General features: G+C 48.0%; 1 protein-coding gene across 2 annotated transcripts; it reads left to right on the top strand.

Moving 5' to 3' along the window:
- The first annotated feature begins 15101 nt into the window (after window positions 1-15101).
- LOC106596094 (neurocalcin-delta A) lies at window positions 15102-70880 on the top strand. Of its 2 annotated transcripts, XM_082971282.1 has the most exons (5): window positions 15107-15503; window positions 51179-51580; window positions 53908-54013; window positions 58525-58651; window positions 62218-70880. In XM_082971282.1, the coding sequence occupies exons 2-4, from the start codon at window positions 51203-51205 to the stop codon at window positions 58620-58622; spliced, it is 582 nt and encodes a 193-aa protein (XP_082827408.1). In that variant the 5' UTR covers window positions 15107-15503; window positions 51179-51202; the 3' UTR covers window positions 58623-58651; window positions 62218-70880. The 2 variants fall into 2 exon arrangements, with proteins under 2 accessions (XP_082827409.1, XP_082827408.1); XM_082971283.1 differs by lacking the exons at window positions 58525-58651; window positions 62218-70880 and adding an exon at window positions 58383-58465 and having other exon boundaries at window positions 15102-15503.
- The last annotated feature ends 69120 nt before the right edge of the window (window positions 70881-140000 follow it).

Consider the following 140000-nt stretch of genomic DNA (forward strand, 5'->3'; position numbering starts at 1 on the left):
CTGGGGTATACAACACCAACACCACCATATAGCTGTCTGGGGTATACAACACCACCATATAGCTGTCTGGGGTATACAACACCACCACCACCATATAGCTGTCTGGGGTATACAACACCAACATATAGCTGTCTGGGGTATACAACACCAACACCACCATATAGCTGTCTGGGGTATACAACACCAACACCACCATATAGCTGTCTGGGGTATACAACACCACCATATAGCTGTCTGGGTATACAACACCAACACCACCATATAGCTGTCTGGGGTATACAACACCACCATATAGCTGTCTGGGGTATACAACACCAACACCACCATATAGCTGTCTGGGGTATACAACACCAACACCACCATATAGCTGTCTGGGGTATACAACACCACCACCACCATATAGCTGTCTGGGGTATACAACACCACCATATAGCTGTCTGGGGTATACAACACCACCATATAGCTGTCTGGGGTATACAACACCACCATATAGCTGTCTGGGGTATACAACACCAACACCAACATATAGCTGTCTGGGGTATACAACACCAACATATAGCTGTCTGGGGTATACAACACTAACACCACCATATAGCTGTCTGGGGTATACAACAACAACACCAACATATAGCTGTCTGGGGTATACAACACCAACACCACCATATAGCTGTCTGGGGTATACAACACCAACACCACCATATAGCTGTCTGGGGTATACAACACCAACACCACCATATAGCTGTCTGGGGTATACAACACCACCACCAACATATAGCTGTCTGGGGTATACAACACCACCATATAGCTGTCTGGGGTATACAACACCAACACCACCATATAGCTGTCTGGGGTATACAACACCAACACCAACATATAGCTGTCTGGGGTATACAACACCACCATATAGCTGTCTGGGGTATACAACACCAACATATAGCTGTCTGGGGTATACAACACCAACACCACCATATAGCTGTCTGGGGTATACAACACCATCACCACCATATAGCTGTCTGGGGTATACAACACCAACATATAGCTGTCTGGGGTATACAACACCAACACCACCATATAGCTGTCTGGGGTATACAACACCAACACCACCATATAGCTGTCTGGGGTATACAACACCACCATATAGCTGTCTGGGGTATACAACACCACCATATAGCTGTCTGGGGTATACAACACCACCACCACCATATAGCTGTCTGGGGTATACAACACCAACACCACCATATAGCTGTCTGGGGTATACAACACCAACACCAACATATAGCTGTCTGGGGTATACAACACCAACACCACCATATAGCTGTCTGGGGTATACAACACCAACACCACCATATAGCTGTCTGGGGTATACAACACCAACACCAACATATAGCTGTCTGGGGTATACAACACCACCATATAGCTGTCTGGGTATACAACACCACCACCACCATATAGCTGTCTGGGGTATACAACACCAACACCACCATATAGCTGTCTGGGGTATACAACACCAACACCAACATATAGCTGTCTGGGGTATACAACACCAACACCACCATATAGCTGTCTGGGGTATACAACACCACCATATAGCTGTCTGGGGTATACAACACCAACACCACCATATAGCTGTCTGGGGTATACAACACCACCATATAGCTGTCTGGGGTATACAACACCAACACCAACATATAGCTCTCTGGGGTATACAACACCACCACCACCATATAGCTGTCTGGGGTATACAACACCACCATATAGCTGTCTGGGGTATACAACACCACCATATAGCTGTCTGGGGTATACAACACCACCACCACCATATAGCTGTCTGGGGTATACAACACCAACACCACCATATAGCTGTCTGGGGTATACAACACCAACACCACCATATAGCTGTCTGGGGTATACAACACCACCACCACCATATAGCTGTCTGGGGTATACAACACCAACATATAGCTGTCTGGGGTATACAACACCAACATATAGCTGTCTGGGGTATACAACACCATCACCACCATATAGCTGTCTGGGGTATACAACACCAACACCACCATATAGCTGTCTGGGGTATACAACACCAACACCACCATATAGCTGTCTGGGGTATACAACACCAACACCACCATATAGCTGTCTGGGGTATACAACACCACCATATAGCTGTCTGGGGTATACAACACCACCATATAGCTGTCTGGGGTATACAACACCACCACCATATAGCTGTCTGGGGTATACAACACCACCAACATATAGCTGTCTGGGGTATACAACACCAACATATAGCTGTCTGGGGTATACAACACCACCACCAACATATAGCTGTCTGGGGTATACAACACCAACACCACCATATAGCTGTCTGGGGTATACAACACCAACACCACCATATAGCTGTCTGGGGTATACAACACCAACACCACCATATAGCTGTCTGGGGTATACAACACCACCACCACCATATAGCTGTCTGGGGTATACAACACCACCACCACCATATAGCTGTCTGGGGTATACAACACCAACATATAGCTGTCTGGGGTATACAACACCAACACCACCATATAGCTGTCTGGGGTATACAACACCAACACCACCATATAGCTGTCTGGGGTATACAACACCACCATATAGCTGTCTGGGGTATACAACACCACCACCACCATATAGCTGTCTGGGGTATACAACACCAACATATAGCTGTCTGGGGTATACAACACCAACACCACCATATAGCTGTCTGGGGTATACAACACCAACACCACCATATAGCTGTCTGGGGTATACAACACCACCATATAGCTGTCTGGGTATACAACACCAACACCACCATATAGCTGTCTGGGGTATACAACACCACCATATAGCTGTCTGGGGTATACAACACCAACACCACCATATAGCTGTCTGGGGTATACAACACCACCACCACCATATAGCTGTCTGGGGTATACAACACCACCAACATATAGCTGTCTGGGGTATACAACACCAACATATAGCTGTCTGGGGTATACAACACCAACACCACCATATAGCTGTCTGGGGTATACAACACCAACACCACCATATAGCTGTCTGGGGTATACAACACCAACACCACCATATAGCTGTCTGGGGTATACAACACCACCACCACCATATAGCTGTCTGGGGTATACAACACCACCACCACCATATAGCTGTCTGGGGTATACAACACCAACATATAGCTGTCTGGGGTATACAACACCAACACCACCATATAGCTGTCTGGGGTATACAACACCAACACCACCATATAGCTGTCTGGGGTATACAACACCACCATATAGCTGTCTGGGGTATACAACACCACCACCACCATATAGCTGTCTGGGGTATACAACACCAACATATAGCTGTCTGGGTTATACAACACCAACACCACCATATAGCTGTCTGGGGTATACAACACCAACACCACCATATAGCTGTCTGGGGTATACAACACCACCATATAGCTGTCTGGGGTATACAACACCAACACCACCATATAGCTGTCTGGGGTATACAACACCACCATATAGCTGTCTGGGGTATACAACACCAACACCACCATATAGCTGTCTGGGGTATACAACACCACCACCACCATATAGCTGTCTGGGGTATACAACACCACCATATAGCTGTCTGGGGTATACAACACCACCATATAGCTGTCTGGGGTATACAACACCACCATATAGCTGTCTGGGGTATACAACACCAACACCAACATATAGCTGTCTGGGGTATACAACACCAACATATAGCTGTCTGGGGTATACAACACCACCATATAGCTGTCTGGGGTATACAACACTAACACCACCATATAGCTGTCTGGGGTATACAACAACAACACCAACATATAGCTGTCTGGGGTATACAACACCAACACCACCATATAGCTGTCTGGGGTATACAACACCAACACCACCATATAGCTGTCTGGGGTATACAACACCAACACCACCATATAGCTGTCTGGGGTATACAACACCACCACCAACATATAGCTGTCTGGGGTATACAACACCACCATATAGCTGTCTGGGGTATACAACACCAACACCACCATATAGCTGTCTGGGGTATACAACACCAACACCAACATATAGCTGTCTGGGGTATACAACACCACCATATAGCTGTCTGGGGTATACAACACCAACATATAGCTGTCTGGGGTATACAACACCAACACCACCATATAGCTGTCTGGGGTATACAACACCATCACCACCATATAGCTGTCTGGGGTATACAACACCAACATATAGCTGTCTGGGGTATACAACACCAACACCACCATATAGCTGTCTGGGTATACAACACCAACACCACCATATAGCTGTCTGGGGTATACAACACCACCATATAGCTGTCTGGGGTATACAACACCACCATATAGCTGTCTGGGGTATACAACACCACCACCACCATATAGCTGTCTGGGGTATACAACACCAACACCACCATATAGCTGTCTGGGGTATACAACACCAACACCAACATATAGCTGTCTGGGGTATACAACACCAACACCACCATATAGCTGTCTGGGGTATACAACACCAACACCACCATATAGCTGTCTGGGGTATACAACACCAACACCAACATATAGCTGTCTGGGGTATACAACACCACCATATAGCTGTCTGGGGTATACAACACCACCACCACCATATAGCTGTCTGGGGTATACAACACCAACACCACCATATAGCTGTCTGGGGTATACAACACCAACACCAACATATAGCTGTCTGGGGTATACAACACCAACACCACCATATAGCTGTCTGGGGTATACAACACCACCATATAGCTGTCTGGGGTATACAACACCAACACCACCATATAGCTGTCTGGGGTATACAACACCACCATATAGCTGTCTGGGGTATACAACACCAACACCAACATATAGCTGTCTGGGGTATACAACACCAACACCACCATATAGCTGTCTGGGGTATACAACACCACCACCACCATATAGCTGTCTGGGGTATACAACACCACCATATAGCTGTCTGGGGTATACAACACCAACACCACCATATAGCTGTCTGGGGTATACAACACCAACACCAACATATAGCTGTCTGGGGTATACAACACCAACACCACCATATAGCTGTCTGGGGTATACAACACCACCATATAGCTGTCTGGGGTATACAACACCAACACCAACATATAGCTGTCTGGGGTATACAACACCAACACCACCATATAGCTGTCTGGGGTATACAACACCAACACCACCATATAGCTGTCTGGGGTATACAACACCACCATATAGCTGTCTGGGGTATACAACACCACCATATAGCTGTCTGGGGTATACAACACCACCACCACCATATAGCTGTCTGGGGTATACAACACCAACACCACCATATAGCTGTCTGGGGTATACAACACCAACACCAACATATAGCTGTCTGGGGTATACAACACCAACACCACCATATAGCTGTCTGGGGTATACAACACCAACACCACCATATAGCTGTCTGGGGTATACAACACCAACACCAACATATAGCTGTCTGGGGTATACAACACCACCATATAGCTGTCTGGGGTATACAACACCAACACCACCATATAGCTGTCTGGGGTATACAACACCAACACCAACATATAGCTGTCTGGGGTATACAACACCAACACCACCATATAGCTGTCTGGGGTATACAACACCACCATATAGCTGTCTGGGGTATACAACACCAACACCAACATATAGCTGTCTGGGGTATACAACACCAACACCACCATATAGCTGTCTGGGGTATAAAACACCAACACCACCATATAGCTGTCTGGGGTATACAACACCATCACCACCATATAGCTGTCTTGGGTATACAACACCAACACCACCATATAGCTGTCTGGGGTATACAACACCACCATATAGCTGTCTGGGGTATACAACACCACCATATAGCTGTCTGGGGTATACAACACCACCATATAGCTGTCTGGGGTATACAACACCACCACCACCATATAGCTGTCTGGGGTATACAACACCACCATATAGCTGTCTGGGGTATACAACACCAACACCACCATATAGCTGTCTGGGGTATACAACACCAACATATAGCTGTCTGGGGTATACAACACCACCATATAGCTGTCTGGGGTATACAACACCAACACCACCATATAGCTGTCTGGGGTATACAACACCAACACCACCATATAGCTGTCTGGGGTATACAACACCAACACCACCATATAGCTGTCTGGGGTATACAACACCACCATATAGCTGTCTGGGGTATACAACACCAACACCAACATATAGCTGTCTGGGGTATACAACACCACCATATAGCTGTCTGGGGTATACAACACCACCATATAGCTGTCTGGGGTATACAACACCACCATATAGCTGTCTGGGGTATACAACACCACCACCACCATATAGCTGTCTGGGGTATACAACACCAACACCACCATATAGCTGTCTGGGGTATACAACACCAACACCACCATATAGCTGTCTGGGGTATACAACACCACCATATAGCTGTCTGGGGTATACAACACCACCATATAGCTGTCTGGGGTATACAACACCACCATATAGCTGTCTGGGGTATACAACACCACCACCACCATATAGCTGTCTGGGGTATACAACACCACCATATAGCTGTCTGGGGTATACAACACCACCATATAGCTGTCTGGGGTATACAACACCAACACCACCATATAGCTGTCTGGGGTATACAACACCACCACCAACATATAGCTGTCTGGGGTATACAACACCACCATATAGCTGTCTGGGGTATACAACACCACCACCACCATATAGCTGTCTGGGGTATACAACACCAACACCACCATATAGCTGTCTGGGGTATACAACACCACCACCATATAGCTGTCTGGGGTATACAACACCACCACCACCATATAGCTGTCTGGGGTATACAACACCAACACCACCATATAGCTGTCTGGGGTATACAACACCAACACCACCATATAGCTGTCTGGGGTATACAACACCAACACCACCATATAGCTGTCTGGGGTATACAACACCAACACCACCATATAGCTGTCTGGGGTATACAACACCAACACCACCATATAGCTGTCTGGGGTATACAACACCACCACCACCATATAGCTGTCTGGGGTATACAACACCACCACCACCATATAGCTGTCTGGGGTATACAACACCACCACCATATAGCTGTCTGGGGTATACAACACCACCATATAGCTGTCTGGGGTATACAACACCAACACCACCATATAGCTGTCTGGGGTATACAACACCAACACCACCATATAGCTGTCTGGGGTATAACACCAACACCACCATATAGCTGTCTGGGGTATACAACACCAACACCACCATATAGCTGTCTGGGGTATACAACACCAACACCACCATATAGCTGTCTGGGGTATACAACACCACCATATAGCTGTCTGGGGTATACAACACCAACACCACCATATAGCTGTCTGGGGTATACAACACCACCACCACCATATAGCTGTCTGGGGTATACAACACCAACACCACCATATAGCTGTCTGGGGTATACAACACCACCACCACCATATAGCTGTCTGGGGTATACAACACCAACACCACCATATAGCTGTCTGGGGTATACAACACCAACACCACCATATAGCTGTCTGGGGTATACAACACCAACACCACCATATAGCTGTCTGGGGTATACAACACCAACACCACCATATAGCTGTCTGGGGTATACAACACCAACACCACCATATAGCTGTCTGGGGTATACAACACCACACACCATATAGCTGTCTGGGGTATACAACACCAACACCACCATATAGCTGTCTGGGGTATACAACACCACCACCACCATATAGCTGTCTGGGGTATACAACACCACACCACCATATAGCTGTCTGGGGTATACAACACCAACACCACCATATAGCTGTCTGGGGTATACAACACCACCATATAGCTGTCTGGGGTATACAACACCAACACCACCATATAGCTGTCTGGGGTATACACCACCACCATATAGCTGTCTGGGGTATACAACACCACCATATAGCTGTCTGGGGTATACAACACCACCATATAGCTGTCTGGGGTATACAACACCAACACCACCATATAGCTGTCTGGGGTATACAACACCAACACCACCATATAGCTGTCTGGGGTATACAACACCACCATATAGCTGTCTGGGGTATACAACACCAACACCACCATATAGCTGTCTGGGGTATACAACACCAACACCACCATATAGCTGTCTGGGGTATACAACACCAACACCACCATATAGCTGTCTGGGGTATACAACACCACCATATAGCTGTCTGGGGTATACAACACCACCATATAGCTGTCTGGGGTATACAACACCAACACCACCATATAGCTGTCTGGGGTATACAACACCACACCACCATATAGCTGTCTGGGGTATACAACACCAACACCACCATATAGCTGTCTGGGGTATACAACACCAACACCACCATATAGCTGTCTGGGGTATACAACACCAACACCACCATATAGCTGTCTGGGGTATACAACACCACCACCACCATATAGCTGTCTGGGGTATACAACACCAACACCACCATATAGCTGTCTGGGGTATACAACACCACCATATAGCTGTCTGGGGTATACAACACCAACATATAGCTGTCTGGGGTATACAACACCAACACCACCATATAGCTGTCTGGGGTATACAACACCACCACCACCATATAGCTGTCTGGGGTATACACACACCACCATATAGCTGTCTGGGGTATACAACACCAACACCACCATATAGCTGTCTGGGGTATACAACACCAACACCAACATATAGCTGTCTGGGGTATACAACACCACCATATAGCTGTCTGGGGTATACAACACCAACACCACCATATAGCTGTCTGGGGTATACAACACCACCATATAGCTGTCTGGGGTATACAACACCACACCACCATATAGCTGTCTGGGGTATACAACACCACCATATAGCTGTCTGGGGTATACAACACCAACACCACCATATAGCTGTCTGGGGTATACAACACCAACACCACCATATAGCTGTCTGGGGTATACAACACCAACACCACCATATAGCTGTCTGGGGTATACAACACCACCACCACCATATAGCTGTCTGGGGTATACAACACCAACACCACCATATAGCTGTCTGGGGTATACAACACCAACACCACCATATAGCTGTCTGGGGTATACAACACCACCATATAGCTGTCTGGGGTATACAACACCACCACCATATAGCTGTCTGGGGTATACAACACCAACACCACCATATAGTGTTTGTTTTAGGAAGCCAATCGGGGGATGAGATCCCTGTGTTTTTAGAAAGCCAATCAGAGTGTGAGATCCCTGTGTTTTTAGAAAGCCAATCAGAGTGTGAGATCCCTGTGTTTTAGGAAGCCAATCGGGGGATTGAGATCCCTGTGTTTTTAGAAAGCCAATCAGAGTGTGAGATCCCTGTGTTTTAGAAAGCCAATCAGAGTGTGAGATCCCTGTGTTTTAGGAAGCCAATCGGGGGATGGAGATCCCTGTGTTTTTAGAAAGCCAATCAGAGGAGGGAGATCCCTGTGTTTTTAGGAAGCCAATCGGAGGGTGAGATCCCTGTGTTTTAGGAAGCCAATCGGAGGGTGAGATCCCTGTGTTTTAGGAAGCCAATAAGAGGGTGAGATCCCTGTGTTTTAGGAAGCCAATCGGAGGAGGAGATCCCTGTGTTTTAGGAAGCCAATCGGAGTGTGAGATCCCTGTGTTTTAGGAAGCCAATCGGGGGATGAGATCCCTGTGTTTTTAGGAAGCCAATCAGAGTGTGAGATCCCTGTGTTTTAGGAAGCCAATCGGAGGAGGAGATCCCTGTGTTTTTTAGGAAGCCAATCGGAGGAGGAGATCCCTGTGTTTTTAGGAAGCCAATCGGAGGGTGAGATCCCTGTGTTTTAGAAAGCCAATCAGAGTGTGAGATCCCTGTGTTTTTAGGAAGCCAATCGGAGGGTGAGATCCCTATGTTTTAGGAAGCCAATCGGAGGGTGAGATCCCTGTGTTTTGGGAAGCCAATCGGAGGGTGAGATCCCTGTGTTTTAAGGAAGCCAATCGGAGGAGGAGATCCACTGTGTTTTAGGAAGCCAATCGGAGGGTGAGATCCCTGTGTTTTTAGAAAGCCAATCGGAGGAGGAGATCCCTATGTTTTAGAAAGCCAATCAGAGGAGGAGATCCCTGTGTTAGGAAGCCAATCGGAGTGTGCGATCCCTGGATGAAACCTGGCCTGCTACTTCCCCAACTCTTTGTTTTTATCCAAAGCTCTTTATTCCAGTTCAAATAGTGACTTCACTGTCACAACAATGACATTGTATTTTTTATAAAACGCAGGGCCACGTTCCCAACCGATCCAGCCAGAAAACATTTAGTATGTTGAAGACAGCCTGAACTTGGAACAAATCTGTTTCTACTCGATCCCCGACCCGAAGATGGGTTTAGTGATATAATGAGCTTGAGAAGGCACAGCGTATCCTGTCATTCTCCCTACAGCCAATGGGATTGGGTTTTACGTCACCTAACTAAGAGGGAAGCTAAAACCATTAGTGGCGATGTGATCATTGAGGCTCACCGGCTTTTGTAAAGTTGTATAATTCTACTTGGCTTTGAATCTGTTGGCTGAACAAGCTATTATCCAACATAACAGACAGACTGTTGGGCTGTAGTCCCTCACCAGGACCAGGACCAGTGTTGGGCTGTAGTCCCTCACCAGGACCAGGACCAGTGTTGGGCTGTAGTCCCTCACCAGGACCAGGACCAGTGTTGGGCTGTAGTCCCTCACCAGGACCAGGACCAGTGTTGGGCTGTAGTCCCTCACCAGGACCAGTGTTGGGCTGTAGTCCCTCACCAGGACCAGTGTTGGGCTGTAGTCCCTCACCAGGACCAGTGTTGGGCTGTAGTCCCTCACCAGGACCAGTGTTGGGCTGTAGTCCCTCACCAGGACCAGTGTTGGGCTGTAGTCCCCTCACCAGGACCAGTGTTGGGCTGTAGTCCCTCACCAGGACCAGTGTTGGGCTGTAGTCCCTCACCAGGACCAGTGTTGGGCTGTAGTCCCTCACCAGGACCAGTGTTGGGCTGTAGTCCCCTCACCAGGACCAGTGTTGGGCTGTAGTCCCTCACCAGGACCAGTGTTGGGCTGTAGTCCCTCACCAGGACCAGTGTTGGGCTGTAGTCCCTCACCAGGACCAGTGTTGGGCTGTAGTCCCTCACCAGGACCAGTGTTGGGCTGTAGTCCCTCACCAGGACCAGTGTTGGGCTGTAGTCCCTCACCAGGACCAGTGTTGGGCTGTAGTCCCTCACCAGGACCAGGACCAGTGTTGGGCTGTAGTCCCTCACCAGGACCAGGACCAGTGTTGGGCTGTAGTCCCTCACCAGGACCAGTGTTGGGCTGTAGTCCCTCACCAGGACCAGGACCAATCGGAGATCCCTGTGTTTTAGGAAGCCAATCGGAAGCCAATCGGAGGGTGAGATCCCTGTGTTTTAGAAAGCCAATCAGAGTGTGAGATCCCTGTGTTTTAGGAAGCCAATCGGAGTGTGAGATCCCTGTGTTTTACGAAGCCAATCAGAGTGTGCGATCCCTGGATGAAACCTGGCCTGCTACTTCCCCAACTCTTTGTTTTTATCCAAAGCTCTTTATTCCAGTTCAAATAGTGACTTCACTGTCACAACAATGACATTGTATTTTTTATAAAACGCAGGGCCACGTTCCAACCGATCCAGCCAGAAAACATTTAGTATGTTGAAGACAGCCTGAACTTGGAACAAATCTGTTTCTACTCGATCCCCGACCCGAAGATGGGTTTAGTGATATAATGAGCTGAGAAGGCACAGCGTATCCTGTCATTCTCCCTACAGCCAATGGGATTGGGTTTTAGGTCACCTAACTAAGAGGGAAGCTAAAACCATTAGTGGCGATGTGATCATTGAGGCTCACCGGCTTTTGTAAAGTTGTATAATTATACTTGGCTTTGAATCTGTTGGCTGAACAAGCTATTATCCAACATAACAGACAGACTGTTGGGCTGTAGTCCCTCACCAGGACCAGGACCAGTGGTTGGGCTGTAGTCCCTCACCAGGACCAGGACCAGTGTTGGGCTGTAGTCCCTCACCAGGACCAGGACCAGTGTTGGGCTGTAGTCCCTCACCAGGACCACGACCAGTGTTGGGCTGTAGTCCCTCACCAGGACCAGGACCAGTGTTGGGCTGTAGTCCCTCACCAGGACCAGTGTTGGGCTGTAGTCCCTCACCAGGACCAGGACCAGTGTTGGGGCTGTAGTCCAGGCATGTCCCTCACCAGGACTGGACCAGTGTTGGGCTGTAGTTCAGGCATGTCCCTCACCAGGACCAGACCAGTGTCCCTCACCAGGACCAGTGTTGGGCTGTAGTCCCTCACCAGGACCAGGGACCAGTGTCCCTCACCAGGACCAGACCAGTGTCCCTCACCAGGACCAGTGTTGGGCTGTAGTCCCTCACCAGGACCAGGACCAGTGTCCCTCACCAGGACCAGACCAGTGTCCCCTCACCAGGACCAGTGTTGGGCTGTAGTCCCTCACCAGGACCAGTGTCCCTCACCAGGACCAGTGTTGGGCTGTAGTCCCTCACCAGGACCAGGACCAGTGTCCCTCACCAGGACCAGACCAGTGTCCAGCAGCAGGACCAGTGTTGGGCTGTAGTCCCTCACCAGGACCAGGACCAGTGTCCCTCACCAGGACCAGTGTTGGGCTGTAGTCCCTCACCAGGACCAGGACCAGTGTCCCTCACCAGGACCAGTGTTGGGCTGTAGTCCCTCACCAGGACCAGGACCAGTGTTGGGCTGTAGTCCCTCACCAGGACCAGGACCAGTGTCCCTCACCAGGACCAGTGTTGGGCTGTAGTCCCTCACCAGGACCAGGACCAGTGTCCCTCACCCCAGGACCAGTGTTGGGCTGTAGTCCCTCACCAGGACCAGGACCAGTGTCCCTCACCAGGACCAGGACCAGTGTCCCTCACCAGGACCAGTGTTGGGCTGTAGTCCCTCACCAGGACCAGGACCAGTGTCCCTCACCAGGACCAGTGTTGGGCTGTAGTCCCTCACCAGGACCAGGACCAGTGTCCCTCACCAGGACCAGTGTTGGGCTGTAGTCCCTCACCAGGACCAGGACCAGTGTCCCTCACCAGGACCAGACCAGTGTCCCTCACCAGGACCAGTGTTGGGCTGTAGTCCCTCACCAGGACCAGGACCAGTGTTGGGCTGTAGTCCCCTCACCAGGACCAGGACCAGTGTCCCTCACCAGGACCAGTGTTGGGGCTGTAGTCCCTCACCAGGACCAGGACCAGTGTCCCTCACCAGGACCAGTGTTGGGCTGTAGTCCCTCACCAGGACCAGGACCAGTGTCCCTCACCAGGACCAGGACCAGTGTCCCTCACCAGGACCAGTGTTGGGCTGTAGTCCCTCACCAGGACCAGGACCAGTGTCCCTCACCAGGACCAGTGTTGGGCTGTAGTCCCTCACCAGGACCAGGACCAGTGTCCCTCACCAGGACCAGTGTTGGGCTGTAGTCCCTCACCAGGACCAGGACCAGTGTCCCTCACCAGGACCAGGACCAGTGTCCCTCACCAGGACCAGTGTTGGGCTGTAGTCCCTCACCAGGACCAGGACCAGTGTCCCTCACCAGGACCAGACCAGTGTCCCTCACCAGGACCAGTGTTGGGCTGTAGTCCCTCACCAGGACCAGACCAGTGTCCCTCACCAGGACCAGGACCAGTGTCCCTCACCAGGGACCAGGACCAGTGTCCCTCACCAGGACCAGGACCAGTGTCCCTCACCAGGACCAGGACCAGTGTCCAGCAGCAGGACGTCTTACATGAAGGTCGTCTTCAGACCACTTGACTCTAGGTGCTGTAGTTGGATTGGCCTTCTCCTCAGTAATACATGTTTTCTGAACAATCCCAATGTAAATCTGCCAACACCCTGCTCATAACATCATTCAGTCTTCTTCTAAATGTAACTTTTATTTAACTATGCAATTTATTTTTATTTAACTACTGCGTGTGGTTCAGTAGTTTAGCTGAGAAGATCTGAGAAGATCAAGACTGTGTGTGGTTCAGTAGTGAAGCTGAGAAGATCTGAGAAGATCTGAGAAGATCAGACTGTGTGTGGTTCAGTAGTGAAGCTGAGAAGATCTGAGAAGATCTGAGAAGATCAGACCTGCGTGTGGTTCAGTAGTTTAGCTGAGAAGATCAGACCTGCGTGTGGTTCAGTAGTTTAGCTGAGAAGATCAGACCTGCGTGTGGTTCAGTAGTTTAGCTGAGAAGATCAGACCTGCGTGTGGTTCAGTAGTTTAGCTGAGAAGATCAGACCTGCGTATAGTATGGAAACGAAGTGGCCGAAACCCAAACCTCCTTCCCATGTGACTCAGTCGTCCAGTTTTTAAAAAACGAGACCTTTTTTTTAACTCTGCAGGCTTGTTGTTTAATAACATGTGTCTGGTTCTCTCTGTCCTGCTGTGGACTGTATTTCCCAGCCCTGGCTGCTGCTGTTATAGATGACCTATTGAAACGGCTTTCAGCAGTAGCTCCCGCCCCCAGCCCCCCTCCCCCTAGCGGTCTACTGTTACCAGGGCAACGCCTTTCATAGAACCATGTCATGTGACCGCCGGGGGGGGTTTGACGAGAGAGAGAGAGAGAGAGAGAGAGAGAGAGAGAGAGAGAGAGAGAGAGAGAGAGAGAGAGAGAGAGAGAGAGAGAGAGAGAGAGAGAGAGAGAGAGAGAGAGAGAGAGAGAGAGAGAGAGAGAGAGAGAGAGAGAGAGAGAGAGAGAGAGAGAGAGAGAGAGAGAGAGAGAGAGAGAGAGAGAGAGAGAGAGAGAGAGAGAGAGAGAGAGAGAGAGAGAGGAGAGAGAGAGAGAGAGAGAGAGAGAGAGAGAGAGAGAAAGCAGCTGTGGGGGCTTGTGGGACTCCTCCTCCTTCTTGGGTTTTTTTGGGTGTCGCTAGTTGTTGTCACTGCTGCCTGGTCCAGTCGAGCGTCTTTCTCTGTCCCTGTTTACTGCTGTTCTGTTAGCGAGATACTCTGCTGGTTACCGCTGCCTGGTCCAGTCGAGCGTCCTAGTCGAGCCTCTCTCTGTCCCCCCTGCTTCCTGCTGTTCTGTTAGCTGGATACTCTCCTGTCGTCCCCGCTGCCAGGTCCAGTCCAGCCTCCTAGTCGAGCCTCTCTCTCTGTCCCCCTGCTTCCTGCTGTTCTGTTAGCTGGATACTCTCCTGTCGGTCCCCCGCTGCCAGGTCCAGTCCAGCCTCCTAGTCGAGCCTCTCTCTGTCCCCCTGCTTCCTGGCTGTTCTGTAGTTGGCGCTGCTGTCATTATGGACTGTTAGCAGATCTACATTTACTACACACCAAGTGAGGTAAGATCTCTGGTCTTGTCTTTTTTGTGTGAGAAACGTTTTTCATGTTTTGTTAAATGATTTGCTATTTCTTTAATAAGCTCAGCAACGAACACACTTCTCATATGCCTTTTTTTTTTGTTGCAATGTTTTGAGAGCTGCGCGTTTGACCACAAGCAACAGGCATCAGAACCATTTGCATTGTGTTGGTTTGAATAAGGAACTGTGAAGGGCTATGAAATACTACTTTCCCATCAGCCCAGAGACGGAATTAGAATACTTGTTGGATAGAGGGGGTTAGATAGAGGGGGTTAGAATACTGTTGGATAGAGGGGGTTAGATAGAGGGGGTTAGAATACTGTTGGATAGAGGGGGTTAGAATACTGTTGGATAGAGGGGGTTAGAATACTGTTGGATAGAGGGGGGTTAGATAGAGGGGGTTAGAATACTGTTGGATAGAGGGGGTTGAGATAGAGGGGGTTAGAATACTGTTGGATAGAGGGGGTTGGATAGAGGGGGTTAGAATACTGTTGGATAGAGGGGGTTGGATAGAGGGGGTTAGAATACTGTTGGATAGAGGGGGTTGAATAGAGGGGGTTAGGATACTGTTGGGTAGAGAGGGGGGTTAGAATACTGTTGGGTAGGGAGGGGGGTTAGAATACTGTTGGATAGAGAGGGGGTTAGAATACTGTTGGATAGAGAGGGGGTTAGAATACTGTTGAATAGAGAGGGGGTTAGAATACTGTTGGGTAGAGAGGGGGTTAGAATACTGTTGGATAGAGAGGGGGTTAGAATACTGTTGGATAGAGGGGGGGTTAGAATACTGTTGGATAGAGAGGGGGTTGGAATACTGTTGGATAGAGAGGGGGGTTGGAATACTGTTGGATAGAGAGGGGGGTTAGAATACTGTTGGATAGAGAGGGGGGTTAGAATACTGTTGGATAGAGAGGGGGGTTAGAATACTGTTGGGTAGAGAGGGGGGTTAGAATACTGTTGGGTAGAGAGGGGGTTAGAATACTGTTAGGGGTTATTGGAGAGAGGGGGTTAGAATACTGTTGGGTAGAGAGGGGGGTTAGAATACTGTTGGGTAGAGAGGGGGGTTAGAATACTGTTGGATAGAGAGGGGGTTGGAATACTGTTGGATAGAGAGGGGGTTGGAATACTGTTGGATAGAGAGGGGGCTACCAAAGCGTTATAATGTCAGTGGGCTGGAGGTTGGGGCTGGGGTTAGAGGGGGGGAGTTCAGGGGTCAAGCAGCTGCCTCAGAGGAGAGGATGGGGTTAGAGGAGGGGATGGGGTTAGAGGAGGGGAGGGGATGGGGTTTTAAGGGAGGGAGAGGGGGAGATCCAGCAGCCTGTGGGGACCAGAGATAAAGAGAGGGGGGGGTACATATCTCCTCTACAGACACACTGACATGTTCTCTTCTCCCTCGCCTCACTGGCTCATCCCTCGCTTTATCTTTCCCTCTTTCTCTCTCTGCTCTAAACAGCTTAATACAGCAGTGGTAGGAGTCCTCTCTCTCTCTCTCTCTCCTCTCTCTCTCACTCTCACTCTCACTCTCACTCTCACTCTCTCACTCTCACTCTCACTCTCTTACTCTACTCAGCTTAATACAGCAGTGGTAGGAGTCTCTCTCAGCAACAGGTCTTTCTATCTGAGTAAGGTGTAGCAGGTTAAGATGATATTGAGGTAGTTCAGGATGTGGACTGGTGACCCGGGGTCCATTCCTCTGAGATGATATTGAGGTAGTTCAGGATGTGGACTGGTGACCTGGGGTCCGTTCATCTGAGATGATATTGAGGTAGTTCAGGATGTAGACTGGTGACCTGGGGTCCGTTCCTCTGAGATGATATTGAGGTAGTTCAGGATGTAGACTGGTGACCTGGGGTCCATTCCTCTGAGATGATATTGAGGTAGTTCAGGATGTAGACTGGTGACCTGGGGTCCATTCCTCTGAGATGATATTGAGGTAGTTCAGGATGTAGACTGGTGACCTGGGGTCCATTCCTCTATGATATTGAGGTAGTTCAGGATGTAATGACCCGGGGTCCATTCCTCTGAGCTAAAAGCCCTCATCTCACAGTGGAATGTAATTGCTGTTGCTTCTTCATGGGTAATTCACGTCCCGTGATGATGACACGTCACGTTGGTGTTCAGCTGTCTGTGTTGTTGCTGCTGCTGCTGCTGTCTGGACGACACGGGGACGGGTGAGCTCACCTCACGGAAGTGTGTGTTTCCCAGAGGACGTTTTAAAGAGGGTGATTTTAGACGAGAGGACGGACAGCGAAACAACGGTTGACAAACGACGGTAGAAACAAGAGACACTTGTGTCGGTTTCAGCTCTTTTCGTTCCAGTTTTAACCAGCTCCAAACGGGCCAATCGCTGCAGTCTCAACGGAGCCTCTTCCTGTTGTGAAACGGGGGCTGTAGAAATACAGGCTCTCTGTCTCTGCACAGGCAAGGAGGAGGCCCTTTGGAGGGAGAAGAAGAAGGGTTAACTGGGGGATTGATCTCTCTTCTCTATAATTCTCTGTCTCTCTGTATGTATCTCTTTTGCTGTATACATCTCTCTCTCTGTATATCTCTCTCTCTCTCTCTCTCTCTGTATATCTCTCTCTCTCTCTCTCTCTCTGTATATCTCTCTCTGTATCTCTCTCTGTATCTCTCTCTCTCTCTCTCTCTGTATCTCTCTCTCTCTCTCTGTATCGCTCTCTCTCTCTCTGTATCGCTCTCTCTCTCTCTCTGTATCTCTCTCTCTCTCTCTCTGTATCTCTCTCTCTGTATCTCTCTCTGTATCTCTCTCTCTCTCTGTATCTCTCTCTCTCTCTGTATCTCTCTCTCTCTCTGTATCTCTATCTCTCTCTCTGTATCTCTGTCTGTATCTGGGGAGGCAGGTAGTCTAGTGGTTAGAGCGTTGGGCCAGTAACCGGAAGGTTGCAAGATCGAATCCCCCGAGCTGACAAGGTAAAAATCTGTCGTTCTGCTCCCCCTGAACAAGGCAGTTAACCCACTGTTCCCTGGTAGGCTGTCATTATAAATAAGAATTTGTTCTTAACTGACTTGCCTGGTTAAATAAAAGTAAGAAATAAAACAATTGTCTTTCTGTCTCGATTGAATTAAGTTGAATTAAATTTGCTTTATTGGCATGATGTAACAATGTACTGTACCAGTCAAAAGCTTGGACACACCGACTCATTCAAGGGTTTTTCTTTATTTTTACTATTTTCTACATTGTAGAATAATAGTGAAGACATCAAAAATATGAAATAACTCATATGGAATCATGTAGTAACTAAAAAAGGGTTAAACAATTCAAAATATATTTTATTTTCTTCAAAGTAGCCACCCTTTGCCTTGATGACAGCTTTGTACACTCTTGGCATTCTCTCAACCAGCTTCACCTGGAATGCTTTTCCAACAGTCTTGAAGAAGTTCCCACATATGCTGAGCACTTGTTGGCTGCTTTTCCTTCACTCTGCGGTCCAACTCATCTCAAAACCATCTCAATTGGGTTGAGGTTGGGGGATTGTGGAGGCCAGGTGATCTGATGCAGCACTCCATCACTCTCCTTCCTGGTCAAATAGCCCTTACACAGCCTAGAGGTGTGTTGGGTCATTGTCCTGTTGAAAAACAAATGATAGTCCCACTAAGCGCAAACCAGATGGGATGGCGTATCGCTGCAGAATGCTGTGGTAGCCATGCTGGTTAAGTGTGCCTTGAATTCTAAATAAATCAGTGTCACCAACAAAGCACCCCCACACCATCACACCACCTCCTCCTCCATGCTTCACGGTGTGAACCACACATGCAGAGATCATCCGTTCACCTACTCTGAGTCTCACAAAGACACAGCGGTTAGAACCAAAAATCTAAAATTTGGACTCATCAGACCAAAGGACAGATTTCCACCTGTCTAATGTCCATTGCTCGTGTTTCTTGGCCCAAGCAAGTCTCTTCTTCTTATTGGTGTCCTTTAGTAGTGGTTTCTCTGCAGCAATTCAGCCATGAAGGTCTGATTCACACAGTCTCCTCTGAACAGTTGATGTTGAGATGTGTCTGTTACTTGAACTCTGTGCAGCATTTATTTGGGCTGCAATTTCTGAGGCTGGTAACTCTAATGAACTTATCCTCTGCAGCAGAGGTAACTCTGGGTCTTCCTGTCCTGTGGCGGTCCTCATGAGAGCCAGTTTCATCAAATGAAAATCAAATTTTTAACCAAGTACACATGGTTAGCAGATGTTATTGTGAGCGTAGTGAAATGCTTGTGCTTCTAGTTCCGACAGTCTTGGTATGACTGCAGTAGATCAGTAACTAGGATCAGTATGACTGTAGTAGATCAGTAATTAGGATCAGTCTTGGTATGACTGTAGCAGATCAGTAACTAGGATCAGTCTGACTGTAGTAGATCAGTAACTAGGATCAGTCTTGGTATGACTGTAGTAGATCAGTAACTAGGATCAGTATGACTGTAGTAGATCAGTAACTAGGATCAGTCTTGGTATGACTGTAGTAGATCAGTAACTAGGATCAGTATGACTGTAGTAGATCAGTAACTAGGATCAGTCTTGGTATGACTGTAGTAGATCAGTAACTAGGATCAGTCTGACTGTAGTAGATCAGTAACTAGGATCAGTCTTGGTATGACTGTAGTAGATCAGTAACTAGCACTGTTCCCCCGGTAGGCCGTCATTGTAAATAAGAATTAGTTCTTAACTGACTTGCCTAGTTAAATAAAAGGTTAAAATAAAAAATGATCTTAATCCTCTGCAGCAGAGGTAACTCTGGGTCTTCCTTTCCTGTGGCGGTCCTCATGAGAGCCAGTTTCATCATAGCGCTTGATGGTTTTTGCGACTCTACTTAAAGAAACTTTCAAAGTTCTTAATGTTCCGTATTGACTGACCTTCATGTCTTAAAGTGATGATGGACTGTCGTTTCTCTTTGCTTATTTGAGCTGTTCTTGCCATAATATGGACTTTGGTCGTTTACCAAATAGCGCTATCTTCTGTTTAACCACCCCTACCTTGTCACAACACACCTGATTGGCTCAAACGCATTAAGAAGGAAAGAAATTCCACAAATTAACAAGGCACACCTGTGAATTGAAATGCATTCCAGGTGACTACCTCGCGAAGCTGGTTGAGAGAACGCCAAGAGTGTGCAAAGCTGTCGTCAAGGCAAAGGGTGGCTAATTTGAATCTCAAATATAAAATTGGTTACTACAAATCCCATATGTTTTGATGTCGTCACTATTATTCTACAATGTAGAATAATATTAAACAAGTAAGAAAAAAACCTTGAATGAGTCCAAACTGTTGACTGGTACTGTACATAATGCCAAAAGCTTACTCTGGAGATTTACAATATTAACAGAATTAAAATATTAATTAAGACATTCAACGGGACAACAGCAATAATCAAGGGTCAAAATAAACATACTTTGATGAATGACAATAAGCGTAGAGGACATGATTGGGTCTGTCAGACACTGTCCCTCATCTTATGGCAGGAAGCAATGTAGTGCGCTGCCAACCCACAGCTCTCTGCGTCCTCCCCCCAACAGGACGGGTAGCCTGTCCTCATCAGAGAGGTCTTTTGAAACCTTGAATAAGGGTTTCAAATTTGGGGAAATGACACTCTCTCTAATTGTTTTATATTTTTCATATTTTGTCAGGAAATGCAGCTCCGTCTCAGGTTCTGCTGTGGTGCAGTGGTTGCACAGCCTTTCCTCTACAGGGAGCCAGGTTTTCCTGTGTCTACCCTTCTCAATAGCAAGGCTGTGCTCACTGAGCCTGTACTTTTGTCAAGGTTTTTCTAAGGTTTTGATCAGTAACCATGGTGAAATATTTAGCCACGGTGTACTGTCGATTTAGGGCCAGATAGCACTGCATCTTGCTTTGTGCTTGTGTTTCCCAATAAGCAATGTAGTTTTGTTTTGACTGTGTTGTAATTTGGTTTATTCTGATTGATTGGATGTTCTGGTCCTGAGGCTTCAGTGTGTTAGTAGAACAGGTTTGTGAACTCAGCCCCAGGACCAGCTGGATGAGGGTCCTGAGGCTTCAGTGTGTTAGTAGAACAGGTTAGTGAACTCAGCCCCAGGACCAGCTGGATGAGGGTCCTGAGGCTTCAGTGGGTTAGTAGAACAGGTTAGTGAACTCAGCCCCAGGACCAGCTGGATGAGGGTCCTGAGGCTTCAGTGTGTTAGTAGAACAGGTTAGTGAACTCAGCCCCAGGACCAGCTGGATGAGGGTCCTGAGGCTTCAGTGTGTTAGTAGAACAGGTTAGTGAGCTCAGCCCCAGGACCAGCTGGATGAGGGTCCTGAGGCTTCAGTGTGTTAGTAGAACAGGTTTGTGAACTCAGCCCCAGGACCAGCTGGATGAGGGTCCTGAGGCTTCAGTGTGTTAGTAGAACAGGTTAGTGAAAACTCAGCCCCAGGACCAGCTGGATGAGGGTCCTGAGGCTTCAGTGGGTTAGTAGAACAGGTTAGTGAACTCAGCCCCAGGACCAGCTGGATGAGGGTCCTGAGGCTTCAGTGTGTTAGTAGAACAGGTTAGTGAACTCAGGACCAGCTGGATGAGGGGACTCTTTTCTTTGCTCAGCTCTTGGCATTGCAGGGCTTGGTAATGATATGAGAGGGGGGTCACTGTATTTTAGATGTTTCCAGAACTTAATTGCTTTCTCTCTCAGTTCATTCACTTCCTCATTAAGGTGTCCAGTTGAGCTTATTTTAACCTCAGTATTTGTAGTGTGTACAGTACTATATATATTTAAACCTCAGTAATTGTAGTGTGTACAGTACTATATATATTTAAACCTCAGTAATTGTAGTGTGTACAGTACTATATATATTTAAACCTCAGTAATTGTAGTGTGTACAGTACTATATATATTTAAACCTCAGTATTTGTAGTGTGTACAGTACTATATATATTTAATCCTCAGTAATTGTAGTGTGTACAGTACTCTATATATTTAAACCTCAGTAATTGTAGTGTGTACAGTACTATATATATTTAAACCTCAGTATTTGTAGTGTGTACAGTGCTATATATATTTAAACCTCAGTAATTGTAGTGTGTGCAGTACTATATATATTTTGTACCAGTTGAGAACTTTGGTCTAATTCCCTGAGATCTGGATCTTCTCTGGAAAATCATTATTTTAGTATTTTTGGGGTTTACTGCCAGGGCCCAGGTCTGGCAGTACCGCTCTAGCAGGTCCAGGCTCTGCTGTAGGCCAGGTGATGTGGGGGTTTACTGCCAGGGCCCAGGTCTGGCAGTACTGCTCTAGCAGGTCCAGGCTCTGTTGTAGGCCAGGTGATGTGGGGGTTTACTGCCAGGGCCCAGGTCTGGCAGTACTGCTCTAGCAGGTCCAGGCTCTGTTGTAGGCCAGGTGCTGTGGGTGACAGCAGGCACAGGTCATCTGCGAAGAGTAGGCATTTAACCTCTGAATGGAGACTTAACACCAGGGGCTGAGGATTTATCTAGAATAATGTCCAATTCATGATGTAAATATTGAAGAGTGCAGGGCTCAGATTGCAACCCTGGCGAAAGCCCCGCCCCGGGTAAAGAATCATTATTGTTTTGCCAGTTTTGATGCTGAGCGTATTGCCAGTATACATTGATTTAATTATGTCATGTTTTACCCCCTACACCACTTTCAATAACTTTGTAGAACAGTCCTGTATGCCAAATAAAATCAAATGCTTTTTGGAAGTCGATAAAGCGAGCGTATATTTTGGTATTATTTTGGTGGACATGTTTATCTATCAGGGTCTAAATATTATCGGTCCTGCGACATTTTGGTATAAATCCCAATTTGGCTTTTACTCAAGACATTTATAATACTACAGAAAACCTTCCCCAAGTTACTGTTCACACAAATGCCTCTGTAATTGTGTCAAATTTCGTCTCCGTTCTTAAAGGTTGGGGTTATGAGTCCTTGATTCCAGATGTCAGGGAAATAACCTACACTCAGGATCAAATGAAACAGTTTTAATATAACCAGTTGACATTTTGCAGTAGTGAGTTTGAGCATCTCATTTAGGATGCCATCAGGTCTGCATGCTTTTATTTGGTCCTTTATAGCTTTCAACTTCTCATGAATTTGGCGTTCTGCGTTTGCATCAATGTGGACGGTGGTGTAGAGTGGTGTAAATGGGTCATCCATCAACGTGGACGGTGATCTAAATGGGTCGTCCATCAACGTGGACGGTGGTGTAAATGGGTCGTCCATCAACGTGGACGGTGGTGTAAATGGGTCGTCCATTTTGTATCTCTAATTCCTCTAGGTTCCATTTTAGTTGTTTGTGTTTATGATCAGCTGCTTGCTGTTGCTCTGAACGTTTATAGAGTTTTAAAGTCTCTCGGTAATTAAGGTGGAATTCACCATTATTCACCATTATTCAGGTCTCTGTTCTTTTGGTTGGATAGTATTCTAAAGTTTATTCCTTATAATTTTACAATCTGCATAAAACCAGTTTTCTATTTATGTCTGTTTGCTTGAATATATAATAAATGGTTTTGTTCTGATATATTGACGTCTTCTTTACTGGGAGTGAATGTGGTCTCCAGAAAGTTATCTAAGAGTATTTTAATATTTTGACTCCCAAGTTGCTGTCTGGTATTTTTTCAGTGCTGTTTTGGGCCCAATCTGTATGAATTCATGATGTTGTACAGATTACTGGGCTGTGAATGTCTGGGTGTTTCCAGGTCTGTTCTTTAGAGGAACAACGTAATCTGGCTGTGATCAGACGAGAGGTGTTAGTGGGCTTGACGGTGAGAGAGAGAGAGAGAGAGAGAGAGTGAGTGAGAGATGCAGAGAGAGAGAGATACAGAGAGAGAGAGAGAGAGATACAGAGAGAGAGAGAGATACAGAGAGAGAGAGAGAGATACAGAGAGAGAGAGATACAGAGAGAGAGAGAGAGAAGAGATACAGAGAGAGAGAGAGAGATACAGAGAGAGAGAGAGATACAGAGAGAGAGAGAGAGATACAGAGAGAGAGAGAGAGATACAGAGAGAGAGAGAGAGAGAGAGAGAGATACAGAGAGAGAGAGAGAGAGAGATACAGAGAGAGAGAGAGAGATACAGAGAGAGAGATACAGAGAGAGATACAGAGAGAGATACAGAGAGAGAGAGAGAGATACAGAGAGAGAGAGAGAGATACAGAGAGAGAGATACAGAGAGAGAGAGAGATACAGAGAGAGAGAGAGATACAGAGAGAGAGAGAGAGATACAGAGAGAGAGAGAGATACAGAGAGATACAGATACAGAGAGAGAGAGAGATACAGAGAGAGAGAGAGAGATACAGAGAGATACAGAGAGAGATACAGAGAGATACAGAGAGAGAGAGAGATACAGAGAGATACAGAGAGATACAGAGAGAGAGATACAGAGAGAGAGAGAGCGATACAAAGAGAGAGAGAGATACAGAGAGAGAGAGAGATACAGAGAGGGAGATACAGAGAGAGAGAGAGAGAGAGTCCATGTCTGTGATAACAGCACCACTTTACTGTGGCCAAGAGGAGAGCAGTAGGTGAATCTCCCAGAGTCCGTCCCTCCCGGTAACCTCCCGGTAACCTACCATTTGACAGAATACAGACCCAGACTTCTACAGAGCTGCAACAGATCCCTTCTGTTGTTGTTGACGCTGCCGTCACTGTGGTTTCTATGGGGAGATGGAGACAGTTAAACACTATGGCCTGTAATAACGCTGAGGGGGAGATGGAGACAGTTAAACACTATGGCCTGTAATAACGCTGAGGGGGGGGTGGAGACAGTTAAACACTATGGCCTGTAATAACGCTGAGGGGGGGGGGGGGTGGAGACAGTTAAACACTATGGCCTGTAATAACGCTGAGGGGGAGGTGGAGACAGTTAAACACTTTGGCCTGTAATAACGCTGAGGGGGAGATGGAGACAGTTAAACACTATGGCCTGTAATAACGCTGAGGGGGAGGTGGAGGACAGTTAAACACTATGGCCTGTAATAACGCTGAGGGGGAGATGGAGACAGTTAAACACTATGGCCTGTAATAACGCTGAGGGGGAGGTGGAGACAGTTAAACACTATGGCCTGTAATAACGCTGAGGGGGAGATGGAGACAGTTAAACACTATGGCCTGTAATAACGCTGAGGGGGGGGGGGGGGGGTGGAGACAGTTAAACACTATGGCCTGTAATAACGCTGAGGGGGAGGTGGAGACAGTTAAACACTATGGCCTGTAATAACGCTGAGGGGGGGGTGGAGACAGTTAAACACTATGGCCTGTAATAACGCTGAGGGGGAGGTGGAGACAGTTAAACACTATGGCCTGTAATAACGCTGAGGGGGGAGATGGAGACAGTTAAACACTATGGCCTGTAATAACGCTGAGGGGGGGGTGGAGACAGTTAAACACTATGGCCTGTAATAACGCTGAGGGGGGGTGGAGACAGTTAAACACTATGGCCTGTAATAACGCTGAGGGGGAGGTGGAGACAGTTAAACACTATGGCCTGTAATAACGCTGAGGGGGAGGTGGAGACAGTTAAACACTATGGCCTGTAATAACGCTGAGGGGGAGGTGGAGACAGTTAAACACTATGGCCTGTAATAACGCTGAGGGGGGGGGGTGGAGACAGTTAAACACTATGGCCTGTAATAACGCTGAGGGGGGGGGGGGTGGAGACAGTTAAACACTATGGCCTGTAATAACGCTGAGGGGGAGGTGGAGACAGTTAAACACTATGGCCTGTAATAACGCTGAGGGGGAGGTGGAGACAGTTAAACACTATGGCCTGTAATAACGCTGAGGGGGAGGTGGAGACAGTTAAACACTATGGCCTGTAATAACGCTGAGGGGGAGGTGGAGACAGTTAAACACTATGGCCTGTAATAACGCTGAGGGGGGGTGGAGACAGTTAAACACTATGGCCTGTAATAACGCTGAGGGGGGGGGGTGGAGACAGTTAAACACTATGGCCTGTAATAACGCTGAGGGGGGGGGTGGAGACAGTTAAACACTATGGCCTGTAATAACGCTGAGGGGGAGGTGGAGACAGTTAAACACTATGGCCTGTAATAACGCTGAGGGGGAGGTGGAGACAGTTAAACACTATGGCCTGTAATAACGCTGAGGGGGGGGGTGGAGACAGTTAAACACTATGGCCTGTAATAACGCTGAGGGGGAGGTGGAGACAGTTAAACACTATGGCCTGTAATAACGCTGAGGGGGGGGTGGAGACAGTTAAACACTATGGCCTGTAATAACGCTGAGGGGGGGGTGGAGACAGTTAAACACTATGGCCTGTAATAACGCTGAGGGGGAGATGGAGACAGTTAAACACTATGGCCTGTAATAACGCTGAGGGGGAGGTGGAGACAGTTAAACACTATGGCCTGTAATAAAGCTGAGGGGTAGATGGAGACAGTTAAACACTATGGCCTGTAATAACGCTGAGGGGGGGGTGGAGACAGTTAAACACTATGGCCTGTAATAACGCTGAGGGGGAGATGGAGACAGTTAAACACTATGGCCTGTAATAACACTGAGGGGGAGGTGGAAACAGTTAAACACTATGGCCTGTAATAACGCTGAGGGGGGGGGGTGGAGACAGTTAAACACTATGGCCTGTAATAACGCTGAGTGGGAGGTGGAGACAGTTAAACACTATGGCCTGTAATAACGCTGAGGGGGGGGTGGAGACAGTTAAACACTATGGCCTGTAATAACGCTGTGAGGGGGGGTGGAGACAGTTAAACACTATGGCCTGTAATAACGCTGAGGGGGGGTGGAGACAGTTAAACACTATGGCCTGTAATAACGCTGAGGGGGGGGTGGAGACAGTTAAACACTATGGCCTGTAATAACGCTGAGGGGGGGTGGAGACAGTTAAACACTATGGCCTGTAATAACGCTGAGGGGGGGTGGAGACAGTTAAACACTATGGCCTGTAATAACGCTGAGGGGGGGGTGGAGACAGTTAAACACTATGGCCTGTAATAACGCTGAGGGGGGGTGGAGACAGTTAAACACTATGGCCTGTAATAACGCTGAGGGGGGGGGTGTTGGGGGTGTATGTTGCGGGGGGTATATGTTGTGGGTGTATATGGTGCGGGTGTATGTTGGGGGTGTATGTTGAAGGTGTATATTGCGGGTGTATGTATTGCGGGTGTATGTTGTGGGTGTATATTGCGGGTGTATGTATTGCGGGTGTATGTTGGGGGTGTATGTATTGCGGGTGTATGTATTGCGGGTGTATGTATTGCGGGTGTATGTTGCGCAAAGGAACACACATTTTTCTGTCCGTTTTAACCTCATGTGATATTTACCCATTTTGAGGGGATCCGTTAGATTTTGTAGTTGGGATTTGTACCAAATCAATCCTCCAGAGTCTCTGCCTCTATTGACAGAGCTGTGTTTCTGTGACGACACAATGACTCTTTACCCTCCCCACAATGCCTCGCTCTCTTTACCCTCCCCACAATGCCTCGCTCCCTTTACCCTCCCCACAATGCCTCGCTCTCTTTACCCTCCCCACAATGCCTCGCTCTCTTTACCCTCCCCACAATGCCTCGCTCTCTTTACCCTCCCCACAATGCCTCGCTCTCTTTACCCTCCCCACAATGCCTCGCTCTCTTTACCCTCCCCACAATGCCTCGCTCTCTTTACCCTCCCCACAATGCCTCGCTCCCTTTACCCTCCCCACAATGCCTCGCTCTCTTTACCCTCCCCACAATGCCTCTTTACCCTCCCCACAATGCCTCGCTCTCTTTACCCTCCCCACAATGCCTCGCTCTCTTTACCCTCCCCACAATGCCTCGCTCTCTTTACCCTCCCCACAATGCCTCGCTCCCTTTACCCCTCCCCACAATGCCTCGCTCTCTTTACCCTCCCCACAATGCCTCTTTACCCTCCCCACAATGCCTCGCTCTCTTTACCCTCCCCACAATGCCTCGCTCTCTTTACCCTCCCCACAATGCCTCGCTCTCTTTACCCTCCCCACAATGCCTCGCTCCCTTACCCTCCCCACAATGCCTCGCTCTCTTTACCCTCCCCACAATGCCTCTTTACCCTCCCCACAATGCCTCGCTCTCTTTACCCTCCCCACAATGCCTCGCTCTCTTTACCCTCCCCACAATGCCTCGCTCTCTTTACCTTCCCCACAATGCCTCACTCTCTTTACCCTCCCCACAATGCCTCACTCTCTTTACCCTCCCCCACAATGCCTCGCTCTCTTTACCCTCCCCACAATGCCTCGCTCTCTTTACCCTCCCCACAATGCCTCGCTCTCTTTACCCTCCCCACAATGCCTCGCTCTCTTTACCCTCCCCACAATGCCTCGCTCTCTTTACCCTCCCCACAATGCCTCGCTCTCTTTACCCTCCCCACAATGCCTCGCTCTCTTTACCCTCCCCACAATGCCTCGCTCCCTTTACCCTCCCCACAATGCCTCGCTCCCTTTACCCTCCCCACAATGCCTCGCTCCCTTTACCCTCCCCACAATGCCTCGCTCCCTTTACCCTCCCCACAATGCCTCGCTCTCTTTACCCTCCCCACAATGCCTCGCTCTCTTTACCCTCCCCACAATGCCTCGCTCTCTTTACCCTCCCCACAATGCCTCGCTCTCTTTACCCTCCCCACAATGCCTCGCTCTCTTTACCCTCCCCACAATGCCTCGCTCCCTTTACCCTCCCCACAATGCCTCGCTCTCTTTACCCTCCCCACAATGCCTCGCTCTCTTTACCCTCCCCACAATGCCTCGCTCTCTTTACCCTCCCCACAATGCCTCGCTCTCTTTACCCTCCCCACAATGCCTCGCTCTCTTTACCCTCCCCACAATGCCTCGCTCTCTTTACCCTCCCCACAATGCCTCGCTCCCTTTACCCTCCCCACAATGCCTCGCTCCCTTTACCCTCCCCACAATGCCTCGCTCCCTTTACCCTCCCCACAATGCCTCGCTCTCTTTACCCTCCCCACAATGCCTCGCTCCCTTTACCCTCCCCACAATGCCTCGCTCCCTTTACCCTCCCCACAATGCCTCGCTCCCTTTACCCTCCCCACAATGCCTCGCTCCCTTTACCCTCCCCACAATGCCTCGCTCTCTTTACCCTCCCCACAATGCCTCGCTCTCTTTACCTTCCCCCACAATGCCTCGCTCTCTTTACCTTCCCCCACAATGCCTCGCTCTCTTTACCCTCCCCACAATGCCTCTCTCTTTACCCTCCCCACAATGCCTCGCTCTCTTTACCTTCCCCCACAATGCCTCACTCTCTTTACCCTCCCCCCTCTGTGTGTGTGTGTGTGTGTGTGTCCAGCTGGGTTAGTCTAGCATGCGCTGGCCAGCGGGGGAGTTGTCGTCTCAGAGGAAGGATGACACAAGTGTTGTCAGAGGAACAGACTAACAGCAGGGACACAGGGCCAGTCCTGGTCAGAGAGACTAACAGCAGGGACACATGGCCAGTCCTGGTCAGAGAGACTAACAGCAGGGACACAGGGCCAGTCCTGGTCAGAGAGACTAACAGCAGGGACACAGGGCCAGTCCTGGTCAGAGAGACTAACAGCAGGGACACGGGGCCAGTGTTTTATCAGTCGTTACAGCCAGAATACACACATCTCATAGACCAACCTCCGTGTGTGTCGTGCCAGGTGGGTGGTTAATGTGTGGGTGGAAGTAGATAGCTAGTGTCCCTCCGTGTGTGTGTGTCGTGCCAGGTGGGTGGTTATTGTGTGGGTGGAAGTAGATAGCTAGTGTCCCTCCGTGTGTCGTGCCAGGTGGGTGGAAGTAGATAGCTAGTGTCCCTCCGTGTGTGTGTGTCGTGCCAGGTGGGTGGTTATTGTGTGGGTGGAAGTAGATAGCTAGTGTCCCTCCGTGTGTGTGTGTCGTGCCAGGTGGGTGGTTAATGTGTGGGTGGAAGTAGATAGCTAGTGTCTCTCTGTGTGTGTGTGTCGTGCCAGGTGGGTGGTTAATGTGTGGGTGGAAGTAGATAGCTAGTGTCTCTCTGTGTGGGTGGTTAATGTGTGGGTGCTAGTAGATAGCTAGTGTCTCTCTGTGTGGGTGGTTAATGTGTAGGTGGAAGTAGATAGCTAGTGTCTCTCTGTGTGGGTGGTTAATGTGTGGGTGGAAGTAGATAGCTAGTGTCTCTCTGTGTGGGTGGTTAATGTGTGGGTGGAAGTAGATAGCTAGTGTCCCTCCGTGTGTGTCGTGCCAGGTGGGTGGAAGTAGATAGCTAGTGTCCCTCCGTGTGTGTCGTGCCAGGTGGGTGGTTAATGTGTGGGTGGAAGTAGATAGCTAGTGTCCCTCCGTGTGTGTCGTGCCAGGTGGGTGGTTATTGTGTAGGTGGAAGTAGATAGCTAGTGTCTCTCTGTAAATCCAATCTAATATCTCTTTATGTTTTTCCATGCTTTCTTCTTAGGCTAGTTTATTTAACGTGGCAGTCACACAGTCCCCAAATTAGTACTTATCCAGTCTGATAAGCCTCTCTGTGTGTTTGTGTAGAGCGGCTGGATGTAAGACATGGAGTCAGCTTACCGTCCCTCTCCTTACGGTAGCATCCAGCGTTGTAGCGCCACAGGAAGACGCCGACAACACGAACCCCCAAAACCGCTCTCCAGCTCGGCTTGAACTGAAACAAAGCCAGGTTATGGAATGCTGGTTAGGAGTTTGAGGTTACCCAGGGGCATTCTGGGGAAGCAGCCACTCTCTCTGAAACACACACACACACACTCCCCTATGATTGGACCTGAAATAATGGCCCGCTTTTTAGAGGGTGCAGGTTCGGTCCAGAACGCCTCCCTGTCGGGGCCCTGGTCGGTCCAGAACGCCTCCCTGTCGGGGCCCTGGTCGGTCCAGAACGCCTCCCTGTCGGGGCCCTGGTCGGTCCAGAACGCCTCCCTGTCGGGGCCCTGGTCGGTCCAGAACGCCTCCCTGTCGGGGCCCTGGTCGGTCCAGAACGCCTCCCTGTCGGGGCCCTGGTCGGTCCAGAACGCCTCCCTGTCGGGGCCCTGGTCGGTCCAGAACGCCTCCCTGTCGGGGCCCTGGTCGGTCCAGAACGCCTCCCTGTCGGGGCCCTGGTCGGTCCAGAACGCCTCCCTGTCGGGGCCCTGGTCGGTCCAGAACGCCTCCCTGTCGGGGCCCTGGTCAGAATAAATGCAGTAAATGAGCAATAAGGATGCAGTCGCAAGAGTTGAACCTTGTAACACTATCAGTGGAAGCAGCTGTAGTTTTTTGGGGGGGTGATATGGAAGAGGGATTATTTGTCCAGCAGAGAGAACTCTGGCTGTGTTACATGTCTGAATGTCAAGCTGTTATCTGCTCTGCTCTCTGTGTTCTGTAAAGCGGGGCTCTCGCCGTAAAGCGGGGCTCTCGCCGTAAAGCGGGGCTCTCGCCGTAAAGCGGGGCTCTCCTCGCCGTAAAGCGGGGCTCTCCTCGCCGTAAAGCGGGGCTCTCCTCGCCGTAAAGCGGGGCTCTCCTCGCCGTAAAGCGGGGCTCTCCTCGCCGTAAAGCGGGGCTCTCCTCGCCGTAAAGCGGGACTCTCCTCGCCGTAAAGCGGCTCTCCTCGCCGTAAAGCGGCTCTCGCTGTCACGATGACTGGCGGCTTTAGAGGGTTCTTTCTGAACGGAACCACTTCCACTGTTCCCACCAGAATCTTTCTTCTGAACCGGTTCCTTTGAATGTGGAACTTTGAATGTCTTTTTTATCTATCTATCTATCTATCTATCTATCTATCTATCTATCTATCTATCTAACAAGCTTCTGCTTGCAGAGCGGCACCAGAATTTAAAAAAACACCTATTACCTGTTTGTAGTTAATAAATCCAATGTGATATCTAGGCCTATAGTATCCTTAACTAGCACTGAAAAGGGAATCCATTCTTCTCTAGCTAATTTAACACTGTCTCTCCCGATCTTCTGAATAATGCTGGTAACATCCGTACCTGCTCTGCTTCGTAGGGGGAAGGTAGCCTAAACACACGCGCACACACTGGCTAAGACTTTCAGCTGTTCGGCAGACACTGGCTAAGACTTTCAGCTGTTCGGCAGACACTGGCTAAGACTTTCAGCTGTTCGGCAGACACTGGCTAACTTTCAGCTGTTCGGCAGACACTGGCTAAGACTTCCAGCTGTTCGGCAGACACTGGCTAAGACTTTCAGCTGTTCGGCACACACTGGCTAAGACTTCCAGCTGTTCGGCAGACACTGGCTAAGACTTTCAGCTGTTCGGCAGACACTGGCTAAGACTTTCAGCTGTTCGGCAGACACTGGCTAAGACTTTCAGCTGTTCGGCACACACTGGCTAAGACTTTCAGCTGTTCGGCACACACTGGCTAAGACTTCCAGCTGTTCGGCACACACTGGCTAAGACTTTCAGCTGTTCGGCAGACACTGGCTAAGACTTTCAGCTGTTCGGCAGACACTGGCTAAGACTTCCAGCTGTTCGGCAGACACTGGCTAAGACTTTCAGCTGTTCGGCAGACACTGGCTAAGACTTTCAGCTGTTCGGCAGACACTGGCTAAGACTTTCAGCTGTTCGGCAGACACTGGCTAAGACTTTCAGCTGTTCGGCAGACACTGGCTAAGACTTTCAGCTGTTCGGCAGACACTGGCTAAGACTTTCAGCTGTTCGGCAGACACTGGCTAAGACTTTCAGCTGTTCGGCAGACACTGGCTAAGACTTTCAGCTGTTCGGCAGACACTGGCTAAGACTTTCAGCTGTTCGGCAGACACTGGCTAAGACTTTCAGCTGTTCGGCAGACACTGGCTAAGACTTTCAGCTGTTCGGCAGACACTGGCTAAGACTTTCAGCTGTTCGGCAGACACTGGCTAAGACTTTCAGCTGTTCGGCAGACACTGGCTAAGACTTTCAGCAGTTCGGCAGACACTGGCTAAGACTTTCAGCTGTTCGGCAGACACTGGCTAAGACTTTCAGCTGTTCGGCAGACACTGGAATACGTTTTTTATTTTTTATTTCACCTTTATTTAACCAGGTAGGCTAGTTGAGAACAAGTCCTTTATTTAACCAGGTAGGCTAGTTGAGAACAAGTCCTTTATTTAACCAGGTAGGCTAGTTGAGAACCAGTCCTTTATTTAACCAGGTAGGCTAGTTGAGAACAAGTCCTTTATTTAACCAGGTAGGCTAGTTGAGAACAAGTCCTTTATTTAACCAGGTAGGCTAGTTGAGAACAAGTCCTTTATTTAACCAGGTATAGTGTGTACAGCTTCCAATAATATTTCAGTAGTCTCTGTTATCAGCCTAGTCCGTTCAGCTGTGTTGCAGCAGGCAGGATGGTGTGAAGGTCTCTGTTATCAGCCTAGTCCGTTCAGCTGTGTTGTAGCAGGCAGGATGGTGTGAAGGTCTCTGTTATCAGCCTAGTCCGTTCAGCTGTGTTGTAGCAGGCAGGATGGTGTGAAGGTCTCTGTTATCAGCCTAGTCCGTTCAGCTGTGTTGTAGCAGGCAGGATGGTGTGAAGGTCTCTGTTATCAGCCTAGTCCGTTCAGCTGTGTTGTAGCAGGCAGGATGGTGTGAAGGTCTCTGTTATCAGCCTAGTCCGTTCAGCTGTGTTGTAGCAGGCAGGATGGTGTGAAGGTCTCTGTTATCAGCCTAGTCCGTTCAGCTGTGTTGTAGCAGGCAGGATGGTGTGAAGGTCTCTGTTATCAGCCTAGTCCGTTCAGCTGTGTTGCAGCAGGCAGGATGGTGTGAAGGTCTCTTATCAGCCTAGTCCATTAAGCTGTGTTGTAGCAGGCAGGATGGTGTTAAGGTCTCTGTTATCAGCCTAGTCCGTTCAGCTGTGTTGCAGCAGGCAGGATGGTGTTAAGGTCTCTGTTATCAGCCTAGTCCGTTCAGCTGTGTTGCAGCAGGCAGGATGGTGTGAAGGTCTCTTATCAGCCTAGTCCATTCAGCTGTGTTGTAGCAGGCAGGATGGTGTTAAGGTCTCTGTTATCAGCCTAGTCCGTTCAGCTGTGTTGCAGCAGGCAGGATGGTGTGAAGGTCTCTGTTATCAGCCTAGTCCATTCAGCTGTGTTGTAGCAGGCAGGATGGTGTTAAGGTCTCTGTTATCAGCCTAGTCCATTCAGCTGTGTTGCAGCAGGCAGGATGGTGTGAAGGTCTCTGTTATCAGCCTAGTCCGTTCAGCTGTGTTGTAGCAGGCAGGATGGTGTGAAGGTCTCTGTTATTAGCCTAGTCCGTACAGCTGTGTTGTAGCAGGCAGGATGGTGTTAAGGTCTCTGTTATCAGCCTAGTCCGTTCAGCTGTGTTGCAGCAGGCAGGATGGTGTTAAGGTCTCTGTTATCAGCCTAGTCCGTTCAGCTGTGTTGCAGCAGGCAGGATGGTGTGAAGGTCTTCTCTAATATGTGCGATGACACATCAGCTGTCTTTATCCAGCGGTATAAGTAGCCTTAACAACTGGTAGTCATGGCAGCAGCAGCAGCATACTACGTAATTAAGCAGTAACCTGTGAGCAGAATAATACAACAGCCTCTCGGGACAGCAGCCGAGCCGGAATAAAACAGCCTCCCTGGACAGCAGCAGAGCCGGAATAAAACAGCCTCCCTGGACAGCAGCCGAGCCGGAATAAAAGAGCCGGGTCCTTTACGGCCGGGGAGCCGGGTCCTTTACGGCCGGGGAGCCGGGTCCTTTACGGCCGGGGAGCCGGGTCCTTTACGGCCGGGGAGCCGGGTCCTTTACGGCCGGGGAGCCGGGTCCTTTACGGCCGGGGAGCCGGGTCCTTTACGGCCGGGGAGCCGGGTCCTTTACGGCCGGGGAGCATGCCGGTTCAGGTGTGAGAAAGCAGGAAGCTCCATCACTGGTTTGTTTAACATCACTTACCTTTTTTGAAGAGTATTTCCTAAAAGGAATAAAAAACAGTGAGTGTCTGAGTGGTGCTATTTGAATTGGTTTCCTAGTCAAAATAAATGAAAGGTCTTTTGTGAAAACTAAGGAGCACGTTGTTCTCCTTCCAGGAATGTAAAGCATGTCCTCTGGTCGTCCGTGTGGTGCAGAGACTGTCCCATACATGGAACATGTGGTGATTTCCATTAGCACTCTGCTACTAGATACTGTATGACAGTACTGAGTCCTCACACCCACACAAGTAGTCCACAGGCTTCACACATTATCACCGCTTTCCTGTGTGTGTGTGTGTGTGTGCACGTTCTTTGTGCAGCTGCTGACCTTTTCTGTGTGATGGATGTTGGACGTGTCTCAGCCTTGTCTTACTGACAGCCAGGTTCCTCTCTCCTTCCCTAGCGGCCCTCAGCCTTGTCCTACTGACAGCCAGGTTCCTCTCTCCTTCCCTAGCGGCCCTCAGCCTTGTCCTGCTGACAGCCAGGTTCCTCTCTCCTTCCCTAGCGGCCCTCAGCCTTGTCCTACTGACAGCCAGGTTCCTCTCTCCTTCCCTAGCAGCCCTCAGCCTTGTCCTACTGACAGCCAGGTTCCTCTCTCCTTCCCTAGCAGCCCTCAGCCTTGTCCTACTGACAGCCAGGTTCCTCTCTCCTTCCCTAGCAGCCCTCAGCCTTGTCCTACTGACAGCCAGGTTCCTCTCTCCTTCCCTAGCAGCCCCCAGCCTTGTCCTGCTGACAGCCAGGTTCCTCTCTCCTTCCCTAGCAGCCCTCAGCCTTGTTCTACTGACAGCCAGGTTCCTCTCTCCTTCCCTAGCAGCCCTCAGCCTTGTTCTACTGACAGCCAGGTTCCTCACTCCTTCCCTAGCAGCCCTCAGCCTTGTCCTGCTGACAGCCAGGTTCCTCTCTCCTTCCCTAGCAGCCCTCAGCCTTGTCCTACTGACAGCCAGGTTCCTCTCTCCTTCCCTAGCAGCCCTCAGCCTTGTCCTACTGACAGCCAGGTTCCTCTCTCCTTCCCTAGCAGCCCTCAGCCTTGTCCTACTGACAGCCAGGTTCCTCTCTCCTTCCCTAGCAGCCCTCAGCCTTGTCCTGCTGACAGCCAGGTTCCTCTCTCCTTCCCTAGCAGCCCTCAGCCTTGTTCTACTGACAGCCAGGTTCCTCACTCCTTCCCTAGCAGCCCTCAGCCTTGTCCTGCTGACAGCCAGGTTCCTCTCTCCTTCCCTAGCGGCCCTCAGCCTTGTCCTGCTGACAGCCAGGTTCCTCTCTCCTTCCCTAGCAGCCCTCAGCCTTGTTCTACTGACAGCCAGGTTCCTCTCTCCTTCCCTAGCAGCCCTCAGCCTTGTTCTACTGACAGCCAGGTTCCTCTCTCCTTCCCTAGCAGCCCTCAGCCTTGTCCTGCTGACAGCCAGGTTCCTCTCTCCTTCCCTAGCAGCCCTCAGCCTTGTCCTACTGACAGCCAGGTTCCTCTCTCCTTCCCTAGCAGCCCTCAGCCTTGTCCTGCTGACAGCCAGGTTCCTCTCTCCTTCCATAGCAGCCCTCAGCCCAGGTCCTAACACTGCTTATCAAACACACGGTGTTACCCAGGTCCTAACGCTGCTTATCGCGGTGTTACCCAGGTCCTAACACTGCTTCTGACAGGATTGACATTCATTACTAAACATTCTCATTCGGTCTTATCGTTGGAAACAAACAGCGAGACAGGAAGTGAGCTCCCCTGAGGGAATTATCAGGCGTTCTGATTGGATCCCAGTCAGCTCCCCTGAGGGAATTATCAGGCGTTCTGATTGGATCCCAGTCAGCTCCCCTGAGGGAATTATCAGGCGTTCTGATTGGATCCCAGTCAGCTCCCCTGAGGGAATTATCAGGCGTTCTGATTGGATCCCAGTCAGCTCCCCTGAGGGAATTATCAGGCGTTCTGAATGGATCCCAGTCAGCTCCCCTGAGGGAATTATCAGGCGTTCTGATTGGATCCCAGTCAGCTCCCCTGAGGGAATTATCAGGCATTTGATTGGATCCCAGTCAGCTCCCCCAGAGGGAATTATCAGGCGTTCTGATTGGATCTCAGCGTTGATGATTATCACCACTCAGAGTGGGTCGTCGGTTCTGTCTTTAACCTGCTGGGTGGGAAGCCCTGAGAGAGTGGTGTGAATACTTTATCATGGTGCCACCCTGGTCAGAGTTAAACGTCTTGTCTTTAACCACGAGGCATTGTCTTGAGAGAGAGAGAGAGAGAACCAGTTCCTGTCTGTGTCTACAGCTGATTGTCCACATTAGACCTGTCCTGCACCTCCTCCAGAGTTACTGTATCAGGAAGTCAGAGGAGGACGAAGACCTGGTGAAGACATCTGACCGCTGCTCTGTTTCAGAGGAGGACGAAGACCTGATGAAGACATCTGACCGCTGCTCTGTTTCAGAGGAGGAGGACGATGACCTGGTGAAGACATCTGACCTTGTTTCAGAGGAGGAGGACGAAGACCTGGTGAAGACATCTGACCGCTGCTCTGTTTCAGAGGAGGAGGATGAAGACCTGGTGAAGACATCTGACCGCTGCTCTGTTTCAGAGGAGGACGATGACCTGGTGAAGACATCTGACCTTGTTTCAGAGGAGGACGATGACCTGGTGAAGACATCTGACCGCTGCTGCTGTCATGGAAACATTTCATCAGCCATCTTTTACTGTTTCCCGCCGCTTCAGGAAGGAGTTTTCTGTGACTGTATTCAGACGGTAACGGCAGTTGACGAGTCAGCTCAACCCCCTTGAGCTCTGACTTCCTGTACCTTGTCCTGATGCTACTTTCTCTTTGTTTGTTATTTTCCATTATGTCATATCCTGTTGCTATATTTCCGTCTGACCACAGGAAGTGGGGCTGGGTTAGTTTGGACCCCAGGGCTGCAGGGCATGTCCCTGGAGACCCTCATTATACCAGCATGGGTATGCTGCTGCAGTACAACTCGACTGATGAGTTGGAGAGGGCCGTCTGTCTGTCTGTCTGTCTGTCTGTCCTGATGAGGTGGAGGGGGCTGTCTGTCTGTCCTGATGAGGTTTAGAGGGCTGTCTGTCTGTCTGTCTGTCCTGATGAGGTGGAGGGGGCTGTCTGTCTGTCTGTCTGTCTGTCTGTCCTGATGAGTTGGAGAGTGCTGTCTGTCTGTCTGTCTGTCCTGATGAGGTGGAGGGGGCTGTCTGTCTGTCCTGATGAGGTCTAGAGGGCTGTCTGTCTGTCTGTCTGTGCTACAGCTCTCAGACGTGTTGTTCTGTATTGTCTTTAAGAGTTGAACACACCAGATAACATTCGTCTTGGCTGAACGGCCGTTCCGTAGTGATTGGTTCACAGCCACCCTGCTGGAAGACTTGGTTTTACCAGACCTGGTTTGTCCTCAGGCTCAGCGGACATGGCTTGTTATCATGTTGCTGATGCCACAGTGAGCAGACTGAACCAGGTAATACCAGGTAATAGCAGGTAATACCAGGTAATACCAGGTAATACCAGGTAATAGCAGGTAAACCAGGTAATACCAGACAGACGTGCTCTCCTCTCTGCTGAGCCCTGGAGGAGGTTAGATGGTCCTCCTTCCTGACAGTTACCTTCTGATGGATTTAAGGATGAGGAAACATCACAAGGAAATGAACACATTGGTCACCCCCCCCCCCCCAGCCCCCTCCCCCAGCCCCCTCCCCCCAGCCCTCCCCCCAGCCCTCTCTCCCTCCCCCCAGCCCCCTCCCCCCAGCCCTCCCCCAGTCCTCTCTCCCCTCCAGCCCTCCCCCCAGCCCCCTCCCCCCAGCCCTCTCCCCCCAGCCCTCTCCCCCCAGCCCTCTCCCCCCAGCCCTCTCCCCTCCAGCCCTCCCCAGCCCTCCCCCAGCCCTCTCTCCCTCCCCCAGCCCCCTCCCCAGCCCCCCCAGCCCTCTCCCCTCCAGCCCTCCCCCAGCCCTCCCCCAGCCCTCTCCCCCCAGCCCTCTCCCCCCAGCCCTCCCCCAGCCCTCTCCCCCCAGCCCTCCCCCAGCCCAATAACAGCGTTGTGCGTTTAGTTGGATGATTCGTTGAGGGGAAAACAAAATGTCTTCTTGATTTTTCTTCTCATTTTGATTTATTGTTGTTGTTCTTCTTCTGTATCAATGACTCGGCGCGCCGAGTCTGTTGCCGTGGCAACGTAATGAAGGAGCGGGCCGTTTTTTAAAGACAGAACGTAAAAGCCATTAAAAAACAGCCCTGTAGCTGGATAATGGAGCAGAGCTCTCACCAGGAGAGGCATCAAACCGTACGTGTTGTTGGACAATAGGCTGAAGACATGTTGGAGTGACGGGTACGATTCCTTTCAAACACTGATTCAGATCCTCTAGTTGATTCCTTTCAAACACTGATTCAGATCCTCGAGTTGATTCCTTTCAAACACTGATTCAGATCCTCTAGTTGTTGACTCCTTTTAAACACTGATTCAGATCCTCTAGTTGTTGACTCCTTTTAAACACTGATTCAGATCCTCTAGTTGTTGACTCCTTTTAAACACTGATTCAGATCCTCTAGTTGTTGACTCCTTTTAAACACTGATTCAGATCCTCGAGTTGTTGATTCCTTTTAAAAACTGATTCAGATCCTCTAGTTGTTGACTCCTTTTAAAAACTGATTCAGATCCTCGAGTTGTTGATTCCTTTTAAACACTGATTCAGATCCTCTAGTTGTTGACTCCTTTTAAAAACTGATTCAGATCCTCGAGTTGTTGACTCCTTTTAAACACTGATTCAGATCCTCGAGTTGTTGACTCCTTTCTCCTTTTAAACACTGATTCAGATCCTGTAGTTGATTCCTTTTAAACACTGATTCAGATCCTGTAGTTGACTCCTTTTAAACACTGATTCAGATCCTGTAGTTGACTCCTTTTAAACACTGATTCAGATCCTGTAGTTGACTCCTTTTAAACACTGATTCAGATCCTCTAGTTGTTGACTCCTTTTAAACACTGATTCAGATCCTCGAGTTGTTGATTCCTTTTAAACACTGATTCAGATCCTGTAGTTGACTCCTTTTAAACACTGATTCAGATCCTGTAGTTGACTCCTTTTAAACACTGATTCAGATCCTTTAGTTGACTCCTTTTAAACACTGATTCAGATCCTCTAGTTGTTGACTCCTTTTAAACACTGATTCAGATCCTCTAGTTGTTGACTCCTTTTAAACACTGATTCAGATCCTCCCTCCACTCAGCTTGGGTGCCAGTGGATGGTTTAGGCAGGGTTGGGGTACATTAGAGTGGACCTGGGGAGTGTCTCGCTCCTCCTCCCTCTCCTCCTCTTCCTCCTCCCTCTCCTGCTCCTCCTCTTCCTCCTCCTCCCTCTCCTCTTCCTCCTTTTCTTCCCTCTCCTCCTCTTCCTCCTCTTCCTCCTCCCTCTCCTGCTCCTCCTCTTTCTCCTCCCTCTCCTGCTCCTCCTCTTTCTCCTCCCTCTCCTCCTCTTCGTCCTCCTCTTCCTCCTCCCTCTCCTGCTTCTCCTCCTCTTCCTCCTCCTCCTCTTCCTCCCTCTCCTCCTCTTCCTCCTCCTCCTCTTCCTCCCTCTCCTCCTCTTCCTCCCTCTCCTCTTCCTCCCTCTCCTCCTCTTCCTCCTCCCTCTCCTGCTCCTCCTCTTCCTCCTCCTCCCTCTCCTCTTCCTCCTTTTCTTCCCTCTCCTCCTCTTCCTCCTCTTCCTCCTCCCTCTCCTGCTCCTCCTCTTTCTCCTCCCTCTCCTGCTCCTCCTCTTTCCCCTCCCTCTCCTCCTCTTCGTCCTCCTCTTCCTCCTCCCTCTCCTGCTTCTCCTCCTCTTCCTCCTCCTCCTCTTCCTCCCTCTCCTCCTCTTCCTCCTCCTCCTCTTCCTCCCTCTCCTCCTCTTCCTCCCTCTCCTCTTCCTCCCTCTCCTCCTCTTCCTTCCTCTCCTCCCTCTCCACCTCTTCTTCCTCCTCCTCCTCTTCCTCCCTCTCCTCCTCTTCCTCCTCCTCCCCTTCGTCCTCCTCCTCCTCATCTTCTATGTGAGTGTTTGCAGCTTATCGTAGAGTATCAGAGGTTAATGAAGTGCCTGAGCGGAGTCCCCACATCCGGTTTTCAGGGGAAAGGGAAGCCAGGCTGAAGATACCGTCCCTGAAAACCGGATGCATCCTGTTTGTTTCTGAGTCTTAAGGGCGGCTGCAGCTGGACATTCCCCCACAGAGCAGCTGCCGCAGCAGGGGAGGTGTGTGTGTGTGTGTGTGTGTGTGTGTGTGTGGGTGCTTTGTTGTCTCAATTGCTTTCACTCCTCTAAGCTGGAAATATGAAGTGTCTTACCGTCCAGAAAGTCTATTATTGTCCTGGTTAACGTGTTGTAGTCGTCCGTCCGACCAGCGAGGATATCATGTTACCAGAAGGTTTCCGCTACTCCAGAAATCCCACTCCACCCAAGTGCAGCTTGTAGTAACCTTAACACACCCCACTCCCCCCCCACTAACCACCAGGCCCCACTCTCCCCCCCCACTAACCACCAGGCCCCACTCTCCCCCCCCCCACTAACCACCAGGCCCCACTCTCCCCCCCACTAACCACCAGGCCCCACTCTCCCCCCCACTAACCACCAGGCCCCACTCTCCCCCCCCCCACTAACCACCAGGCCCCACTCTCCCCCCCCCACTAACCACCAGGCCCCACTCCTCCCCCCCACTAACCACCAGCCCCCACTCTCCCCCCCACTAACCACCAGGCCCCACTCTCCCCCCCCCCACTAACCACCAGGCCCCACTCTCCCCCCCCCCACTAACCACCAGGCCCCACTCTCCCCCCCACTAACCACCAGGCCCCACTCTCCCCCCCCCACTAACCACCAGGCCCCACTCTCCCCCCCCCCCACTAACCACCAGGCCCCACTCTCCCCCCCACTAACCACCAGGCCCCACTCTCCCCCCCACTAACCACCAGGCCCCACTCTCCCCCCCCCACTAGCCACCAGGCCCCACTCTCCCCCCCACTAACCACCAGGCCCCACTCTCCCCCCCACTAACCACCAGGCCCCACTCTCCCCCCCCACTAACCACCAGGCCCCACTCTCCCCCCCCACTAACCACCAGGCCCCACTCTCCCCCCCCACTAACCACCAGGCCCCACTCTCCCCCCCCACTAACCACCAGGCCCCACTCTCCCCCCCCACTAACCACCAGGCCCCACTCTCCCCCCCACTAACCACCAGGCCCCACTCTCCCCCCCACTAACCACCAGGCCCCACTCCCCCCCCCACTAACCACCAGGCCCCACTCTCCCCCCCACTAACCACCAGCCCCCACTCTCCCCCCCACTAACCACCAGGCCCCACTCTCCCCCCCACTAACCACCAGCCCCCACTCTCCCCCCCACTAACCACCAGGCCCCACTCTCCCCCCCACTAACCTCCAGGCCCCACTCTCCCCCCTCACTAACCACCAGCCCCCACTCTCCCCCCCACTAACCACCAGGCCCCACTCTCCCCCCCACTAACCACCAGGCCCCACTCTCCCCCCCACTAACCACCAGGCCCCACTCTCCCCCCCCACTAACCACCAGGCCCCACTCCCCCCCCCACTAACCACCAGCCCCCACTCTCCCCCCTCACTAACCACCACTCTTCTCCCCCCCCCCCACTCTCTCAGTGCATCAGTGAGTCACTACAAGGGAGAGTTGAGAAAGTACTACTCCTCCCTCTCTCCCTACCTCCTCTCTCCCTCCATACCTCCTCTCTCCCTCCATACCTCCTCTCTCCCTCCATACCTCCTCTCTCCCTCCAGATCCTCTCTCCCTCCGTATCTCCTCTCTCCCTCCAGATCCTCTCTCTCCATACCTCCTCTCTCCCTCCAGATCCTCTCTCCCTCCATACCTCCTCTCTCTCCCTCCATACCTCCCTCTCTCCATACCTCCTCTCTCTCTCCATACCTCCTCTCTCTCTCTCCCTCCAGATCCTCTCTCTCTCTCCCTCCAGATCCTCTCTCTCTCTCCCTCCAGGGCCTCTCTCTCTCTCCCTCCAGATCCTCTCTCTCCCTCCAGGGCCTCTCTCTCCCTCCAGGGCCTCTCTCTCTCTCCCTCCAGGGCCTCTCTCTCTCTCCCTCCAAATCCCCTCTCTCTCTCCCTCCAGATCCTCCCTCTCTCTCCCTCCAGATCCTCTCTCTCTCTCCCTCCAGATCCTCTCTCTCTCTCCCTCCAGATCCTCTCTCTCTCTCCCTCCAGATCCTCTCTCTCTCTCCCTCCAGATCCTCTCTCTCTCTCCCTCCAGATCCTCTCTCTCTCCCTCCAGATCCTCTCTCTCTCTCCCTCCAGATCCTCTCTCTCTCTCCCTCCAGATCCTCTCTCTCTCCCTCCAGATCCTCTCTCTCTCTCCCTCCAGATCCTCTCTCTCTCTCCCTCCAGATCCTCTCTCTCTCTCCATACCTCCTCTCTCTCTCTCCATACCGCCTCTCTCTTCCTCCATACCTCCTCTCTCTCTCCCTCCAGATTCTCTCTCCCTTCATATCTCCTTCCTCTCTCTTTCCTCTCTCCCTCCATATCTCCTCCCTTCCTCTCTCCCTCCATATCTCCTTCCTCCCTCTCTCCCTCCATATCTCCTTCCTCTCTCTTTCCTCCCTCTCTCCCTCCATAACTCCTCCCTTCCTCTCTCTTTCCTCTCTCCCTCCATATCTCCCCCCTTCCTCTCTCCCTCCATAACTCCTCCATATCTCCTTCCTCTCTCTTTCCTCCCTCTCTCCCTCCATAACTCCTCCCTTCCTCTCTCCCTCCATAACTCCTCCATATCTCCTTCCTCTCTCTTTCCTCTCTCCCTCCATATCTCCCCCCTTCCTCTCTCCCTCCATAACTCCTCCATATCTCCTTCCTCTCTCTTTCCTCTCTCCCTCCATATCTCCTCCCTTCCTCTCTCCCTCCATAACTCCTCCATATCTCCTTCCTCTCTCTTTCCTCTCTCCCTCCATATCTCCCCCCTTCCTCTCTCCCTCCATAACTCCTCCATATCTCCTTCCTCTCTCTTTCCTCTCTCCCTCCATATCTCCCCCCTTCCTCTCTCCCTCCATATTTCCTCCCTCCAGATCCTCTCTCTCTCTCAGGGTGTTTCTACGGCTTATCAATGGTCTCTAGTCTGTGCTGGAGGTTTCCATGGCAACTACTGAGAGAATCAGACAGCAGCTTAAAGGTCTCCAGAAGATGTGTATCTCTCTAGAGGAGGAGGAGAGGTCCTAACAGGTGTACTGTGGGATGGACAGTGTATCTCTCTAGAGGAGAGGTCCTAACAGGTGTACTGTGGGATGGACAGTGTATCTCTCTAGGGGAGAGGTCCTAACAGGTGTACTGTGGGATGGACAGTGTATCTCTCTAGGGGAGAGGTCCTAACAGGTGTACTGTGGGATGGACAGTGTATCTCTCTAGGGGAGAGGTCCTAACAGGTGTACTGTGGGATGGACAGTGTATCTCTCTAGGGGAGAGGTCCTAACAGGTGTACTGTGGGATGGACAGTGTATCTCTCTAGGGGAGGAGGAGAGGTCCTAACAGGTGTACTGTGGGATGGACAGTGTATCTCTCTAGAGGAGAGGTCCTAACAGGTGTACTGTGGGATGGACAGTGTATCTCTCTAGAGGAGAGGTCCTAACAGGTGTACTGTGGGATGGACAGTGTATCTCTCTAGGGGAGGAGGAGAGGTCCTAACAGGTGTACTGTGGGATGGACAGTGTATCTCTCTAGGGGAGGGGAGAGGTCCTAACAGGTGTACTGTGGGATGGACAGTGTATCTCTCTAGGGGAGGAGGAGAGGTCCTAACAGGTGTACTGTGGGATGGACAGTGTATCTCTCTAGGGGAGAGGTCCTAACAGGTGTACTGTGGGATGGACAGTGTATCTCTCTAGGGGAGAGGTCCTAACAGGTGTACTGTGGGATGGACAGTGTATCTCTCTAGGGGAGAGGTCCTAACAGGTGTACTGTGGGATGGACAGTGTATCTCTCTAGGGGAGAGGTCCTAACAGGTGTACTGTGGGATGGACAGTGTATCTCTCTAGGGGAGAGGTCCTAACAGGTGTACTGTGGGATGGACAGTGTATCTCTCTAGGGGAGAGGTCCTAACAGGTGTACTGTGGGATGGACAGTGTATCTCTCTAGGGGAGAGGTCCTAACAGGTGTACTGTGGGATGGACAGTGTATCTCTCTAGGGGAGAGGTCCTAACAGGTGTACTGTGGGATGGACAGTGTATCTCTCTAGGGGAGAGGTCCTAACAGGTGTACTGTGGGATGGACAGTGTATCTCTCTAGGGGAGAGGTCCTAACAGGTGTACTGTGGGATGGACAGTGTATCTCTCTAGGGGAGAGGTCCTAACAGGTGTACTGTGGGATGGACAGTGTATCTCTCTAGGGGAGAGGTCCTAACAGGTGTACTGTGGGATGGACAGTGTATCTCTCTAGGGGAGAGGTCCTAACAGGTGTACTGTGGGATGGACAGTGTATCTCTCTAGGGGAGAGGTCCTAACAGGTGTACTGTGGGATGGACAGTGTATCTCTCTAGGGGAGAGGTCCTAACAGGTGTACTGTGGGATGGACAGTGTATCTCTCTAGGGGAGAGGTCCTAACAGGTGTACTGTGGGATGGACAGTGTATCTCTCTAGGGGAGAGGTCCTAACAGGTGTACTGTGGGATGGACAGTGTATCTCTCTAGGGGAGAGGTCCTAACAGGTGTACTGTGGGATGGACAGTGTATCTCTCTAGAGGAGAGGTCCTAACAGGTGTACTGTGGGATGGACAGTGTATCTCTCTAGGGGAGGTGGAGAGGTCCTAACAGGTGTACTGTGGGATGGACAGTGTATCTCTCTAGGGGAGAGGTCCTAACAGGTGTACTGTGGGATGGACAGTGTATCTCTCTAGAGGAGGAGGAGAGGTCCTAACAGGTGTACTGTGGGATGGACAGTGTATCTCTCTAGAGGAGGAGGAGAGGTCCTAACAGGTGTACTGTGGGATGGACAGTGTATCTCTCTAGGGGAGAGGTCCTAACAGGTGTACTGTGGGATGGACAGTGTATCTCTCTAGAGGAGGAGGAGAGGTCCTAACAGGTGTACTGTGGGATGGACAGTGTATCTCTCTAGGGGAGAGGTCCTAACAGGTGTACTGTGGGATGGACAGTGTATCTCTCTAGGGGAGAGGTCCTAACAGGTGTACTGTGGGATGGACAGTGTATCTCTCTAGAGGAGAGGTCCTAACAGGTGTACTGTGGGATGGACAGTGTATCTCTCTAGACGAGGAGGAGAGGTCCTAACAGGTGTACTGTGGGATGGACAGTGTATCTCTCTAGGGGAGGGGAGAGGTCCTAACAGGTGTACTGTGGGATGGACAGTGTATCTCTCTAGAGGAGGAGGAGAGGTCCTAACAGGTGTACTGTGGGATGGACAGTGTATCTCTCTAGGGGAGAGGTCCTAACAGGTGTACTGTGGGATGGACAGTGTATCTCCTCTCCAGTCTCTGTCCATGTCTCCTCTCCAGTCTCATTACTGATGAGAGACATGACCTCTGGCAGAGAGAGAGAGACATGACCTTGTGTGCGGCTGCTCGGCCATGGAAACCCATTTCATGAAGCTCCCGACCAACAGTTGTTGTGCTGACGTTGCTTCCAGAGGCAGTTTGGAACTCGGTAGTGGAGTGTTGCAACCGAGGACAGAGGATTTTTACGCGATTCGGCGCTCGGCGGTCCCGTTCTGTGAGATTGTGTTGCCTACCACTTCACGTCTGAGCCGTTGTTGCTCCTAGAGGTTTCCACTTCACAATAACAGCACTTACAGTTGACCAGGACAGAAATTTGCCCGAACTGACTTGTTGGAAAGGTGGCATCCTGTGACGGTGCCACGTTGAAAGTCACTGAGCTCTTCAGTCAGGGCCATTCTACTGCCAATGTTTGTCTATGGAGATTGCATGGATGTGTGCTCGATTTTTATACACCTGTCAGCAACGGGTGTGGCTGAAATAGCCGAATCCACTAATTTGAAGGGGTGTCCACATACTTTTGTGTATATATAGTTTGTTTCCCATGCCAATAAAGCACTTTGAATGGAACTGAATTGAGAGATGACCTCTGAATCTCGCAGAGAGAGAGACCTCTGAATCTCGCAGAGAGAGAGACCTCTGAATCTCGCAGAGAGAGAGACCTCTGAATCTCGCAGAGAGAGAGACCTCTGAATCTCGCAGAGAGAGAGACCTCTGAATCTCGCAGAGAGAGAGACCTCTGAATCTCGCAGAGAGAGAGACCTCTGAATCTCGCAGAGAGAGAGACCTCTGAATCTCGCAGAGAGAGAGACCTCTGAATCTCGCAGAGAGAGAGACCTCTGAATCTCGCAGAGAGAGAGACCTCTGAATCTCGCAGAGAGAGAGACCTCTGAATCTCGCAGAGAGAGAGAGACCTCTGAATCTCGCAGAGAGAGAGAGACCTCTGAATCTCGCAGAGAGAGACCTCTGAATCTCGCAGAGAGAGACCTCTGAATCTCGCAGAGAGAGAGAGACCTCTGAATCTCGCAGAGAGAGAGAGACCTCTGAATCTCGCAGAGAGAGAGAGACCTCTGAATCTCGCAGAGAGAGAGAGACCTCTGAATCTCGCAGAGAGAGAGACCTCTGAATCTCGCAGAGAGAGAGACCTCTGAATCTCGCAGAGAGAGAGACCTCTGAATCTCGCAGAGAGAGAGAGAGATGACCTAGCAGAAAGAGAGAGATGACCTAGCAGAAAGAGAGATAGAGATGACCTAGCAGAGAGAGAGAGAAAGAGAGAGAAAGATGACCTAGCAGAGAGAGAGAGAGAGATGACCTAGCAGAAAGAGAGAGAGAGATGACCTAGCAGAAAGAGAGAGAGAGATGACCTAGCAGAAAGAGAGAGAGAGATGACCTAGCAGAAAGAGAGAGAGGGGAAACTCACTTCCTGTTGCAGTAAATGTCAGAGAGTGCCTCCCGAGTGGCTCAGTGATCTAAGACATCGCAGTGCTGTGCCACTAGAGATTCTGGGTTTGAGTCCAGCCGGCCGCGACCGGGAGACCCATGGGGCGGCGCACAATTCGCCTCTCCCGAGTCCGTACTGGAGTTACAGCGATATGAGACAAGACAGTTAACTACCCAATTGGATACCAGGAAATTGGGGAGAAAAAAGGGGCTATTTTTTTAAAGTTTTTTTTTAAAGGAAATGTCAGAGACGTTGTGATATGAGACAGACTTTCCGGCCGCTGAGAGGACGATGAACACATTCTCCTGACGACGTACTCCCCTACTCTGCAGCTGTCTGGTACAAACAGTTGAAGTCGGAAGTTTACATACACCTTAGCCAGTTATTCACAATTCCTGACATTTAATCCTAGTAAAAAAATCCCTGTCTTCGGTCAGTTAGGCTCCCCACTTTATTTTAAGAACGTGGAATGTGGTCCCATGGTGTTTATACTTGCGTACTATTGTTTGTACAGATGAACGTGGTACCTTCAGGCGTTTGGAAATTGCTTCCAAGGATGAACCAGACTTGTGGAAGTCTATAATTTTTTTTGTCTGAGGTCTTGGCTGATTTCTTTTGATTTTCCCAGGATGTCAAGCAAAGAGGCACTGAGTTTGAAGGTAGGCCTTGAAATACATCCACAGGTACACCTCCAATTGACTCAAATTATGTCAATTAGCCTATCAGAAGCTTCTAAAGCCATGACATCATTTTCTGGAATTTTCCAAGCTGTTTAAAGGCAACTTAGTGTATGTAAACTTCTGACCCACTGGAATTGTGATACAGTGAATTTTATAAGTGAAATAATCTGTCTGTAAACAATTGTTGGAAAAATTACTTGTCATGCACAAAGTAGATGTCCTAAGCGATTTGCCAAAACTATAGTTTGTTAACAAGAAATTTGTGGAGTGGTTGAAAAACGAGTTTTTAATGACTTCAACCTAAGTGTATGTAAACTACCGACTTCAACTGTAGTAGACCTTCTTCAAGCCCTTTCTCTAGAGCTGCACTGTGTCAGGTCTCAGCTCTGTCTGGTACATAGTAGACATTCTTCAAGCCCTTTCTCCAGAGCTGCACTGTGTCAGGTCTCAGCTCTGTCTGGTACATAGTAGACCTTCTTCAAGCCCTTTCTCTAGAGCTGCACTGTGTCAGGTCTCAGCTCTGTCTGGTACATAGTAGAGACCTTCTTCAAGCCCTTTCTCTAGAGCTGCACTGTGTCTGGTCTCAGCTCTGTCTGGGACATAGTAGAGACCTTCTTCAAGCCCTTTCTCTAGAGCTGCACGGTGTCTGGTCTCAGCTCTGTCTGGTACATAGTAGACCTTCTTCAAGCCCTTTCTCTAGAGCTGCACTGTGTCAGGTCTCAGCTCTGTCTGGTACATAGTAGACCTTCTTCAAGCCCTTTCTCTAGAGCTGCACTGTGTCAGGTCTCAGCTCTGTCTGGTACATAGTAGAGACCTTCTTCGAGCCCTTTCTCTAGAGCTGCACTGTGTCTGGTCTCAGCTCTGTCTGGGACATAGTAGAGACCTTCTTCAAGCCCTTTCTCTAGAGCTGCACGGTGTCTGGTCTCAGCTCTGTCTGGTACATAGTAGACCTTCTTCAAGCCCTTTCTCTAGAGCTGCACCGTCTCAATCACTTAGGAAGTTGATGAAGTTGGGTTTGGAGCTGAACTTAGCTAGTGTGTCGTGTTTCTCTCGAGCGGTAAATCACTTATGAGCTTTGTTAAGTTGAGTTTGTTTATGAAGTGTGTCTTGAAGTGCTGAAGTGGTGGATTATGGGGATTAACGTCTCTGGTCTCATGGCGAGGAGGGAGCCAGGTAGCTTTTAGCGGTGGCTTATGACTCATCGCTCTGTTATAGTTCTGTAGTACGATGGCAGCACCTTTCTCAGTCCACTCAGCGTGTTCTCAAGGCAAGCTAGGCGTTCAGTAGTGTCTGTCTCCCCAAGGCAAGCTAGGCGTTCAGTAGTGTCTGTCTCCCCAAGGCAAGCTAGCGTTCAGTAGTGTCTGTCTCCCCAAGGCAAGCTAGCGTTCAGTAGTGTCTGTCTCCCCAAGGCAAGCTAGCGTTCAGTAGTGTCCATCTCCCCAAGGCTAGCTAGCGTTCAGTAGTGTCTGTCTCTCCAAGTGTTCTCAAGACAAGCTAGCGTTCAGTAGTGTCTGTCTCCCCAAGGCTAGCTAGCGTTCAGTAGTGTCTGTCTCCCCAAGGCAAGCTAGCGTTCAGTAGTGTCTGTCTCTCCAAGTGTTCTCAAGGCTAGCTAGCGTTCAGTAGTGTCTGTCTTCCCAAGGCTAGCTAGCGTTCAGTAGTGTCTGTCTCCCCAAGTGTTCTCAAGGCTAGCTAGCGTTCAGTAGTGTCTGTCTCCCCAAGGCAAGCTAGCGTTCAGTAGTGTCCGTCTCCCCAAGGCAAGCTAGCGTTCAGTAGTGTCCGTCTCCCCAAGGCAAGCTAGCGTTCAGTAGTGTCTGTCTCTCCAAGTGTTCTCAAGGCTAGCTAGCGTTCAGTAGTGTCCGTCTCCCCAAGGCAAGCTAGCGTTCAGTAGTGTCCGTCTCCCCAAGGCAAGCTAGCGTTCAGTAGTGTCTGTCTGCTGCATGGAATATTCCATCACTTCAGACATAATATGTTTGGTTACATTGAGCATGTGAACATTCCTGGGCACAGTGAAGTACACTTCTCCCTCGTTCCACCATGAGGGATCCTCAGAAGTATACAGGCACAGCGGTGGAGAGATACTGTTCTGATAACTAACTAGTCTTTTAATGAAGCTTTCTGTGATATGCAAACAACCAAACATACGTTTTTGGGTCCTTTTTTTCTTCTCCTGTGTCATGTAGGATGGTGCATCTCTAATTTCTCTGTATAGCTGTTATCATCTTCGTCTTCAGTACTAGTGGACATCTTTCCTCTCCCCTTTCTCAGTTCCTCTCTCTCTCTCTCTCTCTCTCTCTTTCTTCCAGCTGTTACTATAGTAACCACCAGCCATGGGGAAGCAGAACAGCAAACTCCGCCCGGAGGTGATGCAGGATCTGCTGGAGAGCACGGACTTCACAGAGCACGAGATCCAGGAGTGGTATAAGGGCTTCCTGAGAGACTGCCCCAGCGGGAACCTCTCCATGGAAGAGTTTAAGAAGATCTACGGTAACTTCTTCCCTTACGGAGACGCCTCCAAGTTCGCGGAGCACGTCTTCCGCACCTTCGACGCCAACGGGGACGGGACGATAGACTTCCGGGAGTTCATCATCGCTCTGAGCGTCACGTCGCGGGGCAAACTGGAGCAGAAATTAAAGTGGGCCTTCAGCATGTACGACCTGGACGGGAATGGATATATCAGCAAGTCTGAGATGCTGGAGATCGTACAGGTGAGGCAGGAACAGAGAGGTGGGATTTGTAGTTCTGGTGTGAGTTATTTTGTAGGCACATTATGGACGGGAACAGACACATGAGGATGTCTGAGATGCTGGAGATGGTACAGGTTGAGGCAGGAAGAGATACATGGGCATGTCAGAGATGGTACAGGTGAGGCAGGAAGAGATACATCAGCATGTCAGAGATGGTACAGGTGAGGCAGGAAGAGATACATCAGCATGTCAGAGATGGTACAGGTGGGGATTGACCTTCAGTAGTGTTGACCAACTGGTTGTCCTCTGTAGCATGGTTCATGTTGACTGATTTATTTGTTGATCAGCAACATGATCTTACTGTTGGATTTCACTCCTGTACAAACTACATCTAAAATGCTCAGGCTACCTACACGTACCGATGTCTACTGGTCCCAGACCAGTCCTAGCTCCCAGACCAGTCCTAGCTCCCAGTCCCAGACTAGTCCTAGCTCCCAGTCCCAGACCAGTCCTAGCTCCCAGTCCCAGACCAGTCCTAGCTCCCAGTCCCAGACCAGTCCTAGCTCCCAGTCCCAGACCAGTCCTAGCTCCCAGTCCCAGACCAGTCCTAGCTCCCAGTCCCAGACCAGTCCTAGCTCCCAGTCCCAGACCAGTCCTAGCTCCCAGTCCCAGACCAGTCCTAGCTCCCAGTCCCAGACCAGTCCTAGCTCCCAGTCCCAGACCAGTCCTAGCTCCCAGATCAGTCCTAGCTCCCAGTCCCAGACTAGTCCTAGCTCCCAGTCCCAGACCAGTCCTAGCTCCCAGACCCAGACCAGTCCTAGCTCCCAGTCCCAGACCAGTCCTAGCTCCCAGTCCCAGACCAGTCCTAGCTCCCAGTCCCAGACCAGTCCTAGCTCCCAGTCCCAGACCAGTCCTAGCTCCCAGTCCCAGACCAGTCCTAGCTCCCAGTCCCAGACCAGTCCTAGCTCCCAGACCAGTCCTAGCTCCCAGTCCCAGACCAGTCCTAGCTCCCAGACCAGTCCTAGCTCCCAGACCAGTCCTAGCTCCCAGACCAGTCCTAGCTCCCAGTCCCAGACCAGTCCTAGCTCCCAGTCCCAGACCAGTCCTAGCTCCCAGTCCCAGACCAGTCCTAGCTCCCAGTCCCAGACCAGTCCTAGCTCCCAGTCCCAGACCAGTCCTAGCTCCCAGTCCCAGCTCCCAGTCCCAGACCTGTCCTAGCTCCCAGTCCCAGACCAGTCCTAGCTCCCAGTCCCAGACCAGTCCTAGCTCCCAGTCCCAGACCAGTCCTAGCTCCCAGTCCCAGACCAGTCCTAGCTCCCAGTCCCAGACCAGTCCTAGCTCCCAGTCCCAGACCAGTCCTAGCTCCCAGTCCCAGACCAGTCCAAGCTCCCAGTCCCAGACCAGTCCAAGCTCCCAGTCCCAGACCAGTCCTAGCTCCCAGTCCTAGCTCCCAGTCCCAGACCAGTCCTAGCTCCCAGTCCCAGACCAGTCCTAGCTCCCAGTCCCAGACCAGTCCTAGCTCCCAGTCCCAGACCAGTCCTAGCTCCCAGTCCCAGACCAGTCCTAGCTCCCAGACCAGTCCTAGCTCCCAGTCCCAGACTAGTCCTAGCTCCCAGTCCCAGACCAGTCCTAGCTCCCAGACCCAGACCAGTCCTAGCTCCCAGTCCCAGACCAGTCCTAGCTCCCAGTCCCAGACCAGTCCTAGCTCCCAGACCAGTCCTAGCTCCCAGTCCCAGACCAGTCCTAGCTCCCAGTCCAAGCTCCCAGTCCCAGACCAGTCCTAGCTCCCAGTCCCAGACCAGTCCTAGCTCCCAGTCCCAGACCAGTCCTAGCTCCCAGTCCCAGACCAGTCCCAGCTCCCAGTCCCAGACCAGTCCCAGCTCCCAGCTCCCAGTCCCAGACCAGTCCTAGCTCCCAGTCCCAGACCAGTCCTAGCTCCCAGTCCCAGACCAGTCCAAGCTCCCAGTCCCAGACCAGTCCAAGCTCCCAGTCCCAGACCAGTCCAAGCTCCCAGTCCCAGACCAGTCCAAGCTCCCAGTCCCAGACCAGTCCAAGCTCCCAGTCCCAGACCAGTCCAAGCTCCCAGTCCCAGACCAGTCCAAGCTCCCAGTCCCAGACCAGTCCAAGCTCCCAGTCCCAGACCAGTCCTAGCTCCCAGTCCCAGACCAGTCCTAGCTCCCAGTCCCAGACCAGTCCTAGCTCCCAGTCCCAGACCAGTCCTAGCTATTATTCTCCAGGATATCTGTGTGTTTATTCTCCAGGATATCTGTGTTTTATTCTCCAGGATATCTGTGTGTTTATTCTCCAGGATATCTATAACATGGCATCTGTGTGTTTTTATTCTCCAGGCGATCTATAAGATGGTGTCGTCTGTGATGAAGATGCCAGAAGATGAGTCTACTCCAGAGAAGAGAACAGAGAAGATCTTCAAACAGATGGACACCAACAGAGACGGTAGGTCTCATCTCATCCACCTCCAACACATTACAGCCTACAGTGGCAGCCGATAGTGGGAGTGGGAGTGTACTGGTATAGGGTATACCGCCCCAGCTATTGAGAAGCCGATAGAGGGAGTGTACTAGTATAGGGTATACCGCCCCAGCTATTGAGAAGCCGATAGAGGGAGTGTACTGGTATACCGCCCCAGCTATTGAGAAGCCGATAGAGGGAGTGTTAGTGTACTGGTATAGGGTATACCGCCCCAGCTATTGAGAAGCCGATAGTGGGAGTGTATTGGTATAGGGTATACCGCCCCAGCTATTGAGAAGTCGATAGAGGGAGTGTACTGGTATAGGGTATACCGCCCCAGCTATTGAGAAGCCGATAGAGGGAGTGTACTGGTATACCGCCCCAGCTATTGAGAAGCCGATAGAGGGAGTGTTAGTGTACTGGTATAGGGTATACCGCCCCAGCTATTGAGAAGCCGATAGTGGGAGTGTATTGGTATAGGGTATACCGCCCCAGCTATTGAGAAGTCGATAGAGGGAGTGTACTGGTATAGGGTATACCGCCCCAGCTATTGAGAAGCCGATAGAGGGAGTGTACTGGTATAGGGTATACCGCCCCAGCTATTGAGAAGCCGATAGAGGGAGTGTACTGGTATACCGCCCCAGCTATTGAGAAGCCGATAGAGGGAGTGTTAGTGTACTGGTATAGGGTATACCGCCCCAGCTATTGAGAAGCCGATAGAGGGAGTGTATTGGTATAGGGTATACCGCCCCAGCTATTGAGAAGCCGATAGAGGGAGTGTACTGGTATACCGCCCCAGCTATTGAGAAGCCGATAGAGGGAGTGTTAGTGTACTGGTATAGGGTATACCGCCCCAGCTATTGAGAAGCCGATAGAGGGAGTGTATTGGTATAGGGTATACCGCCCCAGCTATTGAGAAGCCGATAGAGAGAGTGTACTGGTATAGGGTATACCGCCCCAGCTATTGAGAAGCCGATAGAGGGAGTGTATTGGTATAGGGTATACCGCCCCAGCTATTGAGAAGCCGATAGAGAGAGTGTACTGGTATAGGGTATACCGCCCCAGCTATTGAGAAGCCGATAGAGGGAGTGTACTGGTATAGGGTATACCGCCCCAGCTATTGAGAAGCCGATAGAGGGAGTGTACTGGTATACCGCCCCAGCTATTGAGAAGCCGATAGAGGGAGTGTTAGTGTACTGGTATAGGGTATACCGCCCCAGCTATTGAGAAGCCGATAGAGGGAGTGTACTGGTATAGGGTATTCCGCCCCAGCTATTGAGAAAATGCCACACGCTGGTCTTTCAATACTGTCAAAACTATTTATTTGAAGATTTTTTTATACAAATGTGAATGTTTGTAGCTTCTTTTTAAGTTAATACCTGCAGTCCAGTACGTTAGGAGATAAATCAGATTGCATTCTTCATTTGACCTGGTACATTATTTTCTGTTATGAAGCTTAACGTAGTTCCCCAGTCCAGGCGTTTGTTTGTAAATGGCACAATGGGAGACTCTTCAGTCCACAGCGTTCTATATCTACCGTCAAGTCTCTGTTGTACGGCGCACCTGAGGTGATGAACTTACAGCTAAATGTTTACCATCTGGTGTCTTACAACGGCTTTCTGACATAACTCATCCAGAGCTCTTTGACTTATCTGTACAGCTGCCATTTTGTCCCTTGTGCTTCCTACTGGTGTTTATTTCCTCCTCCGTTCTTCTCCCCTCTGCTCCGTGTGGACATGCTGCTGTTCCTCCTCCGTTCTTCTCCCCTCTGCTCCATGTAGACATGCTGCTGTTCTTCTCCCCTCTGCTCCATGTAGACATGCTGCTGTTCTTCTCCGTTCTTCTCCCCTCTGCTCCGTTTACACATGCTGCTGTTCCTCCTCCGTTCTTCTCCCCTCTGCTCCATGTAGACATACTGCTGTTCCCCCTCCGTTCTTCTCCCCTCTGCTCCGTGTGGACATGCTGCTGTTCCTCCTCCGTTCTTCTCCCCTCTGCTCCGTGTAGACATGCTGCTGTTCCCCCTCCGTTCTTCTCCCCTCTGCTCCATGTAGACATGCTGTTCTTCTCCCCTCTGCTCCATGTAGACATGCTGCTGTTCTTCCTTCAGAAAAGCATCACAACTTTGTTCATTTGCACAATTTCTCTTTCACTTGTAAATGTCCACCTTCACCATAAATTACATCTGGTAGATACTAGCTATGCTGGTATAACTTTACATCTGGTAGATACCAGCTATGCTGGTATAACTTTACATCTGGTAGATACCAGCTATGCTGGTATAACTTTACATCTGGTAGATACCAGCTATGCTTGTATAACTTTACATACTCTAGATACTAGCTATGTTTGTATAACTTTACACCTGGTAGATACTAGCTATGCTTGTATAACTTTACATACTCTAGATACTAGCTATGCTTGTAAAACTTTACATCTGGTAGATGCTAGCTATGCTTGTAAAACTTTACATCTGGTAGATGCTAGCTATGCTGGTATAACTTTACATATGGTAGATACCAGCTATGCTGGTATAACTTTACATATGGTAGATACTAGCTATGCTTGTATAACTTTACATACGGTAGATACTAGCTATGCTTGTATAACTTTACACCTGGTAGATACTAGCTATGCTTGTATAACTTTACATACTCTAGATACTAGCTATGCTTGTAAAACTTTACATCTGGTAGATGCTAGCTATGCTTGTAAAACTTTACATCTGGTAGATGCTAGCTATGCTGGTATAACTTTACATCTGGTAGATACCAGCTATGCTGGTATAACTTTACACCTGGTAGATACTAGCTATGCTGGTATAACTTTACACCTGGTAGATGCTAGCTATGCTGGTATAACTTTACACCTGGTAGATACCAGCTATGCTGGTATAACTTTACATCTGGTAGATGCCAGCTATGCTGGTATAACTTTACATCTGGTAGATGCCAGCTATGCTGGTATAACTTTACATCTGGTAGATACCAGCTATGCTGGTATAACTTTACATCTGGTAGATACTAGCTATGCTGGTATAACTTTACATCTGGTAGATACCAGCTATGCTGGTATAACTTTACATCTGGTAGATGCCAGCTATGCTGGTAAAACTTTACATCTGGTAGATACCAGCTATGCTGGTATAACTTTACATCTGGTAGATACCAGCTATGCTGGTATAACTTTACATCTGGTAGATACCAGCTATGCTGGTATAACTTTACATCTGGTAGATGCCAGCTATGCTGGTAAAACTTTACATCTGGTAGATACCAGCTATGCTGGTATAACTTTACATCTGGTAGATACCAGCTATGCTGGTATAACTTTATGAGATGGATTTGTTTGTCTTTGCAATTTAGTTTATGTACGTTTTCGCTTGTTAGCATTTAGCTAACAGCGTCCATGTGATTTTGCTATTGGTTTGTGGTAATTTGGTTAGCGTTCTGGTAATAGAGGCCCAATGGGCTTTTCTTGCTTTTTTAGCGCCCCCTTCTGTGCTAAACCGGTAATAACCCAAATCCCGGGATGAGAGAAGGATGGTAATGACGATATGAAAACGTGGATACTGCGTTACCGCCTGTTAATAATCCCACATCTGACTGCTAGCGTTACCGCCTGTTAATAATCCCACATCTGACTACTAGCATTACCGCCTGTTAATAATCCCACATCTGACTACTAGCGTTACCGCCTGTTAATAATCCCGCATCTGACTGCTAGCGTTACCGCCTGTTAATAATCCCGCATCTGACTACTAGCGATACCGCCTGTTAATAATCCCTCATCTGACTACTAGCGTTACCGCCTGTTAATAATCCCTCATCTGACTACTAGCGTTACCGCCTGTTAATAATCCCTCATCTGACTACTAGCGTTACCGCCTGTTAATAATCCCGCATCTGACTATTAGCGTTACCGCCTGTTAATAATCCCGCATCTGACTACTAGCGTTACCGCCTGTTAATAATCCCTCATCTGACTACTAGCGTTACCGCCTGTTAATAATCCCACATCTGACTACTAGCGTTACCGCCTGTTAATAATCCCACATCTGACTACTGGCGTTACCGCCTGTTAATAATCCCTCATCTGACTACTAGCGTTACCGCCTGTTAATAATCCCACATCTGACTGCTAGCGTTACCGCCTGTTAATAATCCCGCATCTGACTACTAGCGATACCGCCTGTTAATAATCCCTCATCTGACTACTAGCGTTACCGCCTGTTGGGGACCTACTTACTCAGTGGTTTTCAGCTCGTTGTCCAAACTTCAAACTCTCTATTTGATCATTATTATACACTCATATAGCTAGTGTTTACCTGACTGTTTCCTGTTTCCTGTTTGTCCAGGTAAACTGTCTCTGGAAGAGTTCATTAAAGGTTAATCTAACATGACTGTTTCCTGTTTCCTGTTTGTCCAGGTAAACTGTCTCTGGAAGAGTTCATTAAAGGTTAATCTAACATGACTGTTTCCTGTTTCCTGTTTGTCCAGGTAAACTGTCTCTGGAAGAGTTCATTAAAGGAGCTAAAAGTGACCCCTCCATCGTACGTCTGTTACAGTGTGATCCCAGCAGCGCTGGACAGTTCTAAACCGATCCTACCTTGGGGGTCAAGACAATGTAAGGCTGCTACTCTATTCCTTTCTCTGTCTCTGTCTCACCCCTAGTGTGATTCCCGTCTCTGTCTCACCCCTAGTGTGAGATCGAACACGGTTGCTCTGTAGTACCTGATTAATAGAGAGAGGACTGAATATCTGAACCAGGACTAGAGTGGATCGCTAACTGGTCTGTTAGGTCCACCAACCTCCACTAACCAGTCTGTTAAGGCCACCAACCTCCACTAACCGGTCTGTTAGGTCCACTAACCAGTCTGTTAGGTCCACCAACCTCCACTAACCAGTCTGTTAGGGCCACCAACCTCCACTAACCAGTCTGTAAGGTCCACTAACCTCCACTAACCAGTCTGTTAGGTCCACCAACCTCCACTAACCGGTCTGTTAGGGCCACTAACCTCCACTAACCGGTCTGTTACCTCCACTAACCAGTCTGTTACGTCCACTAACTAGTCTGTTAGGGCCACCAACCTCCGCTAACCAGTCTGTTACCTCCACTAACCTCCACTAACCAGTCTGTTACCTCCACCAACCTCCACTAACTAGTCTGTTAGGTCCACCAACCTCCACTAACCAGTCTGTTACCTCCACTAACCTCCACTAACCAGTCTGTTAGGTCCACCAACCTCACTAACCAGTCTGTTAGGTCCACCAACCTCCACTAACCAGTCTGTTAGGTCCACCAACCTCCACTAACCAGTCTGTTAGGTCCACCAACCTCCACTAACCAGTCTGTTAGGTCCACCAACCTCCACTAACCAGTCTGTTAGGTCCACCAACCTCCACTAACCAGTCTGTTAGGTCCACCAACCTCCACTAACCAGTCTGTTAGGTCCACCAACCTCCACTAACCAGTCTGTTAGGTCCACCAACCTCCACTAACCAGTCTGTTAGGTCCACTAACCTCCACTAACCAGTCTGTTAGGTCCACCAACCTCCACTAACCAGTCTGTTAGGTCCACCAACCTCCACTAACCAGTCTGTTACCTCCACCAACCTCCACTAACCAGTCTGTTACGTCCACTAACCTCCACTAACCAGTCTTTTACCTCCACCAACCTCCACTAACCAGTCTGTTAGGTCCACCAACCTCCACTAACCAGTCTGTAACCTCCACTAACCAGTCTGTTACCTCCACCAACCTCCACTAACCAGTCTGTAACCTCCACTAACCAGTCTGTTACCTCCACCAACCTCCACTAACCAGTCTGTTACCTCCACCAACCTCCACTAACCAGTCTGTTACGTCAACCAACCTCCACTAACCAGTCTGTTACCTCCACTAACCTCCACTAACCAGTCTGTTACCTCCACTAACCTCCACTAACCAGTCTGTTACCTCCACTAACCTCCACTAACCAGTCTGTTACATCCACCAACCTCCACTAACCAGTCTGTTAGGTCCACCAACCTCCACTAACCAGTCTGTTAATTCCACTAACCAGTCTGTTTTGTCCACTAACCTCCACTAACCAGTCTGTTACCTCCACTAACCAGTCTGTTACCTCCACCAACCTCCACTAACCAGTCTGTTACCTCCACTAACCAGTCTGTTACCTCCACCAACCTCCACTAACCAGTCTGTTAGGTCCACCAACCTCCACTAACCAGTCTGTTAGGTCCACCAACCTCCACTAACCAGTCTGTTACCTCCACCAACCTCCACTAACCAGTCTGTTACGTCCACTAACCTCCACTAACCAGTCTGTTACCTCCACCAACCTCCACTAACCAGTCTGTTAGGTCCACCAACCTCCACTAACCAGTCTGTAACCTCCACTAACCAGTCTGTTACCTCCACCAACCTCCACTAACCAGTCTGTAACCTCCACTAACCAGTCTGTTACCTCCACCAACCTCCACTAACCAGTCTGTTACCTCCACCAACCTCCACTAACCAGTCTGTTACGTCAACCAACCTCCACTAACCAGTCTGTTACCTCCACTAACCTCCACTAACCAGTCTGTTATCTCCACTAACCTCCACTAACCAGTCTGTTACCTCCACTAACCTCCACTAACCAGTCTGTTACCTCCACCAACCTCCACTAACCAGTCTGTTAGGTCCACCAACCTCCACTAACCAGTCTGTTACCTCCACTAACCAGTCTGTTACCTCCACCAACCTCCACTAACCAGTCTGTTACCTCCACTAACCAGTCTGTTACCTCCACCAACCTCCACTAACCAGTCTGTTAGGTCCACCAACCTCCACTAACCAGTCTGTTACCTCCACTAACCAGTATGTTACCTCCACTAACCTCCACTAACCAGTCTGTTACCTCCACTAACCAGTCTGTTACCTCCACTAACCAGTCTGTTTTGTCCACCAACCTCCACTAACCAGTCTGTAACCTCCACTAACCAGTCTGTTACCTCCACTAACCAGTCTGTTACCTCCACTAACCTCCACTAACCAGTCTGTTACCTCCACTAACCAGTCTGTTACCTCCACTAACCAGTCTGTTACCTCCACTAACCTCCACTAACCAGTCTGTTACCTCCACTAACCAGTCTGTTACCTCCACTAACCAGTCTGTTACCTCCACTAACCAGTCTGTTACCTCCACCAACCTCCACTAACCAGTCTGTTAGGTCCACCAACCTCCACTAACCAGTCTGTTACCTCCACTAACCAGTCTGTTACCTCCACTAACCAGTCTGTTACCTCCACTAACCAGTCTGTTACCTCCACTAACCAGTCTGTTACCTCCACTAACCAGTCTGTTACCTCCACTAACCAGTCTGTTACCTCCACTAACCAGTCTGTTACCTCCACTAACCAGTCTGTTACCTCCACTAACCTCCACTAACCAGTCTGTTACCTCCACTAACCAGTCTGTTACCTCCACTAACCAGTCTGTTACCTCCACTAACCAGTCTGTTACCTCCACTAACCAGTCTGTTACCTCCACTAACCAGTCTGTTACCTCCACTAACCAGTCTGTTACCTCCACTAACCAGTCTGTTACCTCCACTAACCAGTCTGTTACCTCCACTAACCAGTCTGTTACCTCCACTAACCAGTCTGTTACCTCCACTAACCAGTCTGTTACCTCCACTAACCAGTCTGTTACCTCCACTAACCAGTCTGTTACCTCCACTAACCAGTCTGTTACCTCCACTAACCAGTCTGTTACCTCCACTAACCAGTCTGTTACCTCCACTAACCAGTCTGTTACCTCCACTAACCAGTCTGTTACCTCCACTAACCAGTCTGTTACCTCCACTAACCAGTCTGTTACCTCCACTAACCAGTCTGTTACCTCCACTAACCAGTCTGTTACCTCCACTAACCAGTCTGTTACCTCCACTAACCAGTCTGTTACCTCCACTAACCAGTCTGTTACCTCCACTAACCAGTCTGTTACCTCCACTAACCAGTCTGTTACCTCCACTAACCAGTCTGTTACCTCCACTAACCAGTCTGTTACCTCCACTAACCAGTCTGTTACCTCCACTAACCAGTCTGTTACCTCCACTAACCAGTCTGTTACCTCCACTAACCAGTCTGTTACCTCCACTAACCAGTCTGTTACCTCCACTAACCAGTCTGTGTCATTCCATTTCCAGTTTGGGTGAATCCAAATAGCCCCTCCCCCCCCCTCCACCTTTGGAGCAAACTGATGAAGAAGACAAGCCACGCCTTCAAATGATGACACTGAAGACAACGGGCCAATGAGAGCCAGCCATGTTCTCCTGACTCCTCCTCTGACCACTCCCAGCAGCAACGTGACATCATCCCCAGGCTCTCATGATGTCATCCAGTCCACTCGCCATGTATTTGATAAGTCCTAGGGGCCCGCGTCCCAAATCACACCCCTATTCTCTGTATTAAGCAGTACTTTTAAGCCCTGTAGGCCCTGGTCTGCAGTAGTGCACTACATAGGGAATAGGATGCTGTTTTAAAACTGTAAACTGGGCTCTCTGTTTGGTTGGTTGTCGGTGTTCTCAACGCTCCGTACTGGACACACCCACTGCCCTCAACTAGGTCCTCCTAGTTCTGGTGTCTATCGTAAACAGTTTGAGAGAGAGGGAATGAGAGAGAGAGAGAGGGAATGAGAGAGAGAGAGAGAGAGAGGGGGAATGAGAGGGGGAATGAGAGAGAGAGAGAGGGGGAATGAGAGAGAGAGAGGGAATGAGAGAGAGAGAGAGAGGGAATGAGAGAGAGGGAATGAGAGAGAGGGAATGAGAGAGAGGGAATGAGAGAGAGGGAATGAGAGAGAGAGAGAGGGAATGAGAGAGAGAGAGAGAGAGAGAGAGGGGGAATGAGAGAGAGAGTGAGAGAGAGGGGGAATGAGAGAGAGAGAGCTAGAGAGGGGGAATGAGAGAGAGGGGGAATGAGAGAGAGAGAGAGGGGGAATGAGAGAGAGAGGGGGAATGAGAGAGAGGGAGAGAATGAAAGACATGGAGAGAGAATTGTTTTGAGTTATTTTACTGTTAGAATGTGGATGTTTGTGTTGATGTGTTTTTCAAGCTTGATACACTTGTGTTTAAGTTGTAATATTTTGAATTGAATATTTGTGCTGGTATTTTTCAGACTCAAGTTAAAGATGGGCGTCTCCATGTAGTACTATGCAGATACTGTTAAAGGCCTTTAGTAATGGTTTGAAATACAGGAAGAGGACGTGTCCCCAGGGACGTGTCCCAAAGGGCACCCTATCCCCTATTATAGTGCACTACTTTAGACCAGGACCCCATAGGGAAACCCATAAGGGCTCTGGTCCCTGTGGTCTGCAGTAGTGCACTATTATAGGGAATAGACTTCCCTTTTGGGACACTTCCTGTCACAGATAATGTGGTTATTAATATTAACTACCTGTTTGTTTTTTTTTGACATGTTTCTCTTAAATACATTTGTTTTTATAAAAAAAAACATTTTACAAAAAGACTTTTTAAAATGGTAAATTGCATTTCAAATTTTAAAATGTTAGAAATGATCCTTAAGCAGAGCCTTCAAGACATTTGTTCACAGCCTTGTGGGCTGTTAATAAGTTAAACGAGATTTCCCCCCCTCCAGAATGTAGTCATGGTTACAGAACAGACGTTATGGGATGTGTTTCCATTAGAAGTTGTTTAAAGGATATCAAGCATGCAATTCTGTTGTATTTCTCATCTACTGTTGTGAAGAGAAACAACGTCAACATTTTATATTTTTTTAGATGTTTTAACTGGCGCATGTTAAACACGTTTCAATCAGGGAGGGGGGGTTTTGTTTTGGAACAGGTTCCTGTACGTACGGTGCATGTCTGTGTTCATGTGCTGATGGTTTTCAGTGGTGATTTGACTAGCTTGTGGGCCTCCCCCCCCCCCCCTTTGTCCAGTGATGTTGTGAAAGTCACTGTGTTATTATGAATAACCAACATTTTTCTCTGGTTTGTCGACAGCAGCAAAGCTTTGTAGAGAGAGCAGCTCCTATGACCAGCTCAAACCCTGCCGCTGGCCATAGACCACCACACACCGAGATGTGCCCTGTTGAATGGGGTACAGCACTGTACCTTACTAGATGTGTTGTGCTGTCTTAGTTATATTCAACCACAACACAACCCCCTAGCCACCCCCTAGCAACCCCCTAGCCACCCCCTAGCCACAACACAACCCCCTAGCAACCCCCTAGCGACAACACAACCCCCTAGCAACACCCTAGCAACAGCACAACCCCCTAGCAACCCCCTAGCCACCTCCTAGCCACAACACAACCCCCTAGCAACCTCCTAGCCACCCCCTAGCCACAACACAACGCCCTAGCAACCCCCTAGCGACAACACAACCCCCTAGCAACCCCCTAGCAACAGCACAACCCCCTAGCAACCCCCTAGCCACCTCCTAGCCACAACACAACCCCCTAGCAACCCCCTAGCGACAACACAACCCCCTAGCAACCCCCTAGCGACAGCACAACCCCATAGCAACCCCCTAGCGTCAGCACAACCCCATAGCAACCCCCTAGCGTCAACACAACCCCCTAGCAACCCCCTAGCGACAGCACAACCCCATAGCAACCCCCTAGCGACAGCACAACCCCATAGCAACCCCCTAGCGACAGCACAACCCCATAGCAACCCCCTAGCGACAGCACAACCCCATAGCAACCCCCTAGCGACAGCACAACCCCATAACATCTGGCCCTGAGTCATATGTGTATATACACACGTACAATACCCTCTAGCGACAGCACAACCCCCTAGCGACAGCACAACCCCATAGCAACTCCCTAGCGACAGCGCAACTCCCTAGCGACAGCCCCATAGCAAGTCCCTAGCGACAGCGCAACCCCGTAGCAACCCCCTAGCGACAGCGCAACCCCCTAGCGACAGCGCAACCCCATAGCAACCCCCTAGCGACAGCGCAACCCCCTAGCGACAGCCCCATAGCAACTCCCTAGCGACAGCCCCATAGCAACTCCCTAGCGACAGCGCAACCCCGTAGCAACCCCCTAGCGACAGCGCAACCCCCTAGCGACAGCGCAACCCCATAGCAACCCCCTAGCGACAGCGCAACCCCCTAGCGACAGCGCAACCCCATAGCGACAGCGCAACCCCGTAGCAACCCCCTAGCGATAGCGCAACCCCATAGTGGCAAAGCAAAAACAGGTTTTTAGACATTTTTAAAACTGTATTCAGATTGGAAATATCACATTTCCATAAGTATTCAGACCCTTTACTCAGTACTTTGTTGAAGCACCTTTGGCAGCGATTACAGCCCTGAGTCTTCTTGGGTACGACGCTACAAACTTGGCACACCTGTATTTGGGGAGTTTCTCCCATTCTTCTCTGCTGATCCTCTCAAGCTCTGTCAGGTTGGATGGGGAGCGTCGCTGCACAGCTATTTTCAGGTCTCTCCAGAGATGTTCGATCAGGTTCAAGTCCGGGCTCTGGCTGGGCTACTCAAGGACATTCAGAGACTTGTCCCGAGGCCACTCCTGCGTTGTCTTGGCTGGGTGCTTAGGGTCGTTGTCTTGTTGGAAGGTGAACCTTCACCCCAGTCTGAGGTCCTGAGTTCTCTGGAGCAGGTTTTCATCAAGGATCTCTCTGTACTTTACTCCGTTCATCTTTGCCTCGATCCTGACTAGTCTCCCAGTCCCTGCTGCTGAAAAACATCCCCACAGCATGATGCTGCCACCACCATGCTTCACCGTAGGGATGGTGCCTTGTTTCCTCCAGACGTGACGCTTGGCTTTCAGGCCAAAGAGTTCAATCTTGGTTTCATCAGACCAGAGAATCTCGTTTCTCATGGTCAGAGTCCTTTAGGTGCCTTTTGGCAAACTCCAGGTGGGCTGTCATGTGCCTTTTACTGAAGAATGGCTTCCGTCTGGCCACTCTACCATAAAGGCCTGATTGGTGGAGTGCTGCAGAGATGGTTGTCCTTCTGGAAGGTTCTCCCATGTCCATAGAGGAACTCTTCTCCCTCGATTGCTCAGTTTGGCCGGGCGGCCAGCTCTAGGAAGAGTCTTGGTGGTTCCAAACTTCTTCCATTTAAGAATGATGGAGGCCACTGTGTTCTTGGGGAGCTTCAATGATGCAGACATTTTTTGGTACCCTTCCTCAGATCTGTGCTTCAACACAATCCTGTCTCTGAGATCTACGGACAATTCCTTCAACCTCATGGCTTGGTTTTTACTCCGACATGCTCTGTCAACTGTGGGACCTTATATAGACAGGTGTGTGCCTTTCCAAATCATGTCCAATCAATTGAATTTACCACAGGTGGACTCCCATCAAGTTGTAGAAACATTTCAAGGATGATCAATGGAAACAGGATGCACCTGAGCTCAGTTTCGAGTCTCATAGCAAAAGGTCTGAATACTTATGTAAATAAGGTATCTGTTTTTGTTGTAAATAAATGTGCAAAAATTCTGAAAAACCTGTTTTCGCTTTGTCATTATGGAGTATTGTGTCCATTTTAGAATAAGGCTGTAATGTAGAAAAAGTGAAGGGGTCTGAATACTTTCAGAATGCACTGTGTGTGATATAGATAGATATATACAGTATAGATCTATCTCTATGTATATATATCTATACACGCAGTTGAAGTCGGAAGTTTACATGCACCATAGCCAAATACATTTAAAACTCAGTTTTTACACAATTCCTGACATTTAATCCTAGTAAACATTTCCATGTTTTAGGTCAGTTAGGATCACCACTTTATTTTCAGAATGTGAAATGTCAGAATAATAGTAGAGAGATTTGATTTATTTCAGCTTTTATTTCTTTCATCACATTCCCAGCGGGTCAGAAGTTTACATACACTCTATTAGTATTTGGTAGCATTGCCTTTAAATTGTTTAACTTGGGTCAAACGTTTCGGGTAGCCTTCCACAAGCTTCCCACAATAAGTTGGGTGAATTTTGGCCCATTCCTCCTGACAGAGCTGGTGTAACTGAGTCAGGTTTGTAGGCCTCCTTGCTCGCACACGCTTTTTCAGTTCTGCCCACAAATTTTCTATTGGATTGAGGTCAGGGCTTTGTGATGACCACTCCAGTACCTTCAGGCGTTTGGAAATTGCTCCCAAGGATGAACCAGACTTGTGGAGGTCTACAATTTTTTTTCTGAGGTCTTGGCTGATTTCTTTTGATTTTCCCGTGATGTCAAGCAAAGAGGCACTGAGTTTGAAGGTAGGCCTTGAAATACATCCACAGGTACACCTCCAATTGACTCAAATGATGTCAATTAGCCTATCAGAAGCTTCTAAAGCAATGACATCATTTTCTGGAATTTTCCAAGCTGTTTAAAGGCACCAGTCAACTTAGTGTAGGTAAACTTCTGACCCACTGGAATTGTGATACAGTGAATTATAAGTGAAATAATCTGTCTGTAAACAATTGTTGGAAAGAATGACTTGTGTCCTGCACAAAGTAGATGTCCTAACCGACTTGCCAAAACTATAGTTTGTTAACAAGAAATTTGTGGAGAGGTTGAAAAATGAGTTTTAATGACTCCAACCTAAATGTATGTAAACTTCAGACTTCAACTGTGTGCATATGTATATATTACAAAAGTATGTGGACACCCCTTCAAATTAGTGGATTTGTCTATTTCAGCAACACTGTTGCTGACAGGTGTATAAAATCGAGCACACAGCCATGCAATCTCCATAGACAAACATTGGCAGTAGAATGGCCTGACTTAAGAGCTCAGTGACTTTCAACGTGGCACAGTCATAGGATGCCACCTTTCCAACAAGTCAGTTCGTCAAATTTCTGCCCTGCTAGAGCTGCCCCCGGGTCAACTGTAAGTGCTGTTATTGTGAAGTGGAAACGTCTAGGAGCAACAACGGCTCAGCCGTGAAGTGGTAGGCCACACAAACTCACAGAACGGGACCGCCGAGCGCCGAATCGCGTAAAAATCATCTGTCCTCGGTTGCAAAACTCCACTACCGAGTTCCAAACTGCCTCTGGAAGCAACGTCAGCACAACAACTGTTGATCTGGAGCTTCATGAAATGGGTTTCCGTGGCCGAGCAGCTGCACACAAGCCTAACATCACCATGCGCAATGCCAAGCGTCGGCTGGAGGGGTGTAAAGCTCGCCGCCATTGGACTCTGGAGAAGCGGAAACGCGTTCTCTGGAGTGATGAATCACGCTTCACCATCTGGCAGTCCGACGAACGAATCTGGCTTTGGCGGATGCCAGGAGAACGCTACCTGCCCTAATGCATAGTGCCAACTGTAAAGTTTGGTGGAAGAGGAATAATGGTCTGGGGCTGTTTTTCATGGTTTGGGCCATGACATTCTAGACGATTCTGTTCTTCCAACTTTGTGGCAACAGTTTGAGGAAGGCCCTTTCCTGTTTCATCATGACAATGCCCCCGTGCACAAAGCGAGGTCCATACAGAAATGGTTTATCGAGATCGGTGTGTGAAGAACTTGACTGGCCTGCACGGAGCCCTGACCTCAACCCCATCGAACACCTTTGTGATGAATTGGAACGCCGACTGCGAGCCAGGCCTAATCACCCAACATCACCCAACATCAGTGCCCCGACCTCGCTAATGCTCCTGTGGCTGAATGGAAGCAAGTCCCCCGCAGCAATGTACCAACATCTAGTGGAAAGCCTTCCCAGAAGAGAGGAAGGAGGCTGTTATAGCAGCAATGTTCCAACATCTAGTGGAAAGCCTTCCCAGAAGAGTGGAGGCTGTTATAGCAGCAATGTTCCAACATCTAGTGGAAAGCCTTCCCAGAAGAGAGGAAGGAGGCTGTTATAGCAGCAATGTTCCAACATCTAGTGGAAAGCCTTCCCAGAAGAGAGGAAGGAGGCTGTTATAGCAGCAATGTTCCAACATCTAGTGGAAAGCCTTCCCAGAAGAGTGGAGGCTGTTATAGCGGCAATGTTCCAACATCTAGTGGAAAGCCTTCCCAGAAGAGAGGAGGCTGTTATAGCAGCAATGTTCCAACATCTAGTGGAAAGCCTTCCCAGAAGAGTGGAGGCTGTTATAGCAGCAATGTTCCAACATCTAGTGGAAAGCCTTCCCAGAAGAGTGGAGGCTGTTATAGCAGCAATGATCCAACATCTAGTGGAAAGCCTTCCCAGAAGAGTGGAGGCTGTTATAGCAGCAATGTTCCAACATCTAGTGGAAAGCCTTCCCAGAAGAGTGGAGGCTGTTATAGCAGCAATGTTCCAACATCTAGTGGAAAGCCTTCCCAGAAGAGTGGAGGCTGTTATAGCAGCAATGATCCAACATCTAGTGGAAAGCCTTCCCAGAAGAGTGGAGGCTGTTATAGCAGCAATGTTCCAACATCTAGTGGAAAGCCTTCCCAGAAGAGTGGAGGCTGTTATAGCAGCAATGTTCCAACATCTAGTGGAAAGCCTTCCCAGAAGAGTGGAGGCTGTTATAGCAGCAATGTTCCAACATCTAGTGGAAAGCCTTCCCAGAAGAGTGGAGGCTGTTATAGCAGCAATGTTCCAACATCTAGTGGAAAGCCTTCCCAGAAGAGTGGAGGCTGTTATAGCAGCAATGTTCCAACATCTAGTGGAAAGCCTTCCCAGAAGAGTGGAGGCTGTTATAGCAGCAATGTTCCAACATCTAGTGGAAAGCCTTCCCAGAAGAGTGGAGGCTGTTATAGCAGCAATGTTCCAACATCTAGTGGAAAGCCTTCCCAGAAGAGTGGAGGCTGTTATAGCAGCAATGTTCCAACATCTAGTGGAAAGCCTTCCCAGAAGAGTGGAGGCTGTTATAGCAGTAAAAGGGGGGGGACCAACTCCATATTAACGGCCATGATTTTGGAATGAGACGTTTGACTAGCAGGTGTCCACATACTTTTGGTCATTTAGTGACCAATGTACACACACACACACACACACACACACACACACACACACACACAGAGAGAGTGTATGTAGCGTACAGTGTATATGTCATGAGTCATCTCCATATACAGTACATACAATATTGGACATCCTCTCAGAGCTCACGGACCGTTCTCCTCCCCCCCTCCCCCCTCCCCCCAGCAGTCAGTCTTGCATCACTTCCTGGATCAGTCAGGAACCCATTGAATTGACCCTTCCGTCTCCTGTTAATTGAATGTAACTGAGGCCCCAGATCAGTGGTTTCAGTTGGCTTAGTGTTCATTGGACAAATCTTTTTTTTTTTAATTTTTTTATTATAATAACTGCTGTTTTTATAAAGAAAAGTACATTTAAAAAAAAAAAATTATAATAACTGAGGGATCACAACTACTGCAATGATTTTCACATCGGAATTGCTTTTATTGTATTTCTAAATTGTTTTTAGCTGTCAGGTGTAACGTGCCAAATAAACACCAACAGTATTGTATACATTTATACGGTAAAATTAACTGTCCAACAAAAATGTTTGTACTCGTTTGGATTTCTGTAGATGTTGTATTTGGTGTCCTGTATTTACTGAGCTTTGTAGTTTCTTTTAACACAGGAATTATTTTTTTTGTTTTTGGTCAACTTTAAAAAAAAAAAAAAATATTAAAAATTAAAATTAAATTTTCAAGTTTTCTGAGTGAATGTTGAAATATCGTGTCTTTTTTTTTTTTTTTTTCTTCCCAAGTCTCATGTTTGTTGTTTCCAATAGGATGCAACTGCTCAGTAATTACAGGCAGGCCAGAGCCAAGTATTTCATTATGATGCATTTACGTGACTCTACAGCATTCTACGGCGGCCATTTTAACTCCCCATTAACGTTACATGGGGGAATATTTAAACGATGATATGTATCTGAATGTCTAGATTTACAACAATATAAAAATAAAAAACACATTATAAAAGTTGGGCCCAACTCTAAATATCTTGTCTCTGAGCTGGGATTTCATACAACGCAGGAATCCCTCTGTATTGAGAGGTCCTGTCTAAATGTGTCTCTGAGCTGGGATTTCATACAGCAGGAATCCCTCTGTATTGAGAGGTCCTGTCTAAATGTGTCTCTGAGCTGGGATTTCATACAGCGCAGGAATCCCTCTGTATTGAGAGGTCCTGTCTAAATGTGACTCTGAGCTGGGATTTCATACAGCAGGAATCCCTCTGTATTGAGAGGTCCTGTCTAAATGTGTCTCTGAGCTGGGATTTCATACAGCACAGGAATCACTCTGTATTGAGAGGTCCTGTCTAAATGTGACTCTGAGCTGGGATTTCATACAGCAGGAATCCCTCTGTATTGAGAGGTCCTGTCTAAATGTGACTCTGAGCTGGGATTTCATACAGCAGGAATCCCTCTGTATTGAGAGGTCCTGTCTAAATGTGACTCTGAGCTGGGATTTCATACAGCGCAGGAATCCCTCTGTATTGAGAGGTCCTGTCTAAATGTGTCTCTGAGCTGGGATTTCATACAGCGCAGGAATCCCTCTGTATTGAGAGGTCCTGTCTAAATGTGTCTCTGAGCTGGGATTTCATACAGCAGGAATCCCTCTGTATTGAGAGGTCCTGTCTAAATGTGTCTCTGAGCTGGGATTTCATACAGCAGGAATCCCTCTGTATTAAGAGGTCCTGTCTAAATGTGTCTCTGAGCTGGGATTTCATACAGCGCAGGAATCCCTCTGTATTGAGAGGTCCTGTCTAAATGTGTCTCTGAGCTGGGATTTCATACAGCAGGAATCCCTCTGTATTGAGAGGTCCTGTCTAAATGTGACTCTGAGCTGGGATTTCATACAGCAGGAATCCCTCTGTATTGAGAGGTCCTGTCTAAATGTGACTCTGAGCTGGGATTTCATACAGCAGGAATCACTCTGTATTGAGAGGTCCTGTCTAAATGTGACTCTGAGCTGGGATTTCATACAGCAGGAATCCCTCTGTATTGAGAGGTCCTGTCTAAATGTGTCTCTGAGCTTTGGATTTCATACAGCAGGAATCCCTCTGTATTGAGAGGTCCTGTCTAAATGTGACTCTGAGCTGGGATTTCATACAGCGCAGGAATCCCTCTGTATTGAGAGGTCCTGTCTAAATGTGTCTCTGAGCTGGGATTTCATACAGCGCAGGAATCCCTCTGTATTGAGAGGTCCTGTCTAAATGTGTCTCTGAGCTGGGATTTCATACAGCAGAAATCCCTCTGTATTGAGAGGTCCTGTCTAAATGTGTCTCTGAGCTGGGATTTCATACAGCGCAGGAATCCCTCTCTATTGAGAGGTCCTGTCTAAATGTGACTCTGAGCTGGGATTTCATACAGCAGGAATCCCTCTGTATTGAGAGGTCCTGTCTAAATGTGTCTCTGAGCTGGGATTTCATACAGCAGGAATCCCTCTGTATTGAGAGGTCCTGTCTAAATGTGTCTCTGAGCTGGGATTTCATACAGCAGGAATCCCTCTGTATTGAGAGGTCCTGTCTAAATGTGACTCTGAGCTGGGATTTCATACAGCAGGAATCCCTCTGTATTGAGAGGTCCTGTCTAAATGTGTCTCTGAGCTGGGATTTCATACAGCGCAGGAATCACTCTGTATTGAGAGGTCCTGTCTAAATGTGACTCTGAGCTGGGATTTCATACAGCGCAGGAATCCCTCTGTATTGAGAGGTCCTGTCTAAATGTGACTCTGAGCTGGGATTTCATACAGCGCAGGAATCCCTCTGTATTGAGAGGTCCTGTCTAAATGTGACTCTGAGCTGGGATTTCATACAGCAGGAATCCCTCTGTATTGAGAGGTCCTGTCTAAATGTGTCTCTGAGCTGGGATTTCATACAGCAGGAATCCCTCTGTATTGAGAGGTCCTGTCTAAATGTGTCTCTGAGCTGGGATTTCATACAGCGCAGGAATCCCTCTGTATTGAGAGGTCCTGTCTAAATGTGACTCTGAGCTGGGATTTCATACAGCAGGAATCCCTCTGTATTGAGAGGTCCTGTCTAAATGTGACTCTGAGCTGGGATTTCATACAGCAGGAATCCCTCTGTATTGAGAGGTCCTGTCTAAATGTGACTCTGAGCTGGGATTTCATACAGCGCAGGAATCCCTCTGTATTGAGAGGTCCTGTCTAAATGTGTCTCTGAGCTGGGATTTCATACAGCAGGAATCTCTCTGTATTGAGAGGTCCTGTCTAAATGTGTCTCTGAGCTGGGATTTCATACAGCAGGAATCCCTCTGTATTGAGAGGTCCTGTCTAAATGTGACTCTGAGCTGGGATTTCATACAGCAGGAATCCCTCTGTATTGAGAGGTCCTGTCTAAATGTGTCTCTGAGCTGGGATTTCATACAGCAGGAATCCCTCTGTATTGAGAGGTCCTGTCTAAATGTGACTCTGAGCTGGGATTTCATACAGCAGGAATCCCTCTGTATTGAGAGGTCCTGTCTAAATGTGACTCTGAGCTGGGATTTCATACAGCGCAGGAATCCCTCTGTATTGAGAGGTCCTGTCTAAATGTGTCTCTGAGCTGGGATTTCATACAGCAGGAATCCCTCTGTATTGAGAGGTCCTGTCTAAATGTGTCTCTGAGCTGGGATTTCATACAGCGCAGGAATCCCTCTGTATTGAGAGGTCCTGTCTAAATGTGTCTCTGAGCTGGGATTTCATACAGCAGGAATCCCTCTGTATTGAGAGGTCCTGTCTAAATGTGTCTCTGAGCTGGGATTTCATACAGCAGGAATCTCTCTGTATTGAGAGGTCCTGTCTAAATGTGTCTCTGAGCTGGGATTTCATACAGCAGGAATCCCTCTGTATTGAGAGGTCCTGTCTAAATGTGACTCTGAGCTGGGATTTCATACAGCAGGAATCCCTCTGTATTGAGAGGTCCTGTCTAAATGTGTCTCTGAGCTGGGATTTCATACAGCAGGAATCCCTCTGTATTGAGAGGTCCTGTCTAAATGTGACTCTGAGCTGGGATTTCATACAGCAGGAATCCCTCTGTATTGAGAGGTCCTGTCTAAATGTGACTCTGAGCTGGGATTTCATACAGCGCAGGAATCCCTCTGTATTGAGAGGTCCTGTCTAAATGTGTCTCTGAGCTGGGATTTCATACAGCAGGAATCCCTCTGTATTGAGAGGTCCTGTCTAAATGTGTCTCTGAGCTGGGATTTCATACAGCGCAGGAATCCCTCTGTATTGAGAGGTCCTGTCTAAATGTGTCTCTGAGCTGGGATTTCATACAGCAGGAATCCCTCTGTATTGAGAGGTCCTGTCTAAATGTGTCTCTGAGCTGGGATTTCATACAGCAGGAATCCCTCTGTATTGAGAGGTCCTGTCTAAATGTGACTCTGAGCTGGGATTTCATACAGCGCAGGAATCCCTCTGTATTGAGAGGTCCTGTCTAAATGTGTCTCTGAGCTGGGATTTCATACAGCGCAGGAATCCCTCTGTATTGAGAGGTCCTGTCTAAATGTGTCTCTGAGCTGGGATTTCATACAGCAGGAATCCCTCTGTATTGAGAGGTCCTGTCTAAATGTGTCTCTGAGCTGGGATTTCATACAGCAGGAATCCCTCTGTATTGAGAGGTCCTGTCTAAATGTGTCTCTGAGCTGGGATTTCATACAGCGCAGGAATCCCTCTGTATTGAGAGGTCCTGTCTAAATGTGTCTCTGAGCTGGGATTTCATACAGCAGGAATCCCTCTGTATTGAGAGGTCCTGTCTAAATGTGTCTCTGAGCTGGGATTTCATACAGCGCAGGAATCCCTCTGTATTGAGAGGTCCTGTCTAAATGTGACTCTGAGCTGGGATTTCATACAGCGCAGGAATCCCTCTGTATTGAGAGGTCCTGTCTAAATGTGACTCTGAGCTGGGATTTCATACAGCGCAGGAATCCCTCTGTATTGAGAGGTCCTGTCTAAATGTGTCTCTGAGCTGGGATTTCATACAGCAGGAATCCCTCTGTATTGAGAGGTCCTGTCTAAATGTGTCTCTGAGCTGGGATTTCATACAGCAGGAATCCCTCTGTATTGAGAGGTCCTGTCTAAATGTGTCTCTGAGCTGGGATTTCATACAGCAGGAATCCCTCTGTATTGAGAGGTCCTGTCTAAATGTGTCTCTGAGCTGGGATTTCATACAGCAGGAATCCCTCTGTATTGAGAGGTCCTGTCTAAATGTGTCTCTGAGCTGGGATTTCATACAGCGCAGGAATCCCTCTGTATTGAGAGGTCCTGTCTAAATGTGTCTCTGAGCTGGGATTTCATACAGCAGGAATCCCTCTGTATTGAGAGGTCCTGTCTAAATGTGACTCTGAGCTGGGATTTCATACAGCAGGAATCACTCTGTATTGAGAGGTCCTGTCTAAATGTGACTCTGAGCTGGGATTTCATACAGCGCAGGAATCACTCTGTATTGAGAGGTCCTGTCTAAATGTGTCTCTGAGCTGGGATTTCATACAGCAGGAATCCCTCTGTATTGAGAGGTCCTGTCTAAATGTGACTCTGAGCTGGGATTTCATACAGCAGGAATCCCTCTGTATTGAGAGGTCCTGTCTAAATGTGTCTCTGAGCTGGGATTTCATACAGCAGGAATCCCTCTGTATTGAGAGGTCCTGTCTAAATGTGTCTCTGAGCTGGGATTTCATACAGCAGGAATCACTCTGTATTGAGAGGTCCTGTCTAAATGTGTCTCTGAGCTGGGATTTCATACAGCAGGAATCCCTCTGTATTGAGAGGTCCTGTCTAAATGTGTCTCTGAGCTGGGATTTCATACAGCAGGAATCCCTCTGTATTGAGAGGTCCTGTCTAAATGTGACTCTGAGCTGGGATTTCATACAGCAGGAATCCCTCTGTATTGAGAGGTCCTGTCTAAATGTGACTCTGAGCTGGGATTTCATACAGCGCAGGAATCCCTCTGTATTGAGAGGTCCTGTCTAAATGTGTCTCTGAGCTGGGATTTCATACAGCAGGAATCCCTCTGTATTGAGAGGTCCTGTCTAAATGTGTCTCTGAGCTGGGATTTCATACAGCAGGAATCCCTCTGTATTGAGAGGTCCTGTCTAAATGTGTCTCTGAGCTGGGATTTCATACAGCGCAGGAATCCCTCTGTATTGAGAGGTCCTGTCTAAATGTGTCTCTGAGCTGGGATTTCATACAGCGCAGGAATCCCTCTGTATTGAGAGGTCCTGTCTAAATGTGTCTCTGAGCTGGGATTTCATACAGCAGGAATCCCTCTGTATTGAGAGGTCCTGTCTAAATGTGTCTCTGAGCTGGGATTTCATACAGCAGGAATCCCTCTGTATTGAGAGGTCCTGTCTAAATGTGTCTCTGAGCTGGGATTTCATACAGCAGGAATCCCTCTGTATTGAGAGGTCCTGTCTAAATGTGTCTCTGAGCTGGGATTTCATACAGCAGGAATCCCTCTGTATTGAGAGGTCCTGTCTAAATGTGTCTCTGAGCTGGGATTTCATACAGCGCAGGAATCCCTCTGTATTGAGAGGTCCTGTCTAAATGTGACTCTGAGCTGGGATTTCATACAGCAGGAATCCCTCTGTATTGAGAGGTCCTGTCTAAATGTGACTCTGAGCTGGGATTTCATACAGCAGGAATCCCTCTGTATTGAGAGGTCCTGTCTAAATGTGACTCTGAGCTGGGATTTCATACAGCAGGAATCACTCTGTATTGAGAGGTCCTGTCTAAATGTGACTCTGAGCTGGGATTTCATACAGCAGGAATCCCTCTGTATTGAGAGGTCCTGTCTAAATGTGTCTCTGAGCTGGGATTTCATACAGCAGGAATCCCTCTGTATTGAGAGGTCCTGTCTAAATGTGACTCTGAGCTGGGATTTCATACAGCGCAGGAATCCCTCTGTATTGAGAGGTCCTGTCTAAATGTGTCTCTGAGCTGGGATTTCATACAGCAGGAATCCCTCTGTATTGAGAGGTCCTGTCTAAATGTGACTCTGAGCTGGGATTTCATACAGCAGGAATCCCTCTGTATTGAGAGGTCCTGTCTAAATGTGTCTCTGAGCTGGGATTTCATACAGCAGGAATCCCTCTGTATTGAGAGGTCCTGTCTAAATGTGACTCTGAGCTGGGATTTCATACAGCAGGAATCCCTCTGTATTGAGAGGTCCTGTCTAAATGTGACTCTGAGCTGGGATTTCATACAGCAGGAATCCCTCTGTATTGAGAGGTCCTGTCTAAATGTGACTCTGAGCTGGGATTTCATACAGCAGGAATCCCTCTGTATTGAGAGGTCCTGTCTAAATGTGTCTCTGAGCTGGGATTTCATACAGCGCAGGAATCCCTCTGTATTGAGAGGTCCTGTCTAAATGTGTCTCTGAGCTGGGATTTCATACAGCAGGAATCCCTCTGTATTGAGAGGTCCTGTCTAAATGTGTCTCTGAGCTGGGATTTCATACAGCAGGAATCCCTCTGTATTGAGAGGTCCTGTCTAAATGTGACTCTGAGCTGGGATTTCATACAGCGCAGGAATCCCTCTGTATTGAGAGGTCCTGTCTAAATGTGACTCTGAGCTGGGATTTCATACAGCAGGAATCCCTCTGTATTGAGAGGTCCTGTCTAAATGTGTCTCTGAGCTGGGATTTCATACAGCAGGAATCCCTCTGTATTGAGAGGTCCTGTCTAAATGTGTCTCTGAGCTGGGATTTCATACAGCAGGAATCCCTCTGTATTGAGAGGTCCTGTCTAAATGTGACTCTGAGCTGGGATTTCATACAGCAGGAATCACTCTGTATTGAGAGGTCCTGTCTAAATGTGTCTCTGAGCTGGGATTTCATACAGCAGGAATCCCTCTGTATTGAGAGGTCCTGTCTAAATGTGACTCTGAGCTGGGATTTCATACAGCAGGAATCCCTCTGTATTGAGAGGTCCTGTCTAAATGTGTCTCTGAGCTGGGATTTCATACAGCAGGAATCCCTCTGTATTGAGAGGTCCTGTCTAAATGTGTCTCTGAGCTGGGATTTCATACAGCAGGAATCCCTCTGTATTGAGAGGTCCTGTCTAAATGTGACTCTGAGCTGGGATTTCATACAGCGCAGGAATCCCTCTGTATTGAGAGGTCCTGTCTAAATGTGTCTCTGAGCTGGGATTTCATACAGCAGGAATCCCTCTGTATTGAGAGGTCCTGTCTAAATGTGTCTCTGAGCTGGGATTTCATACAGCAGGAATCCCTCTGTATTGAGAGGTCCTGTCTAAATGTGTCTCTGAGCTGGGATTTCATACAGCAGGAATCCCTCTGTATTGAGAGGTCCTGTCTAAATGTGTCTCTGAGCTGGGATTTCATACAGCAGGAATCACTCTGTATTGAGAGGTCCTGTCTAAATGTGACTCTGAGCTGGGATTTCATACAGCAGGAATCCCTCTGTATTGAGAGGTCCTGTCTAAATGTGACTCTGAGCTGGGATTTCATACAGCGCAGGAATCCCTCTGTATTGAGAGGTCCTGTCTAAATGTGACTCTGAGCTGGGATTTCATACAGCAGGAATCCCTCTGTATTGAGAGGTCCTGTCTAAATGTGTCTCTGAGCTGGGATTTCATACAGCAGGAATCCCTCTGTATTGAGAGGTCCTGTCTAAATGTGTCTCTGAGCTGGGATTTCATACAGCAGGAATCCCTCTGTATTGAGAGGTCCTGTCTAAATGTGACTCTGAGCTGGGATTTCATACAGCAGGAATCCCTCTGTATTGAGAGGTCCTGTCTAAATGTGACTCTGAGCTGGGATTTCATACAGCAGGAATCCCTCTGTATTGAGAGGTCCTGTCTAAATGTGACTCTGAGCTGGGATTTCATACAGCGCAGGAATCCCTCTGTATTGAGAGGTCCTGTCTAAATGTGACTCTGAGCTGGGATTTCATACAGCAGGAATCCCTCTGTATTGAGAGGTCCTGTCTAAATGTGACTCTGAGCTGGGATTTCATACAGCAGGAATCCCTCTGTATTGAGAGGTCCTGTCTAAATGTGACTCTGAGCTGGGATTTCATACAGCGCAGGAATCCCTCTGTATTGAGAGGTCCTGTCTAAATGTGACTCTGAGCTGGGATTTCATACAGCAGGAATCCCTCTGTATTGAGAGGTCCTGTCTAAATGTGTCTCTGAGCTGGGATTTCATACAGCAGGAATCCCTCTGTATTGAGAGGTCCTGTCTAAATGTGTCTCTGAGCTGGGATTTCATACAGCGCAGGAATCCCTCTGTATTGAGAGGTCCTGTCTAAATGTGACTCTGAGCTGGGATTTCATACAGCGCAGGAATCCCTCTGTATTGAGAGGTCCTGTCTAAATGTGACTCTGAGCTGGGATTTCATACAGCGCAGGAATCCCTCTGTATTGAGAGGTCCTGTCTAAATGTGTCTCTGAGCTGGGATTTCATACAGCAGGAATCCCTCTGTATTGAGAGGTCCTGTCTAAATGTGACTCTGAGCTGGGATTTCATACAGCAGGAATCCCTCTGTATTGAGAGGTCCTGTCTAAATGTGTCTCTGAGCTGGGATTTCATACAGCGCAGGAATCCCTCTGTATTGAGAGGTCCTGTCTAAATGTGACTCTGAGCTGGGATTTCATACAGCAGGAATCCCTCTGTATTGAGAGGTCCTGTCTAAATGTGTCTCTGAGCTGGGATTTCATACAGCGCAGGAATCCCTCTGTATTGAGAGGTCCTGTCTAAATGTGTCTCTGAGCTGGGATTTCATACAGCAGAAATCCCTCTGTATTGAGAGGTCCTGTCTAAATGTGTCTCTGAGCTGGGATTTCATACAGCGCAGGAATCCCTCTCTATTGAGAGGTCCTGTCTAAATGTGACTCTGAGCTGGGATTTCATACAGCAGGAATCCCTCTGTATTGAGAGGTCCTGTCTAAATGTGTCTCTGAGCTGGGATTTCATACAGCAGAAATCCCTCTGTATTGAGAGGTCCTGTCTAAATGTGTCTCTGAGCTGGGATTTCATACAGCGCAGGAATCCCTCTCTATTGAGAGGTCCTGTCTAAATGTGACTCTGAGCTGGGATTTCATACAGCAGGAATCCCTCTGTATTGAGAGGTCCTGTCTAAATGTGTCTCTGAGCTGGGATTTCATACAGCAGGAATCCCTCTGTATTGAGAGGTCCTGTCTAAATGTGTCTCTGAGCTGGGATTTCATACAGCAGGAATCCCTCTGTATTGAGAGGTCCTGTCTAAATGTGTCTCTGAGCTGGGATTTCATACAGCGCAGGAATCACTCTGTATTGAGAGGTCCTGTCTAAATGTGACTCTGAGCTGGGATTTCATACAGCGCAGGAATCCCTCTGTATTGAGAGGTCCTGTCTAAATGTGACTCTGAGCTGGGATTTCATACAGCGCAGGAATCCCTCTGTATTGAGAGGTCCTGTCTAAATGTGACTCTGAGCTGGGATTTCATACAGCAGGAATCCCTCTGTATTGAGAGGTCCTGTCTAAATGTGTCTCTGAGCTGGGATTTCATACAGCAGGAATCCCTCTGTATTGAGAGGTCCTGTCTAAATGTGTCTCTGAGCTGGGATTTCATACAGCGCAGGAATCCCTCTGTATTGAGAGGTCCTGTCTAAATGTGACTCTGAGCTGGGATTTCATACAGCAGGAATCCCTCTGTATTGAGAGGTCCTGTCTAAATGTGACTCTGAGCTGGGATTTCATACAGCAGGAATCCCTCTGTATTGAGAGGTCCTGTCTAAATGTGACTCTGAGCTGGGATTTCATACAGCGCAGGAATCCCTCTGTATTGAGAGGTCCTGTCTAAATGTGTCTCTGAGCTGGGATTTCATACAGCAGGAATCTCTCTGTATTGAGAGGTCCTGTCTAAATGTGTCTCTGAGCTGGGATTTCATACAGCAGGAATCCCTCTGTATTGAGAGGTCCTGTCTAAATGTGACTCTGAGCTGGGATTTCATACAGCAGGAATCCCTCTGTATTGAGAGGTCCTGTCTAAATGTGTCTCTGAGCTGGGATTTCATACAGCAGGAATCCCTCTGTATTGAGAGGTCCTGTCTAAATGTGACTCTGAGCTGGGATTTCATACAGCAGGAATCCCTCTGTATTGAGAGGTCCTGTCTAAATGTGACTCTGAGCTGGGATTTCATACAGCGCAGGAATCCCTCTGTATTGAGAGGTCCTGTCTAAATGTGTCTCTGAGCTGGGATTTCATACAGCAGGAATCCCTCTGTATTGAGAGGTCCTGTCTAAATGTGTCTCTGAGCTGGGATTTCATACAGCGCAGGAATCCCTCTGTATTGAGAGGTCCTGTCTAAATGTGTCTCTGAGCTGGGATTTCATACAGCAGGAATCCCTCTGTATTGAGAGGTCCTGTCTAAATGTGTCTCTGAGCTGGGATTTCATACAGCAGGAATCCCTCTGTATTGAGAGGTCCTGTCTAAATGTGACTCTGAGCTGGGATTTCATACAGCGCAGGAATCCCTCTGTATTGAGAGGTCCTGTCTAAATGTGTCTCTGAGCTGGGATTTCATACAGCGCAGGAATCCCTCTGTATTGAGAGGTCCTGTCTAAATGTGTCTCTGAGCTGGGATTTCATACAGCAGGAATCCCTCTGTATTGAGAGGTCCTGTCTAAATGTGTCTCTGAGCTGGGATTTCATACAGCAGGAATCCCTCTGTATTGAGAGGTCCTGTCTAAATGTGTCTCTGAGCTGGGATTTCATACAGCAGGAATCCCTCTGTATTGAGAGGTCCTGTCTAAATGTGTCTCTGAGCTGGGATTTCATACAGCAGGAATCCCTCTGTATTGAGAGGTCCTGTCTAAATGTGTCTCTGAGCTGGGATTTCATACAGCGCAGGAATCCCTCTGTATTGAGAGGTCCTGTCTAAATGTGTCTCTGAGCTGGGATTTCATACAGCAGGAATCCCTCTGTATTGAGAGGTCCTGTCTAAATGTGACTCTGAGCTGGGATTTCATACAGCAGGAATCCCTCTGTATTGAGAGGTCCTGTCTAAATGTGACTCTGAGCTGGGATTTCATACAGCAGGAATCCCTCTGTATTGAGAGGTCCTGTCTAAATGTGTCTCTGAGCTGGGATTTCATACAGCAGGAATCCCTCTGTATTGAGAGGTCCTGTCTAAATGTGTCTCTGAGCTGGGATTTCATACAGCAGGAATCCCTCTGTATTGAGAGGTCCTGTCTAAATGTGTCTCTGAGCTGGGATTTCATACAGCAGGAATCCCTCTGTATTGAGAGGTCCTGTCTAAATGTGACTCTGAGCTGGGATTTCATACAGCAGGAATCCCTCTGTATTGAGAGGTCCTGTCTAAATGTGACTCTGAGCTGGGATTTCATACAGCGCAGGAATCCCTCTGTATTGAGAGGTCCTGTCTAAATGTGACTCTGAGCTGGGATTTCATACAGCAGGAATCACTCTGTATTGAGAGGTCCTAGGAGCTGTTGAGGAGGAAAACATTATGGATCTATACTCTACTTCTACTCTTCATTGAATAAATATTTGTTTCTTTCCTGGAAACTGAACATAGCCTCTGTAGAGAACAGTCAGTCAGGGACAGAGTAAACAGTCAGTCAGTCAGGGACAGAGTAAACAGCCAGCCAAGTCAGTCAGTCAGGGACAGAATAAACAGTCAGTCAGGGACAGAGTAAACAGCCAGCCAAGTCAGTCAGGGACAGAGTAAACAGTCAGTCAGGAAGAAGTAAACAGCCAGCCCAGTCAGTCAGTCAGGGACAGAGTAAACAGCCAGCCAAGTCAGTCAGCCAGTCAGTCAGGGACAGAGTAAACAGTCAGTCAGCCAGTCAGTCAGGGACAGAGTAAACAGCCAGCCAAGTCAGTCAGTCAGGGACAGAATAAACAGTCAGTCAGGGACAGAGTAAACAGCCAGTCAGTCAGGGACAGAGTAAACAGCCAGCCAAGTCAGCCAGTCAGGGACAGAGTAAACAGCCAGTCAGGGACAGAGTAAACAGCCAGCCAAGTCAGTCAGTCAGGGACAGAGTAAACAGCCAGCCAGGGACAGAGTAAACAGCCAGCCAAGTCAGTCAGCCAGTCAGGGACAAAGTAAACAGCCAGCCAGGGACAGAGTAAACAGCCAGCCAGGGCAGAGTAAACAGCCAGCCAAGTCAGTCAGTCAGGGACAGAATAAACAGCCAGTCAGGGACAGAGTAAATAGCCAGTCAGTCAGGGACAGAGTAAACAGCCAGCCAGGGACAGAGTAAACAGCCAGCCCAGTCAGTCAGTCAGGGACAGAGTAAACAGCCAGCCAAGTCAGTCAGCCAGTCAGTCAGGGACAGAGTAAACAGTCAGCCAGTCAGTCAGGGACAGAGTAAACAGCCAGCCAAGTCAGTCAGTCAGGGACAGAATAAACAGTCAGTCAGGGACAGAGTAAACAGCCAGCCAAGTCAGTCAGTCAGGGACAGAATAAACAGTCAGTCAGGGACAGAGTAAACAGCCAGCCAAGTCAGTCAGGGACAGAGTAAACAGTCAGTCAGGAAGAAGTAAACAGCCAGCCCAGTCAGTCAGTCAGGGACAGAGTAAACAGCCAGCCAAGTCAGTCAGCCAGTCAGTCAGGGACAGAGTAAACAGTCAGTCAGTCAGTCAGCCAGTCAGTCAGGGACAGAGTAAACAGCCAAGTCAGTCAGTCAGGGAAAGAATAAACAGTCAGTCAGGGACAGAGTAAACAGCCAGCCAAGTCAGTCAGTCAGGGACAGAATAAACAGTCAGTCAGGGACAGAGTAAACAGTCAGCCAGTCAGTCAGGGACAGAGTAAACAGCCAGCCAAGTCAGTCAGTCAGGGACAGAATAAACAGTCAGTCAGGGACAGAGTAAACAGACAGTCAGTCAGGGACAGAGTAAACAGCCAGCCAAGTCAGTCAGTCAGGGACAGAGTAAACAGCCAGCCAAGTCAGTCAGTCAGGGACAGAGTAAACAGCCAGCCAGGGACAGAGTAAACAGCCAGCCAAGTCAGTCAGCCAGTCAGGGACAAAGTAAACAGCCAGCCAGGGACAGAGTAAACAGCCAGCCAGGGACAGAGTAAACAGCCAGCCAGGGCAGAGTAAACAGCCAGCCAGGGCAGAGTAAACAGCCAGCCAAGTCAGTCAGTCAGGGACAGAATAAACAGCCAGTCAGGGACAGAGTAAATAGCCAGTCAGTCAGGGACAGAGTAAACAGCCAGCCAGGGACAGAGTAAACAGCCAGCCAGGGACAGAGTAAACAGCCAGTCAGTCAGGGACAGAGTAAACAGCCAGCCAAGTCAGTCAGTCAGGGACAGAGTAAACAGCCAGCCAAGTCAGTCAGTCAGGGACAGAGTAAACAGCCAGCCAGGGACAGAGTAAACAGCCAGTCAGGGACAGAGTAAACAGCCAGTCAAGTCAGTCAGTCAGGGACAGAGTAAACAGCCAGCCAGGGACAGAGTAAACAGCCAGCCAAGTCAGTCAGTCAGGGACAGAGTAAACAGCCAGCCAGGGACAGAGTAAACAGCCAGCCAGTCAGGGACAGAGTAAACAGCCAGTCAGGGACAGAGTAAACAGCCAGCCAGTCAGGGACAGAGTAAACAGCCAGTCAGGGACAGAGTAAACAGCCAGTCAGGGACAGAGTAAACAGCCAGCCAGTCAGGGACAGAGTAAACAGCCAGTCAGGGACGGAGTAAACAGCCAGTCAGGGACAGAGTAAACAGCCAGTCAGGGACAGAGTAAACAGCCAGTCAGGGACAGAGTAAACAGCCAGTCAGGGACAGAGTAAACAGCCAGCCAGGGACAGAGTAAACAGCCAGCCAGGGACAGAGTAAACAGCCAGCCAGGGACAGAGTAAACAGCCAGCCAGGGACAGAGTAAACAGTCAGTCAGCCAGTCAGGGACAGAGTAAACAGTCAGTCAGCCAGTCAGGGACAGAGTAAACAGCCAGTCAGGGACAGAGTAAACAGCCAGTCAGGGACAGAGTAAACAGCCAGTCAGGGACAGAGTAAACAGCCAGTCAGGGACAGAGTAAACAGCCAGTCAGGGACAGAGTAAACAGCCAGTCAGGGACAGAGTAAACAGCCAGCCAAGTCAGTCAGTCAGGGACAGAGTAAACAGCCAGTCAGGGACAGAGTAAACAGCCAGTCAGGGACAGAGTAAACAGCCAGCCAGGGACAGAGTAAACAGCCAGCCAGGGACAGAGTAAACAGCCAGCCAGGGACAGAGTAAACAGCCAGTCAGTCAGGGACAGAGTAAACAGCCAGTCAGGGACAGAGTAAACAGCCAGTCAGGGACAGAGTAAACAGCCAGCCAGTCAGGGACAGAGTAAACAGCCAGCCAGGGACAGAGTAAACAGCCAGCCAGTCAGGGACAGAGTAAACAGCCAGCCAAGTCAGTCAGTCAGGGACAGAGTAAACAGCCAGTCAGGGACAGAGTAAACAGCCAGTCAGGGACAGAGTAAACAGCCAGCCAAGTCAGTCAGTCCTAACTGCAACCTCTGAAAGACCAGACAGGGTCTACGTCCCAAATGGAATCCCTATATAGTGCACTACTTTCGACCAGAGACCTATGGGCCCCTGTCAAATGTAGGGCACTAAAATAGGGTGCCATTTGGGACGCAAGCGCCTCCTGCTGGTCATTACAACACACGGGAAGCATGTTGTTCAGAGCCCCTGAGTTCTCCTGGACCGGGCAACCTCGTTTCAAGGTGTTATTTATTAGTTCCAATCGTAGCAAAAATGTTTTGCAACAAAAACATGTTTCTATTGGACTAATTCAGGAAGGCCCCTCCTCCCCATTTGCTTCCGTCTGCTTTGTAGGGAATGTTCCCCCTAACCTGAACTGGAGAAGACTAGTCCACATCAGATAATATCATATCTAACTACTGAACTGGAGAAGACTAGTCCACATCAGATATCATATCTAACTACTGAACTGGAGAAGACTAGTCCACATCAGATAATATCATATCTAACTACTGAACTGGAGAAGACTAGTCCACATCAGATAATATCATATCTAACTACTGAACTGGAGAAGACTAGTCCACATCAGATAATATCATATCTAACTACTGAACTGGAGAAGACTAGTCCACATCAGATAATATCATATCTAACTACTGAACTGGAGAAGACTAGTCCACATCAGATAATATCATATCTAACTACTGAACTGGAGAAGACTAGTCCACATCAGATAATATCATATCTAACTACTGATCTGGAGAAGACTAGGCCACATCAGATAATATCATATCTAACTACTGAACTGGAGAAGACTAGTCCACATCAGATAATATCATATCTAACTACTGAACTGGAGAAGACTAGGCCACATCAGATAATATCATATCTAACTACTGAACTGGAGAAGACTAGTCCACATCAGATAATATCATATCTAACTACTGAACTGGAGAAGACTAGTCCACATCAGATAATATCATATCTAACTACTGAACTGGAGAAGACTAGTCCACATCAGATAATATCATATCTAACTACTGAACTGGAGAAGACTAGTCCACATCAGATAATATCATATCTAACTACTGAACTGGAGAAGACTAGTCCACATCAGATAATATCATATCTAACTACTGAACTGGAGAAGACTAGTCCACATCAGATAATATCATATCTAACTACTGAACTGGAGAAGACTAGTCCACATCAGATAATATCATATCTAACTACTGAACTGGAGAAGACTAGTCCACATCAGCTAATATCATATCTAACTACTGAACTGGAGAAGACTAGTCCACATCAGATAATATCATATCTAACTACTGAACTGGAGAAGACTAGGCCACATCAGATAATATCATATCTAACTACTGAACTGGAGAAGACTAGTCCACATCAGATAATATCATATCTAACTACTGAACTGGAGAAGACTAGGCCACATCAGATAATATCATATCTAACTACTGAACTGGAGAAGACTAGTCCACATCAGATAATATCATATCTAACTACTGAACTGGAGAAGACTAGGCCACATCAGATAATATCATATCTAACTACTGAACTGGAGAAGACTAGTCCACATCAGATATCATATCTAACTACTGAACTGGAGAAGACTAGTCCACATCAGATAATATCATATCTAACTACTGAACTGGAGAAGACTAGTCCACATCAGATAATATCATATCTAACTACTGAACTGGAGAAGACTAGTCCACATCAGATAATATCATATCTAACTACTGAACTGGAGAAGACTAGTCCACATCAGATAATATCATATCTAACTACTGAACTGGAGAAGACTAGTCCACATCAGATAATATCATATCTAACTACTGAACTGGAGAAGACTAGTCCACATCAGATAATATCATATCTAACTACTGAACTGGAGAAGACTAGTCCACATCAGCTAATATCATATCTAACTACTGAACTGGAGAAGACTAGTCCACATCAGATAATATCATATCTAACTACTGAACTGGAGAAGACTAGGCCACATCAGATAATATCATATCTAACTACTGAACTGGAGAAGACTAGTCCACATCAGATAATATCATATCTAACTACTGAACTGGAGAAGACTAGGCCACATCAGATAATATCATATCTAACTACTGAACTGGAGAAGACTAGTCCACATCAGATAATATCATATCTAACTACTGAACTGGAGAAGACTAGGCCACATCAGATAATATCATATCTAACTACTGAACTGGAGAAGACTAGGCCACATCAGATAATATCATATCTAACTACTGAACTGGAGAAGACTAGTCCACATCAGATAATATCATATCTAACTACTGAACTGGAGAAGACTAGTCCACATCAGATAATATCATATCTAACTACTGAACTATAGAAGACTAGTCCACATCAGATAATATCATATCTAACTACTGAACTGGAGAAGACTAGTCCACATCAGATAATATCATATCTAACTACTGAACTGGAGAAGACTAGTCCACATCAGCTAATATCATATCTAACTACTGAACTGGAGAAGACTAGTCCGCATCAGATAATATCATATCTAACTACTGAACTGGAGAAGACTAGTCCGCATCAAATAATATCATATCTAACTACTGAACTGGAGAAGACTAGTCCACATCAGCTAATTTAACTAACTACTGAACTGGAGAAGACTAGTCCACATCAGCTAATATCATATCTAACTACTGAACTGGAGAAGACTAGTCCACATCAGATAATATCATATCTAACTACTGAACTGGAGAAGACTAGTCCACATCAGATAATATCATATCTAACTACTGAACTGGAGAAGACTAGTCCACATCAGCTAATATCATATCTAACTACTGAACTGGAGAAGACTAGTCCACATCAGCTAATATCATATCTAACTACTGAACTGGAGAAGACTAGTCCACATCAGCTAATATCATATCTAACTACTGAACTGGAGAAGACTAGTCCACATCAGCTAATATCATATCTAACTACTGAACTATAGAAGACTAGTCCACATCAGCTAATATCATATCTAACTACTGAACTGGAGAAGACTAGTCCACATCAGCTAATATCATATCTAACTACTGAACTATCGAAGACTAGTCCACATCAGCTAATATCATATCTAACTACTGAACTGGAGAAGACTAGTCCACATCAGATAATATCATATCTACCTACTGAACTGGAGAAGACTAGTCCACATCAGCTAATATATCTAACTACTGAACTGGAGAAGACTAGTCCACATCAGCTAATATCATATCTAACTACTGAACTATAGAAGACTAGTCCACATCAGCTAATATCATATCTAACTACTGAACTGGAGAAGACTAGTCCACATCAGCTAATATCATATCTAACTACTGAACTATCGAAGACTAGTCCACATCAGCTAATATCATATCTAACTACTGAACTGGAGAAGACTAGTCCACATCAGATAATATCATATCTACCTACTGAACTGGAGAAGACTAGACCACATCAGATAATATATCTAACTACTGAACTGGAGAAGACTAGTCCACATCAGATAATATCATATCTAACTACTGAACTGGAGAAGACTAGTCCACATCAGATAATATCATATCTAACTACTGAACTGGAGAAGACTAGTCCACATCAGATAATATATCTAACTACTGAACTGGAGAAGACTAGTCCACATCAGCTAATATATCTAACTACTGAACTGGAGAAGACTAGTCCACATCAGCTAATATATCTAACTACTGAACTGCAGAAGACTAGTCCACATCAGCTAATATATCTAACTACTGAACTGGAGAAGACTAGTCCACATCAGCTAATATCATATCTAACTACTGAACTGGAGAAGACTAGTCCACATCAGCTAATATCATATCTAACTACTGAACTGGAGAAGACTAGTCCACATCAGATAATATATCTAACTACAGAACTGGAGAAGACTAGTCCACATCAGCTAATATATCTAACTACTGAACTGGAGAAGACTAGTCCACATCAGCTAATATCATATCTAACTACTGAACTGGAGAAGACTAGTCCATTCCCGTTGGTAAGACACACCAACCCACTTGCTCCCAAAATAAATGAAGCAAATTCGGTTTTGAACACAGGAAATGGTTTGTTCCAATAGATTCTGTGAAGTTCCCAAATGCTCAGATTGCTGTTGATCTGGTCATTATCCCCAGACGGCGTAAACAGTCTTCACGGTGCGATGAGGCGATTATACACAAGAGGAAGAGATATGATTGATTAATAACCTTGAGAATCAACTCCCCCCAATGAGACAATTTAATTTAATAAATATGCATCAAACCAGGACAGTCATCAGAGTTAGAAACATCGCTGTGGTTGATTATCTCCTCACTGGTTGTGGACAATTTCCTGTTTGATCCTAAAGAAATGTTTGAAAAGCCTGGACAACAAAATGAGGATTTCACTGGGGAGGGTTTTTTTTTGTATCTGTTGTCATTCTCAGTAAATAAAGGAGAGCGGTTATCCAATCAGAAAAGACCTGGCAAACTGGGTCTGTTTAGTTCAACATCCTGGTGTAAAAATACATCAAACTCTGATTGGCTGTTTCAAACTGCACCATCGTGAAACACTTCTTTAAAGTTAAATCCACTAAAGAGGAACAACGGGTAAATACTGAAGAACATGCTCATCCCCAGAATATTTATACGCGTCTGTTTTCACAGGATGAAGCTGAGAACATCAACAATATGGAACACTATAGAACACTATAGAACACTGTAACAATATGGAACACTATAGAACACTATAACAATATGGAACACTGTAACAATATGGAACACTATAGAACACTATAACAATATGGAACACTAACAAAATGGAACACTGTAACAATATGGAACACTATAGAACACTAACAATATGGAACACTGTAACAATATGGAACACTATAGAACACTAACAATATGTAACACTGTAACAATATGTAACACTATAGAACACTTAAACAATATGGAACACTATAGAACACTGTAACAATATGGAACACTTTAGAACACTAAAACGATATGGAACACTATAGAACACTGTAACAATATGGAACACTTTAGAACACTAAAACGATATGGAACACTGTAACAATATGGAACACTGTAACAATATGGAACACTATAGAACACTAACAATATGGAACACTGTAACAATATGGAACACTATAGAACACTAACAATATGTAACACTGTAACAATATGTAACACTATAGAACACTTAAACAATATGGAACACTGTAACAATATGGAACACTATAGAACACTATAACAATATGGAACACTAACAAAATGGAACACTATAGAACACTAAAACGATATGGAACACTATAGAACACTGTAACAATATGGAACACTATAGAACACTAAAACGATATGGAACACTGTAACAATATGGAACACTGTAACAATATGGAACACTATAGAACACTAACAATATGGAACACTGTAACAATATGGAACACTATAGAACACTAACAATATGGAACACTATAGAACACTAACAATATGGAACACTGTAACAATATGTAACACTATAGAACACTTAAACAATATGGAACACTGTAACAATATGGAACACTGTAACAATATGGAACACTATAGAACACTAAAACAATATGGAACACTGTAACAATATGGAACACTGTAACAATATGGAACACTGTAACAATATGGAACACTATAGAACACTAACAATATGGAACACGGTAACAATATGGAACACGGTAACAATATGGAACACTAAAACAATATGGAACACTGTAACAATATGGAACACTAACAATATGGAACACTATAGAACACTATAACAATATGGAACACGGTAACAATATGGAACACTATAGAACACTAAAACAATATGTAACACTATAGAACACTATAACAATATGGAACACTATAGAACACTAAAACGATATGGAACACTGTAACAATATGGAACACTGTAACAATATGGAACAATATGGAACACTAACAATATGGAACACTAACAATATGGAACACTGTAACAATATGGAACACTATAGAACACTAACATTATGGAACACTGTAACAATATGGAACACTATAGAACACTGTAACAATATGGAACACTAAAACATCAAAAACTTCATAGTTAAGAACACTGTAACAATATGGAACACTGTAACAATATGGAACACTATAGAACACTAACAATATAGAACACTAAAACAATATGGAACACTGTAACAATATGGAACACTATAGAACACTGTTAACAATATGGAACACTATAACAATATGGAACACTATAGAACACTGTAACAATATGGAACACTAACAATATGGAACACTATAGAACACTAAAACAATATGGAACACTAACAATATGGAACACTATAGAACACTGTTAACAATATGGAACACTAACAATATGGAACACTGTAACAATATGGAACACTGTAACAATATGGAACACTATAGAACACTATAACAATATGGAACACTATAGAACACTGTAACAATATGGAACACTATAACAATATGGAACACTAACAATATGGAACACTATAGAACACTAAAAATATGGAACACTGTAACAATATGGAACACTATAGAACACTAAAACAATATGGAACCCTAACAATATGGAACACTAACAATATGGAACACTGTAACAATATGGAACACTAACAATATGGAACACTGTAACAATATGGAACACTGTAACAATATGGAACACTGTAACAATATGGAACACTATAGAACACTGTAACAATATGGAACACTATAACAATATGGAACACTATAGAACACTAAAACAATATGGAACACTGTAACAATATGGAACACTTTAACAATATGGAACACTGTAACAATATGGAACATTATAGAACACTATAACAATATGGAACACTATAGAACACTGTAACAATATGGAACACTATAACAATATGGAACCCTGTTAATAACAATATGGAAGAAAATGAAACGTATCCTAGAAGAACCAATATCCCTCCCTAGAAAAACACACCCTTCTGGAACAATCCTTGGATAGCTTTTCACAATCCACTGATAAATGGGTCCACATGGGGAAACTAAAGGCATAGAAACCATAAATGACTTGATAATAAGAAATACATTTATTTCCATGACTGCAGTAAAAAAAAAAAAAGCCATTTTGGACTGACCAATGTAGATATTTTCAAATACTGTACATCCAACTTAAACGTTTTACATCAGAGAATTTCAATGTTTAAATATTGTGGACATGAGAGCCATCTTGAAGGGAATCCTATTTGAGAAGAGAAAATGATATTCATATATAGGTCAGCTATACAAAAACTTACAGAGATCCTATCCAACTGACTATCTCTTTTAGATAGAAATATAAACTACTGGAAACGAGCTTTAAGAAGAACTGATGTCGGCACAAGACGGAGGGAATGATGGAACATAACTGAAGAGATTACAGTTCATGAGAACGTACGCTTAATCCAGTATAAATTTCATGTTTAAAATGTTTTATACAAGAGACAAAATTCACAAATTGTACAGAACAACGACAGAGTCGTGTCTGAAGAGTAAAACTACCAATGAGTGGGGAGGAGGGATATAGGGGTGGGGAGGAGGGATATAGGGGTGGGGAGGAGGGATATAGGGGTGGGGAGGAGGGATATAGGGGTGGGGGATAGTGGGTCTGGGGAGGAGGGATATAGGGGTGGGGAGGAGGGATATAGGGGTGGGGAGGAGGGATATAGGGGTGGGGGATAGTGGGTCTGGGGAGGAGGGATATAGGGGTGGGGAGGAGGGATATAGGGGTGGGTCTGGGGAGGAGGGATATAGGGGTGGGGAGGAGGGATATAGGGGTGGGGAGGAGGGATATAGGGGTGGGGAGGAGGGATATAGGGTGGGGGATAGTGGGTCTGGGGAGGAGGGATATAGGGGTGGGGAGGAGGGATATAGGGGTGGGTCTGGGGAGGAGGGATATAGGGGTGGGTCTGGGGAGGAGGGATATAGGGGTGGGTCTGGGGAGGAGGGATATAGGGGTGGGGAGGAGGGATATAGGGGTGGGGAGGAGGGATATAGGGGTGGGGAGGAGGGATATAGGGGTGGGGGATAGTGGGTCTGGGGAGGAGGGATATAGGGGTGGGGAGGAGGGATATAGGGGTGGGGGATAGTGGGTCTGGGGAGGAGGGATATAGGGGTGGAGGATAGTGGGTCTGGGGAGGAGGGATATAGGGGTGGGGAGGAGGGATATAGGGGTGGAGGATAGTGGGTCTGGGGAGGAGGGATATAGGGGTGGGGAGGAGGGATATAGGGGTGGGGGATAGTGGGTCTGGGGAGGAGGGATATAGGGGTGGGGAGGAGGGATATAGGGGTGGGGAGGAGGGATATAGGGGTGGGGAGGAGGGATATAGGGGTGGGGAGGAGGGATATAGGGGTGGGGAGGAGGGATATAGGGGTGGGGGATAGTGGGTCTGGGGAGGAGGGATATAGGGGTGGGGGATAAGGGGTCACTACGTCGTCGTTTGTATCTGTATGTTTTTGTATCGTTGATAAAATATCCAATAAAATATCCTATAAAACAATATGAATCAGTCTTGTTGAGTGCTTCTACGAGAACAGTTGTTGACTGGACTTTAAAAGCAGCAGGGCTTTGAAGCCTCAGCTTTAATGGGCTCTGTACCATTTGGGACTCGGCGTTTTGTTCGGCGTTACTTCCTCTCAGTCACAAGAGATGTAATTTCCTCTCAGTCACAGAGATGTCATTTCCTCTCAGTCACAAGAGATGTCATTTCCTCTCAGTCACAAGAGATGTCATTTCCTCTCGGTCACAGAGATGTCATTTCCTCTCGGTCACAGAGATGTCATTTCCTCTCGGTCACAGAGATGTCATTTCCTCTCAGTCACAAGAGATGTCATTTCCTCTCAGTCACAAGAGATGTCATTTCCTCTCAGTCACAAGAGATGTCATTTCCTCTCAGTCACAAGAGATGTCATTTCCTCTCAGTCACAAGAGATGTCATTTCCTCTCAGTCACAGAGATGTCATTTCCTCTCAGTCACAAGAGATGTCATTTCCTCTCAGTCACAAGAGATGTCATTTCCTCTCAGTCACAGAGATGTCATTTCCTCTCAGTCACAAGAGATGTCATTTCCTCTCAGTCACAAGAGATGTCATTTCCTCTCAGTCACAAGAGATGTCATTTCCTCTCAGTCACAAGAGATGTCATTTCCTCTCAGTCACAAGAGATGTCATTTCCTCTCGGTCACAGAGATGTCATTTCCTCTCAGTCACAGAGATGTCATTTCCTCTCGGTCACAGAGATGTCATTTCCTCTCAGTCACAAGAGATGTCATTTCCTCTCAGTCACAAGAGATGTAATTTCCTCTCAGTCACAGAGATGTCATTTCCTCTCAGTCACAGAGATGTCATTTCCTCTCAGTCACAGAGATGTCAGGAGCCCAGGCGAGATGGGAGGTTGGGGGTGAGGATTACGTTCAGAAGGCACTAACTGGGAGGAAGCTAATGGAACCATGCTGGAGAGAGAGAGAGAGGCAGATCAGAGCCCCTAATGTCCCACTGGAGTCCCAGTCTCCACCAGCAGGGGGAGCTATTGGGGGGGGGTTGAGCCGATTAACTACTGAACAACGCAGGTATCCCATCCACCGTCTGGAGCGGGAGCCTTGGCGTCCAGCATTGGCTCTGAGGTGTGGGTGCCGTCCAGTGTGGTTTGAGATGAGGCCCCTACTCCCTCGCGAAGGGTCAGATCTCTGCCAGCGTGACCCGGAAGCAGTCCGCTGACCTCTCGATGGACAGGGTGAAGGTGTCCTCGTTGGAATAGTGGTCTATGATACTGTCATTCATGTTCACCAGGATCCTGAAAAAAATTACATTTAAAAAACATCTGTACAAGCATAGAGGAACGACTCGCCCTCTGTTGTTCTGGAACGACTCGCCCTCTGTTGTTCTGGAACGACTCGCCCTCTTGTTGTTCTGGAACGACTCGCCCTCTGTTGTTCTGGAACGACTCGCCCTCTGTTGTTCTGGAATGACTCGCCCTCTGTTGTTCTGGAATGACTCACCCTCTGTTGTTCTGGAACGACTCGCCCTCTGTTGTTCTGGAACGACTCGCCCTCTGTTGTTCTGGAATGACTCACCCTCTGTTGTTCTGGAACGACTCGCCCTCTGTTGTTCTGGAACGACTCGCCCTCTGTTGTTCTGGAACGACTCGCCCTCTGTTGTTCTGGAACGACTCACCCTCTGTTGTTCTGGAACGACTCGCCCTCTGTTGTTCTGGAACGACTCACCCTCTGTTGTTCTGGAACGACTCACCCTCTGTTGTTCTGGAACGACTCACCCTCTGTTGTTCTGGAATGACTCACCCTCTGTTGTTCTGGTAGATCTTGGTATTCTCGCGGGGTACTCCATACTTCTCTGAGATCTGTGAAAACAGTTACAGAGGATGTCACGATACGTGGCCGGTTTTATTACAGTTATCCTGGTTTCCAGTGTATCAACACTGAACAGAAATATAAACACAACATGTAAAGTGTTGGTCTCGTGTTTCATGAGCTGAAATAAAAGATCCCAGAAATGTCCCATACGCACAAAAAGCTGATTTCTCTCAAATTTTGTGCACAAATTTGTTTACATCCCTGTGAGTGTTTCTCCTTTGCCAAGATAATCCATCCACCTGACAGGTGTGGCATATTAAGAAGCTGATTAAACAGCATGATCATTACACAGGTGCACCTTGTGCTGGAGGCTCTAAAATGTGCAGTTTGTAAAATGTGCACACAACACGTCACAGGTGTGTCAAGTGTTGAGGGAGCGTGCGATTGGCATGCCGACTGCAGGAATGTCCACCAGACGTGTTGCCAGATAATTTAATGTACATTTCTCTACCATAAGCCGCCTCCAATGTCGTTTTAGAGAATTTGGCAGTACGTCCAACTGGCCTCACAAACCGCAGACCACGTGTATGGCGTCGTGTGGACGAGCGGTTTGCTGATGTCAACATTGTGAACAGAGTGGTGGCGGTGGAGTTATGGTATGGGCCCCATGGTGGAGGTGGGGTTATGGTACGGGCCCCATGGTGGAGGTGGGGTTATGGTATGGGCCCCATGGTGGAGGTGGGGTTATGGTATGGGCCCCATGGTGGAGGTGGGGTTATGGTATGGGCCCCATGGTGGAGGTGGGGTTATGGTATGGGCCCCATGGTGGAGGTGGGGTTATGGTATGGGCCCCATGGTGGATGTCCAGGTTCTTCCATGGCCTGCATAGTCACCAGACATGTCACCCATTGAGCATGTTTGGGATGCTCTGGATGTTCCAGTTCCCGCCAATATCCAGCAACTTCGCACAGCCATTGAAGAGGAGTGGGACGACATTCCATAGACCACATCTCCCGGGTGGCGCAGTGGTCTAAGGCTGTGCCACTACAGATCCTGGTTCGAGTCCAGGCTCTGTCGCAGCCGGCCGTGACCGGGAGACCCATGGGGCGGCGCACAATTTGCCCGGCGTCGTCCGGGTTAGGGGCGGGTTTGTCCGGCAGGGATGTTCTTGTCCCACCACGCTCTAGCGACTCCTGTGGCGGGCCGGGCGCAGTGCACGCTGACACCATCACCAGGTGTACGGTGTTTCCTCCGACACATTGGTGCGGCCGGCTTCCGGGTTAAGCGGGCAGCGTTGTGTCAAGAAGCAGTGCGGCTTGGTTGGGTCGTGTTTTCGGAGGACGCACTGCTCTCGACCTTCGCCTCTCCCGAGTCCGTACTGGAGTTGCAGCGATGGGACAAGACTGTAACTACCAATTGGATACCAGGACATATGGGAGAAAAATGAACAATAAAAACATTCCTCAGGCCCCAATCAACAGCCTGATCAACTCTATGCGAAGGAGATGTGTCGCGCCGCATGAGGCGAATGGTGGTCACACCAGATACTGACCGGTTTTCTGATCCACGCCCCCTACCTCATTATTAAGGTATCTCTGACCAACAGATTCATATCCTGTAATCCCAGTCATGTGAAATCCATAGATTACGGCCTAATTAATTAATTTCAATTGACTGATTTCCTGATATGAACTGTAACTCGGAAATATGTTTACTATTGTTGCGTGTTGCGATTATATTTTTTAGTTGTACTTACTGCTTCCAGCAAGGCCATCAGAGTGGGAGACTTCAACATCAGAGCATCAAACACCTCATCTGATTCCTTCCTCACATACAGCAGGACTGTAGACACGGGGAATAGAGAGGACGTATTATGGTCAATAGGGCTTGACACAGTTAGTTTGTTGATTTACAGAAAACCAATTCAGATGTCATTTGAGTAGGCTTGAAACAAACATGGACATTTTCTTTATTACAGGAGACGTGACTGATGTTCCCTGTAGAGAGGAGACGTGACTGATGTTCCCTGTAGAGAGGAGACGTGACTGATGTTCCCTGTAGAGAGGAGACGTGACTGATGTTCCCTGTAGAGAGGAGACGTGACTGATGTTCCCTGTAGAGAGGAGACGTGACTGATGTTCCCTGTAGAGAGGAGACGTGACTGATGTTCCCTGTAGAGAGGAGACGTGACTGATGTCCCCTGTAGAGAGGAGACGTGACTGATGTTCCCTGTAGAGAGGAGACGTGACTGATGTTCCCTGCAGAGAGGAGACGTGACTGATGTTCCCTGTAGAGAGGAGACGTGACTGATGTTCCCTGCAGAGAGGAGACGTGACTGATGTTCCCTGTAGAGAGGAGACGTGACTGATGTTCCCTGTAGAGAGGAGACGTGACTGATGTTCCCTGCAGAGAGGAGACGTGACTGATGTTCCCTGCAGAGAGGAGACGTGACTGATGTTCCCTGCAGAGAGGAGACGTGACTGATGTTCCCTGTAGAGAGGAGACGTGACTGATGTTCCCTGTAGACAGGGAGACGTGACTGATGTTCCCTGTAGAGAGGAGACGTGACTGATGTTCCCTGTAGAGAGGAGACGTGACTGATGTTCCCTGTAGAGAGGAGACGTGACTGATGTTCCCTGTAGAGAGGAGACGTGACTGATGTTCCCTGTAGAGAGGAGACGTGACTGATGTTCCCTGTAGAGAGGAGACGTGACTGATGTTCCCTGTAGAGAGGAGACGTGACTGATGTTCCCTGTAGACAGGGAGACGTGACTGATGTTCCCTGTAGAGAGGAGACGTGACTGATGTTCCCTGCAGAGAGGAGACGTGACTGATGTTCCCTGTAGACAGGGAGACGTGACTGATGTTCCCTGTAGACAGGGAGACGTGACTGTCGTTATGACAACCACCCACCTCTCTTCCGGGTTTCTGGTTTGAAGTGTTTGGCAGGAGGAGGCGAACAGACGTGCTCCTCATCAGGCCGTGCCACCCTCTTCATCGCGACGCCCCTGAAACACAGGAAGACATCAACAGTGGGAACGAACAGCCAACAGGATAGGATAGGATAATAGGATCCCATTTAAGGGTTTTAAACAGCAGCCAAATCCAGCAGCTCTAACTCCTCATCAGTCCTTTAAACGCTGTAAATGCAGACCAACTAGTGAGAAATAGTCACAGCATTGAGGAGGATTTCATTACACGCTGTTTTAAATAGAGACCTACATCAGAACGTGGCCATTATGTCACCATGGAAACGTGGCCATTACGTCTCCATGGAAACACACGGCAGCTTATCGAAGCAGCCACTGGAATGTGTGGATTTGATATTTCTCCTACCCTCTCTATCCAACCCTCTCTCTCTACCCTCTCTCCTGCCCTCTCTCCTGCCCTCTCTCCGACCCTCTCTTCTACCCTCTCTATCCAACCCTCTCTCCTACCCTCTCTCCAACCCCTCTCTCCTACCCCTCTCTCCTACCCCTCTCTCCTACCCCCTCTCCTACCCTTCTCTCATACTCTCCTTCTCCTACCCTCTCCTACCCTCTCTCCTACCTTCTCTGCTACCCTCTCTGCTACACTTCTCTCCAACCCTCCTCACTACTACCCTTCTCTCCTACCCTCTCTCCTACCCTCCTCTCTCCTACCCTCTCCTACCCTCCTCTCTCCTACCCTTCTCCTCTACCTTCTCTCCTACCCTCTCTCCTACCCTCCCTCCAACCCTCTCTCCTGCCCTCTCTCCTACCCTCTCCCCTACCCTCCTCTCTTCTACCCTCCTCTCTTCTACCCTCTCTCCAACCCTCCTCTCTCCTACCCTCTACTACCCTCCTCTCTCCTACCCTTCTCTCCTACCTTCTCTCCTACCCTCTCTCCTACCCTCTCTACTACCCTCTCTACTACCCTCTCTCCTACCCTCTCTCCAACCCTCTCTCCTACCCTCTCTCCAACGCTCTCTCCTACCCTCTCTTCTGCCCTCTCTCCTACCCTCTCCTACCCTCCTCTCTCCTACCCTCTCTCATACCCTCTCTCCTGCCCTCTCTCCTACCCTCCTCTCTCCTACCCTCTCCTACCCTCCTCTCTCCTACCCTCTCTCCAACCCTCTCTCCTGCCCTCTCTCCTACCCTCTCTCATACCCTCCTCTCTCCTACCCTCTCTCCTACCCTCCTCTCTCCTACCCTCCTCTCTTCTACCCTCTCCTACCCTCCTCTCTTCTACCCTCTCTCCTACCCTCCTCTCTCCTACCCTCCTCTCTTCTACCCTCTCCTACCCTCCTCTCTTCTACCCTACCCTCCTCTCTTCTACCCTCTCCTACCCTCCTCTCTTCTACCCTCTCTCCAACCCTCTCTCCTACCCTCCCTCCAACCCTCTCTCCTACCCTCCTCTCTCCTACCCTCCTCTCTTCTACCCTCCCTCCAACCCTCTCTCCTACCCTCCTCTCTCCTACCCTCCTCTCTCCTACCCTCCTCTCTTCTACCCTCTCTCCAACCCTCTCTCCTGCCCTCTCTCCTACCCTCTCTCCTACCCTCCTCTCTCCTACCCTCCTCTCTTCTACCCTCCCTCCAACCCTCTCTCCTACCCTCCTCTCTCCTACCCTCCTCTTTTCTACCCTCTCTCCAACCCTCTCTCCTGCCCTCTCTCCTACCCTCTCTCCTACCCTCCTCTCCCCTACCCTCCTCTCTTCTACCCTCTCTTCTACCCTCTCTCCTACCCTCCTCTCTCCTACCCTCTCCCCTACCCTCCTCTCTTCTACCCTCTCTCCAACCCTTCTCTCCTACCCTCTCTCCTACCCTCTCTCCAACCCTCTCTTCTACATGAAATCTTATTAAAATGTGTTCGTGTACAACCCCAGGAAGACTACGACACCTGTTTTTAATATTTTCTGTCAAGCGAGCACTTAGACATGGTCATTTTAAACTTTTCATAAATTCATAGAGTGTTTGGGAATGACGTAGAGTAAGGTTTTGTGAATGTAGAGTGAGAAAGTGGTCGTGCGTTTGGACAATTAAGACACTGCAGTAAATAAACCTTAATAAAAATATCTGTCTTGTCCAGGACCGGAGTCTACTGCAGACCGGTGGTTCATAGCCAATCAGAGCTACAGTAGGTCTATATGCAAATTAGCCATATGCCACACAAGCCTGTCATCATTCACTATGAACTGGACTGTGTGTTTACAGGCAGTAGGACCTGCCATCATTCACTATGAACTGGACTGTGTGTTTACAGGCAGTAGGACCTGTCATCATTCACTATGAACTGGACTGTGTGTTTACAGGCAGTAGGACCTGCCATCATTCACTATGAACTGGACTGTGTGTTTACAGGCAGTAGGACCTGCCATCATTCACTATGAACTGGACTGTGTGTTTACAGGCAGTAGGACCTGCCATCATTCACTATGAACTGGACTGTGTGTTTACAGGCAGTAGGACCTGCCATCATTCACTATGAACTGGACTGTGTGTTTACAGTAGGACCTGCCATCATTCACTATGAACTGGACTGTGTGTTTACAGTAGGACCTGTCATCATTCACTATGAACTGGACTGTGTTTACAGGCAGTAGGACCTGTTATCATTCACTATGAACTGGACTGTGTGTTTACAGGCAGTAGGACCTGCCATCATTCACTATGAACTGGACTGTGTGTTTACAGGCAGTAGGACCTGCCATCATTCACTATGAACTGGACTGTGTGTTTACAGGCAGTAGGGCCTGTCATAATTCACTATGAACTGGACTGTGTGTTTACAGGCAGTAGGGCCTGTCATAATTCACTATGAACTGGACTGTGTTTACAGGCAGTAGGACCTGCCATCATTCACTATGAACTGGACTGTGTTTACAGGCAGTAGGACCTGTTATCATTCACTATGAACTGGACTGTGTGTTTACAGGCAGTAGGACCTGCCATCATTCACTATGAACTGGACTGTGTGTTTACAGGCAGTAGGGCCTGTCATAATTCACTATGAACTGGACTGTGTGTTTACAGGCAGTAGGACCTGCCATCATTCACTATGAACTGGACTGTGTGTTTACAGGCAGTAGGACCTGCCATCATTCACTATGAACTGGACTGTGTGTTTACAGGCAGTAGGACCTGCCATCATTCACTATGAACTGGACTGTGTGTTTACAGGCAGTAGGACCTGTTATCATTCACTATGAACTGGACTGTGTGTTTACAGGCAGTAGGACCTGCCATCATTCACTATGAACTGGACTGTGTTTACAGGCAGTAGGACCTGCCATCATTCACTATGAACTGGACTGTGTGTTTACAGGCAGTAGGACCTGCCATCATTCACTATGAACTGGACTGTGTGTTTACAGTAGGACCTGCCATCATTCACTATGAACTGGACTGTGTGTTTACAGTAGGACCTGTCATCATTCACTATGAACTGGACTGTGTTTACAGGCAGTAGGACCTGTTATCATTCACTATGAACTGGACTGTGTGTTTACAGGCAGTAGGACCTGCCATCATTCACTATGAACTGGACTGTGTGTTTACAGGCAGTAGGACCTGCCATCATTCACTATGAACTGGACTGTGTGTTTACAGGCAGTAGGACCTGTCATCATTCACTATGAACTGGACTGTGTGTTTACAGGCAGTAGGACCTGCCATCATTCACTATGAACTGGACTGTGTGTTTACAGGCAGTAGGACCTGCCATCATTCACTATGAACTGGACTGTGTGTTTACAGGCAGTAGGACCTGCCATCATTCACTATGAACTGGACTGTGTGTTTACAGTAGGACCTGCCATCATTCACTATGAACTGGACTGTGTGTTTACAGTAGGACCTGTCATCATTCACTATGAACTGGACTGTGTTTACAGGCAGTAGGACCTGTTATCATTCACTATGAACTGGACTGTGTGTTTACAGGCAGTAGGACCTGCCATCATTCACTATGAACTGGACTGTGTGTTTACAGGCAGTAGGACCTGCCATCATTCACTATGAACTGGACTGTGTGTTTACAGTAGGACCTGTCATCATTCACTATGAACTGGACTGTGTGTTTACAGGCAGTAGGACCTGTTATCATTCACTATGAACTGGACTGTGTGTTTACAGGCAGTAGGACCTGCCATCATTCACTATGAACTGGACTGTGTGTTTACAGGCAGTAGGGCCTGTCATAATTCACTATGAACTGGACTGTGTGTTTACAGGCAGTAGGGCCTGTCATAATTCACTATGAACTGGACTGTGTTTACAGGCAGTAGGACCTGCCATCATTCACTATGAACTGGACTGTGTTTACAGGCAGTAGGACCTGTTATCATTCACTATGAACTGGACTGTGTGTTTACAGGCAGTAGGACCTGCCATCATTCACTATGAACTGGACTGTGTGTTTACAGGCAGTAGGGCCTGTCATAATTCACTATGAACTGGACTGTGTGTTTACAGGCAGTAGGACCTGCCATCATTCACTATGAACTGGACTGTGTGTTTACAGGCAGTAGGACCTGCCATCATTCACTATGAACTGGACTGTGTGTTTACAGGCAGTAGGACCTGCCATCATTCACTATGAACTGGACTGTGTGTTTACAGGCAGTAGGACCTGTTATCATTCACTATGAACTGGACTGTGTGTTTACAGGCAGTAGGACCTGCCATCATTCACTATGAACTGGACTGTGTTTACAGGCAGTAGGACCTGCCATCATTCACTATGAACTGGACTGTGTGTTTACAGGCAGTAGGACCTGCCATCATTCACTATGAACTGGACTGTGTGTTTACAGTAGGACCTGCCATCATTCACTATGAACTGGACTGTGTGTTTACAGTAGGACCTGTCATCATTCACTATGAACTGGACTGTGTTTACAGGCAGTAGGACCTGTTATCATTCACTATGAACTGGACTGTGTGTTTACAGGCAGTAGGACCTGCCATCATTCACTATGAACTGGACTGTGTGTTTACAGGCAGTAGGACCTGCCATCATTCACTATGAACTGGACTGTGTGTTTACAGTAGGACCTGTCATCATTCACTATGAACTGGACTGTGTGTTTACAGGCAGTAGGACCTGTTATCATTCACTATGAACTGGACTGTGTGTTTACAGGCAGTAGGACCTGCCATCATTCACTATGAACTGGACTGTGTGTTTACAGGCAGTAGGGCCTGTCATAATTCACTATGAACTGGACTGTGTGTTTACAGGCAGTAGGGCCTGTCATAATTCACTATGAACTGGACTGTGTTTACAGGCAGTAGGACCTGCCATCATTCACTATGAACTGGACTGTGTTTACAGGCAGTAGGACCTGTTATCATTCACTATGAACTGGACTGTGTGTTTACAGGCAGTAGGACCTGCCATCATTCACTATGAACTGGACTGTGTGTTTACAGGCAGTAGGGCCTGTCATAATTCACTATGAACTGGACTGTGTGTTTACAGGCAGTAGGACCTGCCATCATTCACTATGAACTGGACTGTGTGTTTACAGGCAGTAGGACCTGCCATCATTCACTATGAACTGGACTGTGTGTTTACAGGCAGTAGGACCTGCCATCATTCACTATGAACTGGACTGTGTGTTTACAGGCAGTAGGACCTGTTATCATTCACTATGAACTGGACTGTGTGTTTACAGGCAGTAGGACCTGCCATCATTCACTATGAACTGGACTGTGTTTACAGGCAGTAGGACCTGCCATCATTCACTATGAACTGGACTGTGTGTTTACAGTAGGACCTGCCATCATTCACTATGAACTGGACTGTGTGTTTACAGACAGTAGGGCCTGCCATCATTCACTATGAACTGGACTGTGTTTACAGGCAGTAGGACCTGCCATCATTCACTATGAACTGGACTGTGTGTTTACAGTAGAGTAGCCAGTCTTACTGTATGGTGTATTACAGTAGAGTAGCCAGTCTTACTGTATGGTGTATTACAGTAGAGTAGCCAGTCTTACTGTATGGTGTATTACAGTAGAGTAGCCAGCCTTACTGTATGGTGTATTACAGTAGAGTAGCCAGCCTTACAGTATGGTGTCTTACAGTAGAGTAGCCAGTCTTACTGTATGGTGTCTTATAGTAGAGTAGCCAGTCTTACTGTATGGTGTATTACAGTAGAGTAGCCAGCCTTACTGTATGGTGTATTACAGTAGAGTAGCAAGTCTTACTGTATGGTGTATTACAGTAGAGTAGTCAGCCTTACTGTATGGTGTATTACAGTAGAGTAGCAAGTCTTACTGTATGGTGTATTACAGTAGAGTAGCAAGTCTTACTGTATGGTGTATTACAGTAGAGTAGCCAGTCTTACTGTATGGTGTATTACAGTAGAGTAGCCAGTCTTACTGTATGGTGTATTACAGTAGAGTAGCCAGCCTTATAGTAGAGTAGCCAGTCTTACTGTATGGTGTATTACAGTAGAGTAGCCAGTCTTACTGTATGGTGTATTACAGTAGAGTAGCCAGCCTTACTGTATGGTGTATTACAGTAGAGTAGCCAGTCTTACTGTATGGTGTATTACAGTAGAGTAGCCAGCCTTACTGTATGGTGTATTACAGTAGAGTAGCCTGCCTTACTGTATGGTGTATTACAGTAGAGTAGCCAGTCTTACTGTATGGTGTATTACAGTAGAGTAGCCAGCCTTACTGTATGGTGTATTACAGTAGAGTAGCCAGCCTTACTGTATGGTGTATTACAGTAGAGTAGCCAGTCTGCATGGTGTATTACAGTAGAGTAGCCAGTCTTACTGTATGGTGTATTACAGTAGAGTAGCCAGTCTTACTGTATGGTGTATTACAGTAGAGTAGCCAGTCTTACTGTATGGTGTATTATAGTAGCCAGTCTTACTGTATGGTGTATTACAGTAGAGTAGCCAGTCTTACTGTATGGTGTATTATAGTAGAGTAGCCAGTCTTACTGTATGGTGTATTACAGTAGAGTAGCCAGCCTTACTGTATGGTGTATTACAGTAGAGTAGCCAGTCTTACTGTATGGTGTATTACAGTAGAGTAGCCTGCCTTACTGTATGGTGTATTACAGTAGAGTAGCCAGCCTTACTGTATGGTGTATTACAGTAGAGTAGCCAGTCTTACTGTATGGTGTATTACAGTAGCTAGCCTTACTGTATGGTGTATTACAGTAGAGTAGCCAGTCTTACTGTATGGTGTATTACAGTAGAGTAGCCAGTCTTACTGTATGGTGTATTACAGTAGAGTAGCCAGTCTTACTGTATGGTGTATTTCAGTAGAGTAGCCAGTCTTACTGTATGGTGTATTTCAGTAGAGTAGCCAGTCTTACTGTATGGTGTATTATAGTAGCCAGTCTTACTGTATGGTGTATTACAGTAGAGTAGCCAGCCTTACTGTATGGTGTATTACAGTAGAGTAGCCAGTCTTACTGTATGGTGTATTACAGTAGAGTAGCCAGCCTTACTGTATGGTGTATTATAGTAGAGTAGCCAGTCTTACTGTATGGTGTATTACTGTGGTATTCTGGGTGCAGTAACTGCAGTAGACTGTGGTATTCTGGATGCAGTAACTGCAGTAGACTGTGGTATTCTGGACGCAGTAACTGCAGTAAAACTGTGGTATTCTGGACGCAGTAACTGCAGTAGACTGTGGTATTCTGGACGCAGTAACTGCAGTAAAACTGTGGTATTCTGGACGCAGTAACTGCAGTAGACTGTGGTATTCTGGACGCAGTAACTGCAGTAGACTGTGGTATTCTGGACGCAGTAATTGCAGTAGACTGTGGTATTCTGGACGCAGTAATTGCAGTAGACTGTGGTATTCTGGACGCAGTAACTGCAGTAGACTGTGGTATTCTGGACGCAGTAACTGCAGTAGACCATGGTATTCTGGACGCAGTAACTGCAGTAGACTGGTATTCTGGACGCAGTAACTGCAGTAGACTGTGGTATTCTGGACGCAGTAACTGCAGTAAAACTGTGGTATTCTGGATGCAGTAACTGCAGTAAAACTGTGGTATTCTGGACGCAGTAATTGCAGTAGACTGTGGTATTCTGGGCGCAGTAACTGCAGTCGACTGTGGTATTCTGGACGCAGTAACTGCAGTAGACCATGGTATTCTGGACGCAGTAACTGCAGTAAACTGGTATTCTGGACGCAGTAACTGCAGTAGACCATGGTATTCTGGAAGCAGTAACTACAGTAGACTGGTATTCTGGACGCAGTAACTGCAGTAGACTGTGGTGTTCTGGACGCAGTAACTGCAGTAGACTGTGGTATTCTGGACGCAGTAACTGCAGTAGACTGGTATTCTGGACGCAGTAACTGCAGTAGACTGTGGTGTTCTGGACGCAGTAACTGCAGTAGACTGTGGTATTCTGGACGCAGTAACTGCAGTAGACTGGTATTCTGGACGCAGTAACTGCAGTAGACTGTGGTGTTCTGGACGCAGTAACTGCAGTAGACTGGTATTCTGGACGCAGTAATTGCAGTAGACTGTGGTATTCTGGACGCAGTAACTGCAGTAGACTGTGGTATTCTGGACGCAGTAACTGCAGTAGACTGTGGTATTCTGGACGCAGTAACTGCAGTAGACTGGTATTCTGGACGCAGTAACTGCAGTAGAATGTGGTATTCTGGACGCAGTAACTGTAGTAGACTGTGGTATTCTGGACGCAGTAACTGCAGTCGACTGTGGTATTCTGGGCGCAGTAACTGCAGTAGACTGTGGTATTCTGGATGCAGTAACTGCAGTAAAACTGTGGTATTCTGGACGCAGTAACTGCAGTAGACTGTGGTATTCTGGACGCAGTAACTGCAGTAAACTGTGGTATTCTGGACGCAGTAACTGCAGTAGACCATGGTATTCTGGACGCAGTAACTGCAGTAGACTGGTATTCTGGACGCAGTAACTGCAGTAGACTGTGGTATTCTGGACGCAGTAACTGCAGTAGACTGTGGTATTCTGGACGCAGTAACTGTAGTAGACTGTGGTATTCTGGACGCAGTAACTGCAGTCGACTGTGGTATTCAGGGCGCAGTAACTGCAGTAGACTGTGGTATTCTGGATGCAGTAACTGCAGTAAAACTGTGGTATTCTGGACGCAGTAACTGCAGTAGACTGTGGTATTCTGGACGCAGTAACTGCAGTAGACTGTGGTATTCTGGATGCAGTAACTGCAGTAGACTGGTATTCTGGACGCAGTAACTGCAGTAAACTGTGGTATTCTGGACGCAGTAACTGCAGTCGACTGTGGTATTCTGGGCGCAGTAACTGCAGTAAACTGTGGTATTCTGGACGCAGTAATTGCAGTAGACTGTGGTATTCTGGACGCAGTAATTGCAGTAGACTGTGGTATTCTGGATGCAGTAACTGCAGTAGACTGTGGTATTCTGGACGCAGTAATTGCAGTAGACTGTGGTATTCTGGATGCAGTAACTGCAGTAGACTGGTATTCTGGACGTAGTAACTGCAGTAGACTGTGGTATTCTGGACGCAGTAACTGCAGTAGACTGTGGTATTCTGGACGCAGTAACTGCAGTAAACTGTGGTATTCTGGACGCAGTAATTGCAGTAGACTGGTATTCTGGACGCAGTAACTGCAGTAAACTGTGGTATTCTGGACGCAGTAATTGCAGCGTTCTACAGTTGAACTGCTGTAACTGCAACCTTTTTTCGTAAGGGTGAAGTTGAATTCACCTGCACTTACCCTTCCCTCTCCATCTATACAGCTACACTTACCCTTCCCTCTCCATCTATACAGCTACACTTACCCTTCCCTCTCCATCTATACAGCTACACTTACCCTTCCCTCTCCATCTATACAGCTACACTTACCCTTCCCTCTCCATCTATACAGCTACACTTACCCTTCCCTCTCCATCTATACAGCTACACTTACCCTTCCCTCTCCATCTATACAGCTACACTTACCCTTCCCTTCCCATCTATACAGCTACACTTACCCTTCCCTCTCCATCTATACAGCTACACTTACCCTTCCCTCTCCATCTATACAGCTACACTTACCCTTCCCTCTCCATCTAAACAGCTACACTTACCCTTCCCTCTCTATTAGAACTATACAGCTACACTTACCCTTCCCTCTCCATCTATACAGCTACACTTACCCTTCCCTCTCCATCTATACAGCTACACTTACCCTTCCCTCTCCATCTATACAGCTACACTTACCCTTCCCTCCCCATCTATACAGCTACACTTACCCTTCCCATCTATACAGCTACACTTACCCTTCCCTCTCCATCTATACAGCTACACTTACCCTTCCCTCTCCATCTATACAGCTACACTTACCCTTCCCTCTCCATCTATACAGCTACACTTACCCTTCCCTCTCTATTAGAACTATACAGCTACACTTACCCTTCCCTCTCCATCTATACAGCTACACTTACCCTTCCCTCTCCATCTATACAGCTACACTTACCCTTCCCTCTCCAACTATACAGCTACACTTACCCTTCCCATCTATACAGCTACACTTACCCTTCCCTCTCCATCTATACAGCTACACTTACCCTTCCCTCTCCATCTAAACAGCTACACTTACCCTTCCCTCTCCATCTATACAGCTACACTTACCCTTCCCTCTCCAACTATACAGCTACACTTACCCTTCCCTCTCCATCTAAACAGCTACACTTACCCTTCCCTCTCCATCTATACAGCTACACTTACCCTTCCCTCTCCATCTATACAGCTACACTTACCCTTCCCTCTCCATCTATACAGCTACACTTACCCTTCCCTCTCCAACTATACAGCTACACTTACCCTTCCCTCTCCATCTATACAGCTACACTTACCCTTCCCTCTCCATCTATACAGCTACACTTACCCTTCCCTCTATTAGAACTATACAGCTACAATTACCCTTCCCTCTCCATCTATACAGCTACACTTACCCTTCCCTCTCCATCTATACAGCTACACTTACCCTTCCCTCTCCAACTATACAGCTACACTTACCCTTCCCTCTCCATCTATACAGCTACACTTACCCTTCCCTCCCCATCTATACAGCTACACTTACCCTTCCCATCTATACAGCTACACTTACCCTTCCCTCTCCATCTATACAGCTACACTTACCCTTCCCTCTCCATCTATACAGCTACACTTACCCTTCCCTCTATTAGAACTATACAGCTACAATTACCCTTCCCTCTCCATCTATACAGCTACACTTACCCTTCCCTCTCCATCTATACAGCTACACTTACCCTTCCCTCTCCATCTAAACAGCTACACTTACCCTTCCCTCTCCATCTATACAGCTACACTTACCCTTCCCTCTCCATCTATACAGCTACACTTACCCTTCCCTCTCCATCTATACAGCTACACTTACCCTTCCCTCTCCATCTATACAGCTACACTTACCCTTCCCTCTCCATCTATACAGCTACACTTACCCTTCCCTCCCCATCTATACAGCTACACTTACCCTTCCCTCCCCATCTATACAGCTACACTTACCCTTCCCTCCCCATCTATACAGCTACACTTACCCTTCCCTCTCCATCTAAACAGCTACACTTACCCTTCCCTCCACCATCTATACAGCTACACTTACCCTTCCCTCTCCATCTATACAGCTACACTTACCCTTCCCTCTCCATCTATACAGCTACACTTACCCTTCCCTCTCCATCTATACAGCTACACTTACCCTTCCCTCTCCATCTATACAGCTACACTTACCCTTCCCTCTCCATCTATACAGCTACACTTACCCTTCCCTCTCCATCTATACAGCTACACTTACCCTTCCCTCTCCATCTATACAGCTACACTTACCCTTCCCTCTCCATCTATACAGCTACACTTACCCTTCCCTCTCCATCTATACAGCTACACTTACCCTTCCCTCTCCATCTATACAGCTACACTTACCCTTCCCTCTCCATCTATACAGCTACACTTACCCTTCCCTCTCCATCTATACAGCTACACTTACCCTTCCCTCTCCATCTATACAGCTACACTTACCCTTCCCTCTCCATCTATACAGCTACACTTACCCTTCCCTCTCCATCTATACAGCTACACTTACCCTTCCCTCTCCATCTATACAGCTACACTTACCCTTCCCTCCCCATCTATACAGCTACACTTACCCTTCCCTCTCCATCTATACAGCTACACTTACCCTTCCCTCTCCATCTATACAGCTACACTTACCCTTCCCTCCCCATCTATACAGCTACACTTACCCTTCCCTCTCCATCTATACAGCTACACTTACCCTTCCCTCCCCATCTATACAGCTACACTTACCCTTCCCTCCCCATCTATACAGCTACACTTACCCTTCCCATCTATACAGCTACACTTACCCTTCCCTCTCCATCTATACAGCTACACTTACCCTTCCCTCTCCATCTATACAGCTACACTTACCCTTCCCTCTCCATCTATACAGCTACACTTACCCTTCCCTCCCCATCTATACAGCTACACTTACCCTTCCCTCTCCATCTATACAGCTACACTTACCCTTCCCTCTCCATCTATACAGCTACACTTACCCTTCCCTCTCCATCTATACAGCTACACTTACCCTTCCCTCTCCATCTATACAGCTACACTTACCCTTCCCTCTATTAGAACTATACAGCTACACTTACCCTTCCCTCTCCATCTATACAGCTACACTTACCCTTCCCTCCCTATTAGAACTATACAGCTACACTTACCCTTCCCTCCCCATCTATACAGCTACACTTACCCTTCCCTCTCCATCTATACAGCTACACTTACCCTTCCCTCTCCATCTATACAGCTACACTTACCCTTCCCTCTCCATCTATACAGCTACACTTACCCTTCCCTCTCCATCTATACAGCTACACTTACCCTTCCCTCTCCATCTATACAGCTACACTTACCCTTCCCATCTATACAGCTACACTTACCCTTCCCTCTCCATCTATACAGCTACACTTACCCTTCCCTCCCCATCTATACAGCTACACTTACCCTTCCCTCTCCATCTATACAGCTACACTTACCCTTCCCTCTATTAGAACTATACAGCTACACTTACCCTTCCCTCTCCATCTATACAGCTACACTTACCCTTCCCTCTCCATCTATACAGCTACACTTACCCTTCCCTGTCCATCTATACAGCTACACTTACCCTTCCCTCCCCATCTATACAGCTACACTTACCCTTCCCTCTCCATCTATACAGCTACACTTACCCTTCCCTCTCCATCTATACAGCTACACTTACCCTTCCCTCTCCATCTATACAGCTACACTTACCCTTCCCTCCCCATCTATACAGCTACACTTACCCTTCCCTCCCCATCTATACAGCTACACTTACCCTTCCCTCTCCATCTATACAGCTACACTTACCCTTCCCTCTATTAGAACTATACAGCTACACTTACCCTTCCCTCTCCATCTATACAGCTACACTTACCCTTCCCTCTCCATCTCCTCTGTGTTGAAGGCAAAGACCTAGGGGTGGACAACACAGACAGACAGATGAATCACAAGGCAAAGACCTAGGGGTGGACAACACAGACAGACAGACGAATCACAAGGCAAAGACCTAGGGGTGGACAACACAGACAGACAGATGAATCACAAGGCAAAGAGACCTAGAGGTGGACAACACAGACAGACAGATGAATCACAAGGCAAAGACCTAGGGGTGGACAACACAGACAGACAGATGAATCACAAGGCAAAGACCTAGAGGTGGACAACACAGACAGACAGATGAATCACAAGGCAAAGACCTAGAGGTGGACAACACAGACAGACAGATGAATCACAAGGCAAAGACCTAGGGGTGGACAACACAGACAGACAGATGAATCACAAGGCAAAGAGACCTAGGGGTGGACAACACAGACAGACAGATGAATCACAAGGCAAAGACCTAGGGGTGGACAACACAGACAGACAGATGAATCACAAGGCAAATACCTAGGGGTGGACAACACAGACAGACAGATGAATCACAAGGCAAAGACCTAGGGTTGGACAACACAGACAGACAGATGAATCACAAGGCAAATACCTAGGGGTGGACAACACAGACAGACAGATGAATCACAAGCCAAAGACCTAGGGGTGGACAACACAGACAGACAGATGAATCACAAGGCAAAGAGACCTAGGGGTGGACAACACAGACAGACAGATGAATCACAAGGCAAAGACCTAGGGGTGGACAACACAGACAGACAGATGAATCACAAGGCAAAGACCTAGGGGTGGACAACACAGACAGACAGATGGATCACAGGGCAAAGACCTAGAGGTGGACAACACAGACAGACAGATGAATCACGCTGTAAGATTGTATCTAAGATAATCACTTTCATTACCAAATGATAGAGATATTCTGGATCATTCTGGTCATTATTAACTCATGCATTTGTCTGTGTGTCACGGTGGCTGGTTTAACCGTTGTCTCCAAAAGTGTCTCTCACCTGTCCAGTCCTCTGCAGGTGCCCGAAGTTGACGTCTGGGATGAACAGGACAGGCTGGGTGTCCAGGTCAGAGAGGGACTTGAAAAACATTGTATCTGACTTCCTGTCCAACGCTGCCAGGCTCCCAGCCGTCCCTGGAACACGGGAGAGAAACAACATGCAAGGTTACTCGCGGTTAGTCTACATAGAACAACAACAAAAAAAAACATCGGCACACCTACTGTCACAGGTACACAGGTGCGTAGGTTGTCACGCCCTGACCTGAGAGAGCCTTTTTTAATGTCTCTATTTAGGTTTGGTCAGGGTGTGATTTGGGTGGGCATTCTATGTCCTTTTTTTTTTCTATGTTTTTCGTATTTCTTTGTTTTGGCCTGGTATGGCTCTCAATCAGGGACAGCTGTACATCGTTGTCGCTGATTGGGAGCCATACTTAGGCAGCCTGTTTTCCTTTGGGTTTTTGTGGGTAGTTATTTCTGTTTAGTGTTTTGCACCTGACGGAACTGTTGGTCGTTTTGTAATTTTGGCTAAAAGCGTTCTCAGTAAATACATTTCATGATGAGCACTAACCACGCTGCATCTTGGTCCCCTCTTTCAGACGATCGTTAGTTACACAGGTACACAGGTGAGTAGGAAAAACAAATCATAAACTGAAGTCTGACGTCCAGTTGATTCAGATCCATGCAACCATCATCCACCTTCCCTGCCTGCACCAGTCTGAATGTCCCGGTTGATTCAGATCCATGCAACCATCATCCACCTTCCCTGCCTGCACCAGTCTGAATGTCCCGGTTGTCGTATGGATTAGACCAAAAACGAAACAGTCCTGTCAGGTGCAACTGCCACGTCCTGACCAGTATTAGGGATTATTTGTTATGGTAGTTTGGTCAGGACGTGGCAGAGGGTATTTTGTTTATGTGGTTCGGGGTAGTGGTTTAGTTAGTTCCGGGTTATGTTCTGTGTTAGTATTTCTATGTTCTTTCTGGTTAGTTGTATATCTATGTCTAGTAAATTGGGGGTTGGACTCTCAATTGGAGGCAGTTGTTTTCTCGTTGCCTCTGATTGGGAGTCCTATATATGGGTATGTGTTTGGTTTAGTGTTGGTGGGAGATTGTTTCTTGTTTTTTGCTGTATGTTGCCTGACAAGACTGTCTAGTTCGTTTGTGTTTTTTTGTATACGTGTTTATTTTGGTTTTTCCTTCTTTGTCCGTAATAAAGAAGATGAGTGTACACTTCCCTGCTGCATTTTGGTCCTCTCCTTACGACAACCGTGACAGCAACAAACACTAAACGAGGAATAACTACCCACAAAATCCCATAGAAAAAAAACACCCCTCTTAAATAGGACCTTCAATTAGAGGCAACGAGGAGCAGCTGCTTCCAATTGAAGGTCCAACCCAATAAAACACCACATAGAAATAGACATACTAGAACTAACATAGAAATAAACTAACATAGAACATAGCCCGACAAACCCCGAAACACTCTAAACAAACACCCCCTGCCATGTCCTGACCAAACTACAATAACAAATAACCCCTTATACTGGTCAGGACGTGACACTGAACCCCTAATCATAGCTTCCTGTTGAATTCAGACAGGAACTCTCGTTACCGCAGGAGAACTTCAGGAGGTTAATAGCAACCGGTATGTTCTTTACCATTATCTCCATGGAAACTACTTATCTGACCTTTGGGCTTCATCCGGATCTGCTTCCTCTCCTCGCCACGGATTTTCCTTTCTGCTCCCTGTGGAATGGACGGGATGATTAATACCAGGGATTAGGAGGAGAGATGGAAACCTGGAATGGATGGGATGATTAATACCAGGGATTAGGAGGAGAGATGGAATGGATGGGATGATTAACACCAGGGATTAGGAGGAGAGATGGAAACCTGGAATGGATGGGATGATTAATACCAGGGATTAGGAGGAGAGATGGAAACATGGAATGGATGGGATGATTAATACCAGGGATTAGGAGGAGAGATGGAAACATGTAATGGACGGGATGATTAATACCAGGGATTAGGAGGAGAGATGGAAACATGGAATGGATGGGATGATTAATACCAGGGATTAGGAGGAGAGATGGAAACATGGAATGGATGGGATGATTAATACCAGGGATTAGGAGGAGAGATGGTAACCTGGAATGGATGGGATGATTAACACCAGGGATTAGGAGGAGAGATGGAATGGATGGGATGATTAATACCAGGGATTAGGAGGAGAGATGGAAACATGGAATGGATGGGATGATTAATACCAGTCCACCCCACCTCCCATCTCCCCAGCCCACCACCAGTCCACCCCACCTCCCATCTCCCCAGTCCACCTCCAGTCCAGCCCACCTCCCCAGCCCACCCCACCTCCCATCTCCCCAGTCCACCCCCAGTCCAGCCAACCCCCAGTCCACCTCCCATCTCCCCAGCCCACCCCCAGTCCAGCCAACCCCCAGTCCACCTCCCATCTCCCCAGTCCACCTCCCATCTCCCCAGCCCACCACCAGTCCAGCCCACCTCCCATCTCCCAGCCAACCCCCAGTCCAGCCCACCTCCCCAGTCCAGCCCACCTCCCATCTCCCCAGCCCACCCCCAGTCCAGCCCACCCTACCTCCCATTTCCCCAGTCCAGCCCACCCTACCTCCCATTTCCCCAGTCCAGCCCACCTGTATTTTTGACAACTTTTAATTTTACTTCCCTACATTCTTAAAGAAAATAATGTACTTTTTACTCCATACATTTTCCCTGACACCTAAAAGTACTCGTTACATTTTGAATTCTTAGCAGGACAGAAAAATTTGCCAATTCACACATTTTTTTATTTTGATACAGTATATTTAAAAACCAAATAGTTTTAGAGAGCCTTCCGTGGAGGGGTTTAGGGTTAAAGGTCAAAGAGAGAGAGACTCGCCTTGTCACAGAAGACCTTGATCTCAGAGAAAGCTCTGTGTGTGGGTGTGTTGCAGCGATGGTTATAGCTGTAAGTGTCTATCTGGATCCTCAGAGGCATGCCTTTCACCCCCTTCTGGCAGGAGAAGTCTGTACTCAGACAGTTCACTGTGATGAATACCTGGTCGAGAGAAGAGAGAGTACAGGTTACATCTATATGAAATAGGGCTAGCACCATTACCGTACAACCCACGGTTATGAAAACAGACTGTCGTGAAAATAATAATACAAATAAACATCATGAAGAAAACTTCCGGGGAATTCGTACGGTTTAAATCTGTTTCTGCGATAACAACGTTGTCAGAATAATGTTGTATCCTAATGATAATAATTAACAAATCGATAAGCTTCGACTAATCGCCCAAAGGTTTGTAAGACTCTAGGTTTAATAATAATTAGTCAAAGACTCAGCTTTCTGCAAAAGGTTCTGTACAGTTTATTCGCGAGAACGTTCTGAAGTCCATTACATTTTAGTCATTTAGCAGACGCTCTTATCCAGAGCGACTTACAGTAGTGAATGCATACATTTCATTTCATGCATTTTTTGTTGTTGTACTGGCCCCCTGTTGGAATCGAACCCACAACCCTGGCGTTGCAAACACCATGCTCTACCAACTGAGCCACAGGGAAGACGACATTACACAAAGACATTCATTTTATTACTCACTCCCCGCTTACGCACATACCTCCACACGAACAGTAGGTGAGTTGTATCCCTTCTCCAGAGTTCTCACCACTGTTTATCGCTACCCAGCGCTGTCCGTTCTATTTCCCCCCGAGATTAGAGGAAACTTGAAAAGGACTCCCTGTCCTATCATATGTTTCTCAGAGTTCTAGCCAGGTCGGGTCAAACACAGTTGAATTGTTCTCGGTATTTTCTTAGACACACACACACACACACACACACACATTTCTATCCCTCACATCTCTACCAAACCTTATTGGACTTACGTTTAGTACTTTAATTATTCATTATACATGCTACATAAACTAATAATCACTAATAGTTTGGTTTCAGGGTGGAATAATTTAATCATTACCTTTAAACATATATATTCCCTTATCACCAACAGGGAGCGGATAATAGCCTGTCTGTAGGCCTGTTTCTGACAGACCAACTGTCACGTCCTGGCCAGTATATAAGGTTAATTGTTTTGTAGTTTGGTCAGGGCGTGGCAGGGGGTATTTGTTTTCTGTGGTTCGGGGTGGTGTGTTTTGTGTAAAGGGTGTTTGATTTAGTAATTCCGGGTTTTGGTTTATGTTTAGTAATTCTATGGTTAGTCTAGGTTGTGTGTTTCTATGTTTGGTTGATTGGGGTTGGGACTCTCAGTTGAAGGCAGGTGTTGTCTATCTGCCTTTGATTGAGAGTTCCATATATTAGGGTGTGTTTGTATGTGTGATTGGTGGGTGATTATTCTGTGTATAGCCTTGTGCCTTACCAGACTGTTTATTTGTCGAGTGTTCGTTTTTTGTGTTTTGTATGTTCGGTTTTGAAGATAATTAAATATCAAGATGAGCATTCACGTACCTGCTGCGTTTTGGTCCTCATTCACCGACAACAACTGTGACAGAATCACCCACCACCAAAGGACCAAGCAGCAGAGGAAGGAGCAGACGGAGTTCGAGTTGGACTGGCGGGAGAAGTGGACTTGGGAGGAAGTTCTGGACGGGGCCGGACCCTGGCATCAGGCTGGGGATTATCGACGCCCGCAGGGGGAAATTGAGGCAGCCAAGGCAGAGAGGCGGTGGTACGAGGCCAAGTACGCGCTGAAGGAGAAGCACGAGAGGCACCCCCAAGAAAATTTTTTGGGGGGGCACACGGGTAGTTTGGCTAGGCGTAAGAAGAGCCGGAAGCCAGCTACTCGTGGTTATATGGAGGAGCGTATGGGGTGGAGAGCGCTATGTTTCGCTGAGGAGCGCACTATCTCACCCATACGCACGCACAGTCCGGTGCGCGTTATTCCAGCCCCTCGCAGGTGCCGTGCTAGAGCGGGCATCCAGCCTGGTAGGAGGATGCCTGCGCAGCGCATCTGGTCGCCGGTACGCCTCCGAGGACCAGGCTACCCAACTCCCGCTCTACGCACGGCTACCATCAGGCCCCTGCACAGCCCAGTCTGCCCTGTACGAGCACCCCGCTCGTACAGGGCTACTAGTTCCATCCAGCCAAGGCGGGTTGTGCAGGAGGTAAGATCTAGACCGGCTGTGCGCCTCCATAGCCCTGGGTTTCCAGCTCCTGTCTCTCGTGCGGACCCGGAAGTGCGTCAACCCAGTCCGACTCGTCCTGTTCCCGCTCCCCGCACTAGCCTGGAGGTGCGTGTACATAATCTGGTAATCCCAGTACCAGCACCACGCACCAGGCTACAAGTGCGTCAACCCAGCCTCGCCAGTCAACAGTCTTCATCAGAGCTGCCCGCCAGTCAACAGTCATCATCAGAGCTGCCCGCCAGTCAACAGTCATCATCAGAGCTGCCCGCCAGTCAACAGTCATCGTCAGAGCTGCCCGCCAGTCAACAGTCATCGTCAGAGCTGCCCGCCAGTCAACAGTCATCGTCAGAGCTGCCCGCCAGTCAACAGTCATCGTCAGAGCTGCCCGCCAGTCAACAGTCATCGTCAGAGCTGCCCGCCAGTCAACAGTCATCGTCAGAGCTGCCCGCCAGTCAACAGTCATCGTCAGAGCTGCCCGCCAGTCAACAGTCATCGTCAGAGCTGCCCGCCAGTCAACAGTCGTCAGAGCTGCCCGCCAGTCAACAGTCGCCAGAGAGGTCAGACTGCGCTGAACTGCCGGAGTGGCCAGACTGCGCTGAACTGCCGGAGTGGCCAGACTGCGCTGAACTGCCGGAGTGGCCAGACTGCCCTGAACTGCCGGAGTGGCCAGACTGCCCTGAACTGCCGGAGTGGCCAGACTGCCCTGAACTGCCGGAGTGGCCAGACTGCCCTGAACTGCCGGAGTGGCCAGACTGCCCTGAACTGCCGGAGTGGCCAGACTGCCCTGAACTGCCGGAGTGGCCAGACTGCCCTGAACTGCCGGAGTGGCCAGACTGCCCTGAACTGCCGGAGTGGCCAGACTGCCCTGAACTGCCGGAGTGGCCAGACTGCCCTGAACTGCCGGAGTGGCCAGACTGCCCTGAACTGCCGGAGTGGCCAGACTGCCCTGAACTGCCGGAGTGGCCAGACTGCCCTGAACTGCCGGAGTGGCCAGACTGCCCTGAACTGCCGGAGTGGCCAGACTGCCCTGAACTGCCCCGGAGTGGCCAGACTGCCCTGAACTGCCCCGGAGTGGCAGACTGCCCAGACTGTCCCGAATTGCCAGACTGCCCAGACTGTCCCGAATTGCCAGACTGCCCAGACTGTCCCGAATTGCCAGACTGCCCAGACTGTCCCGAATTGCCAGACTGCCCAGACTGTCCCGAATTGCCAGACTGCCCAGACTGTCCCGAATTGCCAGACTGCCCAGACTGTCCCGAATTGCCAGACTGCCCAGACTGTCCCGAATTGCCAGACTGCCCAGACTGTCCCGAATTGCCAGACTGCCCCGACTGCCCCCCGGCGAAGCCAGAGTGGCCCGACAGCCTGGAACGGCCGGAGCCAGAGCCACCTCCAGAAATAGGTGGGTTGGGGAGGGGGGGTGTAGCACAGTGCCGTCGTTGACGGCAGCCACCCTCCCTTCCCTCCCTTTAGAAAAGGGGACTTTTTGTTGGTGTTGCTTGGGGTTATTTTTTGTTAAGGTGCTTCTGGGGTAGCACCTTTAAGGGGGGGGTACTGTCACGTCCTGGCCAGTATATAAGGTTAATTGTTTTGTAGTTTGGTCAGGGCGTGGCAGGGGGTATTTGTTTTCTGTGGTTCGGGGTGGTGTGTTTTGTGTAAAGGGTGTTTGATTTAGTAATTCCGGGTTTTGGTTTATGTTTAGTAATTCTATGGTTAGTCTAGGTTGTGTGTTTCTATGTTTGGTTGATTGGGGTTGGGACTCTCAGTTGAAGGCAGGTGTTGTCTATCTGCCTTTGATTGAGAGTTCCATATATTAGGGTGTGTTTGTATGTGTGATTGGTGGGTGATTATTCTGTGTATAGCCTTGTGCCTTACCAGACTGTTTATTTGTCGAGTGTTCGTTTTTTGTGTTTTGTATGTTCGGTTTTGAAGATAATTAAATATCAAGATGAGCATTCACGTACCTGCTGCGTTTTGGTCCTCATTCACCGACAACAACTGTGACACCAACAGGAAGTGGATAATGGCCTGTTTCTGACAGACCAACAGGAAGCGGGATAATGGCCTGTTTCTGACAGACCAACAGGAAGTGGATAATGGCCTGTTTCTGACAGACCAACAGGGAGCGGGATAATGGCCTGTTTCTGACAGACCAACAGGAAGCGGATAATGGCCTGTTTCTGACAGACCAACAGGAAGCGGATAATGGCCCGTTTCTGACAGACCAACAGGGAGCGGGATAATGGCCTGTTTCTGACAGACCAACAGGAAGCGGATAATAGCCTGTTTCTGACAGACCAACAGGAAGCGGATAATGGCCTGTTTCTGACAGACCAACAGGGAGCGGATAATGGCCTGTTTCTGACAGACCAACAGGGAGCGGGATAATGGCCTGTTTCTGACAGACCAAGGGTCTGGGTGCGGATAATGGCCTGTTTCTGACAGACCAACAGAGAGAGGATAATGGCCTGTTTCTGACAGACCAAGGGTCTGGGTGCGGATAATGGCCTGTTTCTGACAGACCAACAGGGAGCGGGATAATGGCCTGTTTCTGACAGACCAACTGGAAACGGATAATGGCCTGTTTCTGACAGACCAACAGGAAGTGGATAATGGCCTGTTTCTGACAGACCAACAGGGAGCGGATAATGGCCTGTTTCTGACAGACCAACAGGAAGTGGATAATGGCCTGTTTCTGACAGACCAACAGGAAGCGGGATAATGGCCTGTTTCTGACAGACCAACAGGGAGCGGGATAATGGCCTGTTTCTGACAGACCAACAGGGAGAGGATAATGGCCTGTTTCTGACAGACCAACAGGGAGAGGATAATGGCCTGTTTCTGACAGACCAACAGGGAGAGGATAATGGCCTGTTTCTGACAGACCAACAGGAAGTGGATAATGGCCTGTTTCTGACAGACCAACAGGAAGCGGATAATGGCCTGTTTCTGACAGACCAACAGGGTGCGGATAATGGCCTGTTTCTGACAGACCAACAGGGTGCGGATAATGGCCTGTTTCTGACAGACCAACAGGAAGCGGATAATGGCACCACAGGTACGACGGAACTCATTATTTACCACTGTAACGCCCTGGCCATAGAGAGGGGATTTTGTTCTTTATTTTGGTTAGGCCAGGGTGTTACATTGGGTGGGCGTTCTATGTTCATTTTTCTATGTTTTTTGTATTTCTTTGTTTTGGGCCGTGTGTGTGTGTGGCTCCCAATCAGGCACAGCTGTAGTTCGTTGTTGCTGATTGGGAGTCACACATAAGTAGCCTGTTTTTCCTTTGGGTTTTTGTGGGTGATTGTTTCTGTTAGTGTGTTTTCCTGACAGAACTGTTTCTGGTCGTTTTTGTTTCGTTTTGTATCGTGTTCGTTCAGTCAATTCAAATTCTAATGATGAACACATCCTCCGCTGCACCTTGGTCTAATTCTGACGAAGGCCCTCCAAAGATTTAAGACCCTAGAAATATTTTCACTTGTTAACTTTTCTCATATCACCGTCTCCTGTACGGTACTGAGGGTAAGTTGCCACTTCTGTTGAAAAGCACTTTTATACAACAGTCCTGTTTCTCCTTACCTTGGCCTCGTCGTTGACGTCCCAAGTGAAGGAGACGGCGTTGTAGGCAATCTCCTCAACGTTCCCGATGGTGTCGAAGCTCTCTTTGTAGTCGGCTGCACGCAGAGAGGACGGTCACAGGACATCAGTATCTCTAAAACACTAACTTTGATGTTTCATTTACACAGAGCATGTTTAAAAAGAGCATTTCAAAATACCACACAGACACACACACACACACACACACACACACTCCTCTAAGACTCTAAATATTCCCTGCGGCAGCACAGTAGGAAATGTTTTTAACACTGCTAGCGTACGGCTAATGAGAGTGTAACAGTTTACTTCCATCCTTCTCCTCACCCCCACCTGGGCTCGTTGAACCAAGGAACCCTCTGCACACATCAACAGACACCCCTCGAAGCATCATTACCCACCGCGCACCAAAAGCCGCGGCCCTTGCAGAGCAAAGGGGAACAACTACTTCAAGGTCTCGGAGCGAGTGACGTCACCCGATTGAAACGCTATTAGTGCGCACCGCCGCTAACTAGCTAGCCATTTCACATCGGTTACACCTAGCCATTTCCCCATCGGTTACACCTAGCCATTTCCCCATCGGTTACACCTATCCATTTCCCTATCGGTTACACCTAGCCATTTCACATCGGTTACACCTATCCATTTCCCCATGGGTTACACCTATCCATTTCCACATCGGTTACACCTATCCATTTCCCCATCGGTTACACCTAGCCATTTCCCCATCGGTTACACCTATCCATTTCCCCATCGGTTACACCTATCCATTTCCCCATCGGTTACACCTATCCATTTCCCCATCGGTTACACCTATCCATTTCCCCATCGGTTACACCTATCCATTTCCCTATCGGTTACACCTATCCATTTCCCCATCGGTTACACCTATCCATTTCCCTATCGGTTACACCTATCCATTTCCCCATCGGTTACACCTAGCCATTTCTCATTGGTTACACCTATCCATTTCCCCTTAGGTTACACCTATCCATTTCCCCATCGGTTACACCTATCCATTTCCCTATCGGTTACACCTAGTCATTTCCACATCGGTTTCACCTAGCCATTTCACATCGGTTACACCTATCCATTTTCACATCGGTTACACCTAGCACACTAAATTCACTTCAAGAAAAGATCAGTATTTCCAAAATCTGCAACATCTTCTGTGCCCGAATCAGATTCTAAGTATTTAGTTGGCACATCCACAAAGCACAACGTTCAACACAGTTTTACGGGAAGACGAGATATAATGATGTTGTATTGGACAAGGCCACGTGACAGATAAAATATTCCCTGTCTATTTACCTATCAGTTTACTACTTCCCACAAGTTCAGACAAGTCCCCCCCCCCCCCCCCCCACCACCCACCCCCCATGTTTCGGGCCAACAGCCCTGACGCAGTGACATCGCCACCGGGCCTCAGGAGGAATCGTACCAGACCGTTAATCAAATCATCGCCCTGTGTCAGGTTTCACTGCCGGTAACGTGAGGGCTCTCCTCCTCTCACCTCCCAGGTCTACCACCGGCTGAGGGGAGGATCTCCATTCCTAATATGTTAGGTACCTGGGGCAGTGGACCACACCTCAGGCTGATTCTTCCGCCACTAGAGGCCGTCACTTCCCTCTGTCCCCCCCCCCCCCCCCCCCCCGCTGTATTCCCCATCTGTTACTGTCTAGGAATTGGGAGGGTTTCTCCATGGAAATGAAGACTGGTTATGAGTCGTAGTGTGCATCAGTAACATGAGAAAAGACAGACAAGAGAGAGGAGTGGTATCGAAACGGCCATTTCCATTACCTGGGCTTTGGCTCAAAAGACACTGTGGCTTTCCTGGAGGATACTGATATCATGGTTGATCAAGTCAATGTGGGAAAAGGCATGTTGAGTTTACCGATGTCGAGGACCCTCTGTTTGGCCGTGTGTTGTCTGGAGTGCCAGTACGTTGGTTAGTTAGGGTTAGTTAGGGTTAGTTAGGGTTAGTTAGGGTTAGTTAGGGTTAGTAAGGGTTAGTTAGGGTTAGTTAGGGTTAGTTAGTGTAGTTAGGGTTAGTTAGGGTTAGTTAGGGTTAGTTAGTGTAGTTAGGGTTAGTTAGGGTTAGTTAGTGTAGTTAGGGTTAGTTAGGGTTAGTTAGGGTTAGTTAGTTGTCCTTACCGATGTCGAGGACCCTCTGTTTGGCGGTGTGTTGTCTGGAGTGCCAGTACGTTGGTTAGTTAGGGTTAGTTAGGGTTAGTAAGGGTTAGTTAGGGTTAGTTAGGGTTAGTTAGTTGTTCTTACCGATGTCGAGGACCCTCTGTTTGGCGGTGTGTTGTCTGGAGTGCCAGTACGTTGGTTAGTTAGGGTTAGTTAGGGTTAGTTAGGGTTAGTTAGTGTAGTTAGGGTTAGTTAGTTGTTCTTACCGATGTCGAGGACCCTCTGTTTGGCGGTGTGTTGTCTGGAGTGCCAGTACGTTGGTTAGTTAGGGTTAGTTAGGGTTAGTAAGGGTTAGTTAGGGTTAGTTAGGGTTAGTTAGTGTAGTTAGGGTTAGTTAGCTACAGTTAGTTGTTCTTACCGATGTCTAGGACCCTCTGTTTGGCGGTGTGTTGTCTGGAGTGCCAGTATGTTGGTTAGTTAGGGTTAGTTAGGGTTAGTTAGGGTTAGTTAGGGTTAGTTAGTGTAGTTAGGGTTAGTTAGTGTAGTTAGGGTTAGTTAGGGTTAGTTAGGGTTAGTTAGTGTAGTTAGGGTTAGTTAGTGTAGTTAGGGTTAGTTAGGGTTAGTTAGGGTTAGTTAGTGTAGTTAGGGTTAGTTAGGGTTAGTTAGTGTAGTTAGGGTTAGTTAGGGTTAGTTAGGGTTAGTTAGTTGTTCTTACCGATGTCTAGGACCCTCTGTTTGGCGGTGTGTTGTCTGGAGTGCCAGTACGTCCAGTGACTCAGCTGCTCATCTCTGTCCTTATCATCACTGAACGTCACCATCACCACACTCTGGAGAGAACACAGTACATTCAGCTCAATACCCAGTACATCATTATCCAGGCTAGGGTTCAGCTCAATACCCAGTACATCATTATCCAGGCTAGGGTTCAGCTCAATACCCAGGACATTACTATCCAGGCTAGGGTTCAGCTCAATACCCAGTACATTACTATCCAGGCTAGGGTTCAGCTCAATACCCAGTACATTATTATCCAGGCTAGGGTTCAGCTCAATACCCAGGACATTACTATCCAGGCTAGGGTTCAGCACAATACCCAGGACATCATTATCCAGGCTAGGGTTCAGCTCAATACCCAGTACATCATTATCCAGGCTAGGGTTCAGCTCAATACCCAGTACATTATTATCCAGGCTAGGGTTCAGCTTATTACCCAGGACATCATTATCCAGGCTAGGGTTCAGCTCAATACCCAGTACATTATTATCCAGGCTAGGGTTCAGCTCATTACCCAGTACATTATTATCCAGGCTAGGGTTCAGCTCAATACCCAGTACATTATTATCCAGGCTAGGGTTCAGCTCAATACCCAGTACATTATTATCCAGGCTAGGGTTCAGCTCAATACCCAGGACATTATTATCCAGGCTAGGGTTCAGCTCAATACCCAGTACATCATTATCCAGGCTAGGGTTCAGCTCAATACCCAGTACATCATTATCCAGGCTAGGGTTCAGCTCATTACCCAGTACATTATTATCCAGGCTAGGGTTCAGCTCAATACCCAGTACATCATTATCCAGGCTAGGGTTCAGCTCAATACCCAGGACATTATTATCCAGGCTAGGGTTCAGCTCAATACCCAGTACATTATTATCCAGGCTAGGGTTCAGCACAATACCCAGTACATTATTATCCAGGCTAGGGTTCAGCTCAATACCCAGTACATTATTATCCAGGCTAGGGTTCAGCTCAATACCCAGGACATCATTATCCAGGCTAGGGTTCAGCTCAATACCCAGTACATCATTATCCAGGCTAGGGTTCAGCTCAATACCCAGTACATCATTATCCAGGCTAGGGTTCAGCTCATTACCCAGTACATTATTATCCAGGCTAGGGTTCAGCTCAATACCCAGGAACTCATTATCCAGGCTAGGGTTCAGCTCAATACCCAGTACATTATTATCCAGGCTAGGGTTCAGCTCAATACCCAGTACATCATTATCCAGGCTAGGGTTCAGCTCAATACCCAGGAACTCATTATCCAGGCTAGGGTTCAGCTCAATACCCAGTACATTATTATCCAGGCTAGGGTTCAGCTCAATACCCAGTACATCATTATCCAGGCTAGGGTTCAGCTCAATACCCAGTACATTATTATCCAATCTAGGGTTCAGCTCAATACCCAGTACATTATTATCCAGGCTAGGGTTCAGCTCAATACCCAGTACATTATCCAGGCTAGGGTTCAGCTCAATATCCAGGACATTATTATCCAGGCTAGGGTTCAGCTCAATATCCAGGACATTATTATCCAGGCTAGGGTTCAGCTCAATACCCAGGACATTATTATCCAGGCTAGGGTTCAGCTCAATAACCAGTACATCATTATCCAGGCTAGGGTTCAGCTCAATATCCAGGACATTATTATCCAGGCTAGGGTTCAGCTCAATACCCAGTACATTATCCAGGCTAGGGTTCAGCTCAATACCCAGTACATTATTATCCAGGCTAGGGTTCAGCTCAATAACCAGTACATCATTATCCAGGCTAGGGTTCAGCTCAATACCCAGTGCATCACCTCCTCTACACCTCCTCCCCCTCTCCCTCACCTGCACAACACTCTGGCTCCTCCCCCTCTCCCTCACCTGCACAACACTCTGGCTCCTCCCCCTCTCCCGCACAACACTCTGGCTCCTCCCCCCTCTCCCTCACCTACACAACACTCTGGCTCCTCCCCCTCTCCCTCACCTGCACAACACTCTGGCTCCTCCCCCTCTCCCTCACCTGCACAACACTCTGGCTCCTCCCCCTCACCTGCACAACACTCTGGCTCCTCCCTGCCCCTTCCCACGGCCCACTCACCCGCACTTTGCTGAATGGATTGCGTCGGCCCTTGTTGGCTCCGCCCATCTCGCGCAGCGTCATGGCGTAGAACTGTCCCTTGTTCAGGTAGGTCATAGGCCCCTCCCTCTGCTTCTGATTGACAGACCTGGGCGCCTCTAGAGAACACTGGAAAGTATCACTGTTGAGAAGAGGACAATGATGTGTGTTGAGCGCGACCAGACTACCCTTCATGGACAAAGGTCTATAAATACAATGGAATTGAATTAGAATAGTGGTAGCATTATGGTAGTGGTAGCAGTATGGTAGTGGTAGCAGTGTGGTAGTGGTAGCATTATGGTAGTGGTAGCAGTATGGTAGTGGTAGCAGTATGGTAGTGGTAGCAGTATGGTAGTGGTAGCAGTATAGTAGTGGTAGCAGTATAGTAGTGGTAGCAGTATGGTAGTGGTAGCAGTGTGGTAGTGGTAGCAGTATGGTAGTGGTAACAGTATGGTAGTGGTAGCAGTATGGTAGTGGTAGCAGTATAGTAGTGGTAGCAGTATAGTAGTGGTAGCATAATGGTAGTGGTAGCATTATGGTAGTGGTAGCAGTATGGTAGTGGTAGCAGTATGGTAGTGGTAGCAGTATGGTAGTGGTAGCAGTATGGTAGTGGTAGCAGTATGGTAGTGGTAGCAGTGTGGTAGTGGTATCAGTATAGTAGTGGTAGCAGTGTGGTAGTGGTATCAGTATAGTAGTGGTAGCAGAATAGTAGTGGTAGCAGTATGGTAGTGGTAGCAGTGTGGTAGTGGTAGCAGTATGGTAGTGGTAGCAGTATGGTAGTGGTAGCAGTATGGTAGTGGTAGCAGTATGGTAGTGGTAGCAGTGTGGTAGTGGTAGCAGTATGGTAGTGGTAGCAGTATGGTAGTGGTAGCAGTATGGTAGTGGTAGCAGTGTGGTAGTGGTAGCAGTGTGGTAGTGGTAGCAGTATGGTAGTGGTAGCAGTATGGTAGTGGTAGCAGTATGGTAGTGGTAGCAGTATGGTAGTGGTAGCAGTGTGGTAGTGGTAGCAGTATGATAGTGGTAGCAGTATAGTAGTGGTAGCAGTATGGTAGTGGTAGCGGTATGGTAGTGGTAGCAGTATGGTAGTGGTAGCAGTGTGGTAGTGGTAGCAGTGTGGTAGTGGTAGCAGTATGGTAGTGGTAGCAGTGTGGTAGTGGTAGCGGTATGGTAGTGGTAGCAGTGTGGTAGTGGTAGCAGTGTGGTAGTGGTAGCAGTATGGTAGTGGTAGCAGTATGGTAGTGGTAGCAGTATAGTAGTGGTAGCAGTATGGTAGTGGTAGCAGTATAGTAGTGGTAGCAGTGTGGTAGTGGTAGCAGTATGGTAGTGGTAGCAGTATGGTAGTGGTAGCAGTATGGTAGTGGTAGCAGTGTGGTAGTGGTAGCAGTATGGTAGTGGTAGCAGTGTGGTAGTGGTAGCAGTATGGTAGTGGTAGCAGTGTGGTAGTGGTAGCAGTGTGGTAGTGGTAGCAGTATGGTAGTGGTAGAAGTATGGTAGTGGTAGCAGTATGTTAGTGGTAGCAGTATGGTAGTGGTAGCAGTATGGTAGTGGTAGCAGTATAGTAGTGGTAGCAGTATAGTAGTGGTAGCAGTATGGTAGTGGTAGCAGTATAGTAGTGGTAGCAGTATGGTAGTGGTAGCAGTATGGTAGTGGTAGCAGTATGGTAGTGGTAGCAGTGTGGTAGTGGTAGCAGTATGGTAGTGGTAGCAGTGTGGTAGTGGTAGCAGTATGGTAGTGGTAGCAGTATAGTAGTGGTAGCAGTATGGTAGTGGTAGCAGTATGGTAGTGGTAGCAGTATAGTAGTGGTAGCAGTATGGTAGTGGTAGCAGTATGGTAGTGGTAGCAGTATGGTAGTGGTAGCAGTGTGGTAGTGGTAGCAGTATGGTAGTGGTAGCAGTATGGTAGTGGTAGCAGTATGGTAGTGGTAGCAGTATGGTAGTGGTAGCAGTATAGTAGTGGTAGCAGGGTGGTAGTGGTAGCAGTGTGGTAGTGGTATCATTATGGTAGTGGTAGCAGTATGGTAGTGGTAGCAGTATGGTAGTGGTAGCAGTATGGTAGTGGTAGCAGTATGGTAGTGGTAGCAGTATAGTAGTGGTAGCAGTATGGTAGTGGTAGCAGTATAGTAGTGGTAGCAGTATAGTAGTGGTAGCAGTATGGTAGTGGTAGCGGTATAGTAGTGGTAGAGTAGTGGTAGCAGTAGAGTAGTGGTAGCAGTATGGTAGTGGTAGCAGTATGGTAGTGGTAGCAGTATGGTAGTGGAAGCAGTAGAGTAGTGGTAGCAGTATGGTAGTGGTAACAGAATAGTAGTGGTAGCAGTATGGTAGTGGTAGCATTATGGTAGTGGTAGCAGTAGAGTAGTGGTAGCAGTATGGTAGTGGTAGCAGTATGGTAGTGGTAGCAGTATGGTAGTGGTGGAGTAGTGGTAGCAGTATGGTAGTGGTTGCAGTATAGTAGTGGTAGCATTGTGGTAGTGGTAGCAGAATGGTAGTGGTAGCATTAGAGTAGTGGTAGCAGTATGGTAGTGGTAGCAGTATGGTAGTGGTAGCATTGTGGTAGTGGTAGCAGTATGGTAGTGGTAGCAGTAGAGTAGTGGTAGCAGTATAGTAGTGGTAGCAGTAGAGTAGTGGTATCAGTATGGTAGTGGTAGCAGTATGGTAGTGGTAGCAGTATGGTAGTGGTAGCAGTTGCGTAGTGGTAGCAGTATGGTAGTGGTAGCAATATGGTAGTGGTAGTAGTATGGTAGTGGTAGCAGTGTGGTAGTGGTAGCAGTATAGTAGTGGTAGCAGTATAGTAGTGGTAGCAGTATGGTAGTGGTATCAGTATGGTAGTGGTATCAGTATGGTAGTGGTAGCAGTATAGTAGTGGTAGCAGTATAGTAGTGGTAGCAGAATGGTAGTGGTAGCAGTTGCATAGTGGTAGCAGCATGGTAGTGGTAGCAGTATGGTAGTGGTAGCAGTATGGTAGTGGTAGCAGTATAGTAGTGGTAGCAATACAGTAGTGGTAGCAGTATGGTAGTGGTAGCGGTATGGTAGTAGCAGCAGTATGGTTGTGGTAGCAGTATAGTAGTGGTACCAGTATGGTAGTGGTAGCAGTATGGTAGTGGTAGCAGTATAGTAGTGGTAGCAATATGGTAGTGGTAGCAGTTGCGTAGTGGTAGCAGTATGGTAGTGGTAGCAGTATAGTAGTGGTAGCAGTACAGTAGTGGTAGCAGTACGGTAGTGGTAACAGTAGACAAGTGGTAGCAGTAGAGTAGTGGTAGCAGTATGGTAGTGGTAGCAGTATGGTAGTGGTAGCAGTATGGTAGTGGTAGCAGTATGGTAGTGGTAGCAGTATGGTAGCAGTAGATTAGTGGTAGCAGTATAGTAGTGGTAGCAGTGTAGTAGTGGTAGCAATATGGTAGTGGTAGTAGTATGGTAGTGGTAACAGTATAGTAGTGGTAGCAGAATGGTAGTGGAGTAGTGGTAGCAGTACAGTAGTGGTAGCAGTATAGTAGTGGTAGCATTATGGTAGTGGTAGCATTATGGTAGTGGTAGCAGTATGGTAGTGGTAGCAGTATGGTAGTGGTAGCAGTATGGTAGTGGTAGCAGTACGGTAGTGGTAGCAGTATAGTAGTGGTAGCAGTATGGTAGCGGTAGAGTAGTGGTAGCAGTATGGTAGTGGTAGCGGTATGGTAGTGGTAGCAGTATGGAAGTAGTAGCAGTATAGTAGTGGTAGCAGTATAGTAGTGGTAGTAGTATGGTAGTGGTAACAGTATAGTAGTGGTAGCAGAATAGTAGTGGTAGCAGAATAGTAGTGGTAGCAGTATAGTAGTGGTAGAAGTATAGTAGTGGTATCAGTATGGTAGTGGTAGCAGTATGGTAGTGGTAGCAGTATGGTAGTGGTAGCAGTATGATAGTGGTAGCAGCATTATGGTAGTGCTGACTGTAGATGTTAAAGAGAGTCAGTCAGTAACTAACGCTCCAGGCTGACTGTAGAGTTTAAAGATAGTCAGTCGGTAAGTAACGCTCCAGGCTGACTGTAGAGGTTAGAGAGAGTCAGTCGGTAACTAACGCTCCAGGCTGACTGTAGAGGTTAAAGTCAGTCAGTCGGTAACTAACGCTCCAGGCTGACTGTAGAGGTTAAAGACAGTCAGTCGGTAACTAACGCTCCAGGCTGACTGTAGAGGTTAATGAGAGTCAGTCGGTAACTAACGCTCCAGGCTGACTGTAGAGGTTAAAGAGAGTCAGTCGGTAACTAACGCTCCAGGCTGACTGTAGAGGTTAAAGACAGTCAGTCGGTAACTTACGCTCCAGGCTGACTGTAGAGGTTAAAGAGAGTCAGTCGGTAACTAACGCTCCAGGCTGACTGTAGAGGTTAATGAGAGTCAGTCGGTAACTAACGCTCCAGGCTGACTGTAGAGGTTAAAGAGAGTCAGTCGGTAACTAACGCTCCAGGCTGACTGTAGAGGTTAAAGAGAGTCAGTCGGTAACTAACGCTCCAGGCTGACTGTAGAGGTTAAAGACAGTCAGTCGGTAACTAACGCTCCAGGCTGACTGTAGAGGTTAAAGACAGTCAGTCGGTAACTAACGCTCCAGGCTGACTGTAGAGGTTAGAGAGAGTCAGTCGGTAACTTACGCTCCAGGCTGACTGTAGAGGTTAAAGAGAGTCAGTCGGTAACTAACGCTCCAGGCTGACTGTAGAGGTTAAAGAGAGTCAGTCGGTAACTAACGCTCCAGGCTGACTGTAGAGGTTAAAGACAGTCAGTCGGTAACTAACGCTCCAGGCTGACTGTAGAGGTTAGAGAGAGTCAGTCGGTAACTTACGCTCCAGGCTGACTGTAGAGGTTAAAGAGAGTCAGTCGGTAACTAACGCTCCAGGCTGACTGTAGAGGTTAAAGAGAGTCAGTCGGTAACTAACGCTCCAGGCTGACTGTAGAGGTTAGAGAGAGTCAGTCGGTAACTAACGCTCCAGGCTGACTGTAGAGGTTAGAGAGAGTCAGTCGGTAACTTACGCTCCAGGCTGACTGTAGAGGTTAGAGAGAGTCAGTCGGTAACTTACGCTCCAGGCTGACTGTAGAGGGATTCGTCCCCTCCTATAGAAGGTGATGGTCTGTATCTCTGTATTATAAATACACAACAGAACAGTCATGTCAGAAGATATTAACCGGCAGAAACAGGAACAACAGAACAGTCACGTCCTGGCCAGTATAAGGGGTTATTGGTTATTGTAGTTTGGTCAGGACGTGGCAGGGGGTGTTTGTTTTATGTGGTTCGGGGTTTGTTGGGATATGTCCTTATGTAAGAGGGGTGTTTGTTTTATGTGTTCCGGGGTTTTGGGGTATTGTTCTATGTTCTGTATTTCTATGATTTTCTATGTTGTGTATTTCTTTGTTGGCCTGGTATGGCTCTCAATTGGGAACAGCTGTACATCGTTGTTGCTGATTGGGAGTCATACTTAGGTAGCCCTTTTTTCGCTTGTGTTTTGTGGGGAAGTTGTTTTTGCACTGCTGCGTGTTTAGCCTGCAAGACTGTTTGTCGTTGGTTCGGTTTTCTTTATGTGTTCAATAAAAGTAAATATGAGCACTCAACCCACTGCGCCTTGGTCTACTCCATACGACGACCGTTACAGGTACAGTCATGTCAGAAGATACGGGACTATAGTGTCATTAACCAGCAGAAACATGAATAACACAACAGTCATGGCTGAAAAGGTTTTGCTCCAGTTGATCATAATTGATTGGATTCAAAGGAATAACCAAACATGTAGACCCCATCCCACTCTGCTCCAGGCCTCACCTCCTGCTCCTCAGGGTAGGAGGCGTCATCGGTGCTGTCTGGAGAACACTTCCGGCTCTGTTCCTCCTTCATGTAGCCTCTGTGTCTCACAACATGGCTGACCAAGGAACCATGGTCAACATGGCTGACCAGGGAACCTTGGTCAACATGGCTGACATGGCTGACCAAGGAACCAGGGTCAACATGGCTGACCAGGGAACCATGGTCAACATGGCTGACATGGCTGACCAGGGAACCATGGTCAACATGGCTGACCAGAGAACCATGGTCAACATGGCTGACCAGGGAACCATGGTCACGGGGATTGATCTGCTCATAAACCACCCGGACCTGCTGCCGCTCCCCTTCTCCCCTGTACGACCCCCCAGGCGCCCCCGGACCTCCAGGAGCCACGTAGCAAGACGTCTGGTCCTCAGTCTTCACCACAGCTCCCACTGCCTCCCCAGGCGCCCCTCCATACCCTTGCCTGTCTGTACAGTCCAGCTGCTGGATGTTTAGAGACAGGTTGACAGGTTCAGATTTTGGCACTTGAACGCGATTCTCCATGTTCTCTAGGTTCCTCTGGGTGTTAGAGGCTGATGTCTCTGGTGCTTTAGAGCCGGGCAGCAGTCGCTTGTCTCTTGGGATCTAGGAAGAACAATCACACACCACAGATTTATCACCAAGGAGGGTTATTGGCTCACTTCAAACATTGTGAAACCGTAAGTATACAACTTAGTTCTGACGTTGATCTGTCAGATTTCACATCAGAGTCTTAGCTAGCAGCACGTTGATCTGTCAGATTTCACATCAGAGTCTTAGCTAGCAGCACGTTGATCTGTCAGATTTCACATCAGAGTCTTAGCTAGCAGCACGTTGATCTGTCAGATTTCACATCAGAGTCTTAGCTAGCAGCACGTTGATCTGTCAGATTTCACATCAGAGTCTTAGCTAGCAGCACGTTGATCTGTCAGATTTCACATCAGAGTCTTAGCTAGCATTACGTTGATCTGTCAGATTTCATATCAGAGTCTTAGCTAGCAGCACGTTGTAGGGTTTGACGTTGATCTGTCAGATTTCATATCAGAGTCTTAGCTAGCAGCACGTTGATCTGTCAGATTTCACATCAGAGTCTTAGCTAGCAGCACGTTGATCTGTCAGATTTCACATCAGAGTCTTAGCTAGCAGCACGTTGATCTGTCAGATTTCACATCAGAGTCTTAGCTAGCAGCACGTTGATCTGTCAGATTTCACATCAGAGTCTTAGCTAGCATTACGTTGATCTGTCAGATTTCATATCAGAGTCTTAGCTAGCAGCACGTTGATCTGTCAGATTTCACATCAGAGTCTTAGCTAGCATTACGTTGATCTGTCAGATTTCATATCAGAGTCTTAGCTAGCAGCACGTTGTAGGGTTTGACGTTGATCTGTCAGATTTCATATCAGAGTCTTAGCTAGCAGCACGTTGATCTGTCAGATTTCACATCAGAGTCTTAGCTAGCAGCACGTTGATCTGTCAGATTTCACATCAGAGTCTTAGCTAGCAGCACGTTGATCTGTCAGATTTCACATCAGAGTCTTAGCTAGCAGCACGTTGATCTGTCAGATTTCACATCAGAGTCTTAGCTAGCATTACGTTGATCTGTCAGATTTCATATCAGAGTCTTAGCTAGCAGCACGTTGTAGGGTTTGACGTTGATCTGTCAGATTTCATATCAGAGTCTTAGCTAGCAGCACGTTGATCTGTCAGATTTCACATCAGAGTCTTAGCTAGCAGCACGTTGATCTGTCAGATTTCACATCAGAGTCTTAGCTAGCAGCACGTTGATCTGTCAGATTTCACATCAGAGTCTTAGCTAGCAGCACGTTGATCTGTCAGATTTCACATCAGAGTCTTAGCTAGCATTACGTTGATCTGTCAGATTTCATATCAGAGTCTTAGCTAGCAGCACGTTGTAGGGTTTGACGTTGATCTGTCAGATTTCATATCAGAGTCTTAGCTAGCAGCACGTTGATCTGTCAGATTTCACATCAGAGTCTTAGCTAGCAGCACGTTGATCTGTCAGATTTCACATCAGAGTCTTAGCTAGCATTACGTTGATCTGTCAGATTTCATATCAGAGTCTTAGCTAGCATTACGTTGATCTGTCAGATTTCATATCAGAGTCTTAGCCAGCAGCACGTTGTAGGGTTTGACGTTGATCTGTCAGATTTCATATCAGAGTCTTAGCAAGTAAAGTACATGAGGAGACGGTACAACACAAGGAATCCCCCTTAATTGGGGCGGCAGGGTAGCCTAGTGGTTAGAGCGTTGGACTAGTAACTGGAAGGTTGCAAGTTCAAATCCCCCGAGCTAACAAGGTACAAATCTGTCCCTGAACAAGGCAGTTAACCCACTGTTCCCCGGTAGGCCGTCATTGAAAATAAGAATTTGATCTTAACTGACTTGCCTCGTTAAATAAAAAAAATGACCACTCCCACTAAAGCCGGCTCACCTTTGTCAAAGAGCGCTGTCCTCATCTCGACTGAGATCAGTCTGACCTCTCACCTTATAGTGGTGGTAGAGCAGTCTGACCTCTCACCTTATAGTAATCGTAGAGCAGTCTAACCCCTGACCTCTCACCTTATAGTAATCGTAGAGCAGTCTAACCCCTGACCTCTCACCTTATAGTAATCGTAGAGCAGTCTAACCCCTGACCTCTCACCTTATAGTAATCGTAGAGCAGTCTAACCCCTGACCTCTCACCTTATAGTGGTCGTAGAGCAGTCTAACCCCTGACCTCTCACCTTATAGTGGTGGTAGAGCAGCCTGACCTCTCACCTTATAGTAGTCGTAGAGCAGTCTAACCCCTGACCTCTCACCTTATAGTGGTGGTAGAGCAGCCTGACCTCTCACCTTATAGTAATCGTAGAGCAGTCTAACCCCTCACCTCATAGTAATCGTAGAGCAGTCTAACCTCTCACCTCATAGTAATCGTAGAGCAGTCTAACCCCTGACCCCTCACCTTATAGTAATCGTAGAGCAGTCTAACCCCTCACCTCATAGTAATCGTAGAGCAGTCTAACCCCTGACCTCTCACCTCATAGTAATCGTAGAGCAGTCTAACCCCTGACCTCTCACCTCATAGTAATCGTAGAGCAGTCTAACCCCTGACCTCTCACCTTATAGTGGTGGTAGAGCAGTCTAACCTCTCACCTCATAGTAATCGTAGAGCAGTCTAACCTCTCACCTCATAGTAATCGTAGAGCAGTCTGACCCCTGACCCCTCACCTCATAGTAATCGTAGAGCAGCCTGACCTCTCACCTCATAGTAGTCGTAGAGCAGTCTAACCCCTCACCTCATAGTAATCGTAGAGCAGTCTAACCCCTCACCTCTCACCTTATAGTAATCGTAGAGCAGTCTAACCCCTGACCTCTCACCTCATAGTAATCGTAGAGCAGTCTGACCTCTCACCTCATAGTAATCGTAGAGCAGTCTAACCCCTCACCTCATAGTAATCGTAGAGCAGCCTGACCTCTCACCTCTCACCTCATAGTAATCGTAGAGCAGTCTAACCTCTCACCTCATAGTAGTCGTAGAGCAGTCTGACCTCTCACCTCATAGTAATGGTAGAGCAGTCTAACCCCTCACCTCATAGTAATCGTAGAGCAGTCTAACCTTATAGTGGTGGTAGAGCAGTCTAACCCCTGACCTCTCACCTCATAGTAGTCGTAGAGCAGTCTAACCCCTCACCTCATAGTAATCGTAGAGCAGTCCTTATAGTGGTGGTAGAGCAGTCTAACCCCTCACCTCATAGTAGTCGTAGAGCAGTCCCAGAGTGGCAGCACTGTCCTCGTCTCCATTGATGCTCATCATGGCCTTGGTGGCTGCAGTCAGAGGGTTCTCCAGGCTGGTCTTCCATTCCTCGTCCTCACTGCTGAAGGACCTCCGCGACGGGGCAAACATCTCGTTGGGCACCACCACCACCAGACGCTTACTGGAGGACAACACAATGAGACAACACGATCACCAGACGCTCACTGGAGGACAACACGATCACCAGACGCTTACTGGAGGACAACACAATGAGACAACACGATCACCAGATGCTTACTGGAGGACAACACAATGAGACAACACGATCACCAGACGCTCACTGGAGGACAACACAATGAGACAACACGACCACCAGACGCTTACTGGAGGACAACACGATCACCAGACGCTTACTGGAGGACAACACGATCACCAGACGCTTACTGGAGGACAACACAATGAGACAACACGATCACCAGACGCTTACTGGAGGACAACACAATGAGACAACACGATCACCAGACGCTCACTGGAGGACAACACAATGAGACAACACGACCACCAGACGCTTACTGGAGGACAACACGATCACCAGACGCTTACTGGAGGACAACACAATGAGACAACACGATCACCAGATGCTTACTGGAGGACAACACGATCACCAGACGCTTACTGGAGGACAACACGATCACCAGATGCTTACTGGAGGACAACACAATGAGACAACACGATCACCAGACGCTTACTGGAGGACACAACACAATGAGACAACACAATCACCAGACGCTTACTGGAGGACACAACACAATGAGACAACACGATCACCAGACGCTTACTGGAGGACAACACAATGAGACAACACAATCACCAGACGCTTACTGGAGGACAACACAATGAGACAACACGATCACCAGATGCTTACTGGAGGACAACACGATCACCAGACGCTTACTGGAGGACACAACACAATGAGACAACACGATCACCAGACGCTTACTGGAGGACAACACAATGAGACAACACAATCACCAGACGCTTACTGGAGGACCCTACACAATGAGACAACACAATCACCAGACGCTTACTGGAGGACAACACGATCACCAGACGCTTACTGGAGGACAACACAATGAGACAACACGATCACCAGACGCTTACTGGAGGACCCAACACAATGAGACAATACAATCACCAGACGCTTACTGGAGGACAACACAATGAGACAACACGATCACCAGACGCTTACTGGAGGACAACACGATCACCAGACGCTTACTGGAGGACAACACAATGAGACAACAAAATCACCAGACGCTTACTGGAGGACAACACGATCACCAGACGCTTACTGGAGGACAACACAATCACCAAACGCTTACTGGAGGACACAACACAATGAGACAACACGATCACCAGACGCTTACTGGAGGACAACACAATGAGACAACACGATCACCAGACGCTTACTGGAGGACAACACAATCACCAGACGCTTACTGGAGGACAACACAATCACCAAATGCTTACTGGAGGACACAACACAATGAGACAACACAATCACCAGACGCTTACTGGAGGACCCAACACGATGAGACAACACGATCACCAGACGCTTACTGGAGGACAACACGATCACCAGACGCTTACTGGAGGACAACACAATCACCAGACGCTTACTGGAGGACACAACACAATGAGACAACACGATCACCAGACGCTTACTGGAGGACAACACAATGAGACAACACGATCACCAGACGCTTACTGGAGGACACAACACAATGAGACAACACGATCACCAGACGCTTACTGGAGGACAACACAATCACCAGACGCTTACTGGAGGACAATCCCTAGAAAATATTCCTCACCACAGGGACACTTCAACCAGTAGGACACAATACAACGACATTACCAGATGCTTGCTATTGGACACACCCATCGATATTCCCACTATTGGACACACCCATCGATATTCCCACTATTGGACACACCCATCGATATTCCCACTATTGGACACACCCATCGAAATTCCCACTATTGGACACACCCATCGATATTCCCACTATTGGACACACCCATCGAAATTCCCACTATTGGACACACCCATCGATATTCCCACTATTGGACACACCCATCGATATTCCCACTATTGGACACACCCATCGAAATTCCCACTATTGGACACACCCATCGATATTCCCACTATTGGACACACCCATCGAAATTCCCACTATTGGACACACCCATCGATATTCCCACTATTGGACACACCCATCGATATTCCCACTATTGGACACACCCATCGAAATTCCCACTATTGGACACACCCATCGATATTCCCACTATTGGACACACCCATCGATATTCCCACTATTGGACACACCCATCGATATTCCCACTATTGGACACACCCATCGATATTCCCACTATTGGACACACCCATAGATATTCCCACTATTGGACACACCCATCGATATTCCCACTATTGGACACACCCATCGATATTCCCACTATTGGACACACCCATCGATATTCCCATTATTGGACACACCCATCGATATTCCCCCTATTGGACACACCCATCGATATTCCCACTATTGGACACACCCATCGATATTCCCACTATTGGACACACCCATCGATATTCCCACTATTGGACACACCCATCGATATTCCCACTATTGGACACACCCATCGATATTCCCCCTATTGGACACACCCATCGATATTCCCCCTATTGGACACACCCATCGATATTCCCCCTATTGGACACACCCATCGATATTCCCACTATTGGACACACCCATCGATATTCCCACTATTGGACACACCCATCGATATTCCCACTATTGGACACACCCATCGATATTCCCACTATTGGACCCACCACATTGGGAAACGGTGGGACATGAGAGAACATGTTCATTGTGTCATTAAATAGCATTCGTCACCATGTCTGCCAAGTCGCTACTGTTGCTGTAAATTCTGCCCCGGGCTGTTTCTCACCAAGCTGCCACCATTTTACAATTTTTTTTTACATTTACGTCATTTATCAGACGCTCTTATCCAGAGCGACTTACAAAATTGGCTGCATTCGCCTTATGATATCCAGTGGAACAACCACTTTACAATAGTACATCTATATATATTTTTGGGGGGAGGGAGGGAGGGAGGATGGGGGGGTAGGGGTGGGCTGGGGGGGCGGGGGGGGGGGTGGGCTGGGGGGGCTGGGGGGGGGGGGGGGCTGGGGGGGCTGGGGGGGGGGGGGGGTTAGAAGGATTACTTAATCCTATCCCAGGTATTCCTTAAAGAGGTGTGGGGTTTCAGGTTTCCTGTCGTCCTGACTCTGTTCATGATATCCCTCGGGTTGATTAAGCTGCAGCATATGTTATTAAACTACAGTAAATCATAAATATATAGATTTTATTTTATTGATTTTTTTCCTCACAAAATATAACCTCTCACAGTATTTCTCAATAACAAATGATACATTTCATTCCTAAAAGTTAT

The sequence above is a fragment of the Salmo salar genome, unplaced genomic scaffold (assembly GCF_965601325.2).
Source record: "Salmo salar unplaced genomic scaffold, fSalSal1 ptg000245l, whole genome shotgun sequence".
In the NCBI taxonomy this organism is placed as follows: domain Eukaryota; kingdom Metazoa; phylum Chordata; class Actinopteri; order Salmoniformes; family Salmonidae; genus Salmo; species Salmo salar.

What these genes read in the sequence shown, in the direction of transcription:
- LOC106596094 (XM_082971282.1), top strand. Translation starts at nt 51,203, where the DNA reads ATGGGGAAGCAGAACAGCAAACTCCGCCCGGAGGTGATGCAGGATCTG. An exon ending in AGATGCTGGAGATCGTACAG is followed by an intron (nt 51,581 to 53,907) that starts GTGAGGCAGGAA and finishes TTTATTCTCCAG; the next exon opens with GCGATCTATAAGATGGTGTC. An exon ending in GATGGACACCAACAGAGACG is followed by an intron (nt 54,014 to 58,524) that starts GTAGGTCTCATC and finishes CTGTTTGTCCAG; the next exon opens with GTAAACTGTCTCTGGAAGAG.